Here is a 132,986-nt window from a genome sequence, read left to right on the forward strand (position 1 = left end):
GGGATGGCGAGAATTACTCTGCAGCCAGAGACGCAGCTCCCCGTGCTGGCGTCTTGCTGTGCTGTCCTCACCGACACATCGCAGAGATCGACTACAGGAGAAAGCCATCTCGCTACAACTAATCTCTAAATTTAAATCAATACAAGTAATAGCAATTTTTCCTGGTTTGGTTGGGAACACATTTGACTAACCCATAATAAGCTACTTTATATGGAAATCAGCGTCCACGCAGTCCTCGCTCCAGCTGAACTGTATTGGTTTATGGATTCGCATTAAGTTCTGCAGTGATACAACTTTCTTCTGCAGCAAAGCCCTTGGAGAGTCATCAGCCTCCTATGGCATCAAGGCGTGGAAATATAAAGTGAAGGTTTAGGACATTTCAGCTGTATCAAAGTTATGAATTCTGCCTGAATTAATGAAGCTGTTGTATTCTTTAATGCCTCTCCGTATAAAGACTCAGAGGTTTGTCTCAAAATTTATGTTGCCTGCTTCAGGCCTGAGCTTAAAGAGTCGTGAGAGGAGCAACCCAGTGTCATTTATTGTAATAATCTGCTGGAAGGAGGCGAGGATGCTGACCCGGACGAAAGGCAGAGGAAATCTGGTCTCTGCAAGGGACTGACAGCAGTGGAAAACCCCCAGCAGAAAGGAGTAACAGCAAATGTGTATTTAGGTGCTGCGAAGAGGGGACATATCTGGCGATGGGAGGAGTGGTACAAACACGTTGCAGGCAGGAATCATAAAGCGACCTGTGACCAGGGAGCCCAGAAGGCATACGATAAAATTAAAGCAGAAGACAAATGATGGTGTGGGTTCTGAAGGGCTTGGAATTGCCTGGAGATATTTAATACGCCACTTAAATCTGTGTGTACGCTCAGCCTGTGGGTGAGTAAATGCCTTGTGATCCTTTTAGCCGGTCCTCCGAGAGCCCTGTGCATAGCGCGCTGGTTCAGGCATTATTCCTCAAGGGTTAAACTATAAACTGAAGTACCCTCAAGTGCGGAGCTCAAGTGAGGATGGTTTTGAGTATCCAGCAGTCTTACAGAAGCTGGAATGCAGAGTCTCATTCCTGAGCTGTAATGCCAGAGCCCGTGCACACAAACTGTGGTTGGTGTCTGCGGAGACCTGTTCACAGCAGCTCCTTGGTTTTATGCAGGTCGTAAGCCCTCTGGTATTGATTGGAGGGGTTTTGAGGGTACTCACCTGCATAAAAGGAAAAGTTGGTCTTTAAATACTAAATAAAAAAGCCACTTAGAGTGTCACCACTGCAAGGATTTTCCACTTGCTGGGAGCAGCGTCTCGGTGCTCATGGACTGTAGAGATGCTCGAGGAATGAACCGTGATGTGATGTGCAGTTCTTGTGTTTCTTCCTGTGCGTGAGCATACACAAATAAAATACTGTCCCCAGTTCAGAGCTTCTAAATTCTACCAAAATCCCTTTGCCTGGTGTTTCGCACTGGCCAAGCATTGCTGGTAATAGGCACAGGGACCAGAGCAGATACGAGAAGTAACCATGTGAAGCCAGGAGGAGAACGTCCCAAGAGCAGATGCCTCCTTTGGCCATTTCCAACCGATGAACTTTGTATAAGACTTAGCAACTGTCAGCAGGGAGCGGGTGCAACGCATGCCTCCTCGCACGCTGCTTGTGAGCTCTGCGAGAGCTGATCAGGAGATGTCCCCGCGTGAGCTGAAGTCCTATCAGTGAGTTCATCAGGCAGCGCAGGCATCTCGAGTGGGAGATCTTCCTGGGATGCAGGCGCCGGGACGCTGACCTCTCCGCGTCCATCAGGAGCCAGGGCCATCCCACAGCCTCAGAGCTTGCCCTGTCTAACACAAACTCCTTACACAAAGAAGGCAGGTGACCGCGGCTCCATGATTTGCCCGCAGTTTTGTGACTAACTTCTTGCCTCGCATGATGAAGGACAAGCTGCCGCCTTCTTCTCCCTGGGGATTAGTCCCAGACGGGGCTTTTTGTGAGTATTATGAAGATACTTTATCAGCAGCGTTGGGTCTGCCATGAAACAGCGAGATGACCTCAAGTAAAACTGTGGATGGGAGACAAAGACAGCTCTTCCATCCAGCTCTGCCTGCATCTCCTACATGAATTAAACACCAAGTCAACCTTTTCTTCCTTGTGCAGGGGCCAGGGAAGCAAAGCACAGCTGTGATGGTGCTTTATGTCAGGCCCGTCACACATCAATAAAATACCGATACAGAGGTATCTCTAAAAGCTGGCTTTCAGGTTATATTCAGTGAAAGGATAGTTTTCCTTTATCCCCCGGGGTTTACAGTGGGGATTTACGCACCTAGGCTGGAGAATGGCTGGTTGTGTGGCCCTGTTCACCAATGTATCCATGCACATTGACCATTTTTCTTTATTTTCGGCCGCCCTGTGGGTTTTTTTGTCTTCGGTCTGGTGACTCTGTCCTGTAAAGGAAGTATATTTAGAGAGGTACCTATATTGTTACAGTCTTTTCATCATGTTTACTTTCCCTTGTACAGAATATTTAACTGCTACTGCTGGAATTATTCTACAGTTGCTGTTCCTTACTAATTATTAAACATCCAATACAAATAAAGTACTTTCTTCTTTGCAACCCTGGGGATAAATTTTAGAGTATTAGATTTATTTTATTTTTTCAAAACCAGCGTAAAGCTAAACTTTCTGTGTTGCCTTTGGGTTTTCATACTGCAGACTTGGCCAGTCAAGCATGCAAAAATCTGGTGAAATAAACCCCAGAGACCAGGTTTGAAATGTGCCTTTCACTGTCCAGAATTCTCTTCTGCTGAAAGTGGTTGCCCAAACTCAGCACACAAGGCTTAATAATAATTAATTACTCTAAGCCAGATAATGAAAAAAGTGGTATGGACAGACTCCATGTAAGCATACCATTTAAAAGCATTAAATTTATTTTCTTGTGGTGCAAACTGTCAGTAATCAAATTTCCATTACCCAGTGATGGGTGTGAACAGACAAGAAAAATACTGAGTCAACAGAATACCAATTAGAGATCTGCAAGTATCCTGCTTTAAATATGGCAAAGTAAGGAGATATTTTCCCAAGAGGCTGGACTTCTAATGAGTCAGCATGACTCTAAGTCCTTTACTCTTTTTTTTCCCTCTTGAGAAACACCTTCTTCTTCTGGGTGTGCCAGGGGATACGCCAAAGGAAAGGGATCTGTTCACAGCCTATAGCAAGTATTTGGCAGGGACAAAAATAGTGAAACCAACTTTTCTCAAGTGTCTTCTGAAAAGTGCTTTGCTTTGTAAATTCGTCTAGTCAATCTTGCTCTGGAATTGCTCTAGAAAACATGGAGATCCTTAAAAGTATGATGGGACTGTCTATCAGACGTGATTCTTCGTGCTGGATGTATGGCACGATACTGTTTCCTCTATTGCTTCTGGTTTGGAGACACTGCTGAGCTTTGGGTGGTTATCGGTGCCGGTTGATGGACGCTATGAGAGGCTATGGAGCCTTCAACATCCCTTGGGAAAACACGAGCAGCAGCAGCCGTCCTAGCTGCTGGCGAGGAGGCAGGTTCAGGATTGGTCCCGAAGACGAGGGAATCGGGAGGGAGGAGTACTTCTGACTTCCTTACAATCTTCATGCCTTTCACAACCGTGTAACTTTTCTGGGGTTTGCCTCGAAACTGTATGTCTTAGCTACATCACACGTGAGTTGTGAGGTTTAATTAATATTAATAAAGCCCATTATGTAAAATTAGCCATAGACAGAGATTCTTTAAAAGGTGAAATCATAATAGTCATGATCAGAGTGTCTGTGTTGCTTGGAAACTGAGAGCTGTCCTGGTCTGCTCCTCAATATTTGCCTTTCATTACAGTTATTTCCTCCTTACTTGTGGAAAAGGAGTTTTAAAAGAGAGAAATTAATCCATTGACAGTGATGACTACAAAGAAAAGTCCTTTTCTGAGCTTTGTTTTCTTGCAGTTGGGTCTGGGGTCTGGCAGGTGAAGGCCACGCGGAGATTCGTTAGCAGTGCTGGCCTGCAAGAGCCGGAAGCAACAGCCAGCAGCACAGGCGGGTGTAGAGCACGATGCTTGTTCGTTTGCTTGTTTGCTTTGGGAGTATCTTTCGGGACATCCTCGTTACTCATTTTTCCAGTCTGTCTTCAGAATTTTTGAGCCTGATTCCCAACCAGACGACATATCTACCAACCCATCCATTTCCCGGCATAGACTTTGGCCATTAATCTGCAAACACGTGCTTCAGCCATTTCAACAGCTGTAGGCATGCCACTAGCTTTTAGGTACAGTCTTCGAATAAAGCAACTACATACTCTTGAAAAACCCACAGCAAAAGTACACAAGCTTAAAAATAACCACACGAGTGGCGTATTCAGCTAATCAGGAGTTTGGATTGTCTCGGCATTTCTGCGCACAAATCAGTTGTATTTAGGAGACTAAAGTAGGTAGTCACCACTGGAGCCTGATTACATATTTTTAAAGTGCTGCCTGATTAGATTAAACTTGGTGCTGTTTATGGCTGATTTGGAGTAAATGGGAAAAATCAGAGATGGGATCCAGACATGTAAGCTGATCCAGATTTCAAGAATGAAAAATTCAGGACTCAAAACCAGGCCTAAATCCAAGTTTTATACTGACGCCCCTGTCTTCAGAGGCAACTGATTCAAAATCCTGCAAGGAAAGGCTCTGGGTTGTTCCCCTGTAGGAAACCTGTATTTGCTTAGAAATAACTGACTTAATTCTTAAGGACTCTTGAAGGCTTGCGTCCTCGGTACCGAGTTCACTTGGAACAAAGATGACGTGCTAAAACACTGAGTGGTTTAGTTACACGCAGAAGTATGCATCGGGAGATATTTCATCAGTTCCTATAGTTTGCAATCCAACATCGTTGCAGGTTAGCACATGTATTCTGTTTCAGGCTTTTGATTAATTACACAGTACCAAAACCATACATATTTATAGCTTGCAGAATTAGATAAATTCTCCAGATGTGGCTTCCTTTTAGTTAAGTTGAGATGAATGGAGATCAAAGCCTTTGATCTTTAGCCTGACTGAAACCTGCTGCTGACATAAGCCTCTAGAAAATGATGCAGCGAAGGGAACTGGCCGCTCTCAGCTTTGATACAGAAGTATCTCAAACAAAACTTATGGGAAGAAACTTTGTGGAGGCTGTATCTGTACACACCATTGAGTCTCTACTCGTGAAAGTAGAAGGCAGTTTTCAGTGAACCTTTTACTCTTAAACAACGTATTTAAATAGATTGATTTTATGTTCCAGCTCAGAAATGATTTAAGACTTTTCAGTGCACGCGTATCCTCTGCGATACACAGAACTGGCAGAAAATGTCATCATGAGCTAGTTTATAGCCTCAATTAAGGCTATTTCCATTGCTCCAGATGTGTAAAGCAGACTTATAGCTGAGTTTCTGGTATAGTGAAATCCCTGGTGCATCCTAGGATCAGCACTGCCAGCTCAATGATATCTTCTTCATGACCCTTGGAAAAAATGATGAATAGCCAGGGAGCTGCAAATTCAAACTGAATTCTGGCAATGTGAACACTTTATACAAATCTTAGCCAGTTAGGCAGATAGCACAGTCTGGAAACTCTTATCTTGTACCACAGGCTATTCTAGCAGCCACAGCTGCACAGCAATGCAAAGTGCTGCATGGCCACTTCTGCCTATCTCTGTAGCTTCGTAAGCCCCACAGCATGGCCATAAAACCACATGGCTGTTTGGTGATATTGCCAAAAGAGCTCTGACTCCCATGGCCAAGACTGTTTCATGAGCTGTTTTCTATAAATGAAGCTGATACAAAAAAAAAAAAACCCAAAACCAAAACCAAATAAACAACAACAACAAAAAATACCCCAAAAAACTTTAGATTCAGACTTGCCAACATCAGAAGAAAAAAAAAAATGAATCAAGGACACTACAGTATAGATGACCCACAGCAACATAGAGAAGGGCTGAAAAACTAGGGAGAAAAAGGTTATTAATAATGAAGTGAAGTAGCAAGGAGAATGGGCTGCTCACCCATCAAACACAGTAGACTCTGAGCCTGCTACAGAGTCAGGAAGATCAGATGGCCGATGCCTTTTGTCAGTGACAGAGGAATCATCCAGAGACCAAAGCGACGGTGCTGGGAGGTTGAGGCTGTTAAAGGATGCCACCAACTCTTCTAAGAGCCTCTCCCAAGACTTTTAGATCATTTTTGGATATGGAAGATGAGAAAAAGAATTAGAGGGGAGGCTCTTGGACATCTTATCCTTTCAGGAGCTGGAAATATGAAGGTGGAAGACAGCTTGGTGGCACTGCCAATGAGACAATAGCATTCATGGTCCTTGGAAAGGGAGATTGGCCTTCAAAATGCCTGATTTCAGTAAACTTAGAGAACTGACAGATTTTCATCAGAAAGAAAAGGCAGAGCAGAAATGCAAACTATCCCAGTGCAGAGAGAGTATAGGAAATGCAATTGATTTACTAAATCATAAATCCTTTATCGACAGCAGAGGAAAGAACTATAATTTGTAAGATTACTGAAGACGATCATAAAGGAATAGCTCAAATATATAAGGGAAGTCAAAATGGAAAAGGTAGAAAATCAAATGCAGCTAGCAAGAGACATCAGGGATAACAAGAAATAATTCTTAAGCCCATTAATAATGGGAGGAAGAGCAAATGAAAGATTTGTCCATTACTTTGTAGAGAGGAGAAGCTCCTGATCAATGAAAAGAAGAAGAATGAATGCCTTTTTTCACCAGTCTTCAAGAAAAAGTAAATGATGAATAAGTGTTTACCACACTTAATACTAACAAAAAAAAAAAAATTCAGCATAGATTAGGGGAAAACCAGGTTAAAGAATACTTAGATAAGTTAGAGGTTTTTAAATTGGCAGGGGCTGACTTAATCCTACAGTACTTGAAGAACCGGCTTTAGTAATCTCAGAACTATTAATGATATCTCTGAATTCATGGACGGGCTGGGGTGATACCAGTAGACTGATGTCCTGCTTATCTTTGAAAGGTGGGGGAGGTGAGAGGAAAAAGAGCAGGAGAATTGTACAACAGTCAGCTTACCCTCAAAACCCAGAAAAATGCTGGAGCAAATAACCACATACCTGAAAATAAGAAGAAGGTGAGCAACAGCCAATACAGATTTGTCAAGAACAAATCATGTCAAAGTACTCTAATTTCATTTTAAAGAGTAACAGGCCATGTGGATAGAAGAAAAACAGTAGATGTCAAATATATTGACTTCAGTAAGGCTTTTGACACTGATGAGATTTTGCTTTTTGTCCCTTGTAGCATTTCCCTTTCTTTCATAATTTCTTTTAAAAATAATCTAGAGGAAAATGAAAAATCTAACGTTAACCAGTTTAAAAGATCCTTTTAAGCTTAATGCTCCAATATCACGTATAAAACAGAGGATAAACATTAGAATTTGTGAAGGGTGCCAGGGCAAGCTTCTTCGTACCTCTCAAGAACTAATACGGGGGCTTACATCCCCTCTTAGGTGACGGGGACTTACCTCTCCTCTTAGGTGACGAGGTGTTTGTGTCTTTACCATCAGTGAATACGAGGAAAGGTGTGAGGAAGAAGATGTCTTCCCATTGCAGACTCACTAGGGAAGAACAATGTTAAGGTCTCATTTTTCCTGTCCAACTCAGCCTTGTAGAAATACTGACCCAAACACCTACAATCAGAGCACCCTCTCCAAAGGTTTCTGCTGCTCCTTGTCTTCGCGTCGGCCATCGGCAGCTGGTCAGTGCTGAGTCAGCACATTTCCCTGCCAGGACAGCCTTGCCCCGTAACCTCTTCCCTGCCTGGTCCTGCCACCTGAATGATAAGACCTTGTTGCAGGCAGATGCTCGTGCTCCCTCCTTTCCCCCAATGGACTCGCTGGGCTCAGTCCTGCAAGCGGGGTTGAATCAGACACTTTGCATTTAATAAAATTCCCTGGAGAGCACAGCACAACTGTTCCTGCGGAACAGAGGAGGCGACCTCCCTCAGTGATCACCACCTTCGTGTTTAACCATTCATCCGTCTGGGAGAAAGGAGTTAATGGAAAGAAATGAAGACATTGTGTTACATAGGTAATAATATTTCACCGTCGTATGGTAATTTTCATCCCAGTGTGGTCAGAAAGGACAGCATCACCAAGATGTCGTGCCTTCTGCTGCGGAGGGCGGCTGGTTTGGGATGTGCTACAAAGCAGGTGGAGAAATTCTTTGGTCGGAGGAAAGACATCCCAGGAGCCTTTCATTTTTAGGTGCTCTCAAAGAATTCCCAAGTGGAGGTCATCTCACCTAAGACGGCAGTGGTGATGGAGAGCCTGGTGTGGGCACATCCAGAGGAGAGTTCATTCCCCCTTAAGCTAGGCGTCTCCGATGGGTGGGCTGGGCTCTCTTCTTCTCCAGCGGCTGTTGGCCGACAAGCACCTGGACAAGTGAAGGTGAGGAAGATGAATCCCCTAAGTGAATATCTGGCAATTCAGTTTATCTCTACCGGTGAGACGATTGCTGAGGATTTAAGGTAGCTGGCTTGGCTGAAGATAAGGCGTATGTCAGAAGAGGCGGCTGGCCCAGTAATTCTTTCCTGGCTCAGCTTAGGTCAGGATGTTAAAAATGAGTTAATTTCTTTGCAATGGATAATGCATTCAAGTTAAACCCCTGCATATGGAGCCACATTCATATCTGCTCTCTGTAAGATGCTGCGAGCAATTATCCAAATTTTGGCAATTTGGGTGCTGAATTTTAAACGTAGTCAGTTTGTAATATATGGCACTTTTTTTAAAAGGGTCAGGTTTATTTGTCTCAGTTATGAAACATTATTCTGTTACCAAAATAACGTAGACTATAGGATGATCTATTACCAAAGTATGCCATTAACTATACTTGCACCTTGTACTTCTTCAAATATTTACAGTACAGCCTTTCTTATGTCTAATTTCTCTGTTGAATGTCCTGGAGTGGTAGTTTCAGTGTGACACAGGATTGAGACATTCACTGTAACTCAGTGAAGCTGGCAGAGCTGATGGGGCTTAACGGGCAGATCTCCACTGTGCTCATTGGAAAGGCAGCGAAAAGAATTAACGCAGAATGCAAAATGCAGCAGAAGACTGCAACTTAGAGATCATTGCCTCTGTTGCTCCTTAAGCAGCCAAAAGTGTGATATTTTGAACAAAATATATTATGTATTTGGGTATGATGTAAGTGCAGTTGTACTTAAGAGAACAAAGATGTTGGACTGTTGAATTAAGTCCCCTTACACGTCCCAGCAAACTGTGAAAAGTCTCCCTCCTGCTTCATTACCTATGCACATCAGCAGCGTTGTAACACTCATCACGGACGTTTCTTTCCTCAACAGCAAACTTTTGGTCATGCTTAATTACAGCAATCACTTTTTATTCTGCTTTGTGATGATTTGATATCATAAAATTTCTCTAGAGTTAGTAGAGAGGTCAAAATATTAACATTATTTTACAGTGCAGAAAGATTCTTTGCCTTTATTCTAGATAGAATGAAAGCTGCAAAATTCCATCTCCCTCTGCCTCTTTGAGACGTTTCTTGGTAGTTTTATTCTGCTGGTGCATCAACGTTTGGTTTGCGATAAGCAACTTCCCCTCTTCAAACCTTCCTTCTTTCCCTCAAGTTATGTTACCACTCCATTGAATGCTGCCACCTTAGGTAAGGGTACACAGCCATCTTTTTTTTGTTGTTTTTTCTGTTTTTTTGAAAGTCTGCAGTTCTCGACTGCTCTATTACGGATGCAGACCACTGGAAACATGGAATGGAAAATGGGTGGGACTGTGGAGAATGAACAATCATCTTGTTTCTGAAATAGGCTTGGTGCAGTAGTGTGGGGGAAGCAAGGATGGGCACAGTAGAAAAAATCAGAGGTACGCAGGGAGATAAATGACCAATACACAGCTTACAAGTCAAAATATGTCCCTCCGGAGTTGTGCAGAGTGACTAACGGGCACTTGTACCAGATATAATGTGTGGTCTGAGACCTCTAACCTGCCTGGGCTGCTCAGCTGACCGAAAGCCAAGAGCAAGATCAGTTTGTTGTCTTCTGTAGAGTTCAGGTATTACCCTCAGCCAGCAACATGCCTCTCAGTGGGGCAAATTTTGCCCTTCAGCCCTTATGTGATGTCCATGAAGCTGCTGTCATGCCAGACCCAGCAACACGTAATCACCTTTTGCAGTTTTATCTCCCCATATATTCTTACGCCATCACCCTCCGTCTCACTCCACCTGTATATCTTCAGACCTCCTGGCCTGCAGCTCTGGAGCACAGAGCTGTATCATCATTAGCTTTATCTGTAATGAAAAAAGTTTACAGTCTCAAAAAGCCCCAAACCCATATGGTTCAACATCTGATTTGTTTCAAGTCACTTAAGTCACAAGTTGAAAAACCCTCCCTTTCACATATGCTTAGGAGTTGGGGTGTGGATTTCTCCAGAAAAAGAGTCTTCCGTCTGCCTTTGAAGGAAGCGGCTTTGCCTTTGATGTAGCCGTAAGCGAGGAGGTGGCCTCATCTCACTATATGTTTTCTTCACAGATACCTTAACTGTTGGGCACTATTTACAGTTCATAGAGAAAACTAGACGCAGAGTCTTACAATACACTGCTTATCCTGACCAGGCTGGATTTAGTATAATTTGAAGCATGGTATAGATACATGTATAGGTATAGGTACTGTCATATATACTTTACTGTTAAGGAAAGTGAGTCTTTTCACTGTCATAGGCTCCAGAGTCATGAGGGCACTAACAGGCTCTGATGGCCCTGAGCAGCCTCAGCTGGGGACTCACCCACACCGTCTGCCCAGGAGCACTTTTAAGCTCAGCCTGGGCCCCTCAGTCCCTCCCTGAGCTGTCAGAGAGGTGATGGTCTCCAGCTCAGCCCCAGTCATGCCTCTGCTGGCCATGGACCCCCTCAGTCCCACTTGGGTCCGTGGACTTTCTGCCTTGGTGACAGCCCTGATGCTGTGCGGGACCTGCCTGAGAATTGCTGGATGGTGTCTGACCTGGGTTCCCCTTGGATCTCACTTTGACCTGTGGGCTGGCTCTGTGGCTTGTCTTCAGACCTGCCTCATCACCATGAACTTGCCTGATGATGTGGGCTCTTGGCTGAACCTGGCTGTGATCTGTGGGTCTGCTCTGCTCACCGTGCTCAGGTACCGAAGGCTTTGCTGGGTGTGTTACCAGGCTGGGCTCCTGCCTCCCTGTCCCTGTGAAGCCTTTTAAACCTTAAATCCATTTGTTTTAAATTAAGTTGGGTAAGATGACTCATGGCAGCGATTGAAGAATTCAGTAAAATGGGACTCTTCCCCAGGACTATGGGACTTGTGCTGGGGAGATGGCGTTGTCCAGGGCTGCCTTCTAGCTGTTAAATGAAATATCTATACTTGGGGGGTAGATAGATTAGGTTTACTAATGTGGGGTTACACAGTGTGGCGGGTGCCATGTGGCTTTTTTTGGGCGTGGGAGGGCAATGGGGCATTCAAAGTGGGATGTGGGGTGTTCAGATGAGCCTGCAGACTCCAGCTGACATAGGGCCACCACGTGGCCCTGGAGCTCTGTACTCTTGAAGCATTATGAATTCCCTAAAAAATAAAGGGATTATAATCATAGGTGATATGAATGGTTAAAAACATAGGCACTGTATGTCCAGGTTATCAATGTGGAAGATACTGCCTGACCCACTGGCACCCAAACCAAGACTGAAACCCAGGGATGCTGGTACTACTAGGCAGTGAGCGGAGTTAGTAATGTCTGTGAAGCAGTCTTTTAATGGCTGATATTGTCTTAAAGAAGGCTATATTATATGGTTTTATTCTGGTATGTAATGGAACGGATGAATCTAAATAAGAGAGGGTTTATCCCAAATTGAAATTTGAATCTAAATTTCAACAGCCGCTGCCATCCGCTGCTTGCTTTTATATTTTCAACCATTTCTGCTTTGCTCCCTTCACAAGTAGCGGAGCTCACCGCGAGCTCCCACAGACCTGTACCGTTGTCTCGTGGTTAGACAGCTGTGCATGGCTCCCCATCTTCCTGCATTGGGTACAAATCCAGTGTTTTGTCTGGCGTTAATCACTAGCTAACACTGGCACTGAGCTTTGTCTGTCAGAGGGGAAAAAAACAAAACCTCTTTTCTGGTTATTAAATTGTCTATCTGAAGTTGAAGAGTGTGTTGCAGCTGAAATGCTGATAAAAGCACTAAATGTGGAGCTGCTAATACAAAGCTATAGCAGCAATTTAGCTTGCTATCATGCAGTAAATAAGACTTACCTGCTATTCTTTGATCAACCTTTTTTCTGTTATGAACTGCATGTGTTGACAAATTATGTCACCAAAAAGAAATTCAAGTCTTTGATGAAATAAGAGGAAACATGCATGTGCTGGAAGTTTAAAAATGCACGTAAATAGACTGCTGTCGGATTTTGCATAGCTGGAGCCTCACTCAAGGTGCATGAGAAAGGGCTGGGCTGGAGAGGGGGCAGTTTGGGGCTGCTGTCCTGCTGCTGGCCAGGAGCAGCTGGGGTGGCCTCAAAGCCACCCCAAGCCCCGTGCAGGCTTTGAGAAGTTTTAACCAGAACACCGGAGCTGTAGCCAGATGTGGCTGATTCTGCTTTGGGTTTGTAACAATAAGCTGGCAGTTCCTGTAAACGGGTGGAAACGCATGTTTCTTTAGAGGAAAGGCACCTCGAAGCGAGCGGCACTGTGCAGTACCATGTTGTGATAAGCGACTGGTTAAGGGTGAGGTTTGGATCCATGGCTTTAAGATGAGAACTGGGTGAAACTTTATTATTAGAATGCTAACAGTGGTGCTTGAAGGGTCCAGTGGAGCTTAGACATGAGTCTTGGTCAAATTCCAGGTTTCTGAACCGTTTCCCAGAATGTTAGACAACCCAAAGCAATAGGTTTCCACATCTGCTTCTTGAAAAACATGACAGCAGCGCTAAGCGAAATGAGATACCACAAACAAGGGTGAAGTGTAAAGTTGGAAAGCGCAAATTTGGACCTGAACTTCCCTGTAGTCTGGAGGCTTTTAAATCCAAACTCTTCATTTGCTCCATTGCAGAGTGTGAGGCTGTCCCTTGCATCCTCCCTGCTCTCAATTCTTCCCAAGTGCAGGATGGAGTAAAGCTGGGACTCTTACTGAGGTCACTTTTTAGTTCTGATGTAACTAAATATCTCTGCAGTCAAGGTCTCCAAAAGCTGGTTCTTTCCTAACTATAGGCATGCAATTGAAATAATTGGCTTTTGTCACGTATATAAGGTCTCACTGTACCACGCTGTGGTCCAGCTGGCTCCCTTACCCTGTCTCCAGCAGTGGCCAGCTCCAGGTCTTGCAGAAGAGGATGCAAGAGATGCAGTGGCAGGCATGTGCATAAAAGTCTGTTCCCCTTGATTTCCTCCTGCCCCAAGATGTTATTCTAATACTTAGGGGCTGGCTTAAATCTTGATCTTTGCTTAGGCTGTGGCTCTGGATGTACTTACCCATGTAGGACTCAGGTCTCTCCTTGACTGTTGCTGATTTATGAGCATTCACGACATCTAGCAAATCTAACAGCACATTTCATCAGTTTTGAGTTTGCCACTTCACCTTAATGAACACGAATTGACCATTAATTAATCAATGTTACAGTTAAATTATCTTTTATATAGTAACATATCCAAATTAATAAGAATTGAGCCCAGAGGAATGACACAGAAATCTTTAACCTATCTTTCTAGTGGCTCCAGCACACAACGCCTCTGAAAAATGCAGCATAGGTGTGACAACAAGACCAAAGTTACTGTGCACAAGATGGGTCTGTACTGCCTAAATGTCCCTTCTCCTGTTGTCATGATCTGGGACAAACACAGGCAGAAAAGGGCAGAGTATGTTCCCAGAAAGGCGGAGGACACGGCCAAATAAGAGACTTGGAGTATGTGCCAGAGTGGATATTGTGGCTCCAAGTAAAATGCCAAGTGTAAAATATTACAGGTGGGGAACCTGAGTGTGTCACTCGATTGGAGAGGCTGAGGCACTTATAAAAATCCTATTAGGATGTCTTCGATGTCTAACTTCTAAAAAAACTTTCTAAATAGTTAATATAATTTTTTTTAGTAAGTACAAACTATATAGTCAACACTAGTATTTATTTCTCTTGCCTGTAAATAAATGAAATACAGAAGACCAATCAAATAATTTTAAAATTTAACTGAATAAGGGGGACACTCAAAGTTAAATGCCCCATTTTGTAACATGTAAGAACATGGTCACAACAAACCTGTGAGCCTCACTTACAGAGGCTATTGCTGGAGCATGTAGCTTATTCAGATTCTAACGCATTACAGACCAGAAATTCTCCTGGTCATGTATATGTGAATATATTACTGAGGATAATAATTAAATTCATCATGTTTTCACTGGAGGCTGAATGTTGACAATTCTAATTTAGAGGTTCGCCTGGTTTTTAGGTGTTATGGTATGTGCTGCTTTCATTTTTTGAGGCACTTGACTTTCACCAGTCTACAGCAGCTCTGCCCAGTGGTCCGAGTTCTCATTCCCTTCTACTGAACATTTCCCACGTGAATGGGAGCTGGGCAGCGGCTCCGCCAGGACAGTGCTTCAAATTGACCTTGTCCAGCTCATTTTAACCACGGCCGCTCTATTTGAGTATACTCCTTTCTCCAGCCCCCCTGACTGGCACATGCAGAAGCCCACGCTGGGCGGTTGGGCAGACTCTGCAATTAACGGGTACAGACTTACGATTCATCTTAATCTCTCTCACACATATGGCTCAATAAATACATTTGATCGCAGCTTTGATAAAGCTGCTACAGCTCCAGAGGGCTCATGAAATCAGTGTGTTCGGTCAATTTTTAACCTGCAGAAGCACCCAGCGAAAGGCGTAGATCCATTTGTTGCGAAAACAGCTGAATCGGAGAAATGAAACATCTCACCAGGAACAAATACTGTTTGACAAGGTCGGGGGGTAGCAAAGTACTTTTCATGGTATTTTCCTGCCTGAGGCACCTCCCTTTTGCTGCCAACATAATATACGGGACAGATGATGGTAATAGCACTGAGACAGGATTATTGACAGCTTTCCCTACTTCTTTATTCCTTGCCTCTCATCACAGCTACCAGCACAGCATGGGGAAAAAAAACATACTACATGAAGTTTCTTCGCTGTCTTTTTGCTAAATTAACCTACACAGGGATGGTGATTGCCCTGGAGGAGAAAGGGGATTAGCCCTTCAGAATCCTTTTGATCCTCAGATCTACAGGAGTCTTGAGACTCCTCCAGAGAAATTTTTCACTTGTTAAGCAGAGAGGTGTCCATGGGCTCCTTCCAAAGGTCTGGGAAGAGTAACTAAAGGAAAGCAAACCTACTGCAGCCCCTTAGGGGAAATACTGGGGGTTCCCGAGGCTGAAGACCACTCCTTCAGGAGTGGAGGAACAACCAGGTGGAGCTCTGCTGCTGTCTGAGTCTGCTTTTTCCTGCTTTGCTGGCTTAGGGCTGTGCTGCAGAGACTTGCCAGCTGCAGCTGCCCACAGACACAGACTCTTTAACTTAAAGGGAGGTTCATGATTCCAGACAAGCTTTGCTGCACCACCCGTGCAGGGGCAGGTCTTTCTCCTCCCCTCTCCTGAAGATTCATGCATTTGTTTTGTCTACATCTGCATCTGCTGGATCTTGCAGGAGAGTCTCTGTAAGTCCAAGGCACAGGAGGTCACAGCTATGCAGGAGTTGAGCACCTTTTTGCTGTAGAGAAAGGGCTAGAACTGCCGTGGGAAGCCTGGGACAGATTTCTTCAAAAGCCTTTTTGTACCATTTGGGTGATGTGAAGGGGACTTGACGTAGCTTGACTTCAGGAGAAAGCCAAGAGACAAAGCCAAGAGTGGTAAAATGGTCTGTGGTCTCTCCAAACCTGGCCTAATTTGAACTTGAAAGGGAGCTCAAAAGTCCTGCTGCTGACTTTTGAAACTATAACCTTCTCCCTGTGAAAGTTAAGTTCAACCAGTCACCAGCTTGAAGGCTCTTAGATCCCCATCTCTGTAAAGAATAAATACTGCCTTCCCACCGTATCAACATGCCCCAGTCTGCAGGGAAACATCAGCAGCTGTGGACAAAGGTCTGGGAGGATTTTTTCAGCTTCCTGTAGTTATCTCAAGCCTTCATCTCTAAAACGCAAAGGCTTTTATAGACTCTGTATTCTATTAGCGTAACACCGAATGCCCTTGTTCTTCAGGTATTTATAGCAATTTCTGCAGCTCCCATAATAACTCTTAGTGGCTCAGCACCTCGCAACATGATGTCTTGTTATCCCCATTTCACAGATGTGGAAATAGGGCACACAGAAATTAAGTGATTTCTGCAGGATTTCCTATAACCCACTGCAATGCCTTGACTGTAACACCACCTTCATATAAGCTTATAGCTCAGGTAGTGTGTTGTGGACTTCTGCTATTCTCTTTCCTTCAGACTTTATATTAAGAGACATAAATACTGATTCAAGAATAGTGCCCTGATTTTCAGCAGTTCTAAGGCTCCTCAGATGTCTCTAGACTCAATGCAGACATCCAGGACCTCTGAAAATTAGGCTGGGTTTGAGGTGCTTAAATAATGGTGGTGCACTTCCTGGCAGAGCAGGGGATTAACAGGAGGTGGAGGGCTTGATTAATCTTACAGCTACACTTGGTCTCAATCAGCAGCTGAGCTGCAGAAGAGCCAGGTTCCTGTGAACCCAGGGCAGAAGTGGGGTGCAGGGCTTCCCGGGGAGCTGCGTGGGCACACGTGGGATTGTGCGATGCAGCGGCGAGGCTCTTCCCACTGCCCTGACGAGGCTGCAGGATCGCCCAGCTACTGAACACCGTGCTCTCCTTCTGTGCCTTGGCTTCCCCATCCACAAATCATGTGTGGTAACAGTTAACCACCACCCCAAAGTGGCATAAAGCGGGATTATTTTCCAGTACAATTATTTCTTGCACCCTGGACTCGATGTGCACCTGAACGTTACCGTGCTGTTGCAATGCTGATTCAAACCTGAGTTATGCAAAACCTGAGGCTGTGTGATGAAAATGGTTCCTTCTGGGTGCAAATGGTCCCACGCTCCGCAGAGCTCAGTAGTATCATCAGAATCATGAAGCTGTATTTTCAGACTTAACCCTTTTTATCCTGGCTTGCTATTAGGGTGGTCTTGCTCTAAGGTATGATCCTCTTGCTGACCTCCCCAGTAACACCAGTTCAAGTTTCAGGCCTTTGACTACGTGACAGGAGTGTGATGTGTTATTTGCTGTAGAGGCTGGACTATTTGTATGCTTGATCAGCATGGTGGTGTTTTGCAAGGTAATATGGTGGTAACGTGTTACGCTGTGATGTGTGGATTAAGTTCTTCATTATTATTCCCTAATGGCGGCGTAGCTTTGGGATGCATGGTGTATGCAAGCAGTAAAGGATGACAGTTGGGCAAAGGACTGGTGCTGACGTGGGAATCCATCCCTAGGCTGTCAAAGCTGATGGATACACTGCTGCTGTGGGATGCTTTTATGCATTTGGAGATATTGCGCTTTGCTTCTGCACGGCAGGTCAGCGCAAAGCTTGGGCATTGCCGAAGCACCTGCTTTTTTGTGCCATCAGGAACAACTTCATTTGGCTAATGTGAACAGCTGAAACGTGTCCTGTGTCAGGCTGAGCTGGATCAGTGGTGTGTTTGGTGCTGGTCCCCACCCTCCCTGACAAACACCCAGAGCTGATGCTTCAGCTTTGTTGAAGGAGAGCTTGCCTTGTCCTGAACCATGCTGCACTTGAGATTGGGTTGGAAACTCTGGGAAAATGGCTTCTCACGATAAAACTAAAGCAATGGCAATATGGAGGTGGCATTTCGTAAGGTCTTCATTAATCTTGCTCTGGGAATGTCTGTTACTTCCAGCCATGGTGTCTGGTGCTGCTCGGTACTGAACATACACGTAACAAACTGCTCCTGCCCCAAAAGAGCCGGCAGTGCAAAGCCGTGCCTGCTTGGGAGACATTTGCTTCAGCATATGTACATCAAAGGTCTGCAAAGGCTTCGGTGGCAATGTGTTACCCAGATGTAATCTTGGAAAATTGGTAGGTACAAACACAGGACGTTTTAAGAAGGATTACATTTAGTGCAGTACAATAGTCCTTTATAGCCAGGGCCTTAATGTGCTGCAGTTCACGATGGTAATTAGTTGGATTAAGTTGTACCAATATAAACAAAGTAATAACGAGACAGTTACAGCAAATGGCATAAGCAGGGCTCATCCTGTGCCAGCTGTAGAGGCACTGTCAGGCATTTTGGATGCGTTGTGCAAAAACCTTGGATGTTTATGGTCCTGGGGAGGATGTCAGCACCCTTACGCTGCCCCATGAACACCCAGCTGCTGTGGTGGCCTCAGCTGAATGCTGCTAAATGGGGTGGGATGGGGAGCTGCTGTGGCACTGCTGCAGGCAAACTGGTACCAAAGCCTAAATAGGTGATGGCAAGTACTTTTAACATGTGAGAGACGAAGGGCTCGGAGGAAAAGGTGAAGCAGCAAGGCTAGGAGTAGAAAATAAGATCAGATTACAGCTTTGGTGTGTTTTAATTGCATTGTTTAATTCCAGTTTCCAATGCTCTGAGACTAGACATCAAATAGAGTGCTAAAATTATTCGAAACCAAGCTACAAGTCTCAACATCAGAATGCCTATTACACTTATCTGTGACCTTCTTAACATTAAAACCACTGTATTATTATTATTTTACATCTTCAGATTATTATTAGGCTTCTGAACTCTGCTGCAGCTTGATTTATAGAAACTGCTTAGTCACTGGCAGTAGTGCTGTGCTGGGAGGGAAAGATGCTCGCTGGTGTTTCAGCAGAGGCTCCTGCCAAGAAGCAGCCGCTGCCCTTGACAGATCATTGAAAGCTGGTGCACGTTTCCCTCTCATGTCTAACTTCTGGAACTGTTGCAACCAAACCAACCTCCTTCCCCATGAAAAGCTGGGGTGACAAAATGCAAGGCTCAGTTAATGCCTCCACTCCAATCAGTCGGGGCAGATTTATCGTGCTTTGCATGAGAAAAGCAATCTTCTGGTTTGCCATGTGCTTTGCCGGGAGCACTGCCCTAGATTTTGGGGAGGTTGTGCTCCTGTGAAGTTGGGATTCAGGCTTCAGAAGAAGCAGTCTGAAGGGACAGAAGTAGTCAGTGGTGTGGGAAGGAGCTGCTGTGCAGCCAGGTCAGGGTGGGAGGCAGGTGGGGCTTGGCATGATCCGGGCACTGAAGAGCACTCTCAAAATTAAATACAGGGGGAGAGTGTCTGCTGTTTAATCACATTAATAATCATGATGGTTTCTGTGACCCCACTCATAGGAGCAAATGCTCTGAGCAGAAGTTGCAGGACAGGCCCTTACAAGAAGGGTATTTTTTCCTGGGTTGTACATGCACCAGGGCATAGTAAATGCTAATAATTTACAACTGTCTGACCAAAACCAATTACAAGCCTGTTTCTTTTGGTTATTTGCTGAGTAATGACTATGCTAAGCTCTTTATAAAGCGTATACAAAATCACAAACCTCAGCCCTGTGCCACGTATGCCCTGAATGGGTAGGGAGTGATGCCTTGTCCACCACCTCTTTGCTCGAACTGCGTTATTCCCAGGGCTGCTGCTGTGGGGCTTGTGCTCCAGGCAGCCCTGCAGGTCTGTGGAGTTGCAATCCAGAGCTCGTCGAAGTCTGCAACAGAAAAAGCTTTAAAAAAAAAAAAAGGTATTGAACACTTCCATCCCCATTTCTTCTGTGGAGAGGTTTAAAAATCGGCTAATGAAGTGTGCCTGTTTGCAACATGCTGGTATCCTGGAGATTTAAGTGGGATAGTTCAAAGAACACACATTGGTTAAGTAGCTTAGTCTTTAATTTTAGTCACACTGGAGTAAGCCATTGTCAGATATTTTCAGGGAGCTAACAAGAGAAAAACAATGGCTCTATTTGGCAGAGTCCAGTGGATGAAAAGTATCAAAGGTATAAAGTCCGAAACTGCTGAAAATAGTTGAAAATAACGGATTAGTTCTTCTCTCCTGACTCAATGCCTTTATTCTTTTTGACATTATTTTTTTATTGCCTTTACTCCTATAATGTGTCATGGTGACTCAGTGTGAAAGGTCTATAATAATGTTTCATTGCTGTGAAGTCACCAGATAACCCTATTCATCCTCTGGTCTAACACGGTTACAAATGTTTAGAATATAGCCAGAAATGGGCTGGCATCGATAGAATAGGGTAAAATAAGAGATGGAAAGAGCATTAAAAAGCAGGTACTGAGGAATCGTACATGCAGAACACAATGTTTTATACGTCTATTGGAAATCAGAAATGGCATGTGATAATTTGGTGATGTACAGAGCTATTTCATGGGATAGCTGGTGCCGCAGCAGCACACTTCTACCCTTCTCCTGTTCAAATAATTGCACTTGCTCACAGATACAATGCTTGACTCGATACTTTCAGGAACTTTGCAACTTGCTTAGCCTCAGATCATATCTGACACTTCTGGGTCTTTAAAATAGCAAGGCTCAGTCCCTGTGGTCCTGTAAAAGTGCAGGGCTGTGAGCATGCTGTGGTAGCAGATCTGAGCTGGGATGAGGCTCTGGAGATGGGACGTGCTGCCTGGTTCAGCTTGGGTTTTGGTGTTAGATCGGGTTGGAGGAGTGAGGTGCCACCTCCCTTAAAGCCTCTCTGCCCTCTTTTGGGTTTGCCAGCTCGTTCAGATGCCTGGGTGCTGCCCTCCAGAGCAAAGAGCCTCTTCCCAGAGACTTGACTTGGTTTCCTCTCTCAGCAGGGACATCTGAGGACCATATTCTAAGTAGAGACATTAAGGCTTGGCCTAATAATAAACCTATTGACTTAGGGCAGTTGGGGGCATAAATTCAATAAATCTGCGGTTTACTGAGCATAGTGGTGGCCACGTCCCTTTAGCTAAAAGATCTCTTCTGAAGCAACCAGGGCCCTAAATGCAGCAAAACGGAGAACGTATAAAAAAAGTGCTGGCTTGACAGTACCGCACAGTCCCGTCCCAGTCTGTATCCAGTTCTCAACTATTCTCTGCCTTCAGTCCAATAGTAAAGTCATATTTATTTACTTGGCTCTGCTGTGTTAATGAAAAAGCCACTTAACAAAACAAATAGAAGGAAGGACATTTGCAACCAATTATGGTATTGCTGATCAGTCAAATTGCGCTGGAAATTACATGTTGAAGTTCAGCCCAGGCAGCTGATCAATTACCTGGTAGCTTGGCACCGGTGCGCGCTATCAACTTAATAAATCAATGTAATTTCAGTCGCTATGCCAGAATATATATGTGTATTCAATATGACATCAATATTATATAATGATGGTTAAAACTAATTGGCCAAACGCGGCGCGCTCTTATCTGCTGTGCAACCCCACTGGAGCCCGACGGCGCTCCGGCAGGCAGGGTGGAATTTGGCTAGCTATTCTTTAAATATACCCCTGGGCATCATTTTAAATCATGTTTTTAAAGTCTTTCTTTTTTGCAACCACAAGGGAAGTTAGCACTCCAGCATATAATTCAGGGCTGACCAAATTGCCAGCTAGCTATCTGCTTCCAGGGGAAGACTTGCTGTGTGCTCCGGCTCCTGGAGAGGGGTGTAGAAAATAGACGCTTGCTCTTCGGTGGCAGATGCACATCTTGGCTGGTTTATGCGCAGCTTCCTCTGCTTAATTAGCTCTGACATTTTAGCTATCATAGTATGGGTTTGGTTTAGAAGCGAAGGCTGAAAGCGCTGGTTTTTTGCTGAAAACAAAGTTTGCTTTAAGTACAGGGAAACCGGGACACTTCTACCTGTCTGAAAGCTTTGCGATGGGCTGGAGCACAGAAATGCAGGAGCTTCTGGAAGTGCTGGTGGTCACTTCTCCCGCACACGATATCACCAGTTTCAGTGCTCTGTGCTCTTATTTCACTCATGTCCAGTTAGGCTGATCTCCCTTCGCCCTCCCGCTCTGCGCCAGTGACAATTGCGGTTCACCGGTGGTTCCCAGCTCTGCCGTAGCTCTCCTCCAGGGAACGCGCTGTTATCGGTACGTGTTTATATCTTGGGAGCATGCACGGGGAATTGAGCCATGGTTGTGCTAGGTGCTTTGCAAAAGCAGGGGAAAAAAAAAGGCAATCCCTGCCCTGAGGGTCTCATGTTCTGCAGGCACTAATAACCATGGGGATACAGCATGCAAAAATATACATAAGGCAAGGATCCTTCTTTGGCAGCGTAATTTGGTTTGGCTAATGCTTAGCTGAGAGCAGAGGTAGGGAGCGAGGAAAGAAAATCTTAGTTCATCAGTTGCCCAGCCATAGCCAAGGTTGTGTTTGGTAGGGTTTTTTGGCAGAAGTGAGTTGTAAGGATAGTTTTGAAGGAGGAGAAAGGAGTGGCTGTCCAGATTTTATCGGGAAGGTTTTCCCAGGCTTAAAAGAAAGCTGGGGAGAAAGCGAGTCTGCGCTGAGGGAAGAAGCTGACAGATGGATTATGGAGGCTGGCGGGGCAAAGGTTATGGGCTGGCCGTATGGTAGGTAGGTTATTGGTTCAGCGAGGTAAGAGGAGATGTGGAAAGGTAATAGGAATAAAGAGGAGAAGGCAAGAAGCTTGTAAATTATGTAAAGGAAGGACCAGTATGATTGTGGAAGGAATTGATGTGGTCTTGAGGGCAGGTGCTAAAACTGAAGATTGCAATAACTGATGTAAGAGAGGCGGGAGGCTTGGAGGACTTTTTTTTTAAGAAAAAGGTTTTAGAGATGTTAAAGAGCAAGCTCGAGACATGATTCCAAAGAAATCCAGTCTGTGCACGTGGTGGATGAGACTGTGGGCCGAAGTGAGTGGGAGGATAGGCTATCACCTGGGTGAGAAGGAAAGGGGGAGAAGAGGGAGGATGGCAGCAGACCTCCCACCCCTGGCTTACCGGGAGGGCTGGAAAGCAGAGATCTGAGCTCTTCTGTAGAGCTGTTGCAGTCTTTTTGAGTTATTTGAGTATTTTTCCAGTTTATTCTTTGATTAATGGATCTTTATTTTTAGATCATTGCTGATACTGGTAACTTACCCAGCGTCACAAAATGTAGGTGACTGTGGGTGGTATCCTGGCTCTTCAGTCAGTCTGATTCTTCATCATCCGACACCAGCTTCACACAAACAAGGTTTCTTTTGCTATTTCCAGAAGTTGACAGCAGAAAAATACTCTGAGAAAATTTTGTCTTGTGGTGGTTTATCCTTTCTAACTCTGGCCATCACTCAAATAAAGAAAAATGGCAGTGGTCTGTGGAAAAAAGAAAAATAATTAAAAAAATAGATGCTTGCTTATATTTTTCCAAACCACCAGACCAGTTTACTCATTCTTGAGAAAAGATGCAATCAAGTAATGCTTCCCTTAACGTCAGAATGCAGAATAATGCTTAGATAAGTCTTTCCAAGAAGACACTTTATATTTGTCCTGTCAAATGCAGAAGATAATCAGCTATTTCTTTCTCCTACCCCAAATATTTACATCTAGAAATGTGAAGAAGTAGATTGTTTTCCTTCCTTAATTTGCTTGGTTGGAAAAAATTCTTTTTATATTGATTTTTTTGTTTTGTTCATGTTGGACTATAAAAACAGGATGTAGAACAGTTGGATATGGGTGGGGGATTTATATCGGTTAGACTTGGAGAGCATCATACCCCAGCATGGTATGATGGAAAGAAGGTGTGAAATCTTGGGTCCAGAGACATCAGTAGCAATACTTGCTTTAGTTTTCATTTCCTTTATTAGATAGGAATAATAGAATAATTCGTACTCTTTCAAGAGCAAACACTGATTTCTCCAAAATAAGTGGCTTCTTTGTGATCCTTTTCAAATTGGAAGCCATCTTACTCTATTTTAGTTCTCAGCCACACCGGCAACAATTGCATTTCTATCTGGAGAAACCTCCATCACAACTTTGGCTCTGAGTTTGCCTGGGTTTCCATGAGGAGTTCCCGAACTGTGGACGGGGTGGGCTAGCAAGGAGCGGTGCTGCTAGTGTCACTCTGGGGAGGATCTCCAGGAGGTGACATTCCGGATCGCGTCTGGGCTCGCATGGCCCAGCTGGTGCCTGCTGGGGAGGGAGCGGATCTGTGTGCTCCAGATGTCTCCTCCTGACAGCTCTCTCCAAGGCAGCTGTGCAGCCAGGAGCTCTCCCAAGGCTTTGCAGAAGTCTGTTCCGTACACCTATGTGCTGTGACAGCCGTTATTTCCACTCAACAGATGGCTGGAGGGGGAGTGATGATGATGAAGGTGAAGTGATGCAGCCTCAGACTCTGGTACCCACCAGCTCCCCCTGCTATAATGTGTCAAGTCAATCCGCAGATCTGCAGGAAGACTGCCTGCTGAGAAATACGGCCCCAGACGAGCCCTGTGGCTGGGCTTTACTTTGGACTGAGACGACGCACAAGGATGGGCATCTCCAGCAGCCCTCGATTCACACACTCCTCACCCTGCTCTTCCAGTGATGGTAGCGCATTTGCATGAGAAGCCGCTGGGTGAGTAATACCTGCCTCTGCAGACATCAAATGCTGCAAGTATTTTGTAGTAAACCTGTTGCTGCTCTGGGCAGGGAGGATGCACTTTACTCTGAAAGCAAAGGATGAAAGCCTTTGTGGCAACGGTTGTGCTTTGAAAGCAACTGAGCCCAATCATCTGCGCAAGCAACTGTTTTATTATCAGAATAACTGATCTCCCAAAGCACTTAACGCCACTGCCTGCACGAAACGGAGCCAGCGCACGCTGCAGCCTTGAAGCCTTTTGCTTGTGCTGCTGAGTATCTGAATCCTGCTCCAGCAATATATTGCTGTTAATTGCAATAAAATAGTGGATTTAAGGGATTCACCTGCTTAGGTTGCTTGTTGAAGTGGGCTCAGGTTGGTATGCAGTGAAAATAACCACCATTAGATGGCTAGCCTCTATCTACGTGACCTGAAATGGCTGTATTTGCCCAATTCCTAAGCTACAGATGTGCAGTGACACAGATCCGTGGTTGTCATCAGAGCTGAGCCTAAGAATAAACTAGATTTGCACCTGGAATATCTGTTTGTAGGTAAGATCACTGCTTCAGAACCAGGCGGTGGATACAGCGGATGGACAGACTGTGACCCTGGGTGCTGGGTTATTCCTGGCTCTGGCCTTGGCCACTTACACCACCGGAGCAAAATTTTGTGTGCTTCTGTTTTCTTACATGGAGATAAGGATACTGGTCCCTGGATTAAAAGTGTTATTAAGGAGCCACGTTATGATTATAATTATTATTTTACAGGCTGAGCAGTGTGCAGAAGCTGGCAGTGCTGCTGCTGAGCTCCCTCAAGGAGTGTGTGCATTTGCAAAAGGGAAGAAGAAACCGTGCAGGAGGATTTGCTCATATATAAGCTGAGGAAACAGATTACCCATGAAACAGCCACCAGTTTTTATTTACTATGAAAATCTGAATCCTGCTCTCAATTTCCCATCAAGATAAAATGCAGGCATTTGGTTAAAATGGTAACTTAATGCTCCAGAGGTTTAATTACCACCACTCTATAATCAGAATCAACACAGAGTGCAGTCTGCAGCTCCCAACTTCAACAAGAAATGCAGCTCCCCACAAAGCAGTCAATAAAAGGAAGATATATGGCACGCGCTCAGATTTTGTGGTCCTTCCATGGCTGAACTTGCAAATCTGCTATTGCTAATAGTTTTCTTTCAAACCTCAGGTTCTCCCTTAGCTATTATCAAACTCCATAGCTCCTTATTACTCCATTTTAACTTTTTCTGTGTATAATATCTGTATACATATATGTGGTACTGAATTAAGGGAGTTCAGTGCTGGAAATTAAATTTCCAATTTTTTCCTGTATCAACAGAAAGCACTGGTCTGAACTAGTCTCAGTAGTGGCTTTTTTAGGGCCTTGGCTGGGAAAAGTGTGAAGAAGGCAGATACATTTTCTGGACTGTGGCTGATGTGATCCCTGGCATGGGCCTCTGCTCTGTGGGACGAATGATCGGTGCTCCTCTGTTGTGGCTCCTGGTGCTTTTCTTTAAAGGCTTCAGGACTTGCAGATCAGATGTAGGACCAGCCTGGGTCTTGCCTGGGACTGTTTTCCCTCTGCAAATTAAGATTTCTTTTCTCAGTGCATATTTCCAGTGCATTTTCTGAACGAGGTTGTCTGGCTGTGCCAACTGTTGTCGACACCTGTGAAAATTTGCACGTGCTCTGTATTTTACCCGTTACTTTGCAAGTTGGGTTTTTAGTGAGCGAAGCCTTTACCTGTATTGCAGCCATGCTCCTGCCTGGCACTAAGGCAGCTATATCCAAGCAAATCTGGCCAGCACAGGTAGTGCTAGCAATGCAGCTGCAGTCCTTTGCCTTCTGCTGGGGTCAAGCCCTGACTTTATATCACGGGATGCTCCCGAGCTGGAACTGTTTCTGCAGGAGCTGCAGCAGTAACCACAGAAGTTGCTCTCAAAAAAAAAAAAAACAAACCCCAACCAAAACCCAAACCAACCTCTGCTACAGTTTCTGCTCTCTCTAAGCAAGGGTTAATTTTTCTCATCATCACCAGTCCCTTATAAAAAGCAGCACATTTTGTATCCTGCCCCTACTGACTTGTGGAAATAAGAGATACCCTATTAACAATCCTTGTCCAAACAAAGCGTTGGCCTGGTTAGTGCCAGCGCTTTCCATCCAGCTCTAGTATTTGTTTTTCCATGCTCTTAATCTTATAAATTGAATCGAGCCTGATAAAAGTGACTTCCTGAATATTGCATAACAGTTTGTGTCTGTCAGGATGGAAGATAAACAAACCTGACCTTGAACTCTGAAAGTTTCCTCCCAGCAGGTAGGAGCTTCCAAAAGTCTGCGCTGATCTGGGAGATGCCGGCAGGGGCTCCTGGTCTCCTCGCTGCCCTGGGACAGCAGAGAGGCTTCCCTGGCAGCCACCCTCGTCCCCAAAAAAGCTTTGGATCCTCCTCTGGGGACCAGAGAATCCCCCGGAAAGAGCTGCAGCAGGAAGACAGCAGCATGTTCTTGCTCCAAAAAGGAGGCAGAGGAGAAATCCTGCCCATATCTGGCATAGTTTAGCCTCCAGGGATTAATTAAAGGCTTTTTCAGTTTTTCTTTCAAACCTCACGATGTTCATCTCTGCCTCACTGAATAGGGAAAAGGGAGAGGCATTTTCTCTGGTGAATCACCAGCCTGTTTCAATTTTCAGTTTTACATTGCAGTAATCTTTTTTTCCTGAGGGAATACCACAGGAAGGGCAAACTTTGGCTTCTCACCATTGGAGCATTACATCATTCATATGAGCTGGAAATCTGAGTGGCGGATGAAACAAATACTCCCTAAACTTGGCAATCCCCCCTTTCCTTGGTGCTTCTGTCCCCTCTCCCTCGCCCATGGGGGTGAGGCAGGTGAAGGTGTTGGCAGAGCCAGCGTGGGACGGGGGACCAGGGGACCGGGAGCCTGTGAGTGGTGATGCTACAGGAGCAGGAGGGTGTCCTGCATCCTCTGAGCTGCTGGCAGTGCCGGGACTGGAGCCCTGGAGACTAACAGAGGAGCAAAATCCTTTCTTCCATGACGCAGGCTTATGGTGATGGATGCAACGGGGGGGAAGGAGCCACTCGACTCTCTGGGCTCTGTGCGATACACATGTGGGGTCTCTGGTTTTTGGGTTTCCCAGTGCCAGAAGAGCACATGTGGGGACTCTGGTTTTTGGGCAGCATCCTGAAGAAGGACCACGGCTCCTGGCTCATCCTGCCCCAAGCGTGTATGTGTGTGCTGCCCTGTCCCTCGGGCCCCACAGACCCTCCGGCTGTGCCCGGGCTGCAGCATTTGTTTTCTGACCCCATTACCTATTCCAGTTTGGATTTCAGCTGCTTAGACTTGATTATTTTAAACCCCCTCTATCTGATTATCAGCAGCCCAGCCAGGCCAGATAGGAAGCTTCCTGGGGGATCCCCAGCAGCATTGCCGAAGGATAATTTGCCTCTCATTTATGCTCCTGGAGGGGGTTGGTCAGCAGAGAGCGGGGCGAGTGTTATGGGGACAGTACAAGGCTGGGGGAAGGCAGCCCCCCCCTGCACCCCCTGTGCCGCAGCCTCACAAATCTGAGAAACTTTGCTGCGTGATCGATGACCTTGCTGCCGTGGGCATGCAGGGAGAAGCGTGCTGGCGGGCACCCACCACTCCCAGGAGGTATCGGTGATGGGCACCAGGGCACGTGCTAACCCCCATCGGCACGTGGAGGATGCTTCTGGAAGCAGAGCAGACCGTGGCTGCCGAGCAGCGCAGTGACATGCCGGCACGGCAGGGTGCAACAGATTGGTACCGAAGCCAGGCAGCCCTGTGCAACCTTCCCAGAGCTGCCTTGTTCTTGCTTTTTGGTTTTTCTGTTGTTACCCTAAAGCTGTCCTCTCCTCCTCCTCCCCCCAGCAGGATGAAGAATCCTCCAGCTGGCCTGGGAGGCTTATCAGCTCTGTCTGGCTGGGTGTTAACAGTCTATTTGCATAAGTACCTGTCCCTGTCATATGCCACTTGCCTTTGTGACTCACTGTATTTGTTTATTTTTCCTCCAAGCCAGGCTTGTGGTGTGCTGCTCCCCAAGGTATGCCAGGGCAGATGCCACCACCCCCGGCACCGTACGATGCCGTGCACACCCTCCCTGGCTCACCCGCTCCTTCTGCCCTGTGGGACCAGCTTGGAAATTAAATGTGTAACTCACTGGGTCCTGTTTTCTCCTGGCTGTCAAGATAAAATTAAACTGAACCCCCCCTTTCACACCTCGGCAGCTGTCCCAGTGTCGTGGCTGGGGAGAGCAAGGCTTCCGCTGGAACCGCAGTCCCCGCTCGTGTTGCAGCGAAGGGTGATGCATCTGGGTCGATGGCTGTGTGGTGGGTAATGTGCTGCCTCCTCTCCGCTGTTAGGTGGGAATGAGTTGAGATCCTTAAAGCCCTCTCTGAACTCAGGTCTCGGCTCCAAAGGCAGAGGCAGCGTAGCCTGCCAGACCGACTCTTCTGCATTTGCCGTGCTAAAGCAAGCATCGCTACAGCTCTGCTCCGAGTGTTGGTCATGACCATGGAGTCACCTCCTCAGGTAGGAGCTAAGCAGTCTTGTTTCTGCTCATTAGCTCCGAAAGGTTTTTCCATCCATAAGAAAGTCATTAATGTTAAACTTCCGCTGCCAGGTACGATTGATTTGAAGATTATAACCACTATAAAGGAGGTATGCGTTGCATATACAATGTGTTAAAGTCCTGGCATGCAGGAATTGTTGCTTCAGTGGTTGTCTGTCACCCATGGAGCTCACCAGAAAATGGCTTAGATGGATGTGGGGCTGCTCAGCAGCCTGGCAGTACTAGTTAAGAGTGGCCTGTTTTCAAGGGGCAAAGGCAAATTCAAATAAATAGTTGGTACATCCTCTGCAGAGGCTGTAATGCTATCCTAGGAGACGATGGATGTAATGATTTAACAAGTCTTCACCCTCTCTCATTGCTCTGATATTTTACAAATACGGTGCACAACCTCGAGGTCCTCTGGGCTTGCAGGAGGGCAATGCTCAATGTGGGATCCCCTCTGCAAGGAGCTACCAGTACCGAAGTATTTTCTTCTGAATGTGGCCCAGAAACCTGTCCTGCTGGTGTGCTATGCTTCCCTTCCATGGCCGATGAGCCAGTGAATCAGCTGTCTGTCTGTCCATTCATCCAGCCAGCCACTTCTTGTACCTCAAAGTTATTTTAGACATGTATTTCTGGCATTCATAGTATCATTCATCATATAAAGTGCTTTTGACAACATATCAGTTGAGCTGTGCCAGGCGTGCGTTGCTCCTCTGACCGGGAGAGGGGATGGAGGAAGTTGGGTGAGAAGAACGAGGGCTTTGGCTCAGCTCGGCACATCCAGTCTCAGTTTTGACTGTGTTGCCCGGGGTGTGATGTTATGGAGGAGACTGAAGCGTGCTCCGCAATGGAGAGAGATGAGCGAGCGTGGAAAGGCAGATAACCAGCAATTTGGTGTGAATATGATTGTTGAAGAAGATCAGTGGACTGGATTGTCCAAAGAAAAATGCAGTGGGTAGCAGAGGGAGGAAGAAGCAGACAATACACCACATGAGCCATCCAAGAAGTGGCTAAAAGAGGAGCAGAACCACAAAAGGATTAATTCATGAAGCCAGGAGAGGGCTGCAGGAATTTCCTTCCTTCCTTTAGAAGAACAGTGCCCAAGCTTTCAGCTAGGGCCGCTCTTGGAGGCATTTGAGGGTGGTGAACCCACTCTGGCTTCCACAGTTAACCAGGAAAGTGTCTGATTTGTGACCAAAATTCAAATGCCCTCACTTTCCCACCCCGGGATGGATGACTGCATGCCCATGGACTGTAGGGTGGCCATTCTGGCTTTACAGACACAACAAAATAAATGTTATGGCTGCAGCTTTCTTGAATTTACAGGCAGGCTTTGCTCCTATCTATATAGCCTAAAAATGATTTGAAAATTACAGATCCCATAAAACGTGGATTATCTGGCTATATCAAACCAACAATAACTGAAATGAATTTAGCAGGATTCGGTGCGGTGGGATTCCTCCCCTGCATGCCGCGCCGAGCGTCGCAAGTCCAGCAATCGCACTTCAGCGGCAACGGAGAGGCAGTGCACGTGGTGGGTCCCGGTCGTGTCCGTGTGGTGTTTTCCAGTCTTGGCAATGCCAGCAAAGGGACCCGTGGTGCAAAAAGCACTGGGATGGGACCCAGCTGCCTACATGGCAAGCAGCTTGCTCAGCAGAGCGCTCTGTCGATCTGCATGAATGGGAGCACGAGCCTCATTTTAGTCCTGTTCTAACAGGAGATGAAAAGACTAGATCGATGTCTTCAAATTTCAGAGGAGCAGAGGGTGGAGATCTTGGATCCAAAATCCTATTTACCGTCCTTCTCTCATAGCCCTTTGTACCTTATGCTAATAAATAGTGCTGCACGTGCACAGCTTGATCCAGATCCTGAAGAAATCGGTAGGAACCGCCCGGTGCTCCATGCTCTGAAAATCAGATCATGCATTTACATGACTAACCGTGGCTTTCAGGGCCAGCTTTCAGGCACCCTTTTCAAAAGCTGGGATTGTGGCATATTGTATCGGGTCGTGGCTATATTCAAACCTGATTAATTTTCTTGAAATAAATATCGTGTGAAGTTGTAAATCCCTAGAAATCCCTCACTTGCCATCTTTATCTCTTTTCCTCGAATGCATTAGCAGCTGATTTGTCCTTCTGGCTACTCTTAGGTCTTTCTGAACCGTCGCTGCCGGTCCCACGTGCCTCCCTCTCTCCTCGCTGCACCCGGGCTAAGTTTGCTGCTTGGGAATATTGCTCAGGCGACGGAGTGTCCGTGTCAGCTCCGCTATGGTTAAAACCAACCCCGTAAGCAAACCCTCATCATTTTATTTATGACTTTTGGATGAGATAATGGTTTTCCACTTTGAAAAGAAAGCTCTCTACTTCAACATTTATTTTCTATAAATGCCTTGGCATTTATATTGCAACAGGAGACTATTCAGTGACATTATCTGATAAATATCATGTTATACAGCTGCAATTTACAATGCATATATTTTTAACAGTGCTTCTAACCTAAATTAAATGCTTCTAAAATATGGTACTTACGGAAAACAAATGTCTGTTCTAGCAATTTAGTTTTTCAGGGTACACTATTTTTTTAAAATCAGATACCATCTTTATCCTGTCAGGCAGTAAATTATGCACTTGCACTTTCATAAACTCTCCCCTTGGGAACTTAGTCAATGAAATGGAAATGTCTTTTTCACACCCTCCAACTCCAGAGAAATACAGGGAAATAGCCAACTCGGTTATAAACTGAATGTCTAGAGGGAATCCATATAAAACATGGATTAATGCAGTCTTGATGCATGTATTGTTTAGCATATGTACCGTTCACTCAAATGGCGCATTGAATTGTGACTCGGATCTTTAATGTCTCTTTTTTTTTTTAATTTTCTTTTTTTTTTATTGGGAGAGTAATTGCATGTTCTGCGGTGGGATCTGCAGGTAGGAAGACACCCGCTAGCACCTGGCTGTTAACCTCCCTCCCAAGCCAGGGCAGCTGGAGGAGGAGGAAAGCTCTGCTGGCCTCCTCAGGGGAGTAAAACACAACTGCTTTTACACCTAGGCGGATCCTTCCTCGGGTTGCGGGGTGGGAATGGGCAGGACAAGGGCTTGCAATGGCATGTCCTGCCTTTGGGATAGCCCTTCACGAGGGAGAGAAGAGGTACTTAGGCAGTTGGACTAGATGATCCTTGTAGGTCCCTTCCAGCTGAACTATTCTAAATCTTCTAAATCTACGACTATTTTCATCGTCCGTCACCCAGAACTACAGGCTTTGCCCATAGCAGTCAAACATCTTCACGCTGAAACTCTGAGAGGTCTGAGGAGCCGTGTTATCCCATCACCGCATCGAACATGGAAAGTTTGAAAGGCCAACAAAAAGGGAGCAAAGGACTGAAAGTGGGGAAGTACGTTGCAGGGGAGTCTGCTGTGATGCCCAAGGATCCGGCCAAAGCATGAGGAGCTACAACAGGTCTGCTGTCGCAGGAGCAGCACTGTTCAGCTGACCACTGATGGTCCTTATTTCCCCAAATCTACCCCTGAGGGCCCTTTGAAAGCCCCAGTTCTTGCAGTCTGGGGACTGGATGAAACGTGTGCCGCATTAGGTGTGCTTTGTAATAGAAATGAACTTACAGAAAACAGAGAAACCATCACCAACAAAAAAAAAGGAATCTTGACATTTGGCAGAAAAAATTCAGTGCACAAAACCCACAAGAACGTGAGCATCTTTGCACAAAACCACTTCTGAATGCACTCCTTAAAGGTAATCCCTTCAGACAGAGAGAGGCTGCCATTTCTTTGAAAGATATTAAAGTAGCTATTGCTAGAACATAGAGAATTTTTGAGCTATCCATCAAGGGATGGACATTCGTAATGCTATATCTTTTTTGTTGCTGTTTACAGTTTATTTTGATACCAAATTTCTAGCTACTGAAGGTAATTGAGACTGCAAACAAAATCTCACTATCCGCTGATCTGCCAAATCAAATTTTCTTCTCCTGTAAGGATAGTATTTTTCCTTAGCTTCAGAGAGGAAAAGAATTATGCAGAATGAATGAGAAAGAAAAGGGATTAGTTTATATAATGACCATAGCAGCCATCTCTCCCCTGATCTTTCTGTAGTAGTTCATTCTTGAAGATGGGAGTGATTATTATTGTAATTTAGAACAGAGCTCATTCGTTTTCCTTCTACTGCATCTGCTTACTACTTTCCAAATTAACACATATTTTAATAAAAACTAAATATCCTGATTACAGTGGGGATATTGGACGACCCTATCGGGGATACGGATGCAGCAAGATTTTCATCATCTTTGTGTTCCCCTCCTGGAATGGCTGTGTACTGCTCTGGTCCTTGATAGAAATTAAAGTAGCCATGAGGGTATTTTGATGACTTTTGGCTACCAGAGGCCTCAGAAGAGGGTATCTAAGGCAGTAAATTAGCAGCCACGTGTCTCCTGCACTGTTTTCAAGTTGTGTGGTGCTCCTGAGCATCTCCAGGAGCTCTCCGTCATCCGAGCATCTCCCTGCCCTGGGGTGGTCCTCCAGCACCCAGATTCGGTCACAGCAGGAACAGGCTGAGCGAGCTGAGCTTTCCTCGTGGTTTCTCACTAGCTAACATGACTAAACAGATTGTTTCTAAGGGTCTTCGAAATGACATTGAATTTTCATTATATTTGGGGAACGCTCACATTCCCTTGGACCTGTTCTATCCGTGTATCTGCTGCTAACGTACTACAGTAATCAAATTTGATGCCAGCAAGGCCACCGGGTTTTCCTCTCCCTCGCCCGTGAGATCTGTCTGCACTGAGATTTTCACTGGTCTCAAGTCCTGCTGAGAAGTTTTATTAAACTGAAGTGTTGGGAGATGAACTATTTTGTATGCTTGTTCTCCTGAAGGTGTTTTAACAGTTTTGTAATCGTAGCTTTGTGGTGAGCCAAGTTACCCCTAAAATCAACGTATTCGCACCTAGTCATGCCAGCACCGTGCTCCCCAAGGCGTGGTAGCAGTAGTTCTGCGGCACTTTGGGGGACTCATGTTTAGGGATGGGATTTAACTCTGCAGAACGTGCACAAAGCCCGTAAAGATGCTGTCCTTCACTTAAAAACATCTGTTCATTCTACTTCTGTGCTCACCATCGAAAGGTTGCCTATATTTTTCTTTTAGGTATGCAAAAATAAGCACCGGTGAATGAAGATGAAAGGAAAATGTTGCTGGTTTCGTCCCTGGAGATCGTATTTCTTACTTGTTGCATAACTGCTTATTTTAGCATCAATCAGCCAAGCCTTTGTTGTGTAGACAATTCTGTCCTTTTAGAGGATTTGTGGAGTATTATTTCTTCCAAAATGCTTTTTTTTTTATTATTAGATTTATTTCTTCTCTTAGCAAACGCCAGCTGACAACACCCTGTCAGAGCTCTTTGTGTTACATAAATGTCATACTATGTAAACTGAGTATCATATATATCATGTACATGACCTTTCTGTAGAACCATCCATCAGGTGTTATCTCTGTGTATTTTATATGTGTTACATATATGCATTTGTATGCAAGTTTTGTATAAGTGTGCATATATGGTAGCCAAAAATCTGTTAAGCACGCGGTCGCTACTGCCCAGGAAAGTTCTCAAAATGCAGAAACGTCCGAATCCTTGTTGCCAGTGCAACTTAATCTACCTCCTTTTGTTGAAGCAGACCAAGATTTTAATTGCATGATCAGATACTATTTTTCTTCTGCGCCGCTATGGCATGCAGTGCATGAGATGGTCAGCGAGGGGCTCAGCAATGCTGGCTTGTTCCTATTGTTCAGCACATCATCCTAGGCCTTAGCTCAGCACATTATTCACATATCTGACCACTTTTGGATTTTGCAGCAATAGAAAATACAGCTCCAATATTCCTATGTGCAGTTTTCAAAGCAGAACAAGGTGCTTATCTTCTGGGCAGCAAAAATGCATTGAGGTTGCGCCTAGGGATGCTGCGGCCCTGCTGTGCGCAACCCATCTGCACCGAGGAACTGACGGGCGTACCTGGATTTTGACGTGCTGCGACCTCCTTTAGAGGTGTTGTCCAGAAATCCTGGAGAAATGGCCAGAAGGGTCGTAATGCTGTAGTGGTGTACAGGACCGGAGCAGGGACGTTGGCAGGTTCCTCTGAAGACGGAATTATTAATTTCCTCATGTTTTTTTCCTAGGGTACTTTCCACTACACTGCATCAGTGCTTCAGCACGTCATTAATCCTCCCCGAACACCTGTTATGAAGATGGGTCAGGGTGACACATGGATGGATTAAGGTCAGTTTTGACTAATTCAGGGTACTCCATCCGAGAAGCGTAATGTCTGCTTTTTCAGAGCATTTAACATGATACAGCACTTCATACATGCAAGCACAGCACCCGCTGCTTCCAGCTGTACTAAGATGGATGTCAGCAATTCAGGCTAAAGGTTTCAGGCTACGCACCCGCAATGTGGGCAATACAACCGTCAGCACCCAAAAGTTTGGTTTAATGACTTTGTTAGCGTTACAAAGCCTGTGGCAAGGGCAAGGAGAGAATCCTCTTCTTTGGGAGAGTTTTGTTCTGTCCTCACTGTCGGACTGTGTCCACGTCTTGCAGCCCTTGCTTTGTTCCGTGGGCAGTTTTTGGTTCTGCAGATAAGATGAGGATCCGGCCAAAATTTGTTTCCTTTTTGACTTAGGGAGCAGGTCCATGGCATGCAGGTGTCTCATGGAAAACAGATCGTGACAATGTAATTAAGAACTGCATTAGAATATGCGTGCACAAGAAAGTCTCCATAAATCGGTACAGAATGCCTCGCTTTGGACATTTCGGACGTTCTGACCAGGTAACAGAGTGACCTTCACAATATCCCTTAATGCAGCCTGCGCACCTACATGGGGTGGGATCCACAGGTGAAGTCCTGGCAGCGAATGCCGCTGGGTGCCGGAGCAGCGGGGCCAGCATCCGCCGAGGTACTTGGGGCTGGCAGGGACCGACAGAAAGGGGCCGTGCTCACGAGTCCCGCCGCTCTTGTACTACCAGGAACAGCTTTTTTAACTAGGGGCTGAAGTTTCTCATTCCCTGGGGGGCTGCTGAGCGGGCTCTGAGCACTGGGGAGCAGGTCCCCCAAGAGCAGCATCTTGAGGGACTTCAGCAGCCAGAATCAGGCATGTTTTTGCTGTGTGTTGTGAGCTGCTCTTCTTCAAAGCCCAATAACATGACTAATTTGGGGGGGTTTATCTAAAAGACCATAAAAGGCTGCCTCATGACAAATTTCAAGACCCTATTTCCAGAGTTACAGTCCTAAAAACAAAACAAAAAAACCTCAACAAGCCCAAGAACGACCAAAGCAACACTCCTCTCCTCCTCTGCTTTCATCCTTGGAAGAGCCAAAGGACTTGGAGCGTTCGGAAAACGTCCAGCACAGGCTGCCAAGGCAGAAAGTTGCAGCCTAATTCATTCAAGTTTGGCAAATTCTAAGGAGCCAGACCAGGGATGCGGAGTGGGGAGCATCTGACTGCCTGAGGTGCGGCGATTCTAGCTGGGGTCCCAATGGTGTTTAACAACCGGTAACGCATGGTTTTAGAGCTGACCAGCTTAACGAATTTAAGACACGATGGCAGATTGTGATTGAAAGACCGTCTTTAACCTGAATTTTAATCTTCGGCAGGAATGGTTTAAAACAGTGCAAGCCAACTTCTGCAATTTGTTTCACTGTAGGGCCTCCAAGAGTTTGGAAAGATGTACATTGCATAGACCGCTCCATCCAATTGTTATTATTTTAATTTAAGAAAGTGTTTTTATCTCGACAGCCGCGCTGTTGCTGTTTTTAATCCTGGGGAAACGGCTGGCAAGAGGCAGCCCTGAGCCACACGGAGCCCAAAGCATCCATTTGGGGAGCGCACGGTGGGCTCACCCCGGGGCGGGGTGGGCTCCTCTCCGCGGAAACTCTGCGAAGTTTGGGGGGGACCCCCCCGCCCCGGGGGCTTCGCTGCTGCAGCCGCACCTCCAGCCCAGCCGCTCCTCGCCCCTCCGCGGGCGCTGCGCGCCTCCGGAGCGGCCGCCTGTGCCGGCGCGGCCCGCGCAGCCCTGCCCGCGGAGCAGCGCGGAGGCACCGCGGCCCTCCCCGGCAATTCCCACGCCGGCGGCCCGCCCCGCGGCCGCGGAAGTTTGCTACGCGGGAGGGGTGGGGGGGAGGTGGGGGAGCGGCTCCGCACCGCGGCCCCCGCCCGCTCCGCGATGGGCAAGAACCGTCTTTTTGACGCAGGAGAAATGGCAAATTTTAAGTACGTCATTAATATGGCGCCAAAAGGTTTTTTTTTTTTTTTTAAGTATAAGCTTATTTTTTTTTTTTAAGGTTGCAGCAGCGGCCCCGTGTACGCCTGTGCACAGCGCGGAGAGGGGGCGCGGAGCCGGGGTGGGGGGGTGGGGGGGGCAGAGGAGGGAGGGAAAGAGTGTGAGTGTGTGAGTGTGAGTGCGTGTGCGTGTGCAGGGCCACGCAGCCGGCGGGACGCCTGCGGGGCGAGCGGGCTCCGGGCGTGCGGCGCTGGGGCTCCGGGCAGCGCCATGGGGCCCCGGCGGCCGGCGGGGGGGTGAGGAGCGGGGCGGGCGGGCGGCGGCGGCACGGCCCGGGATGGGACCCGCGCTGGCCGCACCTGGCCCTGCCGCTGCGCCTCGGGGAGGAAGAAGGCGCAGGAGGGAAAGAAATTGAAGATTTGGGGCGGCCGAGGAGGGGTGGGGGGGGTGGGGGTGTGTGTGTGTGTGTGTGTGTGTGTGGAAGCGCCGCCACCATTATCCGTCCCCGCTCCGAAAGTCGCTTCCCCGCCTCCCTGCCGGAGCCCGAGCGGCGGCGGGGCGGGCGGCGGGGCGAGGAGAGCCTGAGGAAGTGCGGGGTAAAAAAGAAAGAGAAACAGGCGGGCAGGGCTCGCCCGGCCGCCGCGGAGCGGCCATCTCGGCTGGGAGCGGGGCCGCATCCATGGAGTTACCGGGCGGCCGCTCCTGAGGAGGGCCCGGCCGGCGCGGCCCCGGCAATGACACCGGATTGAGCCGGCGAGGGGGCTCTCCCGGCCGGGGACTGCGGGAGCATCCCCCGCCCCCCGCCTCCTCCCCGCCCGTAACCCGAGAGACAGGCTCAACTCTTGGAGGACACTCTCCTGGCAAAGGTAAAGGCTCGGCGGGGCTGGCGTCGGGAATGGGCTTATTTTGCAGCGGATGGTTATTTTGCAGCTCCCCCTGCTTTGCTTGTATTTATTTATTTATTTTTTTTTCCTCCTAATTTATTTTTTTCGCCCTCCCCCCGGCTGCGAGGCGGGGGATGTGCAGCATTTCCAGGGGTGGATTGCGCATGTTGGTCACTCTTGTTTTAAAGTGTACGAGGGAGGCAGCGGGAATGTAAACAAGAACTTTTAAAGGCTGGGCTCGCCGCTTCGCCTTTTTATTTCCCAAATTAATGACTGCGGCAGAGGCTGCCCCGCGCCCTGCCCGCCTGGGGGAGGGGGCGCGCCCCGGGGCTCCTCGGGGCGATGCGCGGCACCGGGGGGCTCCGCGGGCTCCGCGGCCGCGCAGCGCTGCCCTGCCCTGCCGCGGGGCCGGCTTCGCGGCCGGGGAGCGGCGGGCCCGCGGGCGCGGAACGCTGCGCGGGGCCGGGATGGCGGTGCCCGGGGGCGTGGCGGCTGCCGGCTCCCGCCTGCCCTCCCTCGCTCCCTCCCTCCCCACCGCTCCCGGCCGCCGCGCCTCGGGGCTTTCCCCGCCGCCTTCCCCCGCCGCACCGCGCCGCTGGGTCTCCGGGCTGCCGGGCCCGGCAGGCGGCCGCCCCCCCCCTCCCTCCCCGCATCGCCCGGGCCCGAAAGCATCCCCGTGGCCCTGCCGGGGTCCCGCGGGCAGCCCCCCTCCCCCCTCCCCGGCCACCTGCCCCCTCCCCCGGGCTCCCTCATCTCTCGGGGGCGGGCAGCGGCCCCCGCACCGGCCCCGCGGCCGCTCCGGCCCCTTCCCCGCTGCCGAGCGGGGCAGCCGGTTCGCCGGTAGGAAGCGGGGCTGGGAGCGGCTCACCTGCCGCCCGGAGCCTGCCGCCCCCCGGCCGCTCCGCTCCTGGGGAAGGAGGGAGGCAGCGACCTGGAAGTTGGGAAGCGCTGCAAAGGCAGGGGGGGTGCCGAATGGTCAAGCTGGGGTGCAATTAGGGGAAAAAAAACCCAAAACAAAATGACATCTCTCCATACCTGTACATCCTGAGCGCTTTTTTGAGTGGGAAGGATGGCATTCACAGGGAAGATTCCCAGCTCCTTCGCTCAGCACCCACAGTGAAAATTGTTTACTTACGGGTTTGAGCCTAGACCCTCCTGCCGCTGGGACATTTCAAAGAGGGGATTTTGCTTGGGAAAAAAATCAGTGATCTCAGCCTTTCTCCCAGGGGTGAGGAGCCCGGCTCTTAGGAATGGTGTTTGACCTTTAAGCATTTATTGGCTACTGAGGTTAAAATAAGCTTGAGATAGAAGTAAAAATAGCTTGCGGAAAGGTTAAATCAAAGGTTAAATTTGTTTTTCCTAGGAAAATTGAAGCTGATGTCCAAAAATGAAGGCTTGGAGCAAAGGATGGGAGGGTACGCGTTAGGTCTGTAGGCAGGGAGATGCAATTCCTTTCAAGTATTGGTGGCTGCTGATACTGTTTGACACCAAGTTCTGAAAGTTGGTGGATAGGTGGTCCTCCAGCTAAGGTATTTTAACTAAGGTCTGGTCTTTGCCTTTCTCTGGGTAATTGGTACAAAGATTGGTGTGCCCAGAGCTCCTGTTGATTTTCCTCTGAGTTGCAGATGCTCACAGACCTGCAGGATGGGGCAGAAGAGCCGTGCCCTGTGTCCCTGCCCTGTGTCCCTGCCTGTCCCCTGCGTCCCTGCCTGCTCCCTCCTGCCCAAAGGCAGGGGTGGCCCCGAGTGCCCGCAGTCACCTTTCTGATCGCCTGTGCTCTGTCTGGGCTTGCTGAAGGAAAAATGGATAATTAGAGGGTTACAAGTCAGAAGAGGCACGCAAAGTTATAAATGTGAGCAGCAAAGAAAAAAAATCCCCTTCTAGATGTGGAAAAAGGCAAAGCACAGGAAGTAAACGAGGGCTTGTTTTGTTTTAAATTTAAATGAGATTAAATTTTGCCCCAGGGAACCAAGACGGCAAGCAGAGTTGCTGTGGAGGAGAGGAGGAATGGCTCTCTCTTCACCTGGGCAGTTGGGTTTCTGCTGGGGCTGGAGCTGGAGCTGGCAGCAGGCTGCGGAGGTGGCGGAGGGACAGGGGCCGGCTCCCGCTGCCCAGAAAATGAGTGTTCCTGGGTACCAGGGTCGTGGCTTTCTGGATTTCCACTTTGCAGGGTTGCCAGGGAGGTTAAGAAGAGAGCAGCGCGGCTTCCCCTGAGATGTAGGGGCTGTGCACCAAGATTTGCTGACGGTCTCTTGGCAGAGGCGACGCGCATCCTTCGGTAGAAAAGTTTGTTCTTCTGTTATTGTGAAATTGGGGCTGTGCCTGCGTCGGGGGATGCTGCTGCTCTCTCAGAGCCTCCTATAGCAGCGCTTGGCTCCAAAATTATTAATGAGCAAAGGCAATCCGAGCAGAACAACCCTCCTACGGTATAAAAGCCGGGACCTTCCAGCCCTCCACCCTTCTTCTTACACTTTCTAACAACCTGCTGGTATTCCTAGACAGAGCAAAAAAAAAAAAAATAGTTAACGCAGAGGGGAAGCGTTGCTGAGCTGCCCCTCGACTCCGTGTCACCTGCCGGGGCACGGGCGATGGGGACCGGGGCTCTGGGGCCGGGGGCCGTGGAGCGGGGCCGGGCTGGCCGGAGCGGTGTGCATGCCGCTGGGGGCACTATGTTCTGTTTGTGTTCCTATTTCTGGGCTGGAAGAACAAACAGGGAAGTGGTTTTTTTCTGCAGTCTCATTGCAGCTCACAAACAGAGCAGAGAAATTCAGCCGGTGGTGCTCAACTGTCACAGCGGCAGAGGTGACGGTGCAGGGGGACCGAGCGCGGTGCATCCCAAACCTGCGGATGAGCGCTGGGAAGAGGTGATGACCCCATACTTTTTTTTTTTTTTTTTTTACTGCAACTTCTGCAGGTTTCTGTGCCTGTTCCCTGTGTGCACAGGCACGTATGAATTTCTCTAGTTTGCTCGCTCCAATCCAGAATGGTTCGTTCTTGCAAACAGCCCATGCGCATGGTGCTGTGATGGCACCAGGAGCTCCAGATCCCACGTGGACTTGATATTTCAGGGAGCTGGGGAATGTCAGCGGATTCCCCAGAGCACAAGGATCCTGGAGGGGTGCGCAGAGGGCGAGGAGGTGGTCGGAAGGAGTTGGTTGTTGCCTGAAAGGCTGGATGAGGCATTTTGGTTTGGTGTGCATGGGAGCATGCATGCAGGGAGGAGTGCCCGGGTGGGACAGGAGCTCAGGATCTGGGCACATGCATCTCCGGGTGTGCTGAAGAGTTCTCCCGGCTTACATGGGCTGGGCAAAATTGCATCTCCAAAACCTCTTCTTCAACCCTCCCTCCCCTGCTGCGAGGCAGGACCAGGCAGCCTGAGGCCATCATCTCAATTTTACCGCCAATCCTGTGGCTAATTTGTCCAAAGCCCTAGTGATTTACATTTGTTTAGGCTGATGGAGGGCCATCATCTTCCTTGGTTTAGCATTTATCTGCCTTTCTCAGCTTGAACAAAGGCAATGCTGAACATGTGTTAGTTTGCAAGCAATTCCTTAGTTTGCAAGCAATTCCGCTTTCGGGTTTCCAGGAATTAGCGCAGGGCTGTGCCTGTGGATTTGAGTTGCAGACACTTCAGGGGGATGTTCATTTGTTTATAAAAGAAACCCACATCTGTTTCTGTTTGAATTTTTTAAGCAAGCATACATAGAAACCTTTCTCTTGGTTTCTGGCTCTGTAAAAGCTAGATTTTGGGCCAAGTTTGACCTAACGGTGACCTTTTCAAAGTATTACAAATTTTTTTGGTATTTGTTTATGACTTTAATAATGATGCCATGCGGGGAATGGGTCAGTTAAAGGTGAAATTAGCTTCTAATGTAAACAAAGGATTACTTTTGGAGCAGAGACCGTATTTTGTGGAGACTTTAAATTGCTTAGTAGTACACCAACTGGATTGCTTCTGGGAGCTCGCTCCGTGTGAGGCTGTCGGGGCCGGAGCTCCGGCCCTGGGAGTGGGAGGGCTGTGGGCAATGGGTCCCCCCGCACTGGGTGCTGGAGGGGTGTCGGGAGCCGAGGGCTCACCCAGCCACCATCAGACTTTATAACCCTGTGCTCCGGGTGGGGAAATGGCCCAAATACCCTTCTTCTCCAGTAGGTCCCTCTGTTAAGTACCATGCGGTTTACTGCTGTTTGGCTGCTGAAGAAGATGAGTCCAGCATCTTCTTAACACTGCCTGGAAGTTCACCATTTTCTGAAAAGGTCTGGTTGAGCCCTGTGGTTTTGGCCCCAAATTTTCCTTCCTTCAGGCACCCAGTACCTCATGGGCCGTTGTGTGCCATCCTCTACCCGGGCAGTAGTTGCCTTTTGTTGCCTACCCAGTTGCAACAGAGATGTTTGTACTTTGCTCAAGCCTGAATTTCAATTGAAAGCAAATTGAAATGCAGTTTGGTTCTAGAGGATGCTGTCTCAGATCCTGCCAAACAGTGGCAAAATGAGATTTACTGAAGTAGAGCCACTATTTTACCTGCAATGTGAACCACTTCTGTATATGAATGTAAATTCATACTGTCTTACAGGGAGCGCATAGAAGTGTGTTGTGTAGGTAGGTGTAGGACAGGAGCGGGATGCAGGGACCACGTTCAATTACAGGGATGGTCAGTGCATCTTCTCACATATATATCGGAGCCAAAACCAGTCCCAGCATCCTGACACCTGTGCTGTGCATTAATCATATACCTTTTTCCCTCCCTTGGAAGGAGAGTGATGTCAGTGTCGCTGTCTTGCTGTAAAGGCAAAGATGGGAAACACTGGAAATCCCACTGCTATCAGTAGCATTCCTTTGCTTCAGCTCAGGTGTTTCTTTTCCCCATTGACTTTGGCTTATTTAATCTCTGTGACTAGGAGCTCCAGAATCAATAAAAGCATAGCTCCAGCTTTGCGCTCCAAAAACCTGTTTGCCACTTCAAACCAGTAGGAACCAGTTTAAAAGGTTCAGGTAGAATTTCCACTAAAAGTAAGTAAATTGGAGTTAGAGCTGTCTTCGATATCATTTTCCCCAAGCAAAATCTAATGGCTACTTGGAACAAGGCTGGTTTAATAACATCTGTTTCCCCTTGAATCACTGGGGGAAAGTATTGATATTGCCATATTCTCAGGGAACATTTTTAATCATGTTTTGACAGGGCAATGCCTCACCACAACACCAATAGTTAAAATGTTTATGATACTTTGTAGTATTATCCCATATAATGGTGTGATAAAACATAGCACATATATTGTAAAATACAAGCATTGCAAGGGGTTTATATGCTTATGTGGAAGTTTTCCTGTTGTTCAGGGGGAAATGGCATGCCTCTATAGCCTGCTATCCAGTCTGTGTGCTGCTAATACCTGCTGCGACCGAACCACACAAAACCAGCGTTTTATTATCATTCCCACTTGTCATTTGCGGAAGCAGCAGTGTGTATGCCATGTTAACAACCTTGGATTCGTACAAAATATCTCAGAAAGTACTAGGAAGAATTCCACGAGATTAACATTGTTTTCTGCGGGCGTATTTTAGCTCACAGCCTGTTGGATCTTTGTCTGGTCCATGGGTAGCACTTTCCATCCAGAGCTCCCCAAGCCCTATATTCATCAGCCACCAGCCACATTGGTAAACTGGGGTCTTCAAAAGTTTAAATCTCCTTTCCCTCTCCTTTCCCTCTCCTTTCCCTCTCCTTTCCCTCTCCTTTCCCTCTCCTTTCCCTCTCCTTTCCCTCTCTTCTTCCTCTCTTCTTCCTCTCTTCTTCCTCTCTTCTTCCTCTCTTCTTCCTCTCTTCTTCCTCTCTTCTTCCTCTCTTCTTCCTCTCTTCTTCCTCTCTTTTCCCTCTCTCTTTTAAGCACCTGGTGGTACAGCTACTTGACTTTCAGCTCCGAGAGCTCGGTTCCTGAGGGGCGAGTTCAGGAGAACCTGCTGATTTCAAGCGGTTCTGTGGCTTGTTCACAGTCACAATGCAAATCAGCAGCTGAGCTTGAACCAGGTCTCCTGGCCTCCTAATCAGTGCGGTGGTACCTGCTGCTGTGGTTTTGTCCCCACGAGGATGGAGAAGTCCCAGCAGCTGGGCAGAAGCCGCTTGCTCACCCCCCCGGGCCCTGCGGTGCTGGCGGTGCTGGCGGGGGGCTGCATGGCTGTGCCGGAGCGGGCAGAGCAGCTCTGGGTGATGGGAAGCGTGCTTCAGACTTGGCTAGCGTGTGCTGGCTGTGTGACAGATACACCAGAAGTCTTAAAAGAAGTAGGTACCGCCTGAGTGGGAAGATGAGTCAGAGGGTAAAACCCCGGTCTCATTGTACACAGGGGTCCTCTTCAGCTCCGTGATGCTCGGACTTCCCCCTGCAGACATACTGAGAGTGCACATAGTTTCCATTCTTCTATCTGTGCACTTCTCAGATTTGCAGCCCAGATGGGTAGTTCACGGCATGGCTTTTGTCCCCTCCAACAGCCCCACGGGCCGTGGTGGGGCATCCTCCCGTGGCGATGCTCTTGGTTGTGAGTCCTGCATAGGCAAATTGCCATGCAAAGCTGAGTGATCAAAGTGTACTCGCTGTATCTCCTAGGAGCAGGGAAAGCTGGTAGAGAGGCACTGGCACCCTTAAAGTTTAAAAAAACCACTGTGAGGATTGTTTTCTTCCTTTTTCAAGCTCCTGGGTAGTTGTCTGTGGTGGGACAGTACTGGTAGGTGCTGGCTGGTGCTGGGATAACTGGTGTGCAGATATTCAGAGATAACAGTGATTTGGTGCTGAGATGAGTTTCCTGGGCATTAAGTGTAATGTTCGATTTCTTTTGTTACAGATGGAAGAAAAACGACGCAAGTACTCGATCAGCAGTGATAACTCAGACACCACTGACAGTAAGACCTTTAATTCAAGGCTTTGAACGAGATAACTAAGCGATTCACCTCCAGCAGGGAAAACGCTTGAATAATTACTTTGCAAAGAGCGGAGGAAACTACATTTGCTGGGAAGCCTCTGCACAATGAATTGTGCGCTGGGCTGGGTTTGTCAGAAATGCAGCAACAAGCTGATAGCAATTTAAACACCCCGGCTGTGGCTCCTCCTAACTGATGAGAGTGTCTCCCTCGTGTGAGGAGTCTGGGTGAGGGAGAGCTGCTGATTGCAAATCTGCTAACGAAGCAAACACCCTTGGTAGACGAGTTGTCCTTTCCTGTGAGCTGCAGCCTGGGACCAGTTAGCTCTTGACTGAGTTGTACTGGGGGAAAGGGAAGTTTTTACTGGAGTCAGGGTAAAACCGGAGCCGCCTTGTTCCCTTCTTGCGAGCCGAAGAGCGATGTGGGAAAAGGGATAAGGCTCGAGCCAGCAAAGCTTGCAAGCCCACGCTTGCTTTTCAACATCTACCTCGCTTCATCCTCATTCAGGAGAGCACAGAAGCATGTGCTCAACAATAAACATGTGCAAGTGTGCTGAATTTTGGCTATAAATAGAGTGCTTTCCTCTCCCACTTATTCCAGGGTTTCACCCACTGCAGACATACCGCAGTGCCTTAGTGTTCAGTACCCTCGAGGCACTAGGCTAATCCCTTGTCTGGGCTCCGGAGTTTCCTACTAGTTGCTCTTGGTTTCTTACAAATGTCACAGTAATTTCATCTGGGCCGTGCTGGGAATTTGCTCTCCACACTTTACAGGATCTGGCTGCTGGATATCCGAGAACGAAAGGGACTTCGCTAAAGACACTAAACTTCTGGGCCTTTTCCTAACAGGATGATGGGGAGATTACAGGGGGTTATGGAAAGGCAGATCTTGCTGGGTTTGGCTGCTGTTCCCACAGCTTTAGCCAAAAAAATTGTCAGCGTGACCGGAGTTTGCACCGCTACAGCCAACGGGAACCTGCTGTTTGGCTGCCGGAGGGGCCCCCCGTCCTGCTGGGGCACTGGGGGGGTCTGGGGGCTGAGCCGTGCCTACGGAAAGTGTTTCAGGCTCTGTCAACACCGCTCGCTTCTCGTAGAATAAAACATCTCTATCTCAGAAAGGGGTTTATTTTGGAAGCCGTGCTCCAAACTTCCCATCTCCTAATCCTCAGATGCTCAAAGGCTTACCAAGCCGAGCCGTGCTAGCTGGCTTTGGGGGTAAGGCATCTTTAATCACGGTATTAAACAACATGGCCTTATCTCTATTGGGCTTGGATATTTATGCTGCAGGTGATATCTAAGCTGTTGACAAATGCTCTCCTGCGGGATAATTGTAAACAAAGTGATGACCTTCTTTTTTATGCCTCCGCCAGGAAGGCATGGTAGTGGCGTGTTACCTAAGTCTGCATAGTTGTAGCACCACATTGTAGCTTGAGAAGAGGGGGCAAGGTGGAAATCAGGGACTCGATCTCTCAGTATAAAGTGTGGATCTGCTGCTGCAATGCTTTGAGCAGCTCGCCGAGTAAAGCGGCGTTTCCCAGCGGCTGCAGCAAAGGGACTGCTACTGTGGGCTTTGCCTATGCAGTCCTGTTACATCCTGAAATGATTAAAAAAATGTGTTTATATGGAGCCCACTTTAATGACATCTAGCCTGATACTGCCGTCAGAAAAACAGCTGTCCTTTGGGAGCGACTGATGCCATCAGATCTGGTCTTCATTTTATGAAGTACAAGAAAGTGGGTTTATCAAGTAAAGAGTGCAAGGTGAACTAGTGCCTCTTCCCCTGCGAGCAAAAATAGGCATGTGAGATTTATCTGGGCTCATGAGGGACTCAATTGCCTGAGCTGGCGGAGGCTGGGACATTTCCCACTGCGGTGGTACCGCACCCGGGACAGCCCTGGTCCCTCGTGCCAGCTCAGCTCCTGGCCAGAGCCCCTCCTGAAGTCCTTGCATGCATGGCTCCATCGTGTTTGGCAGTGGCTTATGTGCACGCTGTTGTTTCCTCCTGTTCAGCCATCCAAGGATAAAATCAGTGTTAAATAGGCCTATCAATAGTTAATTCGTTGCACCCCCACAAAAACATTTTTATATAGTGGAATCTGGGGGGGTCCTGCTATACAGAAGACCCAAGTGTCATCATAAAACAATTCCAATAATTAGTTTATTATTTATTATTACCAAATACATGCAGCTTTTTTTTTTTAAGTGATAGTAACACATATGGGTTGGAAATAAAGATTAATAACATGATGGTCCCAGTGCATTTCAGGCTTTAGCTGCCCTTGCTTTGTGGAGGTGGTAGCGGTGGTGATGATACTGCTTCAGTCAGGATGATGAGAGTCCATTCATAATACTCCCAGAGTAAAGTAATCCCAAATCCCAAAGCAAATACTCTCTTACTACCGAAAAGCATAAAGTGCATTCGCTCGGTGTGTTCTGTTACGTGGTTCCCGCTAGATGCAGAGTGGATTGCTGAACTGCACGCAGGCGTGGAAGTTATTAGTCCTGGCAATGGCAGAGGAGTTCTACCCAATTTGGTCGATATTTTTGACCATGGAGTCTGAAGTCCTCAAGCAGTTCCGATGCTTGTCTTTAAGCATCCTTGTTAGGAAATTTTTAGCATTACCTTCTCAATTCCTGATTCCAGTAGATTCCTGATTTCAGGAATGAGCCTTGGCTCATTCCCTTTTAGAAGCCATTCTTGCTCATGACTTTGGGTTTCTCACTTCTGATGTCTGCATTTGAAAACAGTGTTTTTAAAAATTTCGGAGGCCTCTGTTTCATCATCTATAGCACCAGGAAAGTGATGTTCATCTATTCGGGTGAAGTACACTGGGATGTGCACAAAAATAATGCCATCTCAAGGTCTTATCACCTCTTAGTGTTGACCCAAAGTGTTGGTTGAGGCTGTAGTAGCAGCAGTGGGGCTGGTGACAAAGATATGGAAAAAACTTTGTCTCTTTTCTGGATAACCTGTCTCTGTTGCCTCATTGCAGGTCACACCACGTCCGCCTCCAGATGCTCCAAAATTCCGAATACCAAATCCACCTGGTCACGGCAGAAGGAGAAGAAGCCCTCTGAGGTAGGTGGGCTTTTAGACTTTTGCCAAAGGAGAGTTTTCCCCTAAAGCTGTGCTTGCCCAGGTGTGGTGGCAACTGGGGTGCCTGTGGCTGGCTGTGGGCGGTGGGTGCCAGGACAGGGCATCCTCCAAGAAGCCAGAGCCCACGCTGCAGAGCCGTGGCTCCCACCAGCCATGCCAGCCTCAGCTTCGTGCTCAGCTCTGCTGGGAGGGAGCAGGCAGAGGTACCTGGAGGGCATCTCTGATGAAGGGTGGGGGGGTCCTTGTGCCCACTCCATTGGGGGGTCCTTGTGCCCACTCCATCCTTGTTGATGCAAGTGGAGGGAGGTTGAGTTTGGTGGGATTGGGAGGTCCTACAGTATCGGGGCGGCTACATGCTGAGGTTCCCCGGTCTGGGGGCCCGCCTGGATGCCCTTTCATTAGCGGCACAGATCATAGCACTAATGCCAGGGGAGGGTGGCTCGGTGGCGTGGAGGCTCCTCCCCGTGAATAAGTGGGAGGTACAGAGAGCCGTGAAATGAGAGACGGCACAGCTGAGTTGGAGATTATGTTGTGTTGGTTTCCTCCTGTCACGGGGCTCAAGGGCATTAAGCCGAGGCCGTTGGTGTTTGACCTTGCTGCAGGGTTTGCCTCGCTCCTAGCTGGTACGGGCAGAGCTGCCCACCCCGGAGGGCATTGCCCAGGTTGCTCCTGCCAGCTCTGCGGTGCGGGGTCTGGGACTGGGTCGGGAGGAGCTGTGTTTCCCAAGGATCGTGCTGGAAGGGACGATGCTGTGCCCTGTTTTCCCTCGCGTGCCTCGGATACGTTTCCACTAGACATGGAAACTATACTAGGCATGAGCTGCTGTTGTAGCAACTGCAGTGTTTAGCGGTGGTCATCTTCGGTTCACGAGCAGTGTGAGCAAAGCCAGAGGGACGTTGTTCTCACATTCCCTCCTCTGGACCAGGGTCAAACAGAGCTAAATTTAGAAGCAGGTGAAGCTGGCGTGGCTAATGCTTGCTCACGGGCTGTGAACTCCTTCCCAAGCCCCCACGTTACGCCTCTCCTGAGGCTGTGGCCCAGTAAGCACAAACCTAACGTCCTCTCTTTGCGTCAAGCTGAGTAGAGATTTTGAGGTTTTCCTGTGGTCGCTGCCCGAATTACAGCTGCACTTAGTTCTTATCACTCTGACAGATTGACATTGATATATCTAACGTGTTGGCAGTGGACACAGGCTTAAAAAGTCCGAGTTGTTTGTGCCTTGGGTAAAGAGAGGGGCTGAAAAGCTGTTATTACCAGCTAAGGTGATTGGAAACACTCGAGAGCAAAGAACCAGGGGTGCAGATGTCACTGGCTGCTGACAAGGCTGTTGGAAAGTTGCTCATTAGGGCTGGTAATGTAATTTCTTTATTATAGATGTGTCCCTTGAAATGGGTGGGTGAATGTGTTCTGTGAGCTGAATCCCCCATTGAAAAAGTGAAGCGTTTAGGGCATCTCCTTTTCCTGGGGTGTTGTTAACCCCCCCACCCCCCACCCCCCCGAAATAACTGCCCATCCCTGTGCTCGATGTGTCTGTAAAGGCATCAGATGAGCTGTGTAGGTGCCTTCGGGGTCCCGCGGAGATGCCTGGCGTTAGATCTGGTTCGATCGCGAGGGTGCGACTCAGGTGGGACCGACAGTGCCGCACGTGCCACCCTGCTGCTGCCCAGTAGAATCCTCCCCCAAAAGAGCCTGCGTCGGGAGATCTCTTTCCACATCCCTGGTACAGACACGCTTTTGTCTTTAATATGAATTAGCTTTATCAGCCAGCTGGGAGTTTACCTGGCTGCTAATGAAGTTACTAGATAGAAGTCCAAGACTCCAAGTGAAAATGCTTCTGCACGTCATGAAGGATGGTGAGACCCAGATCTAAGTTTTGCTGCTCTACAACAGCTGGAGTGAAAACTAGATCTTAGTCCAGAGCACCCGGGGAGACGTCAGATGTGGGGCCTGCGGAGGCGAGGCTCATCCCTCTGCTTCATGCTCCGTTACGCCAAGAGGACGGTTCTCAGTGAAATGTAGCTCTGGAACAAATAAAGTGGAGCAAAAGCTTAACAGTGCCCAGCTTAGCAACGGTTGGGACAGAAAGTGAACCCTGGTGGCATATCTGAACTGAAACTCCAGGAGGATATGGGGAAGCGATGTGTAATTACTCAAGTTGGAGTTTGGCCAGGGTGCTCAAGCTGACAAACCATCTTTTACAAAAGCGTGGTGGGAACCCGAGCAGATGGGAGCGGTCGAGATCTCAGCTTTACTCCCCTTACCCTGCATCTCCCCCGTGGCCGCTGGCATCCGGGGCTGCTTGAATTCAGCTCCAGGTGAAACCCAGGGGTCAGGAGAGTGGGGACTGTCCTGGGGTTGGACATAGGATTGCCCTGCCCAGCAGGTCCCAGACCTGTAGCAGTGCATGGTAATGTTTTGGAGGTGCTGGTTTATAGCAGTGCTGGTTTATAGATTTCCTCTACGACACCATCTGCCAAACTTTTCCACAAGTGACCCATCTTCCTCTCTTACTGTGAGCACCCGTGAACCCGTCTGGTCCATGTGTGGGATCCACTGCCCGTCATCGGTGAAACACTGCAGTGTTTGGCACGTCCCGGGGCGTTTCTCGCAGGAGCCCTGCAGGGTTTCAGGCACAGACTGGGATGGTCATCGTGTCCTGCTGGAACAAGTACCGAGAAGTGTAAAACATAAACCACACCACTGTTAAACTACTTCACATGAAACAGTGAAGTACTTTTCTCTTTGCTGTCCCATTGAGGATGGAAACCACAGGAGGGTAACAGGGAGAGCCTGATGAATGTATTATCAGATATTAAACCCGCCCGGGCAGTCTGCCCCAGACATTTTGGGGCTGGACAAGCCTTTTCAAACAGTAACTCAAACTCCAGGTTTACACGTGGCTTGTAGGTTTATCAAGAGCTGAGCTGCTGTCCCGGTGCCAAGGGTCCGGGCACGTCCCGAGGGATGGCGATGCTGGAGGATGGGCTGGGGGAGCGGGGGGGTTTGTGTGCGTGGGGAACCGCCGAGCTCTCCTGCCCCTCTCAAAGTCGTGTCCCTGTTTCTCTGCGAGCTGCTGCCTGCATTCCCCCTGCCAACCCGAGCAGGAGATAAAAAAATCAAAAGCATTAGAGTTACATAGTTATTAGCCAGGTCAGGGGGTGATGTTTATTATGAAAGACTCTGTGAGAAGGGATTAACTATACACATTAAAAACCACCCGATACAAGGCATCTGGAAAAACAAGCTTCTTAACATGGAAAAGTACTGACCTGTTTGTAAACATCCGTGAAGGGGGCCGCTGCCAGGGAGGGTGATTATATTTATCTGTGCCTGTCACGGGGCTCTGCCCGGGCTCTTTCGTGATGTATCCCAGGCACCAGGCCTCCGTCTCGGCTGCCTCCCTTGTAGAGGTGACAGTCCTCCTGCCCTGCCCCACGCCTGGGCAGCAGAGATGGCGGGGCAGAGCCCTGGTGCGATGCCGACGGTGCCCCGGGCGTGGGCATGGCTCTCCTGCCCTGCCTTTGCCTGTGGGCAGAGGGTGGATGTGGGCAGCTGCCAGCAGCTTCTTGCATCTGCAGTGATAGCAGTCTACCAATCTGGTCATTTTAATTAGTCTCATTAGAGCTCGTTTGTCTCTGAACCTGGCCTCAAACGGAGTGTGGTGGCCGGTACCCATCCCTGGGCACCGCCGGCCGAGGAGCCCTGCGAGGAGATGCTGGTTGTGCTCCCTGCCCCAGGAGCTGGAGCAGAGGGGATGCTCGCTCAGGTCCTCCCTGTCTTGGATGCCGAATCTGCAGCGGGGAATAAGATGTGCCTGAAGTATGGATTTCTGCTTCTTTTACTGGCGCATTAAGTGCAATCCTGCCCCCGGCTATAGGGCTGCTGGGGATACGAGCGCAAGCCTCGGTGGTTAGACTGCAGTCATCAAGCCCTCTCTCCTGTTTCTGACAGGGAACAGTTGTCAGTGTCTGAGGAGAGAATAGAAGAACAAGGCAAGTGTGTAATGATAGTCGCTGGTTCTATCTGCCAGCTCCCAGCCATCAGCGGCCTGGGGACTCCCTCGGATGCGCCTCTGAGTCACTGCCTTAGCCGGCGTGTTAGTCATTAGCTCCTGGACTATTTGGGATCCAAAACACTACCCTGCAATGAGTTGCACTGCTAGAATAATATCGTGGGGGGAAAAAAAACCCCTGCTTTTTTGTGCAAACCACCTGCCTGACACCCCTCCAGCCATCCCTTTTTTAAGCTGAAGAGCCCTGCGCAGTCTCGGCTCTCCTCTGCGGGTGCTGCTCATCTCACCGGACATCCTCATCGCCCTTCTCCTTTGGTCCGGACCTTCTGGAGGCGAGGGGACCGCAGCTGCAGGCAGGGTTCAAGATGAAGGGGAAACCACAAATGTATACAATTTACGTTATTTTCTGTTTGCCTTGTTTAGATATTACTTCCGTGTTTTGAAAGATGTCTTTTTATATCTCTTTACAAGGATTTAACCCTTATAACAAACATCCTCATTGCTTTCCTTCTAAAAAGTAATTCTTAGTGCATTAGATCTTGGTTGTTTCCGTGCCATAGGTATATAATGGCCCAGCGCAATGTGAATTTAGTCTCTGGGCTCTCTATACTTGAAGAAGGGCTTTTACGAGTATGGCCAAGCAAGACTGGACATGCTTTTACTGGGCTGGATGAGGAGAAAATCCCTCTCTGTTGAAAGGTTTGACTGCAGTGGCTTTGTCACTTTTCCCGAGCTGGCTTGGGGATAACAGATTAATACCATTGTCTTCTGAATGCTGAGAAGGGCCAGACAAAAATGCTTCTTGTTCCTATTTTAAATTCTGTTGTTCATTGAATCTTTAACATTCAGCGTTTCGAGAGGAAACAAGACTAGATGAAGAGATAGCAGGCTGGCCTCCAAATGAACATGAGAGTATGTTTTTCCCCACAGGTGGATAATATTGCTGCTTACAAACATACACCGGGCATTGCCGCGTTTCGGAGCCTTGCTACCGAATATCGCCGCTCGTCTCGTTGTGGAAAGGGCTGGAAAAATGTGATATAACAGCAGGGCAATAGGGCTGGGGGGTGGGAGTGGAGCAGGACTGGGCAGGCAAGGGCTGCACCCGCGGAGGTGCCGGCTCAAGCTGATACGAAGACAGTTTGTACAACCAAAAACTATTCCCAGGACTCCCATTGTTCCCGTTGTTTTCTCTTTCTCTAAAAATCCTTGTGACTCATGAGCTACAACAAACAATTTTATGCTTGAGAGGGTGAAGGGCTAATAGTGCTGGCTGGAAATGAGGAGGGAGCCCTGCACATGAGGCAGCCGGAGACTCCCTTGGTCCCAGCGTGGATGGAGAAAGGGGGTTATGGCCAGGGGATGTACATGGGACACGGTGCCAGGCCAGCAGTTAGGGAGGAAAAAAAGAGTGTTGAACCAAAACCTAAGGAAAACCTGTTATCTCAGCGTCAAAAAGCACGCCCACGTCCCTTGTGCGGTGACTGCTTGTCCTTCAAAGCGATGCTGGGAGTGCCACGCTGCCTGCGCTCGCTACGGAGAGGTCGTCCGTGCGAGATCCCGCATTGCTGCGGTGGATGTGAGGACGTTGGGGGAGGATTGCAGATTTCTTGGGTTATAGGAGGGAGTAGATTCAAATGTAAGACTTCGGATGCAGGCTGTGGTCAGTCCCTTCCCACCTCCCCTGTCCACCCTCTCCCTCGTGAGCACGTTGCGCTTTCCAGCATGCACTTGATGTTGAATGATGGGCTTCATTTCTCTGAGATTTCGTACCAGTGCTTTGCAGTGTGGAGTGCTTTGGAAAGGGTTTGGTTTTTTTTTTTGCTAAAACTTTTCAGGCATACAGATGTTTTTGCATATGAACAAAATTGCATCCCGTCCCGGGACTGGGAGCAGGGATGGAGCTTGTCCCTCTGCCCCAAGAGCAAGGTCTAAAAGCCCCAAGGTCATCTGGGTGCAGATGCAGGGGAAAACGTGTAACACAATTCCTGCTGGCTCAGAAAGCCTCGTGCGCGGCAACCCGGCCTGCTGGAGCCCATCTGTGTGTGGCTGAGCCGCCTGGTCCCTTCGGAGCCACTTTTCACCCGGGCTGGTTTGCAGCAGGCGCCTGGAGCCGGCGGCCCCGGCTGCGTACCCGTGTCGGGTGATGCTGAGGCCGTGCCGCCTTGCTGGGTGCGATCATCCACGCTGGATCCTGCACGGCAGTTCCTGGGCTGGCTGCTGTTTTAAAAGCTAATTAAAACCAGCGCTAGACGAGTGTTTCTTTTTGTTTCGATTTAAAGCCCAAAACAGATACAGCTTTTTGGCTCTTGCCCAGGAGCTAGTTTCATACGAGCGGAAAGTCATTACCGCGGGATCTGAATTCGGTGTTTTCAGGTCGGTATTTGGGGCTAAGGGGATAATTGGCAGGCTCAGACCTATGGTGCAGTCACTTGAAAAGCTGAGTCCTTGACAGAGCACGTAAAGTGGGAGCTGAATGGCGGTGAGATTGCCGGGCCACTTTATTAGAGGTGTTTGTGAGTGAGTCAAAGAACCTGGAAATCGATACAAGGATTGCACAGAAAGGTGGTGGAGAGGCTCGGAGAGGGGCTGCTCGGCCACGGAGGAGGAGGAGGAATGCTGCTGCAAAGTGATGCAGCCTGGGAGTCCTTCGCTAAGGGTTCCGATGCATCGCGGCGTGCCCGTCCCAGCGAGGCACCACGTGCCACGTCATCTCCTCCCAGGGCTACGTGTTTCTCTCTGAGGTTGTCCAAGCATTGGACAAGTTGATGCTAGTCCGTGCAAGAGCTCCCGGAGATGCCCACAGCCGTCTCAGGGGCACGGGGAACCGCTGCGTGGCTGCGTCTGGTGGGTGAAGCAGCAGATCCTCTGCGAGGTGGAACGGCCAATGCACGAAGCGTGTGTGGCTGAAGGAGGAGCTGAATCCAACCCCTGCCTCGCAGGTCTGCCATAACCACAGGAGCATCCTTCCTGCGCCAGGCTGGAGCGGGGTGAAGCATTAGGATGTGAAAATCAGAAGATGTATTATATTTAATTAGCTTGGGGGGGATTTTTTTTTTTTTTTTTTGAGAGAAAATTGATACAGCTTTTGCTTCACAACAGTAAACTGCAGAAATAGCAAAAAATATTAATGTATCGTTGGGGAATGCGATGGCTTTGGTGTCCCAGTGACTTTTCACATTCCTGGACCACCAGGACCGGCTGTCCTGGGGAGGCAGTCAGTCCAACACCGCAAACTGGTGGGCTGAAAGGATGGGGAAATAGTAGAGACCGGTAATAACAAGCTTGCTTGACCGGTGAGATGTGAGTGCCAAGGGTCACTTAAAGGTTTGCGGACCTTGGAAATGGAGCCGACCCAGAGCGGTCGGATCTGCAGGACCAGGCTGTGGCTGGCAGTGGTGGTGCTGGGGCAGGAGGGGTGAGCTTGAGTCTGTGACTACCCAGTAGTTCTTCGGTCCAGGGAGCAATAATTGCCTAGAAGTTGCTTCCTACGCAAAAAGATCTGGATGGGACCGTGTGTGTGATCAGACAGCTTCTCCACACGGCTGGTGGGACAGCTGGAGCAGCAGGACCTCTGTGGTGGTGGCCCGAGCTGCTGGGGAGAGGTCAGTGTCCTCCTTGGGCTGCTCTGGTAGAGCCTGGTCCGTGACGTGAGGTCGGTGTGATCACACTGGGAATTAACCTGCCACCTCGGGTATGAGCGACGTGGATGTGAGCAGGGAAGCCGAGATGTGAGGCCGATGGGCTGCTTTGGGAATGGCAGTGGCAGAGGAGGGGAGGGAAGCTGCTGCATGGACTGCTGCTTTCATACAGTCCTTGATGGTTTGCTCCTCCTGCCTCGTTGGGTACACTGGTGCCGAGGAGCGGGATCTTCAGGAGTGTTTTTATCAACTCTTACTCTCTTTATCCATCACCATAATATCCACAGACACCTGCATTTTGTGTGCTATAACCCGTTGCTCTGTGGGCAGTGTGGGAAGGCGGTGGCGGGTGCAGTGGGACCCGTGGTGGGGTGCAGGCATGGTCCTGCCATGGGTGCCAGGGCTGGCAAGGGGGAGCGAGAGGTGCAGCCCCTGGCAGGAGCTGCCAGATTTGCCTCCCTGCTGCAGCTCCCGGGCGAACGCTGGACACCTCCTTTAGTTTTTCCTTTTCCTCGCCGTGCCGTGCTGTGAAACGCTCCTTGTTGCTCACCCATGCGGCTGTGGGATCAGCAGGGACCGAGAGGGAGGTTTTCTCCGTGCGCCTTTCTCCTGCCTGGGCTCTGAGGCTGCACGAGCACGCCGACCCCGACTCCTGTTCCCTCTCGCTTGGAAGTAGAAAGGCAAAAATGTCTTGGGATTTTGCAATTTCATGTTCTTTTTCCCCGCCTTTAAAGCTGACACGTGGGCGAGGCTGGCCCCTGGGCATCGGTGCGATGCATCTCCGAGCATCGCTGAAACCTGCCTGAGGTTCCCGAGCAAGCAGAGGTAATAAAGCGCACGTCTTGGTTTGGCCTTCCCCATCACTGGCAGATCAATAGGCAATAAACTGGATCCTGCTGCCGAGCTGGAAGGGGAGGACGGAGCCTGGCCAGGGCTGTGGCGGTGGCGGGGGGAGCAGGGAGCGGGGCAGCCTGGCCGCAGAGACAATTTGTCAGCTCCTGCGGACAGGGAGAAACAGTAAACACTCCTATTGAGGGAAAATTGCATGTTTTCTGGTACCCAACTCTCTCTTCGCGACCAGGTCCTTGGTTCATCAGTGCCCAATTTATCCTTTATTTGGTTTTCATAAATAATTCAGAGGAGTTTGAGTAGAATAATTGAGTCTTTTCCCAACCCTAATCCCAGACAATTCAAAACAAAAAGACATTTAGATTACAATTTGAGCGTATTAGCTGTTGGGAGATTTCCAGACAACTGATCTGCTTTCCTTTACAATTTCTGTGCCGTTCTATCATTTCTAAAGTGTTCTGCTTTGATAGTTAATAATTTGAGCATTTCCAGTTCTTCATGAAAAGACAGAGGCATCGCTGTGATAAAGTGCAGGCGGGCGTGCTGTCGTTGGATGGGTGAGCTTATCTGTTTTCCAAGAAGGACTAAATAAATGAAGTAGTGAGATTGCAAATCCAGCCTGCGATGTGCCTTATCATCTTCAGGGAAATAGATACAATCGTGCTTATTTGGCTTAAAATTAAAACTAAGCTGCTACGCCGATGTGAGCTGAAAAGCCAGAAGGGATGAATTTGGGGAAGACTTAACGCAGGAAAACACGAGCCGGGGATCCGCACCATGCAGAGGGGAGACATTATACCCAGGGCTGATCCCGTTGCTGTGTTTTCCAATGCGGAGGCTGCGGGGTACACGCCGGGGTTTGCCGGAAGGTTTTGCATCTGCTGAGGGTGTTGCGAAGCATTGGTGAGGCTGGTCCTGCTGGTTCAGAGCAGCGGTGAGCAGCGTGGGGTGGGATGCTGCCGGGGTGCCGAAGCCACGGCCCCAGCAAACAGCTGAGAGCGCTAACAAAATTTTCTAAGTAACAGCTATAAGTAAAGCGAAATGTGTTTAGTTTCTGACACGAGGATTGGATGGAGCTGTTTTATTTCCTGCCCGTGGACAGCAGCACTCGGAGGGGGGGACCAGGGCTCCCCAGCCATGCTGCCGGGTCCTCCCCGGGTTGGCTGCACGACGTGGGGCATGTCGGTGCAGGCTCCTCCGCCTCCCTCTTCATCAGCAGGAGGAAGGTGATGGGCCAGGCGTTGACATACATCTGCCATGGCCACCCACCCCGGTGTTACCTCGAAGCCACGGGGCCCATCGCCTTTAAGGCTGTCGCCTGGCGCTGCCTTTGCAAAAGAAAGTGGGGATCCTTGTTTTGGGGTAAGGCTCTGGAAAGGGCACTTCTGCGATGGGTGCCAGTGCCCCGGGGAGGGGGGAGACCTCTCAGGGGAGGTTAACAACATGGCTGGACTTTTCTGGGGGCCGCTTGCCCTGGAAAGAGCAGTCCCACGTCCCCCATCGCTGCTCCTGCGCTGGCTGCCGCGTTGCGTGCCCTGCAGCGGGAGCACGAGCGTGCCTGCTGCCCTGTGCTGCCTGCGGGGCCCTGCCTGCGCTGCCAGCACCGTGCTGGGCAGCTTCACGGAGGAACTCTGTATATTTGCCTGCCATGAATGGGTGATGCCATGCTCCTGCACCCCGTGGCGTTGCAGGGGGTTTTCTCAGGAGGCAACTGAGTTGGCGGCGAGGGAGGTGGAGGGCACTTACGTGTCAGCAGGGTCCGGTCCGGGGAGTTTTGAAAACCCACTGAGTGCCCAGCACCTTTGGAAACCATTCCTACCTGGCTTTGCTCATGAATCCCGAGAGTGAGGCTCTCCAAAATAGTGCTCTCTATAACAGCTTTGCGAACGGAGCGGCATAGATGCGCTGCGATGCTCCTGCCCTGGTGCTGGTGGCCGGAGCAGGGAGGTGGCACCGGCCCCCCATGCTGCCCTCGGCCACGCGTGGTCCAGGCGGGGGGAGCATCTTGTCCACCAAAGCAGAGCGGTCCGAGGCGGGGAGGCTCGCTCGGGTTTGCGTTGTCCTCGTCGGAGATTGGCACCGAAACTGGGTAACGGAGATGCCGTTTGCCCGAGTTGTGACCCCGGCAATGCCGGGGTGTCAAGAACAGGGCGTATTTGTACACTGTGTTTTAGAAAACAAGCTACAGCAGGGTTACTCTGCTTGTTTTGATACACAGACACACAGCACTGGAAGGCCGATGACATCTCACATATCCCTTCTCTTGTTTAATTAACATCTATCTTAATTTTTTTTTTTTTTACATTTCTCACACTGGCAGCGTATTAAAAGGTTACTGTGGCATCTGTAACCATGTATTTGTGGCACATAGAGACTTAAAGGAACCTGATCTTTCTCAAACTGAGCCTAATTCTGACTGTAATATGTAGGCTGTTAATTATGTTTATTGAAGGATGCGCTGAGACTGTGTCTGGCCAACTCAAATCAGGTTTATATAGACGTAGTCAAAAATGTCTCCAAGCAGATGCATCAGGAGGAAGGTACCAGTAAAATTCAAAGAGGTCCCAACATAGAAAAGGTTGTTTATGTATTGTATTTAACTCTAATTGGGTTAGCAGCTGAGACTCTGAGGATTAAACAAACTGACCTAAATACTGGTCTCAGTGGTCTAAGTTAACGTCTAGGTTCCTGCATCTCAGCTGATTTGGTTTCCCCAATATTCTCCAAAGCGTATTATCTTTGTGTCGAAAGCATGAAACCATATTGTATCATTTATTGTGGTTCTGACAAAGCGATGCTCATTTGGAGAATAGACTCTGCAAACAGATTAAACAGCATCTGAAGAAAACACCTGATCTGTCCCGGCCCCGCAGAAGGGAACGCAGAAGTATCAGGGATGGAGTGGCTGGAGCGAGATGGTGTCCAGGCATGATTGCTGGCACCATCGGTTATTATCTCAGCTAATAGCAGATGGTAGAGAGGAGAAAGCATCCATTTTCATTTACAATTTATTTTTATGCTGCAAGAGGCAGGATTGCTGGAGTCATTGCTGTCAGGCAACCCTCTGGAAGGAAAACCTTATTTACTGTGAGGGATTTTTTTGGAATGAGTTTTTCATTGTATATTGGGGGAAGGTGCTGCAGGGCCAGAAGTGAGACGGAGAACGAGCCCGTTTACTGCCCGAGGGGCTGGAGGATTTTCATAGAGGAGGGGTCCAGTGTGGATCTTACAGGAGGTTTATTGGGTCAGGAAAAATCTCCATGTGTTTGGCTGTGCATGTGTAAGCAGGCACCCAGATCACCTTTTAGTCGGGCGTTTTCCAGCTCTAGCGTAACCCAGCCTGGCTTTATTTTGCCTTCTGCTCCTCGGTGGGCAATCACCACTGGAGCAGTCGAGCCCCGACGGGATACCTTCTGCTTTTGGCTGTCCCCGCTCGGGGCAGTGAGGTGACACAACGGGGACATGAATGTTTGGGGTGATGAGGTGGCTCTGTGTTTCCCGCAGCTTTATTCATGCCAGGAACAAAGAAAGCATCATTTCCCCCAGCAGGTCTGAACGTGGAGAAGCCCAGTTGCTGTACATCCCTTCGTGTACGGAGTAGATATTTGTGTGGCTATGTTAAAACATTGATCCCCTAAGGGAAAGCAGCCTGTCATTTCTTTGGTTTAATATTAATTTTTGGTCCGTGTCTTGGCCGAGGTCGCACCCTGCGGCCGGTTTGCACGTCTGCCTGGGCTAGGGGACCTGGGAGGGGTTGCAGCTGCGGGGGCTCGGGCTCTCGGTGCTGCCTGGCCAAGCATGGGCAGCCCCTGCCTGCGTGCCTTGGTCTCCCCGAGCCCTGCCCAAACCTCACCCCAGAGGTGACATGAAGTGACACCCCGAAGCTGTGCTGCTGGGGACGCAGGCACCCACCACGCTGTCCCCTGGGGACCGTTTCCCAGGGCACCCTCCCCAGGCACGCGTGCACCCAGCCTCTGCCAGACCCCTTCACCCTGCCTGTTGGATGTTTTTTTTTTCCCAATGCAGGTTTTCCGTACGGATCTGATAACGGCCATGAAGATCCCCGACTCCTTCCAGCTGAGCCCTGACGAGTACTACGTCCTGGCCGATCCCTGGAGACAGGAGTGGGAGAAGGGCGTCCAGGTGCCGGCGAGCGCCGAGGCCATCCCCGAGCCCGTGGTCAGGTAAGCGAGCGGGGTCCCTTCCTCCGGGTCCCCTCCACGGGGTCCCCTCTGGCTTAGTGGGGTGCACACCATCTCGGAGAGCACGTAAAGGGGATGCACTGGCACTTCCCGCTGTACCCTGCCGTGGGCAGCTTTCTGAAAGTCCCTCTCGTATGTGCCTGGCTTTTCTCAGGCGGCAGCGAGGAGCCGTGCCAGGCAGGCCAGCTCCTCTTGGTTGGGGAATTTTAAAAAGACCTGATAAAATCAAAGGGAGGATAAAAAAAATACCAACAGAAAACCACTCAGAACATCAGCCTCTGCCTGGCTGGTTGGTGCGTCTCCATCTAGAAACACGTGTCTGTACTGCTGGTATTTCACAGCAGGGGTGCAGGAGTTGGCCCTTAAATTAAAAACTTCCCTCTTTACCATGTAAGCTGTTTGCGTGTATTGGAAACGTGACGGGCATGCCGAGATTCGGGGCTTGGGAAGAGAAGCCCAGCAAATAGACAAGCATCTCCCGGACCTTGTAGAGATGACGTCTATCGGCCTAGATCGGTGTCTCATTAGCTATTTTAAAATAGGGAACTGAGTTTTAAAATAGACACTTAAACAGCTGCTCGGGCAGAAAAGAAACGTGGGGGAGCTGCTACCCGTTCGCTGTGTGCGGGGGATTATCCCAGGGCGAGGGCTGAGGCTGCGGGGGAAAGGCTGGTGCTGCCGGTGGGGGGATCCGGGCAGGTCAGGAAGGGACCCCAAAACTTGCAGGGTCGCACCCGAAAACTCACAGGGTCGGACCCCAAAACTCGCAGGCTTTGCAGGAGCTTTGCAGCTCTCGTGCCGGTCGCTTCGTGGCGTGCGACCCTGGGCGCGCATCCCGTGAAAGCGCTCGTGGAAGCGTCGTGCCGGCGCGATGCTGGGGCCGCGCGTGGGAGCGGGGCGGCTGCGGGAGGATGCGTTTTGCCGAGGGATTTGGGCAGGGTGCGAAGCCCAGTGGAGGCTCCGCTCGTCCCACAGCAACAGCAGCTGCCGCTGCAGCTGCCGACCTCGCTTCTGAAGTAAACTTTTGTGTACGCTCCCCCTCCTCCCCCGGGGAAAACAGAGAAAGAAATGAAACTTTAATGAGTCTGAACACATCAAAAGGGAAGTTGTAAAGGGGGCTGTTGAGTTGATTTAATCCTTGGGAAAAAAAAAAAAAAGAGAGGGAAAAAAAAAAACAACTATGTGTGGAATATCTTTTTTTAGTTGTCTTTGATAGCTAACCGCAGTCTGGACTCGCAAGCGCTCTGCTCCCCAGCTGAGGGCTTGTGCCGGTGCTATTTCCAGACGAAAAGTGATAGCTCGGCGCTGCCTGGGCTGGCGGTGCCCGTGTAAAGCCAGCCTGAACAGCGGGCTGCCGGGCTGCCCGTGGGCGCTGCTTCCCGGCGTTCCATCGGGTGGAGTTTTGCATCCCAGATCTTGGAGCCGGGGTCTGCCGGGGCGCGGGGCAGGCTGCAGATGTGCCCCTCTGCTTTTCCCTAAACCCTTGGTTTTGGGGGTCCCCGGGGCAGCTCTGATGGTGCCGCCTGTTCCCACGCAGGGATGCTCCTAAAGCAATGCCTAGGGCAGGTTGTCCCCCCCCAGATCCCCATCCCACCCTGTCCCGCTCCGACATCAGCCCTTTCCCAATAGCTTTCACATTTTTTTGGACTGCTATCATGTCTCCTCAGTCCTCTCTCCTCTAGACTGAACAGATCCCTTCATTTTAAGCTTCCATCAAAGGCTGTGTTTTCTGGAGTTGTGAATGTTTTTGTCACCGTCTTCCAGGCTTCCCGTGGTTTTGCCCATGTTGCCACAGGGACATGCCCACGGGCTTCGGAGGGAACATCAGACAACTCACCGCAGCCTGGCACTGCCCACTCACCTTGAGCTTGGGTTTCACTTCCACCATCAGATCCTCCTCTGAATTTCCTAATTCTTGGGGTTATTTTGCTCATTTGATTATTCTCAACCTCGGCGCTATTCCATAATCTTTGAGGAATTACCTCTTGCAATAGTTCCAGCTCTTTCTTCAATTCCTCAACACCATTTTGAGTTCAAGCCTTGTTCTCCAAAGAGTTTGTCACTTCCCCTCCATCGGGGTTAAACTCAGCAGACTGAGCTGAGTGCCCCGTGTCTGTGCGAGGAAGCCTGGCCCTGCAGAGGTCTCGCATCGGGGAGCATCTCCTGATAGGTAGCGTTGGAGCCTTGCTAAGTCAAGATGAATCCCATCTGCTCCTCTCCTACCCACCCACCGCAGAGGTCCCAACCCATGTCGGATGGTTCTTATCCCATGTTATTTTCTGCGTGCGTTCATACAGATTGCTTATTTATGTGTTTCAGTGGTTTTTCCCAAGGTTTATTTTTAAAGGCAGACAATGTGTGTTGTCTTCTGGTCTTTGGAAATCTGACCCGTTCTCTGTGACCTCTCAAAGATACTCGTTAGTGGCCCCATCACTCTCAGCTAATCCCAGGTGGGTTTCCGCAGCCCCTCGGGGTTGCGACGTGCCCCGCTCATCCCAGGCTGCTCGTCCCGGGCTGCTGCAGGATCGTGCTGCTTGCCCACAGCCTTAGCTTCCTCGGAGGTCTTTCCTCTCTTGTTGGTCCATCTATCTGTCCTGCACTGCGTCTCATCTGCCTGAACCATCTCTCTTTGCTGGCAAGACAGCAAGCATGGCCCGAAGGGCTTTGTCCTCAGACTGAAGCCTGTTCAGGATATTTTGCCTTCGCTAGTGTGATGTGAGTGGAATGAAGAGCTCATTTTACAGCAGCGTTAATGGTTGCACCTGGTTTGTGGCCATGATGCACATCCCAGGGGGACAAGCGGTGACACTGCCAGATTTTTTTTAATCAGGACAGCATCTCTCCACATGCACACCAGAAGGCACAGCAGACACGGGCGTGCTCCTCCCGAGCAGTTCTCCCTCCGATAGCATCCTCAATGTTTTCCCACCTGGGTCACCGACGTGAGAGCCGGAGATGGAGAGGTCAGCGTTCGGACTGCCAAGGACAGATGAAGACTGCAGTCCCTTTTGTATCTCCAGTGCTAGACAACTCCCTCTTGCAGCTTGCCCTCCTTTGGAGAAATGTCAAGTATTTTTTCACAAGAGATGACTATATTTCATCTGCCTAAAGAGAGCAGCCTTAAAAGGCCTTGCAACTCCATTTACCTCCGTAGTTTAATTGCTTTCATTTGCCCCTGTCTCCATTCCGGCAGCAGTGAGCGGGCACCTCGCTGGTCCCACCTGAGCCGCTGCCTTCGCTACCACCCTGCGGCTGCTGCCCCATGGGCTCTGCACCAGTTTTCCCCCTTTGCTTCCAAACTTCCCTTTTTCCCCTACTCAAAAAATTTCACATAAAAACCTAACGGATCCTCCCTGTGTTGGATGTGGGCAATCCAAATTCCTTTCTCTGCTGAAAAAAAATCCCAGCGCTGATTTTTTCCTTTCCTGGGAAATTTGGAGCCCAGCGGCGGCCGCTCTTCCTCACTGTCAAGGCAGCGTTTTGCTTTCCCCCCATCTCAAAGGTGTAACACAGGGGTGTGACGGAGTATCCTGCCCTTAGGTTTGCGGCTGCAGGGGATGGATGCCCATGGTAATCCAGCCCTAATGTCACTCCTGACAGCCATTTCCATGTGAAATTCCTAGAGGGAGGCAGGGGGAGAGAAGCCACTAGAGCCCCGGGAGCTGGAAAGCAGGCAAGCACTGCCTGCAAAATAATACTCAGCCCATCATCCTGCGACCCCAGGGGTCTGGTTCCTGGGCTGAGCGATCGGCAGCGAGCAGATTTTGCCACGGAGGGTGCGAGAGTCGCTTCCCACTCCGGAGATGGATCTCGCCCTCCGAAAGATGCCTTGTACGCAGCCACTGCTGCTCTTTTCGTCTCCCGCCTGGGCGCTTGGAAACCAGCTCTTCCTACCCGCACCCTGCCTCTAGGTTTTGTGCCTCCAAAGCTGAAAATTAGATCTTTGAAACATTTTATTTTTCTGGAGCTCTGAAATGTCAAAAGCTGGGGGTGAAGCAGAAGGAAAGAGCTGTATTTTAAGGAATGCTTTCCCCAGAAAGCCGCCATCTCAAAATGCCTCCACTAAGAGCCACCTTAAACTCAAGGGTCCTTTCTAGGTTAGTGCAAATCACAGTGCAGTTGCGAGGAAAGCAGTGGGGGAAGAGGTGCAGCATCTCTTGGCTCGGTGTCCCTGGAGGCGCAGATGCTGCCGATGGCCACCCGCACACCAGGGTTATCAGGCAGCGCAGGAGATCAGCCGTTTCCTCTCCGCAATCATTTCTGGCTCATCGCTGCTGAAAAGGGTTTTATTTTGTACAGTAATAGGCCTGAGAATTGCCCAAAGCTTGAAGGGCTCCAGCGTGGCGAGAAAAGCTGCTTGCAGTCAAATGAGAGAAAGAGAATGAGGAGTCGAGGCGAGTTTCCCCTCCGACAGGCAGGGAGCGGCTGGCTGGCATCCGCTGCCTGCGTGTCCTCAGGTCACCTGCCCTGGGATGCGGGTGACGATGACACTACATCCCAGTGATGACACTACATCCCACCTCTGCTAGAGCCCATAGCCAAAGGATCTCCACAGGCTTTCCAGAACCAGAGATGAGCCTTACAGCTGCCATCTGACCTCTGCAGTTATTTTACAAATGGGTAAACTGAGGCACGAAGATTTGTACGTGAGTCAGAGGTAGAGCCAGGTACGAGGTCCCAGTCTGGTGTGGGGGCACAGGTGGGTGCTGGGTAGAGCATCTCAGCACAGCTTGAGTTTAAGGATTACGCAAGGTAAAGTAGCAGGAAGAGTTATTGCAACGGTCTCGGAGCATCGGGGCTGCGGGTACCACTCCTGTTGTAAATGGGAAAGAGAAGCTTTAGATGAGCTTTGTCTTCCCCGAGTCACACCGTGATACACCCAAGAGGAAAGGGGGCCTTGCTGGTTTGCCATGGATGCTCGTAGGAGGCTGTGAAGCCCTTTTTGCAGAGCGGGTGTGCAGGGACCCAACCCGGGCTTGTCCCTACCCACTGATGGCGATGCCGGTGCCGTGCAGAGCGGCACATTGAGCTCGCTCAGCAGAGAGCATCACTCCATAAAACAGTGGCACCTACGTGTCATTTTATGCACCTGTACGGGCTTTAATTCCTCCTTTATTTAACAATTTAACATTTTTGGCACGTGGCTGCTTCCCCAGGCTGACAGGGATGCAGGCAGGATCTAGAGGTGGCTCTTGGATCTCGCATTAAGCCACATTAGTATGTGCTGTAGATTCTGTTTCCTGTGAATTTGCACACAGCGGGAGGACGAGCAGTAAGGCTGCTTCTTGCTGGCAGGCTTCCCAGGTATTCTTGGCGTTGCAGATCTATACTTGCATCGTTGCTGTGGCCCTGTTTTAACAGAAAACAGAAAGTGCTGTGGCAACAGGAAGGCACAACCTCTGCGAGTACCGACTCGGTGACGGCGGTGGCACCGGTGCAAACGCCGTCTGCCACGTCGGCACGGTGTTTGTGTCACTGTCCTGTCCTCCTCCCTCAGGTCTCCTCTGGCCGCTCTCCTCCAACAGCCACACGTGCAGGTAAAACAGCTCCTTGCTGTGCTGCTGGGTGTGCATCGAGCTGGTGCGGGGCTGGCTGTGCCCGGATCGCGATGTGGAGCTGCCCGGTGTTCATCTCCTTCGAGCTGTGTTGCTCTTTAGTGGACTCCAGTCCCATAAGGAGTTGCCCCAACATCTCCAGGAGGTCCAGCAGTTCTTTGAGAGGGTGCAGAGCTGTTGGCAGGGATGTTCATGTTGTGGTTTTGCGATACCAGCATCATTGCAAAAGGGAGCAAGAGGAGGCACACAGAGCGGGTCTGCTCACGGGGAGCAGCGTTGGAGATGAGCGTACTGGGGCAGGGAGAAGAATTAACTGGTGCACCAGTAATGGGTGTAGGACTGGGGCACATCCCTGCCCTTCTTCCCTTCTGCTCCCGGTGAGTGGACACCTTGGCTCATCCCGGCGGGGCTGGATGCCGCATCCAGAGCACCCAGCGCAGGGAGGGAGCGGTTCCAGCAAAGGGAGGGAATAACCCCGGGAGCAATCTCGGCTGCGGTATGGAGCGTGCTAGCACTGACGAGCTGCGGCCAGGCTGGCCCAGCAGCGGGGCGGCACGATGCAAACGTCCCAGCGATGCCTGGACTTCACCTCTCCCTCTTCCTCCGCATGCAGCGGGAGCCCTGGCTGGCGGCCAGGCTGTATCCTTGCGGCAGCACGGCTCCCAGCCCGGGGAGGGCTTTCTGAGGCTTCGTTCTCAGCATGTACTGTATGAACCAGCACACTTTGTTCTCGAGTGTTGAGATTGGACTTCCTTTCCTCGGTCGGCAACGCAGGCTGGCTGTTGACTCATCAGCAGCTTCCCCTGGGCTTTGCTGCAGAAGGGGCAGGCAGGATTCTGCAGCAGTTTGTGTATCTTTTGGAGCAGAGCTTTTTCTTTTTTAACATGATCCTCCTTTTTTTTTTTTTTTCCCTTTCCTTTTTTTTTTTTCCTTCCCTCCAGCTCATCATGAAAAACATGTGAGTTTTGGGGCTTGCAAATGGCACGCTGGCGATTTTACAAAGGGCTATTTCTTGGGTCAGTTATCCCCATTCTGTGGCTGCCTGCCCTTAAATATGCCTGGATTCTGGTATGCTTCAGAAATACATGTACGCTTCCCTTTCAAGATCTGAGACTCTGCTCTGATCAAAAGAAATAAAAATCCCAACCGCCCTAGGCCTAAACGTTTAGATCCCAAGCCCTGGGACATGGGAGCGCGGGGAGAGGAAAGCTTGGTGACATGGTGACGCCTGGCCACGGCGAGGGTGGCTGGGCTGAGCTGCGGGTCCCCGGCAGCACTTGTGCTCCGGGCTGGCCAGTGGCACTGATGAAGGACAGCAAAAAAACCCCAGTGATGTAACGTCAGCGAGTTCCCTCTGCAACCCTGCCGCTGGGAAAGGGAGGTTTCCGATCAGATCTGCTCAGGCAGCCCTTGTCCCTGCGAGCAGCGGGGAGGGACGGGTTGTTTGCAGGGTGGTCTGTCCTGCTGGTCTTTCAGATACCTGATTTAGGATGGGGTGAATCGCCTCTACGGCAGCAGCGGTTCAGAAGTTCCGAGGGTCTGGGCAGTGCAAAAGGTGGTATCAACGCTGTAGAGGGTTGTTAGTTCGTGCCCTGTGCCTGTGAGTGCTTTGCAAAGGAGTAAGCCTGATTTACTCTGTCTGTTACTTGTAATCATTTCTGTTTTACAGTCTGCTTGACAAGTTCTTATGTGGGCTTTCAGCAAGTCCTCACCTTTATTAGTTTGCTATGGGAAACATGTTAATCCAGGCTGTTCTTACCTAGTACCGAGCCACTTGGACTTTTACTTTAAATGTTTGCTAATCCTCCCAGTGGATACCTGTGGTTTATACTGGATCAAGCACACAGAAAGTCAAGTGTATTTCAGCAGTAAATGTATAGAATGAGCGGTCTCGATTCCCACTGCTCCGTAACGAGGTTTACGGCTCTCAGGGTGGACTCTGGTTTGGTACAGCCGCGGGAGCCTCCGCGTCTTCCTCCGTCACCTCCGCTCTCCATCCAGAACCATGAATTTAGTGTATAGCCGGGCAAACCGTAGCAGATCTGATCGCTGCTGCTTACAAGCGCAGCAGTAATTAAATCACCTCTTAGTGATTTAGTGCACCTTGTGTCCCCATTGAGCAATACAAGAAACTATTCCTCTTAAGTGCTCTTCAGAGTGATGGGAGGACCCGGACAGCCCGGCAGTGGGAAGAGCTGCTCGGTTCTTGGTGCTGCTGTGGATAATCCTGTTGAATTTAGGTGAAGCCTGCATTGCTGGAAAGTGAGCTTTACCATGTTCCCAGGACCTTGGTGAGGTGGAGAAGAGCTGGTAGGTGGTTTTTTTCAGTGCACTTGAAGAAGATCTGGAAGATGCACCAAAGCAAGCGTAGCTGCATAGCAGTACGTGGATGGTGCGGGAGGCAGACGGATCCCTCCTGGTTTTGTGGGATGGGCTGTGCGCTGCTTCAAGTGACTCAGCGTCAAAACTGTTCTCATGTGTTTCAGGGTTCAGCGTTAGTGCAGTGATTCAAAACACATTAAAAAAAGCTGGATGCTGCCTTTTCAAATTCCTCAAAGCTTTGCTTTCATTGGGTCGGTTTTCTGTAAGGAGACCCGTGCGATGGCACCGTGCTGATCACAGGAATAGTCGTCTTTGTGCCCTCGTCTGTATTTTGAGCTTTCCAATGCTCAGCTCCGTTAGCAGCAGGGTTGGGGGGATTTGGCCAGTTCCTGATCTGCTGTGGCTTGTGCCCGCAGCCCCCGCTTGGGCCACGGCAGGTGCAGAGCTGCTGCTGTCGCTCGCAGCCTCTGTCTCTGCTCCCCGTTAGTAGGTGGATACAAATATGAGTGGAGCTGTTTGTGTTACTGAAATAATTGTGGAAACATTATCTGGCTGAGATAATTAATTCCAGATGCTTTAATGTTAGTAGCTTGGCTTAAGTTACATAAAGAAGCAACATTTTTCGTCTTTTTATATCCAGAAAACATATGCTCAAGTGTCCCTGGCTTCCCTAGTAGCAATTCCAAGATATATATTGCTTAAATGGAAATGAGCAGAATGCTAGCGACCTGCTGGCTGGGTTTGGAGAAGGTTGGCATGCAACACGAGTCCCTGAAGGGCCACCAGGTAGGTCAGCGGTGCTCTGGGAGAAGGAGAGCAGCACCCATGGGTGCTGGCACTGGTGCTGCCTCTGCCCTGGTCGCCCCACGGGGAGCAGATGCTTCCTGAGCATCCTCTGCAGCTGCCTCAGGGTCGGGGCCGCCGTGTTTTGCTGGGTTTCGGAGCCAGAAGGGTCAGAGCCCCCTCCTGCTGCTTTTGATGCCACTCTTAAGGCTGAATGGCACAGAGAGGAAAGGGAGAAAGGAATACGAAGAAGATCCTTGCACAGCATCAAAAATGATGTGTGTATTTTGCTCTCAGCCCAGACGCTGCTTTTGTCTAGTCAACCAGAAAAACATCTGCGTTCTGTTGTTCCAACCAGCCCACCAGCAAACCGCTGCCTGGTCATCGCCGTTTGTCCGCGCAGCCGTGGTTTTCTTCTGCACAGAAGTTGTGCAGATGAACCCTGCTTTGAAACGGTGCCCGTCCTCTCCTCCGCCTTGGGAAGGTGGATGCCGCTCTGCAACTTCCCAACGCTGCACCTGAGCGCTTGTTTACCCAGTCCCTTCTCTGGTCTACATCGAAATAATTTTCTGGGCACTGAATCAAAGTTGAGACTTAAATAATTCATTTGTTGAGCTAAATCTCGGTGAGATTTAGGCTGGAATATAAACGTGAGAAAGGCAGGGACATCAACACTCTAGTCTTTATCTAGTCTGCTGAGTATCAGGCTTTTTATATGGTGATAAACAGCTCAGAAACGAAATTGGAAAAGCTGTCTGGGTTTAACAAGATGGCTGTTTAGTGCCTCCTGTTCACTTGTTTTCCTCTTTTTATCACATCAAAGAAGAGTGAATCACTTTCTCCTTAGAGGATTACATTATTCCAGAGGCCTGGAAGGACCCACTCTGGTTACAGGCTGTTACTGGAGGAGATACTACATGGAGAGGGGAAAATGGAGCATTTTTCTTATTGCACTTGTTAATTGCAATCTGGAGCTTCAGCTGCATTTCTGTAGAACTTCCAGAACCTGCCTGTAGAAATCCTCAACCGCCAGCAGCATGTGAGGGGCCACCCTACCCTGTCCTTGACATTTTGCACAGAAATGGGATTTCCAAACCCAGACTGTGAGACCGTGGACAGTCCCGGAGCCAAAAGGAGTTTCCCAGCAGAGACACATGCACGGTGCCAGCAACTGCGGGCGGTGAGGCTGTGCCGGGGCTGTGCCCTGCGGAGCCACACGGCACCGGTCACTGTGCCCTCCCGATCGCTGAGGATGTTTTAAAAGCTGATAATGATCATTTGTAATATTCACTGCTTGGAAAGTGCCGAACGTCTGGGGTTCAGCTGGGAAAAACAACGGCTAAAGGGGTGGTGGGCGTAGCTGAGCTGCGCTGTCCTGGGCTGGTCCCTGCCTGGCAGAGGACGCCAGGGTCCCCGACACATCCCGGGGTCCTTGGCGCATGCTGGGGTCCCTGACACATCTCCAGCGCAGGAGGGATGGGGTGTGCAGCCTGCGCAGCCACCCGGGCATTACGTCACCCAGAGCCACACTCACTGGCTGCTGGTACCCGGAGGGCAGGACACTGCTGCAAGCAGCGTTAACCCCTTCCTGAGCATCCCGAGTGCCACTTGAGTAACACAAAGGGACCTTCGCGGGGCTGAGCATTGGCCCCCGGTGTTTGGGCAGTCGGGGGGTGCCTTCTGGGCACGGGTGCTCCTGTTAGAGGAGCTTGGTGGATCCTCCCAGGGCCAAATCCAGCTGCTTTGTTCTCCCAAAACAGCAGCTAGAAGCTGAACGAGAGCTTCAGAGCTGAACAGTGTATTTACCTGTGTAGGTTTTTGGGACAAGCAGTTTACTGAAGGCTTAGGTTATACCAGGGGATAGTGCCAGCCCAGCCATCCATCGCACCCATTAGCAGCAGTGGTGATGAACCCTGCCCTTACACCGGGCTGCTTGCTCGAGCACGGTTGTCCAAGGGAAGGGTTGATGTTATGTTATCTCCATCAACTATTTTTGCTAGAAATGTGCTTGTTACAGCCCCTGACATGAGGATAACCTACGAATGGCATGAAGGGGGGTGGTAGACCGGGCCACCAGACCGGGCAGCCACTGCAGGTTCCCCTTCCCGGACCCACCTTTGACGCCCCGGCTGAGCCCTGTGCCTGCAGCCACTCTGTTATGTACATATGGATTTTTGTGGATTTGCAAAGGCTCTTGCCAAATCTCGAGAGGTTTTGACTCCAACAGCCAATAAGGAAATACTGCACATTCTTACTTTTCTGCACAAAGCGGTCCCAGCAGCGCCCACTAAAAACGGGGCTTTAATTCTATTGAGGTTCTTGTTTGTTTTCAAATAAAAGGGTTTGGTGCCAGTGATCTGCCCAGATGCACTGTGTCACCGCTGTCCTCCCCTGGACCAGCCGCCTCCAGCCCTTTCTCTGCTCCATCATGCAGGAGAATGCGTTGGCAGACGCCGGGTCCCCGTGGTCCCAGGTCTCTGGTTTCAGGTCTTCTGCTAGTGGCTTGTGCAGGGCCATGAGCTCTTGAGCACCCTGTGCTGGTGACCGGGGTGCTCCCAATGTTACCTGGGGCATCTTCGGTCGAGGAGGAGAGTGGTGAAGTCCACAGGCACCTGTTAGCACCGAGACCTGGATCCTAACGATGCTTTTAGGCTCATCCAGCTGGTCCAGCCAGCCTACATGCCAGTCTAAACATCAGGCCAGTTAATTTAAAACCTAACCCATTAAATAACTTCTTGGCGTTCCCTTTCTTCTTTGAACCCAGCTTTGGGAGTATAGGTTTTGGCTCATGGTTTTACAGACTTTACTAGAAGCCATAAAAGTGGAATAAGTAGGTGTAACATGGTCGGTAAATGTGAGCTTGGGTACGCTGAGGGTCACAAAATCTTGTTTGTGGGTTGCAGCTCGTTACTGTGACCGTCCACCACCACCTGCAACCCCGTCCTTCGCCCTTATGCCACCAGACTCTTTTTCTAACATCTTAAATTCCGCTCTGCTATCGAGGAGCAATAGCGCCTATAAAATCTATTAGCTTAAATTCATAAGAAGATTGGGCATCTGGTCCAAATGGCCTGCTAGATACTATTTTAATAAATAGAAAATGAAAATCATCCCTTTAAATTGCCTTTTTAAAGTCATGGTGTGCCGCAGGAGAATTCCCCCACGAGTGGAGCTGGTGGTAAGAACAGTATCAGCATCTGCTGAAGGTTGCTGGCAGAGTTATCTTTCCACTGGCTTTCCTAAGCTGATTTATTTATGGCCACTGGACAAGACTAATTTAGACTGGAACGTAGGTAAAGAAAAGACTGACTGACTAAAGCCTTCCTTGTAATAAAATTAAGTCTTTTCAGAAGAGAAACACTACACAGGATTAATTATTTCTATCTAGTATATTAAAAGCGAGCATATAGAAAAAAATGCCTTCTCCCTTCAGCCAAGTGAAGCATTCAGTTTACAGAGATGAGATTAACCATGGGAATTTGCTGAGTATATTTTATTACCGTATAATCTTCTCCAGGGATAGATGTGATCCTCAAGAGTGTTGGGGTCCGCTTACTCCTTTTCTTCAAGTGCCCTTGAGACCCACTTTCAGACTAATGGCCTCAGGTTTGTTGTGCTTTTCAGGCTGATCCCAATTTTCAGCCCTTCGTTTAAATAAGCCCTTGATTGGTACAGATATATTTTTTTTTAAACGCCATGTCTCTGTCTGGCTGGATAAATAAAGGAGTAAATGCTCTTCCAGAGTAATCGAGCTTCCGCAAATGGTTCAGCACTTGGCGGAGGCTTTGCCTCCGTGATGCTTTGCCGTGGTGGTGCAGGGAGAGCCGCAGCGTCTCAGTGGTGGCATGTCACCAGCAAACACCAGTACCGGCAGCGGCGATGGGAAGGCGTTTGGTCCCACCATCAGAGCCCTGCTTGGAAAACTAGTCATCTCGCTAGTGTGTTGCGCAGTGAGGCCACACGTTGCCCTCATCTCGGGTCCTTGGGGCGGCAGCGAGGTGCTATGGGAAGCCACCTTGCTGGAGTGCTCTGGCTTAAGGAGGGCAACCAAACTCACCGGCCGCTCACTCTAGATCAGCGAGAAGTGACTTATCTCATGGTTGCGGGTCTGCTGTGTTTGGGTGCTCCGGGATGGTGCTCGGATGCAGGTAGAGCCATTGTGCCACCGCGGAGCCGGGCAGGTCTGTCCTTCCCAGCACCGCATCCTCCGCTGCAGGGGCTGGAGGGATGAGCAGGGCTTTGGGGGTCACTTCGGGGGGTGGCGGGGATGGCGTTGAAGAGCACTCGCAGGGCAGAGGGCCAGGGCACCTCGCAGCATTCTGGGCTGTTTGCTGGTACCCCCAAGAAGCTGTTGCCCAGGACCGCATCTTTTCCCCAAAACCAGCATCATTTGGGGAGTGTGGTGCTCGCTCTGCTCTTCAGCAGCACGGTGTTTCTTTTTTACTTTTAGTAAAAGCAGGCTTTCTACCTGAGGAGAACTTCAGGGTCCAGCCAATAGGTTTCTGCTTGAATTTTTTTAATGGTATTTCTGAGATGAGGAAAATCTTTGCATTGCTGTAATAGGATACTGATTCTCTGTAATGCACCTGTGTTGTACTAATGAACTTTCAGGCTATGCCGTTTGTTTCTGTAGCATTTTCATTTCCCGCTTTGGCATTATTTATCCTCTGCCACCTGCCCATTCTGGTGCATTTGAGACATTCCCCGTCGGGGTATGGGTCACCCCGGCCTCGTGACGCTTTCCGTCCCCAACCCAGGGTCACGCACAATACTGTCTCTTCTCTCAACACCCCCTGCACATCAAAGAGCCTCAGAAGCTCAGGATCTTGCCTCGTCCACATGCTTCATAACACATTTTTTGCTACCCAAGACTCTTTTGCTCTAGTTTAGGTTGAGAGAGGTCGTTTGGGGCTTTTTGGAGCATGTTCTTGCTTTTCGTGCAGACCCAGTCCGGGTGGATTGGTTGGCCATGCCCTGCACAGGGTCCCTGGCTGCAGGGATGCTCGTGTGTCACCGTCACCATTTATTTGGAATGTGCCAGGGCTGATACAGCCTGGGGCTGAGTGTGTCTCACTTGCTTTGAACCGAGTCTAGGGATGAATAACTAAAGCATCAAAACTCTGGGGGAACGGGAAAAGCCCTCGAAGACACATGAAATTCCTCTTGTGCCGTGGAGATCTGCTTGTGCAGGAGCTGGCCCAGAAGAGATGGCAGGGCAGCACAAATGAGCCGGGCTGAGGAGTTCTCGGCTTCACAAATGCCCCGGCAATGAGTTTCCTAGCACTGCTTTTGCTGTTTACCTGACTGCTTCTGCTTTTTTAAAAAGGAGAAAATTTTCTACACAAGCCAACTGAAGCCCTTCGATACAGATAAAGGGAAACGGGAAAACTGGTAATTGAGGTAATTAAGAGCTTGACTCTTGCTTTCTCTCCGAGAAAGGAAAAATCAATGGAGCTCCTGGGCGGCCGCGTTGGTGCCATCAGCAGGAGGGGGTGCGGGCGCGCTCCCAAGCCGAGCCAGATGCCAAGGCACAGCACGGCCGCGCCGCTGGCTCTCACCGAGGGTGAGGAACAGGGTATTTTCACCAATCTTTAGAAAACCGTCTCCTTGAGCATGTACCTGTGTATTGCCAGGCTCCTCTGGGCACCTATTGCCCGCCACAGCCCCGGCAGCGACGGTGGGCATCCCTTGTCTCCCACGTCCCGTGCCACGGGCAGTGTCGTGACATCTTGAAGCACCTGAAGCAGGTAGGAAGTCCTGCATCTTCCCCACCATGCCTGAGGCTGGAATAGGAGAGGAAAACTAGAAAACAAGACTAGAAATAAGAAGGAAGGGTTGATTCCTATGGGATCACCGATGCCTGAACCTGGGATGTGAAGAATATTAATACATAATGCAAAATTCACCGCAGATTGTGTGAGTTGGTGGCACGTGTGCAGACATCCTCATCGCCCAGCCTGGCTTTTTCTTTTTCCACTGAGCAGCTATTTGGAAATGGGGATGTCTCCAAAGGGATTAAGCCCTGTCCCTGCGCGAAAGCGAAGCCCTGATGACGTCCCTGCCAGCCCCCGCTCTCGGAGCCCGGCGGGAGATGGGCAGGAGATGCTGGCGAGGGCGGCCTTGGTGGTTTCTTCCCTTTTTCTAGCTGTGTCCCCACTGCAGTGTGTCTGGGCAGCACAAAGCTTACAGCTTTCCAGGCTCCAGTTTTCTTGATGTTATTGTAGGTGAGGAGGGGTGCACAACACGGTCTGTTTTCTGTATTGCTGTAGATCGGGCCATGGGTTTTTCCAAAGGTTTGCTCTCTTGTATTAAATTGTAGGATCTCTTCCTTCCACCATTTCTCCTAGCCCAAGGCAACTGTCACTGCAGTCATTGATCTTTATATCTGACCACCGAGAAGCTCTTTGCAGGTGTGTTAGCATGTGTCAGGGAGGAACGGGTTGCTTTTTAGGAACATGATTTTACCCACTAAAGCAAATCCAGGAATCAACGGGAGGCCGCACACCTCCGGGCATCGTGTCCTGCTTGGTCTTCCCAGAGGCTTGGGGTGTCCCGTGCGAGCCCCCGGCCCCGGGCAGCCTCCTGCACCCCTCGGGGCAGGAGGGACACTCGTAGGAGCAGGCGTAGCCTCTCGTACGGTTTGCTGAATTGTTAGCGAGCCATAAAAACCTCGTGTTTAACCAAGTGCTGCAGATGCATCAGGGGTTTGATCTGGACCAGGCTTCCAGCAGGTCGTTGTAGGGTTATACAAGCCGCTCGCTGTATAAAAAAATAATTTTGCAGTTATTTCTGAGGCGCTGTTGGGGAGCAGGTATCGGCACCACTCGAGTCACAGCTCAGAGCCACCCGACAGGGCCAAGTGTCCTGACGAAAGGCACTGTCCCTGACGAAAGGCACTGTCCCTGTGGAGGTGCAGACCTGGCCCTGGAGTCTCATCTCCCACTGGTGCAAATCAGGCGTAGCTACGCTAAAGTCACAAAATTCATGTCGGTAGAAAAGGAGTGTGAGAGGAGCCAGCTCCTGAACCTGCAGTTTTTGCTTTCCAATTAGATACCCTGCATCTGGTTTCAGCCTCACTGGGTCTGGCCATCACTGGCTGTGTGTAATCTACGGGTAAGGTCTTGGTGGCAGCGTTTGGCTTCCTGGGACTGAGGGGCACGGTGTCCCCCGGCGTGGGCATTGCCTGGGGAGCCTCCAGCTGATGCACTTTCCTCCCCCGTGGCTGCGTTGGCCTCAGAGGCTGGTTAGCAGCAGGTTTCATGCCAAGGGGCTCAGTGGGCTGCAGACCCTTTGGGATATCTTCCCTTTTTCATCTTTTCCCTTGGTTACGCACAACAGGCTTGGGGTTAGAAGTTCTCCTCCAGGTGCCTTCTTTGTACAGTTTCTTCATTTCTGACCTCCTCCATTTGCTGGTATATGAAATGGTGAGAGCATGGCACGAACGTGTCCCAGCATCCCCAAGTCTGAATTAACTCCGGGGAATGGCAGCCCATGCTGCCGGATGGGCACGGGGTCCTGCCCGTGAAGAGAAAACTCCAAAAGTAAAGTTTAGTGTGGTTCTCTTTAGAAGATACATTCCATATTAATATTTATTCCTTATGGGACTAATAATTAGTAACGGTAGCAAACTGCAGCGAGAGAGGAGCTGTGCAGGCAGCGCGGAGCTGTCGTAGCCGAGTGCCGCAGCACTTGGTCAACCCTCCCCAACCCGTGTGTTTCCAGACGGGGGAGGCACCTGCCATCGCTGCGTTGGCACGTTTCAAACCTCTTAACTGAGCGCCAGCGAGCCTGCGGAGCACGCCGTTGGATCTCTGTATTTTAATTAACTTGATCTTCATCATCAGTGACGTAGTGAGCAGCAAAGAGTCGCTCTGTAAATTCCAGTTCCTGTTAAACCGGCGCCAGCTCGGTTTAACGGCGCAGTGTTAGGAAGGGCTGAGCATTGAGCTTTCGTGCCAGCGGTGCTGGTACCATCAGTGACCCCGTGAAGCTCCCTGTGATCTCTGCATCACCGGGTCTGCGCAAAGCCGGGACCTGGGAGAGTCTAAGCATGCATCCAGGTTTCCGGAGCTTCGGTCGCGTTTGGCAGGCGGCTGCGTGACCGGGCAGAGTCACTCGTCTCCCATCTCTGAGCATCAGGTTCAGCAAAAATCCTTTTCCATGAGGTGATAGCTGCAATAAGAAGGCAGAGCCTGCACACGCACATCGGGGCTGACTTGCCTGGGTTTGGGTGGGCATTGTGTCCTTCATGCCGGCAGCACCGGCAATGCGGCAGCTCGGCTCTCGGCGGGAAGTATCGTATGTATCCCATTATAGATAACCCAAAGAGATTTCTCCAGTCCCCGTCAGCATCCTTATCGAACTAAGTGCATTTCAGTGGCTGTCAATACAGTAAATGCCCTGTTCAGGCTGCCCATTTGATACGTACACAGAGCATTAAATCTTTGTACTTTTATGCCAGGCTAAAAATAGCGGCTCCTTTCTCCCGCCGTCCCGAGCATCCCCGGCTGGCCCTGTGTCAGACTATCCCCTGCTGCAGCCGCCTGTTCGGCGAGCGGCTTGTGGAACTCGGCTTAATGAAGGCTTACGCGCCGTCCCCGAGCCTGCTCGGACAGCTCTTTCCAACAGGAATATTCCTTGCCGTTGGAGGATTTTTTTTTTTTTCTCAACAGCTTTGAGCTTTCTCCGGTACGACCGCTGTGCCCAGCCTGCCTGCGGGTCCAGCAAGGGCCCGGCGCTTTGCAAAGCTGAGCTGGACCTGGGCTCATGGGAAGGAGAGGCTCGGTCCTCCTTGGACCAACGCACGTTGCCCCAGTGACTGCTGTATGTTTTAGGGAGCTCCTTAGGTGACAGTCCTGAAGCCTGACCGGAGCAGGCATAGTTGCAGTATTATTACTGCTGTCTGCGTTAAATACAGATGTTACTGAATCCCCAAGCCCTGTCCTAGATTACACTGAGCTAATTTTAAAATCCGGGGACTGAGAGCTGTCTTTTCATGGGGTTATTTTCAGATCCTGAACTGAAATTTGGAGATGTCCTCAGGGCATTGGGGCACATTCTTTATTTTCAGTGTACTGGTGGGGAAAGTAAGGCAAAAGAGGCAAAAAGAACCCCTTTCTTGATGTTTCCCTCTCCGAGCAGTCAAATTATTGCTTCTCTCACTGGTGGCTCTGGAAGTGCCTCCAATGGTCGTGACTGCAGAGGACAGCAATTAAACTGCATGTCTGGGTCCGGAGAAACTCCAGGTTCATTTTCCTGCCCTGCCACGGATTTCCTTCGCCACCTTGGGCAAGGCAGGTAGGGTCCCGTTCCCGAGGGCAGCTGTGCATGAATTTCTTCCCTTGGTGCTTACAGACCTTGGAGCATGTGGCATGTGGTTCAGCTGGTTACGTGACGGACACGATGGCTTTGCCCCAGCCACACCACAGAGCACGAGGCACTTGATGCTCTGACGTTAACTTACATATCAGGACAGAAGGCAGATAAAAGTCTTGCAGGGCCCACTGGGCTTCCCAGCTGGTGCTGGTGCAAGAGCAGGGTTGGATCCTCAGGCTTTGCACGGCAGAGAAGCCGCTTGGAAGGGACTGACGTGCTGCAGCGGGTTGCTGTTTGCTTGTTTGTTTCTTTGCATTGTCTTTCTGTATTGACATTTGCGCCGGGAGGTGGTATTTCGGGGAGGAAACGTGAGCTGTGCAAATACTGCAGCGAGCTCCAGCTCCCAACTTTGCAGAGATCTGGCAGCTGGCACCACAGGCTGCTTTTCATTTCCAGCTCGTCCTCTGCTTGCATGTCATTACGCATGACACTGTTGACGCGTGCATGGCAAGTGTCATGCATATTGCCGCAGAGTTGCCAAGAAAAGACAGAAGAGCTGACAGCCAGCGCCTGTTCGCGTTCTGTGCAGGGAGTTTGCAGCAGATGAGGCAGCTCCTCTCCCTGTCCCTGTGGTTGTGATTAGAGAGCGCTCAGAACAAATCTCGCAGACCACCGTGGGACATTCTCCACTGCCGAGCCTGCCAAAGTGCTGCCCGGCACAGTGTGAATGTGGCACTAAAGTCTATGGCATGCTGAAGGCGTCCGGCGGCGGCGGGCAGCAGGCAGCCTGCCTGCAACGTGGGGCTCGGTCGCAGGGGCTTGGCTGGAGGATGTTTTAAATCAGGGATTGCTCTGCCTGCAAATGATGCCCTGGGGAGTGGATACCGGCACAGAGTGGGTCGGGCATCTCATCTGAGCAGCCCAGGACCAGGATCTGATCTCTGTTGTGCCCCAGTAAAGCAGCAGTAATTGCTTCTGGGGAGTTAATGGCTGGAGGAGTCACTGTTGCTATCAGTATTTGGACCATCGTATCCATCGGACCTCATTTTTCTCATGTAAAAGGTTAATTTCTGTAGATGAATGGGAAAACTATTGCTGTAGGTAAAGGAAAGTTGCCACGGACCCATGCTGGGACCAGCTCTCAGCACAAGCCCATCAGTCAACTGGTGCAATGGGGCTGGAAGTGGAGAGCCCAGCCAAGACTGCCTGCATTGTCGGGGAGAGGGCAGCAAGCAAAGCTGGGCGACTTCTGATCGCCAAACTAGAACTCATCTTTCCCGCAGTCAGGTCCCAGGCCGGGCGAGAGGGGAAGCACTGGCAGAGCTGGGGCTTCCTCCAGTCCTCGGAGACCTCTGGAGAGACTTGATAGATGCCTCTGCTCCCACTGAGCACTTCGGGCAGGGCACAGCGGGGAGAAGGCGCTGGCTGAGCTCATGTTTCCGAATGTAACTAGGACAGAGCATTGAGCTTAAATTTATCCAGTGGGCAAAGAGTCTCATATTCACAGGGCGCAGAGCGCGTGGCGGTGCCAAACCCAGGGCTGCGTGCCGTCCTCCTGCCCGCAGGGAGGAAGGAGCTGGGTCGGCAGCATGGCTGAGACGGCAGCGTGGTGAGCAGAAGCCCTTGCCGTAGCCTTGTCCCCATGTTTATCCCGTGTCTCTGGTGCATTCTGCCTTTTGGGGGGTATGGGGTGCCCCTTTGCGGCCATGGAGCAGGGATGGCTTGGTGCCACGGTCCCCCCTCACTGGCAGAACCAGTGGCTCTGGGCAAGAGCATCGCTATTCCTTACAGCCCCGGTCCTGTGATTGCATGTGCTTTCCACATCAGATTTCCCGGTTTCACAGGCAGGACAATGAATTTCTCCCCAACAGACTATTTCTACCCTGATGTGGTATTCCTGTGTGAGCCTCTCCATCAGCCCCCATGGGGAGAAACAACCCTCTAACGTCAGGGGGGGCAACATGAGGTTGATGCTGGCGGCTGTAGCCGTAGGTCGAGTTATTTGACTCAGGAATCCAAACGCATAGGAGGTTGCTGCCACCAGGCTGGTAGTAATACAAGGCGGGGAAGGAAGAAAGGAGCCACACAAAGTGGAAAAATGGCTTAATTTCTCATGGTGCGAGGGGGAACTGCAGAGCTCTTGAAAAGCAGGCGTGTTCCCGTGGAGAGCCCGGCACAGAGCCGCCCACCCGGTGCTTCCCTGGGGCTGCTCTGCAGCGTGGAGCCGTGCGGGGCGCAGGCTGGTTTGTACCGAAAAGCATCAGTGGGTGTTTAGGAAAGAATGAGATGCGGTGGCAAAGCCCGCATGCGGCACTGATACCGTTTCTTTTTTTCTGAAGGGATTGGTGTTATGCCACCAATCTGCAGGGAAGAATAGCGGCAGATGGAGACACAGGCCAAAACCCAAATTCCTGATTCCCAGACCGCTCCTTCCCCTCCTGATCGCAGTCTGAGGCGGGTGGGCATGGTGCCGCGTAGGAAGCCAGCCCAGCAGGAGCCGGAGCCACGCCGCCGCGCTCCCATCTCCCCACAACACTTTTCTCTGGGACACTGGGAAAAGCGCAAACTCCCGGCCTGTGAGCACCAGGCATCTGTCACAAAGGTGGATATTTCTCTGGTTTTAATGATTTTTATCTCTGAAGACCTCAAAAGCTTTTTACTGTTTTGTTGGAGAAAAAGATTAATGACGTTTTCATAAGTTGGTTGTGATATTGAGGATGTCCAGCCTTTTGCAGCTGGTTTGAGGTCCCGGGAAGGGGAGCTGGCAGCCGGGGTGTGCTCAGCATTTTCTGAAAATCAGCTGGTTTTCATGCATCCCAACTCAAACCATCACATAAAGTGCTCAGACCAGCAGTCTCTGGGAAAGTGCTTGTGTCCAAGTTGTGGTCCTCAGAGCATCCGAGGCACAGGAGACGACACCGAGCTCACAAAACCCCTTTGATTTTGCTGGGCTTGCTTTCCTTCTTTGAGTCAGGTTTGTACACGCTATGGTCGCACCCTCCATGGCAAGACACGGGATACTTTTGCGAGTTGTAGCTCTCAACCTCTCCCCCTTTTCTTCCAGGATCATACCCCAGCTGGAGAACTCGCCTTCACAGGTTTCACCAAGTAGCCTGCCTGGCTCTGAGATTTCGGAAGCTACGAGGACTTACTTGCAAGGAGTGAGCCGCTATGACCTGGACGAGCTCGATGCTTGCTGGTTGGAACTTGTTAATATGGAGCTGAAGGAGATGGGTGAGTATTGCTGTTGTTTTTCTCCTTGCCTGGGCATCCCAGAGTGGGCATTCAGTCTTTTTAAGTAATCACGTGGAACAAAAGGCCTTGAAGAAGAAATTTTTGTTCAGGCTCTCCAAAAGAGATCACACGGATTGCTGCAGTGCAGGATCTTGAGTGCGTTTCAGTGAGCATCACTCACGTAGGGGTTTTGGGACGTGGCCCAAGACAAACGGGGCAAACCAGATGATGGTAGGAGCAGTGCAGCATGCCCCGTGCAGCAGGGCTCTGGTTTGCAGAAGAACCGATAGATCCAGATCACTCATGACCCTGCTCTGATTTCATGACCATCGTCATCTCCTGCACTCATCCCTGCGGCACGTGTACTGCAGGAGGAGGTGTTGGTCAGGATGGGGGTGTTGACCCTGACTCCCCTTCCTTTGGCCACATCTGAAAGCATTTCTCCAACGTTTCTCCAGCTGTAGCCAACTGGGCAGATGGAGTCAGAGGAAAGAGGATTTCCTAGTCAAAATGTGTAATTCTCAGAAATGCTGGTCCTGGGTTGTCTCTCCTTTCCCTGGTGTCTCTAAATACCCCAGCATAACGTTTCCTGCATCACTGCTGTTATATCACTGCACATTCTTAAAATCCATTAGTGCATTCCAGTTGAGTGCAAGTACCTGGACTTGGAATTTGACCATTGGCACTAGTGCTTATCATGGTCTGCTGGGCAGATTTGTTGGCACAGACGCGTGGGTGTGTAGTCCTGCCAGACCGTGGAGGGATTTTCCAGTCCTTGTTAGGTAAGGGTTGCTGTGGTGTGGCTGCTGCTACGCAGGTAAGAATAACAACGCAATAAAACATTCACCTCGTGAGGTCAGTGAAAGCTGAAACATGCCTGCATGAAGCATTACTCCCCGTTGCAAAGGTCTTTCAAGGGTAGGACAAGGTATGTTCTTCTGATGTGCTCATGATTTACAACCAAATTTTGTTACCGTGATCTCCGGGACCTTGAGAGTTGTAGAGGCTGCTTTTAGGGTTTGGCTAATTATCTATTACACGTATCCTGTATATTGGATTTCCCATAATCTCGGTGTTGTAGAGCCTGTAGTATCACTAGCAAATCGCAGTCAACTTTGCCCTCATTAACTGGTCCTGTATTAGCAGCCTCAGCTCTGTCATTAGCACACCCAGGTTTTGAGATACTGGCAGCCAAGGTCAAGTCCACGGGCAGAGCAGACGGGGCTCCTGGGCAAAGCCGAGTGCTCGGTCCCGCTCGGGTGCCTTGCAGAGGATCCACCCTTCCCAACGCTGGACAGCTGCTGTTACTGCAGCAAGAAAGCAGCTTGTACCGCACCGGGCATCCTTTTGACTCCACCGTGCTTTCACTGTATCTCCTGCTGCATTTCCCTCGCCGTCTTCACAGCTGGGTGGCCATCAGAGGTGTCTCTGGGCTCCAGAGAAGGGTTGTCTCTATTTCCACTTCCCCCTTGTACCTATTTCGTAAGTCTCTAGAAAGGCAGCGGGCAGAGATTTGGCTTCTCCAGCTCAGTTGGGTTAAATTTGGCTCGCTTTATTATTTCTTCGAAGTATCAGGTTACAAATGCAATGTCTTAAATGGCTTTCAGATGTGGAGCTCCCGTGCTGATGGATAACTGGAAGGTTGAGATGAGAGGGGTGCCGTCGGGGCAGGGATGCCCCTGCCCCCAGGCCAGAGGGGAGCTGGCTGTCCCCTGCGGCTGCAAGCGGCTTGTCACCTTGGGGCTGGCACGTGCCAAACCCGCGTGTGTTGGGGGAGAGAGGTGGCTTCGGCAGCAGCGCTGCCTTGGGAGCCAGTTGGATTTAGGAGGGGAGCTCGAGCATCATCACAGCCATATACCCCTGGTAGCCCTGCTCCTTGCAGGCGCGTTGGGTGGGCTGGCATCGCAGCATCCCGGCGAGCCCGCCCTGAACCCAATGTTGGGACACAGCCGGTGCTTTGCCACTCACCCTCTGTGCAGTTTTGAGCAAGCTGCATTTTTCTTCCTCCAGCTCCTTGTCATTCATCACGGTTTTCAAGGATAGTCTTTAGGAAGTATTTGTACAGCACTGAGCTTGATGGGACCACAGTCCCTGTGGAAGCCCCTGAGCCCTCCTGCCATAACCAACTATAGATGGTAATAACGAGCCCAGGGGATTTCAGCAGTGGTAATGCAAAGAGCCTCACTGTCCGTCAGCTGATTCTCCAGCCCATTTCTGTTGCTGTTGCTGTGCTGTAATTACTGGCTGAGCCTTAAATATGCTGGGGAGAGAGTAGCTTTGAAAACCAGCGTTTGGTGTGTGAAATCCACTGCGGATACGGCTTCAGCCTGAAGGATTCTGGTATCTTGCCCCATCCCCCAGCCCTCCCCACTTCTCGATCAGTGCGAGGGGTAGTGCATTTTTTCCAGTGACTTGAAAGGGAAAACATGTGGCATGGATTAATAACCCTTCCCCGGCACGGCGGGGAGCCGGGGGTCTGGCAGGTAGGGAGCGGGACGGGTGCTGGCTGCAGGACCACGGTCGCATCCCCCCACGCCGGCCGTGCCTGGTGCTGCCCGGGGGGCTGGACCGCGGAGGCTGTGGGGCATCAGGGCTGCGCAGGCAACGGGCTTCTCTGGGGGATGCGTTTTCCTGCCCGTGGAAGTGACGGGCTTTGGGTGGTCGTAGAGGAAAGCTGTTGCAGCAAATCCATCGCTGCTCACCTCCTGGGCTGTGCCGGAGCGGAGGCTCCGCTCCCTCTGCTTCCCATATGGGAGAAGCCACGCAGCCGGGCGCAGCGGGGATGGGCCGTGGAGCTTGTGCCCTTCGCCACCCAACGCAGAAGATTGCCACCTGCCTAGGTTGGTCTGAAGGCAGGCCATAAATAGCGCTTTCTCCCGGAAGCCCTCGACATTAATGACATACTGAGATTTCCAAACCAGCTTTGCTAATCTCTGAGATCATTAACGTGACTTAACTGGAGAATTGCAGCCTCTCCTCCTATTCAGAGAAGTCGGGAGTTATCTCCCAGCGTCAAGAGATATGCAGAAGTTTAAATTCCTCCTGGGTGTTTGGCTGAGCTGTTGTCACTGGGCAGTCCAGGGGCACAATGTGTCATTCCCAAAATATTTAATGACAAAGAAGGAGCCTGATCTCTGACTGGCTCTTGAGGAGCCGCGGGGAGGAGAGCTGGAAAACACCTATGAGATCATCCATCTCGCTTTGCCGTTAGCGCAGCGTTGATCCACGTAGCACATAGCACATGCCTTTTCCAGTCCTTTTTAGGTCACCCCAGGGATGGAATTTTATCACCGAGATCAGATAAACCTCCAGATACCTCCAGCTCTCTGCTCTCTGCCGGCTCCTCTCCCAGTTAGGTGGAATTGCTCCGAAAAGCAAAAGTTTTTCACGTAGAACAGCTTTAAATAGTTTTAAACCCACCAGTAAGATGCCTCAGTGGCTGTTACTGTACTCAGTAGAAATGTACTGTTTAAAGAACTTCTGTGCGCGAGAGATTAAATCAATATTTAAGCATGCTTAAATGTTTTATTTGTTGCTGCTGCAATATGAGATAGTAAAAAAAGTGGGTCTGAAGGAGTCTGAATGAAACCCTGAACCAAATTTATGTGTACGCCACTCCAGGCAGCACAGGCCTTTCCTTTTAGAGGAAAATCTTCATTTTTATATTAACATTTTATGCTGTATTTTGTGATCTCCACTAAATCCAAGGCTATTGTAAGAGCAGGGCTAGAGAGACTTCAAAGACCAATGCTGAAAGATTCCTTTGCGGTGATCGGCACTTCATAAACACACAGACAATCCTCAAGAAATTGCTAAAAACGTCGCCGGAATCAATTTTGCTGAAGGCAGAGTCGAAGTTTCTAAGTATTCCCTTGACTTAATCCATATGGTGTATGCTGCTCACATATGCCCACCACAGCTTCTATCTTGGGAGCTGGAGATGTTCCTGGTATTTTATGGCAGGAACATGCAAAGGTCACATTTATTGCTTTTGAAGCTCCAGGGGGAATTCATCACTGCATACTTGAGATATGTCTGTGTACTAATGAGATGATACCTCCCTTGGCGGAGGTGAGATTGGTCAAGTAGACGTGGAATAAACCGAAGTCGGTGGAGTAACCCCGGGGAAGATGTGCTCAATGGAGCAGAGGCTGCCATTAAATGTACGCTATGGAGAGCGGCTGCTTGCCTCTCGGGCAGCGCTGGGAGTCCTTGTCCAAGGCTTACCCCCACGTCCCACCACGTCCTTTTGGGATTTGGGGAGCCCCCTTTCCCCCCCGAGGCAGCACATTGGCACTCCCCGGGCAGATTTTGTCCCCACGCGGCTGCCACCCACCCATGGGTGCCCATCACCATCACCAGGCTCCATCCGCTGTGCAGGGCCACCCCAAAATCTGTCGTTTGAAGCTCTTCCATTATTTTAACGACTTTGGGCGCGATTCCCTGCCGTGCTGTGGTGGCAGAGGCACAGCCCCATTCCCCGCCGGTGCAGCCGGCCAGGGACCGCTGCACCCCGATGCAGGGGAGCCAGGGGCTGCCGTCCCCCCGCAGGGATGCTCCCCAGCCCCGGCTGGTGGGAGGATGTGCAGAGGTCTGTCCTCTTTGTAGTGGCATCTGTTTCTTTTAACCACCAGCCCGGCTTCCCCCTTTTAAGTGTCTTCCCCCCAGCCCACAGCAACGGCCCTTCCACCACCTTCCCCCCCATGCCCCCGCGTCCAGGCTCACCCTGCTTGCCGCTCATCGCTTGAGAAAGCTTAGCCCATTAATAATTCAGGGTCTGTTTGTTTGGATTTTTTTTTTCTTCTTGTTTTGAAGAAATCCTGCCAGTTTGGAGCTGTTTTATAACATGTCTGTGCTGCAGCCCACAACAAACATCCGCGCGTAGCCTGAAATCTTTGTTCTCCGCCGAGATCATAAGCTCGTTGCACAAGTAATCATTTCAGCAGCGGACCCGTTTGGTGCCTGGATAGATGAACCAGCAAATCCTGGTATAATACAAGCAAGAGATGTATTTAATAGAGGTACCGATGTACAGTGTAGAAGTATCTTGGGAACAGATTTAGGGCTGGAAGCTGTTCTCAATTACATCGGCGTTGATCTGGATTAACACCGTTGGTATCAATGGGAGGAGGATTCGCCTGAGCTGCCCGTAGGCCTGCCCGCATTGCACGGGGTGGCTGAAGGGAACGGGAGGAGGAAGAGGAATAATAGTTCGAGCTCAAATAATAATCCAGGCTAATTTTGTGTGAAAACAGCCTTGGCCTTTAAGCTTATCTTTAAGCAAGGAAATCCAGAAATATTTTCAGGTGGCAGTTCCTGAAGTTGTGGGCAGAGGTGCCAACACCGTGAGCCTCTGGAAGGGAAAGCTGAGCTTATTTAGCTCCTTATAGAAACAGATACTGCAGGAAAGATGTGTTAATGTATAGGTTAGCAGGGCTGGAAATCAGCGGGAGAAGCTTTAGACATTTTGCCTCCACGCTTTTCGGCACAATCATTTCTATGTCAAGCCGTTGTTTTGCTATTTCCATAAATTCCTTGCGGTAATTGCAGTAGTTTCCAGCGATATTCAAGAGTTTTGCTGCTGGATGGAGCGAGGAGGCTTTCATCAGAAGTGCTCCAGGACAGCTCTGTCAGTGCCAAGCATTGCTGGAGAGAGACAGCAGCTTATAAAGTGGCTTCTAAAACATTTTGTCATCATCTTAAATTTGAGCAATAATTGATGTTGGTGGGTGGCAGAAAGGGTGATAATTGGTTCCTGTAAATCTTTTAAGTGCATTAGCAGGCTGGGTTTGTAACAAAATATCTAGAAGTTTCACTGCGGATGCTCAGCTCGCGCAGGTTGCGTGCTGCTGTTTGTTTTGTTGGTCGCACTTTACATTAAGGTTCTGTTTATAAATAACATTGATAAAAGATTAACGTACAATGGCCACATCTCCCAGGCCATGTGTGCCTGCTGGTGCTGGGTTAGAGTGGCTGGGGGAGTCCCCGATAGTCTGGTGTGGCGGGTGGGTGGTTGTCCGTCATCCCCTGAGCTTTGCAAAGGATGCTTGGGACAGGACCCGGGATGCCCAGGGGAGCACCCAGCCCGGGGCAGGGGTGCCTGGTGTCCCCGTGGGTGCCTCGAGTGCGTGGGTGCTCAGCTCCCAGCTTTATTCAGAGGCAAATCGTGCTTCTCCCAAAGCGTCCTTCTGCGCAGCGGTGCCTAAACTCAGTTACAGCACCTAGCCAGTGCTTTTTATCTTCGGATCGCTTTCATTCTCCCAGCCTCCCAGGGGGGAAGGATCCTTTGCACGGCTTGGCAGAGGCAGAGGCCCAAGCAGGCGGGTTTGAAGGGACTCGCCCAGGGCGAGCTGGAGAGATGGTCTTTGAGCTGGAAGGAGATCTCAGGAGCCCGTGGTCCCCGTGCCGTGCGCCAGCACCCCGTCCCGTCAGGGAGCTGGCACCCTCTCACTCTCAGTTGTTCAAAGATATTAAGAGATAAGCCTACATCATCTCACAAGTGCTTTTCTTTTTTTTTTATGAAAAAAACCCCAGTAATTTTGCTTGTTTATATATATTTTAACTGAAAAGTAGACTTCAAGGTTTATAGCTTGTGAATCAGCTAATGGCACAGCCTGCACCCCTGATGACTGCTTGTTCATGAGCTGTTGCGTCTCCAGGTGTCTTCCACAGGGTAAAAGAATTTATTGTTTCAGTAAATTGATTTTAGTGGAGTGCAGTTTAGTCAGAAATAGGGCTCCGTTTTGTGAAAGGTGGCTCTCCAGCTATTTTTTTCTCCCTGCGCAGTGAGTCGGCTCACACCACGATAAGGAGTAGCTGAGAATTCATTTAGCAGAAGAATATTGCTCCTTCATGCCACATAAATTACGATATTACAGAAATAATTATAACGGAGAGCGGCGTTGTGTAAAGGAATGTGCTTGGTGGTTCTCCCAGACCCGGCTGCTGTGGCTTCGTTGCCAGCCCAGCGATGCCAGCTCTTTTGGGATAAAATATTTAAATTCTGTGTTTCTGCTGCGGTATGGGCAGTTGCTCTGAAGTTTGGGGGAGCTGAGGGGCGTGGGGTCAGGCCGGGCACCTCGGGAGCCCCCCGGGGATAACAGGGATGCTGGGTGGCTGCGGAGCTGCCGGCATCGTGGCAGACCCTGACGGCAGAGATACAGGGAAGGGTTTTCTGCTGGGAGCAAAGTTCAAACGAAAGGCTGGGTTCCTACACGTTTTCCCTTCCTGAATCAGATCTGGAGACCTCCTGCAGTGCATCATCGTCTGGCACCTCTTCTCCTCCTCCATTTCCGAAGCGAAGTCCCCCTTCTCCTCCGGGGAGTGCCTCCTTTGGCTGGGTACGTGCTGCCCGCCAGCATCCTGCTCTGGGCCGAGAGGATAAATAGCTTTTCTCCATCTGGGATGCAGTGGGAGGCAGCAGTCCCTGGGTGACAGTCCTTCCCACCCAGGGGTGATGTCGGGGGTGTCCGGGGGGCTGGGTGGCCACATCAAAACCCATCATCATTAACACGGTCAGTGTTAATGGGGAGAGGCTACGGGTGGCCTCCTGGAAGGGGTGATGGGACATGGAGCCTTTTACTCCCGTGTCAGTGTTTTGAACCAAATCACCGGTGATTATATTGGTGTGAAATTGAATTCTCACTTCTGCCTGTGTCCCTCCGGACAGAAACTATGGAGAAGTTTGCAGCTACGCTGCCCTTCTCTGTGGAGGCTCCGAAAAGCTTCCTTTTCTCCCCCACCTTTCATACAAGACCTTGGCAAACCTTAACCAGGTAAAAATACCTTTCTCTTGGTCAGCAGGTAGAGTCCACGCTCCTGGTGATGGTCTCAAACATGACTTACCCCCTGGATGTCGCTGGATTTATTCATTGCAGCCAAGATCAGTATCTGGGTCTTTGCTTTTCCTTCCCTGGGGACAATAACAGTGTCACTTGTGCGTGTACACAGGGAGCGTTTTGGTGGAGTATTTTTTTGTTTTTGCTATTTAGCTGGCCACGATCAATACAGATAGTGTTTTCGCAGCCAAAAAGATGACAATTTTATGAATGGAGTTTAATAGCACAAACTTTATATGATGCAGAAGGAGATAAATGGAGCACAAATGGAAAAAGCACTTCACCCCCAGGCCCCATTGTTTAGTGTTTCATAAGCGATTAATCGCTTCATCCCCATCAAGTGCAATTGTCAATTCAATAAGCTCCGAGGTATTCTGAATGGCGCTTGGCAAACGAATTCCTAATGTAATTACATCTAAATGGAGTGTGAGAGCGTGCGCGTGTGCGTGCAGGAGGGAGGGAGAGATCTATATTTTTCAGTGTAACGGTATAACAACTACATTGCATGTAGGCTGATAAGGAAACCCCGCTGGGGTGATGGTCTTGCTCCGGCGCAAGAGTTTTGGGATCGGCGGGGACTTTCTCCCCAGGGTTAAGCTGGTGACACCGGGGCATCGCTGTAGATGGAAAATGCAGGAGGTGGGACGGGAGCCGGTTCTTTCCACTCAAAACGGGAATGGTGGCGATGCCAGCGCGGTTCCGGCGATGCCAGCGCGGTCCTGACCCTGCGGGCAGGTCAGGGTGATGATTCCTTTGGAAACCCCCCTCCCTTTCCTTCCTCGCGCTGCCTGCAGCTGCCGGCTCTCTGCCTGGCCTCTCCCCTGAGCACAGGGCGGCTCTAGAAAGTGCGTGGGGAAAAGCACCGGGAACGCTTCAATGATAATTTTCCATTCCAGAAGAGAAGAGAGAGAGCAGAACCTGAAATGCTGGGAGAAAGGGAGTAACTCCGGGCTGATGCCTGCGCCCGGGATCATAGTCACAGACGTGGACTTGAAACGCTGACCCAGAGCTTATTTAATGCCTGCATGGAGTCATGGCTTGCAGCTCTCCATCAAGCAAGTGCAACACAGGTGGTGTGTTTATAAAGGGACACCATGAAGGCAAAAATAATGCTCTGGCTCTGTCTGTCACCCGCTCCCTGCCCTGTTGCATCCGACCGGCACGATGCCAAGAGCAAGCCGGCGGCTCCGTCCTGGCTCCGGTGCGTGGGGCTGGCTGTGCCGTCGTGCCAGCGCGGGATGCTTCACATCGCTGAGCCCCAGCGGCCCCCGGGCAGCCTGTGCCAGCCTGGGGCTCCGCAGAGATCCCGCGCTCGTTGCCGGGGCTGCTCGGTAATAAAACAGGTATTGTCAGGTTCCTCGGCGTGTTGCGGCACAGCAGCCCCAGCGCTTGAAAGGGCTGTGATAGGGAACAGTGTTGTCTGTCTGAGATGGTATCTCAGAATCGACACAGACATGTAAAATGCCAGGCTAGATGTTTGCAGAGACTTGTCAAGCCAAGGGAAACCGTGCCAATGCGAAACATTGGGGAAGAGCTTAAAAAGGCAGACAATGGTGTGTTTGCTTGCCGAGCTCGCCTACGGGTTGCTTTCCCCCTTGACAGAGTTTTTTCAGCCGGTCCGTGGCTGTCAGGGGAAGGTGCAGCCTCTGCCAGCATCGTCCAGCCGGAGGGGCTGGGACCGCTGCCCGGGACCCCCGTGCCCCATCCCTCCCCAGCCCCGGGGTCTCTCGGGGCCCCCGAGCTCATCCGGGACAGGGATGTCACACTGTGGCTCAACAGATGCCCAGGATGGCAAATTTCTCACTGAACATTTAATTAATAGCTGCTTCATACGAGTACTTCCTCAAGCCTTTTTATCCCCTTCTCTGCTTGTAAATGAGGTATTTTCTCCTGTTGCCTTGCCACAAGAAAGGTGGATGGCAGCGCGGGTCAGGCTTCTCCGCTGTCTGGTGCATTCTAGAGCATCCTGGCCGATATCACGGATAATATATTTAAATGAAATGCAAAGATTAAGTGCTTTTTATTGCACCTTGCTGGTATCTCCGTCCCCATCTCTGTGCCTTCTCCAGTGGTGAAATAGTGCTCACGGGGAGACGGGGGCTTAACCCTGCCTCTTACCCCTCGTAGAGAACCTCGTTCCTGCTGCTGACAGATTTTTTTCCTTCTTTTTTCCCTTACCTGGAGCGACCTCACGTTGCGTTTGTGGCACCGGCATCTTTGTGTGCGGGTGAGAGGCAGCACCTTTGGGAGCAGCGCTCAGCGTGGCACCGTCTCGGTGCTGCCGAGCTCCTGGCAGCAGCATCCCCCCCGTAACGGGGGTCCGGTATCCCGCTGCTGGAGGTTGCTGCTCTGAAAAAGCCTCTCCTGGTTGTTGGCCTCATATTGCTGGGTGTCACTCTGGAGAAACCTCTGGTAAAGCACCTCTTGTCACTTCTTTCCACTACAGATCCTGGTACGGGGGGAATAAAACACAACACAGCAGATCAGAGCCCACCCCGGCTCTGACCTTCTAAACCCAACCAGGAGAAAAACCCCCCTCATTTGTCCTCAATTTCAGCGTTTGGCTTCAGTTTTACAGTTCCATTTAATTGGCCTTAAAAGGGTCAATTTTCAGTCTTGACAATTAAAGCATTGACTTTGTATTGCCAAAGCTTGTCTGAGCCCTCGCTGCAGAAAGCATCTTTGCAAAACTTGTCTCCTTGAACATTTAAACTGTCAGACCTAATTATCCGCATTGCTTCAGCTGAATGGGTTTCTTCCCTCTCAGCCAGCAGCAATATTTTGTTACTGTCTATGAAACATAAACTGCATCCTGAGTTAGAAGCAGCCGTTTTCTGAATCGCCGCTCTTACCATCGCCACGGATTTGCCTCTTGAGTTGCAGTTTAAAATGCTCAGCCCTTTGCAAAACGCTCCCTGAAGGCGGGTGGGCTCCTGTGCCGGAGCTGCATCAGTGTCCTCCTCTGCCTTCTGCCTTGCAGAAAAGCCCGAGCTGGACGAGATCACCCTGGAGCGAGTGCTGGAGGAGCTGGAGACCATGTGCTACGAGAACATGAACATCGCCATCGAAACGGAGGAGGGCTTGGGCATCGAGTACGACGAGGACGTGGTGTGCGACGTCTGCCGCTCGCCGGAGGGAGAGGACGGCAACGAGATGGTGTTCTGCGACAAGTGCAACGTCTGCGTGCACCAGGTGAGACCTCGCCGTGGGGGGAGAGCGGCCGTTTTGGCCATCTGCACGTCACACCCCTATACACTCCTCTGGGTTCCTCCCGTCCCCACCATCCCCCTTTCCCTGAGCTGCTGTAGACCCCTGCTAAGCTTTTCTGATGGATTCCCAGCTCCTCTCCAGCGGAGCGAGGATAGCAGCAAGTGGAGCCTTGGACAGCGGGCAGACAGCAAACTTGCTTTTCTTACTTTCTTAGCCCCAACCCTTCACAAGTGCCCACAGAAATACACAACCAGAGGTTGAAAACTGCTTCCTGCAAGCTTGCTTTGCCCCCTCCTCCTTATTCTCTGGTCTCTGTGATACTTTATTTTATGCCTCCTCTTCCATTATTCTTCTTTCTTTACCCCAGCTTTCTTTAGTAAACTGCAGCTGTGGGACCTTTAGCACCCAGGGGTGACCAGCAGCGTGCGCAGGACCGGCTGGTGGGCTGGGAGGGATGTGGGTCTGCAGCCCCGCGCTCGCCCTGCACTCGCCGGAGGGGGTGGGCTTGCCCGGACCTCCAGCCTCCTCCTCCTCCTCCTCCGCATTATACTGGGTTAGTAGGACCTTCCAGCTCCGCTAGCGCTGTCTCTCATCGCAGGGTTTCTGTCCGAGCTTCCCTGCTGTACAAGCGTAGGATTTCACTTTATTTTGCTGCCTGGAGGAAAATAATTTTATTTTTAGAATTGAATGCAAATGCTTCCAGCTCTTGCTGGGGGGCGGTCTGTGGGCTCCTGCGCTTGGTGCTCAAGGCAGGGAGACCTTGACAAGGAGAAGGCAGCCTTGTGAGGGTCTCCTGGGTCCCACACGGGTCTGGGGAGGTTTTGCTGGTTGTGCTTTGAGGGGAAGCATTGTGCGGAGCTGGGACGGCAGCGGCAGCTCCTGGGCTTCACCCTCTGTGAGAAGGGTTTGGTTTTTTTTTTCCTCTGAAGAGAGCCATTTGCTCATCTTTTGGGCAGCTTTTCCATCAGCGCTTCCTGGAGGTGGGAGAGCATTGGAGATATCTATAGTTGCGGGAGGTGGGTGTTTTGAATGGTTTCCATCAGTGAATCAGATTCCACAAAATACCAGGACGATTCAGGGTTGGGGTTGGGGTTTTTTTTTCGTGTTGGCGTTTTTTTTAACAAGCCCAAGTGGCAATGTCAGGCTGTGAGCTGACACGTGCCGGCGGGCAGGGGCTTGGGGCGGGGGGCAGGTCAGTGTGTGCAGGGCTGCCGTGGGGATGTATGGACCCCAGCTGTGCCCACCACGGGCCGTGGCACCCCGTGGGCTCCACTTTCGACAGCAGCCCCAGTGCTGGGAGCAGAGCGGTGCTGCAGCAGGGGAGGCGGCAGGCTGGATTTCAAGGCTGTTGAAAGACAAGGGAGGTTTTCCGTTGTTTGCAGGGAGCAGAGTCCGGCCCTAAGCCCGATGCCAGCCTGCAAGCTGCCTGTGATTTAATCTCTGCCCTGATTTGCGCCCTAAGCCACGAAGTCCAAAGCCAGGGTGCAGGGTGTTACATGGCATCATGTTTTTAATCTAACCTGCCCAGTGCCTTTACCAGCCCCACGTCCGAAAGCTGCTGGGGACGATGCTTTCCTGTGGGGAACCGGGTACCGCTGCCGCCTGCTCCGGTGGGCAGTGGCGGAGGGGAGCTGGGGTCCGAGGGACACGGCCGGAGCGATGCCTCATCCTCCTGCATCCCAGCGGGAAGGGGCAGAGGAAGGGTTGTGCTCAGACACGTGTTGCTGGGTTATGGTGCCGGAAGGGATCGTTGTAATCATCTCATCTGCATAACACAAGCCACGAGGCTTGCTATTAATTAATTCCTATGAAGCGTAGCTTTCAGAAAACACATGCAATCTTCATTTTAAAATTTTCAGCGAGGAGGAATCTCCCCCCCCCCCGCTGCTAAATCGTTGTGGTTCATCGCTCTCACGGTGGCAACGTTGCACTTCTCTTTAACACGGGAATGATCCATCTCCAGCTTCCAGCCACTGCGCCGTGGTCCTGTCATTACCAAATTCCCATTCCCTGGTGTGGGGCCACGGCCGAGCCCTCTCTCTGTTGCATGGACCACGCCAAGCTTTTCTGTGGCTCAGCATCCTCCCGGTGTTTCGGTGTCCCCTTCTCAGTGACGTTGAGCCTGTGACAGGCGCAGCAATAAAAATAGCTGCTCTGCTCTTACTCGGCATTGCTCTGGCTCCGTGTTCCTGGAGCACCTTCTGGCTGGTGCTGGACTGGGAGAGTGTGTTTAGCTGATAACCCACCTCGTTTCCAGAGCTGCTCCTTGTCCGGGACAGAGGCCCTGTAGTATTTGCTCCTAGGAGCAGAAATGCACCTTCAGCTGCTCCAAAACCTCTAGGAATAAATAACTGAGAGCCAAGACTCTGCTAGAGATGGACACCTGGTCATAATTCCTGTTTTCCCCTGGGTTTTGAGATCAGTCTGCCAGTTTATTCTCCTGGTAGTATGTACCAGGCTGATTTTTCTCTGGTACTAAATCAGATGTTTTATAAAACACTGTTACAGAAATGATTTATCTGTCAGATCTGGAAGCGCTGTGAAACACACAGTTAAGTCTCTGTGAACCGTGTAGACTCGCAGCAATAATATTACCTCCCTTAATTCCTTATTATCCCAATAATCTGTTCACGAAGTGGCTTTTTCCCCTTGGAAATCGCTGTCAGAGTCGATTTGTGCTTTGGGGCAAGCTAAAGTCATGTTATAAAGTCAGTTCTTGGCCAGTAAAGACTGAGGATACACTTTTCCCATGCTCACGCATCTCCCCATGCCCCCTCTGCCCCTGTCCCCACCTGCAGCACTGTCACTCGTGACGGTGGCCTGCAGCACCAGGATGAAAACCTGTTCTTTTTTGGGGTAAACTTCAAAAAGTGGAGTTGACAAATGCCTGGGCTCAATTTATAGCCAACAGCACCAGGGGTCCTTATCAGCTTGCCCGCTTGCCTTCTGGAGGGACGTCAGAGCAGCCACATCTAGAATTAATTACATCGCCTCGCTTAAAATAGTGACACAGCCCCACGTTGGAGCCCGAGGCAGTTGTCTGCCACTCTCTGAAAACCCTTTAAGTGCGAGTTATCGGGACCTGCCGGTTAAAAACTGCCTAGTTTTAGCAGTAGCTGTTTAATACAGTCATAAGTTATGGCCGACGTGGAAAGTATTTTATCATCATCATTATGTGATACAGCTTATCATTTGGCTCTTCCCCAAGTACAGAGGAGAAATATTTATGAAGCGCTTTGGCTTTGCTGCATCCTGTGCTATCGCAGCAGGTTGGGGAGCTCCTTGGGTGACCCGAGCCCTTTAGTTCTCACTCTCTTGGCCGTAGACTTGTCCTTGCCTCCTTTAGATTTATCATCCTTTAGATTTACAGTCCTTTATGGTTCCTCCCTTCTCATTTATATTCATGACTATCGGTTTCCCCTTTTTACCTTTCCGTAGTTATTTTCACTTCCCCTTCAGGCTGTGTTGGGTGTGTAACCAGTGTGGCCATCTTTCTCAATCATGGGGTTGTGGCTTTTCAGCCCTCAGCTACCTCAGAGGTTTTCTCCGCACTGCATTTCTTACTTCTCCGAGTCATCGTGGGTCTGATAGCTGTTCAGAAACAGGCAGGAGGTGAGCGGGCAGATGTCCACACCGCAGAGCTGCCGGTGCTGGGGGCTCTGATGGAGCAGCCTGGTTGCTTTTCCCCCCCCGACCCAGAGCCGGGCAGATGCTTGGCATGATACACAGCATGTTTTGTATACTTAGCTTTTAATTAAAACCCGGGACATATTGATCTGGCATGAGTATCCACGTGAAAATAGGGAAGGTAGCAAGGAATGAAGAACTTAACCTCGCTGTCTGTGATTGCGGAGCTCCTTCACATCTGCTGTTTATTATTGCGAGGTGTAGATGCGGTGGCGATAAGCCAGCGGTAGCGAAGAAGGTAGGAGTGAAGGAGGAGGCCCTGGATCCTTCCCGGGATGCTGGGACTAACCCACCTCCCTCGTGTCTGCGCAGGCGTGCTACGGCATCCTGAAGGTCCCCATCGGGAGCTGGCTGTGCCGGACCTGCGCCCTCGGCGTTCAGCCAAAGTGTCTGCTGTGCCCGAAGAGAGGGGGAGCGCTGAAGCCCACCCGGAGCGGGACGAAATGGGTCCACGTTAGCTGTGCCTTATGGATACCTGAAGTAAGATGTTTTTCTAACCTCCTCTTGACACGCGGGTGGGTGCAGACCTGGTTTCCAGATCTAAGCCCAGGATGTTTATTAATGGTCTAGGTAGCAAGTCCAGTTTGGGTCATCAAGCCATGCCGAGGTCGGAGCCGCGATGCCGGTCAGTCATCGGGCTGTGTGTTTAATTAGCAGCCACGCGGCACCCCGTTAAGGGAGGACAGAGGTGGGGTGCAAGGGCGCAGAGGTGGGGGGCATTCACGGGACCTGCCTGGGCAGGGTAAAGCTAAGTTCATGTGCCCATTTGAGATACACAGCAACATCCAGATGAGAATTAGTTCAGAGGAAACACCAACATAAATTTTTCCTTCCATTTCGTCCAGATTTGTTTCTGGTTTTTGGAGATTGTTTCTTTTTTTTTTCCAAATTACAAGTGACCCTGAAAAATAACATAAGAAATCCATCCATCATTCAGACTGCCACAGACATCCCCCTGTAGGAGATTTGGGATGGTAACGAGTATTTACAACTTGTCTTCTATTTCGTGACCAGGTTAGCATTGGATGTCCTGAAAAAATGGAACCCATTACAAAGATCTCACATATCCCAGCAAGCAGGTGGGCTTTGTCCTGCAGCCTCTGCAAGGAGTGCACTGGGACGTGTATTCAGGTACGTAACTAGGCACTGAAAAAACTCAGCCCTCCGGGGTTGTGCCTGTAATAGCCACCGGAGATTCTCGAGCTGTTGGTGGACGCGATCTGGCCAAGTCTTATTCCTGCTCTGAGTAAGCCTAACAACAGGGAGCACAAGTGCCCATCAGACATCATCAGATCTTTGCAATCATTTAATGTCTTGAGTGCTAGGAATCTAGATTAACTTTCTTTGCAGAACACAGTGATGTTGCTGTCGTGACACTAATTACTGGGATTGCAAATGACCTTGGTTTGAAATCAGGAACCTCCAGCAGAAAGGCTTGGCGTAGCTGCCAGAAAAGTGAGAGACACATGAGATACATAGCCCAAGTATTTCACAAACCAGCGAGGGTTGGCTGGGAAGCCTTTCTGTTAGGGGGATATCGGGAAACCCCAGGATTAGGTAGGTCTCACTAGCGTGCTGGCTTGGAAAATAGAGTATTTACTGCATATTACATTCCCACATATTCTCCACACCTAAGCAAACCGCTCCAGACATCTGATTGCCTGCTCTCCCCGCAGCAGCAGCGTACTAAAGAGGGGGCTTCAGACCGAAAGCAGGATGCTCTGGGCTTTCCTATTACAAAAGTGGGACAGAGCTTCCCGGGCCATGATCTCTCTTCTTGGGGAGCAAAGAGCAGAAGCTCCCATCCAAAATGCAGCACATTTGGTGTGAGAGCGTTTGGGGAGCCTTGCTGCACCAAATGGTTCCCCCTGCTTACCCCTGCTCTGCCAGTGTAATGTCCCGGTGGTCCCTGGGGACGGGCTGGGGATCTGCCGCTCTACGGTGCGGGTGCCTGTTGCTTTCCTTGGCAGACCAGGTATGGAAGCAGTCTTGGTGTGCAAGGGGGATATAGAATAGCTGTTAAGCTTTGAAAAATTGGGAGAAAGTTTGGGATGTGTACCAATCCTGACTGATCAGCTCCTGCACAGCAGCGGGAGCTGCACCTCGGAGGCAGCAGTGACTGTTGGGGACCACAAGTAGCTGGCTGGTTGCAGAAGGGCGATAGGAATTGGAGATCTACAGGCTCCGCTGCATTTGTGCCACTGCCTTGGGTTTAATACTTTAAAGGGAGCTATTTAAAAGCAATCCCCTTAGCTTAAAATGAAATCTCACACTACTTCTTTAAATCTCTAGCGTTGACTCACTTCTTTTTTGATGGCTCTGGGTGGATCTGCTTATTCACCCTGCCAGATGGAGATACTCTGTCATAACGGCAACTGCTTTCAAAGAACGGAAGGGCAGGGAAGGAGGCAAACAGGCTTGGCAGCATCAAAAAGAATTCAGCTTCTCTGAGGCTTCATCCTCTTAGTGCCGGCATGGCACGGGAGCTGTGAGATCCCTGGGACTGAATGGATTTGCATTAAAGGTCACCTGAGATGGAACAGGAGCTTTATTGTTTCCTGTGCTGGCAGCTCACGGTTTATAAGTCTTCACGAGATTGTCACCGGAGCATTTGCCAAGGCCACCCTAGCATGCTCAGGATGGTTTTGCTTCAAGGAAAAGGGGGAGAAGGGAAAAAAAAAAAAGCAGGCCTTTATTTAAGGATTTATGGGGTAAATCAGCAAGTTCACCCATGGATAAATAAACACGCTCCATACTCATCAGCAGTACAGAGCTCTGTTTTGAAAGCTTATGTTTATGGAGCATATTTTTGATTAGTGCCTGTTTATACAGGTGTAGTCTAACTACCTTTGTCAGCGTTTTGGGTTTATGACCCAGCTCTAAAAGGAGAAGGTTGTTTTCTGTTAAAGCACTGAGCTTTTCTTCTTGGCAGCGGGAATCAGGTGCTCCAGGTGGGGCAGGTCTGGGGAAGGAAGGGCATTGCTTCCAGGAGGGGGTTTTCCAAGTGGCAGGTTGGAACCGGGCTTTGCCGAAAAGGGACGCAAAATCCGTGCGGCAAGCTGGAGGAGTGGAAGACTGTCATCCCGGAGGGGCACGGAGATGCTCGGAGGCAGCACCGCAGCTTAAGGAAACACCCACCTTGTCCAGATCTATGGAGACCAACGTGAGATATTTTTGCATAGGCACCTCTGTGCGTCGGGGTATTTTTCCCCATCCAAATTGGACCGTCAAAAGGGAAGGGAACCCGGGGAAGCCTGAGGAAGGGCTCCCCACTGGTCTCCATGCCTCTGGCCTTGCTGCTTGCATGTAATTACTTGCTTTTCTGGTGCAGAGCTGTGAACCCAGTGTAACTCGGTGTGGCCGTAGTCGAGTCAGCGCTCCCGGACGCTGGGCAGGGATGCAGCCCTGGAGGCACGCTTCCCCCATCTCCTGTTAAGGGGAAATCATGACTTCATGGTGGTTCTTGTGGTCAGACATCAGGAGATGCCAAAGAGAGCTCAGTATCCAGCAGGAATTTTCTCGTTTGCATTGGTGAGACGGAAAACGGAGTGCTAGGAGCCGGGCTCTGGCACAGCCCGAGTCCCAGCCACGCTTGCTTGGGACCCAGCTCCCTCCTCAGCAGCTCCCTCCTCACTTCTCAGAGCAACTGGAAAAGCTCACCAAGGCCTTTCAACGCAGTGCAGAATGCCAGGTCTCTGTTTGTTGCTGGCAGGCTTCTCCAAAGGGCACGATCTTTTGCTGTCATCATCTTCCAGCTTTCTTTTTGTTGTTTTTTGGAGAAAAAGCCCTGGGAAGTGTCCTCCACCACTCGTTCATTATTGCTCCTCTGCCTGCCCACTCCCCTTGAGCTGCTTGTGCCGCTGGTCCCCATCCACTGGGATAACCGGTGTGGTGGTTCCCGGAGCTGTCGTCCGATTGTGCCTGTAGCCCTGAAATCGTACAGCTTGACATCAGGGGAAGGGCAGCGTGCACGCACCGTGCAGCCCCCGCGCCATCCTCTGCCTCAGCGCCGCATCCTCCGAGCATGTCCGCGATGCTGAAATTGCCTGTTTCGGCTGAGAAGCGCTACCGGGATCCAGACCATCTGTGGTCACTAAAAATCACATGGTAGTTTTTGTAAGGATGCAGAAGTGTCGTGGCTGATGGCTTGGCCGGAGCTCAGCACCGGTAATTAATTTTTCCTTCCTGAGTTGCCCTCGCAGTGCTGTCGGAGGAGCCGCTTCCTTCCCCTCTGGCCCCAACCTGCAGCAGAGCACCTCTGTAAGCTGGCAAACTTCTGCTTGAATTTCCTTGGCAAATCAACTCATTCCTCTATTTCTTCCCAGTAAGAGCAGTTTGAGGACTAATTAACAGCCCACGTTAATCTCTGGTGCAGTTTTCACCCTCTCTCTCGGAATTCTGTTTGGGGATGGATTTGCCTGGGTAAGCAAAGTACGCTGAAATCCTTGAATGAAAGGTGCTGTAAGATAATGAAGCACGATGAATAACGAAGCAGACTTGGGGACTGCACCGGTCTTTTGAGCCCGGTTTATTCTGCGTGGCAGATCCCTCCTTCCTGCCAAGAGCAGCTTCGTCCAGTGCCGTTCCGGGATGGATCAATATGTTTTTATTGTCAGTTTATGCAAGGTCCTTGGGTAACCGCGGCCGACCAGGTACCTTTCTTTGTTGCCCTGTCAGCCGAACTGCCTAATTATTTTGTATTTGCATTTTGGGCACGGTTTCTGACAAGTGCTGCTTGCCATCTGTCAGAGGAGAGATCCGGGACGGGTGTCATTCAATTTGCTTTATTCCTAAGGTGGAGCGATGGTCGTTCCTGTTAGCGGGTGCGCCCCGCACCCTTGTCCTGGCAGAAGCCACGACCGTAGTACTGATGCCAATAATTCCTGCCGGTGACAGAAACAGGAGGGGGGGACCTAGCTGCCTGGCTTTCCTTAGCTCAGATAGTTCGCCGACGGCGGCGAGTTCTCCGTGTCCACTTTCTCTACCGTAGCTGTTTATGTGCGTGACGGCACAAAAGGATGCTGTCGTTTGAAGCACGCCCAGCTGTTATGCCAGAACAGCTGGGATGGAGTATATCAGGAGTACGTCAGGAGTACGTCAGGAGTATGTCAGGAGTACATCAGGAGTATGTCAGGAGTACGTCAGGAGTATATCAGGAGTACGTCAGGAGTATGTGAGGAGTACGCCAGGAGTATATCAGGAGTACGTGAGGAGTACATCAGGAGTACGTCAGGAGTACGCCAGGAGTATGCCAGGAGTATATCAGGAGTACGTGAGGAGTACATCAGGAGTATGTCAGGAGTCCGTCAGGAGTATGTGAGGAGTACATCAGGAGTACGTCAGGCGTATGTCAGGAGTATGCCAGTATATCAGGAGTACGTGAGGAGTACATCAGGAGTACGTCAGGAGTACATCAGGAGCTCCGTGGCTCCATGCAGTACCATTAGCATCTTGGCTACCAGAGAAGAAAGCTCAATCACGGGTACTTCCAGCTGGCAAAGGCCTCCAACCTGAAAGTGCATCGCGTCTCCTTCTTGGATGAATGCTTGCCCCATGGCTGCAGGAGCAAGCGCCTGCACTTTACAAGCCAGTGCATGATAGACTGACTGCACCGAATAAATCTGGACGCTGCGAGTCAGGCTGGGCTCCCTCTGTCCCTCCTTCGTTACCAAAAATAAATACTCGAGAACAGAGCTGGTGCTTCAGCTGCGTGGGAGGCTGCGACGGGGCTTGTCCCATGGGATGGGCAGGGCAGGCGCCCGCTGCCCACCACGGTGGTGGGTGCACCGGGCTGGTGCGGGGAGCACCGACAGGTCCCACATGATGCCGGGCTCTATGCAAGCACCCGCAGCATAGCAGAGGGAGCTGATTTTTGCAAGCTATCAGCTATTTTCACAAGCAATTTCAGGCTGAAATTAGGAACAAATGGGCATCTTTAAACAGGTTGAGCGGGGGGTAGGAGTTAATAATCTGCTTGCGTTTGGTGCCTGCAGGAGTTAGTGCCCAGCATCGCTGCCCGGAGCTGTGCTGGTACAGCTCGGGGCTTGGCCACGGCGGGGCTGCATCCAGCTCTTCCCGCTGGTTTTGGAGGCTTTGGAGCGGGGCCTGGAGAGCCCTGGAAGTGGAGGACTTGGACACCGCTTGCCTACGCTTTTCTTGGCCCTGGCAGCCACACAAGTCTCTCACTTCCATAAGCACCAGCAGATTCATAAACAAAGTCAAGGGAAAATCTCTAAAAGCAGCAATGTCAAAAGTTCACACGCTGGGTGACTGAGCAGGAATTCAGGGCTGATGGGGTGAAGATAAAAAGCCATAAAACTTCTGTTCCTCAACTACTACCAGAATTATTGATTGGGGTTTTTTTTGAGAATTAAAGTGCAGCAGAATCCCAGTAAAACTCCACAGCATCCCGAATGGTTTGTCATCAACGTCCAGGAAATTCCACGTGCCTCCGCCTGGTCCTTCAGGCCACGACTGCATCTTCATCACCCGCAAGAACAATTCTTCCATAAATGCTGAAATATGGTGCCTACAGTAATAGCCCACTTAAAATGTCTCATTATTGCACTTTAACTGGTCATTAGCAGCTGGAATAGACTGATTTCTTATGGGTTATGGTTGTAATAATTACCTGACACTCTGAGCCATTAAAAACCAGCTAATGAGTAGAGGGGGAGAAGGTGCTGACATGGACACGGGCAGTGTGCTGGCTGGGGGGTTCCTCTGTAGGAAACCAGGCTGAGGTTTGTTGCCTGTGGGATCCAAAGTAATTTAAGTCTGAGGTAAGTTAGGGAAATCATTAAAAAATTAATCTGATATAAGTTTGACAACAGTCTAGCCGCTGTACCGGTTCTAAAAAGTCCATTTCATGATGTTTTGCTCTGTATATGCCGCGTTGCCTTTTTTTTTTCTTTTTTAATGGAGCTAAGTAGAGACTGTGTAATTTCCAGGGGAGAAAGGCAACATGCTCCGGGAGCGTTGGCTGCTTCTGAGATACCACGTTCACTCATAAACCTTGACATGGTCTGTATGCTTTCAATAAAAATAGCATATTAGCTTTAGATGTGGTAAAAGAGTGGAGTAGTTTAAGGGTGAAATACAGATGAAAATTTCTCCATCAGGAGAAATCCATTGACAGTCTTTGAGCATCCCGGTGGCCCGTGCTGTTGTCTTTGGCTGTTGACATGTCTCGTTGGAAGAACCATTGGAAGCTCCTGTTTATGGTAGGTGAAGGATGAGCAGGGCCCGTCACAGGGAAGGATTAAAGCAGGTAAGGTGGGAAGGTGCCTGCTGATATCTAGTGAACCCTGGGTTTCTTCTGCTTGGTGTCTAGCTCATGGGTGTGTAAGACTTGGGCAATACAGGTGTTCCTCCATAAGGAGTACCTGTAGTGGAGCATCCATCACTTCATGGTAGGTGGTGTCACTCAGATGGCTGTCACAGTTTTTGTAGTAAGCCAGGCTCGAGCCCTGTGGTCGCATTGTGTTGGTAGCGTCCTCCCCCACCGATGGTGCTTTGTCCTGGCCGTAAGCCCTGTCCTTCTCTCCGCAGTGCTCCATGCCCGCCTGTGTCACCGCGTTCCACGTCACCTGCGCCTTCGACCACAACCTCGACATGCGGACTATTCTAGCAGACAACGACGAAGTGAAGTTCAAGTCCTTCTGCCTTGAGCACAGCACCGGTGCCACCAAGTTGCCCGAGGAGGCACGGACAGAGCCTGACCAAGCCCAGCTGGACTTGGAGAAGGTCACGCTGCGGAAGCAGAAGCTCCAGCAGCTGGAGGAGGACTTCTATGAACTCGTGAAGCCTTCGGAGGTGGCGGAGAACCTTGACTTAAGCGAATCGCTGGTGGATTTTGTCTACCAGTACTGGAAGCTGAAGAGGAAAGCAAATTCCAACAAACCGCTGCTGACACCAAAAACAGATGAAGTGGACAACTTGGCCCAGCAGGAACAGGACGTTCTCTACCGACGCTTAAAGCTCTTCATGCACCTCAGGCAAGACCTGGAGAGGGTGAGTACAGCTGTTCCTTGAAGGGTGTACCCATATGCTCCATCAGGGCTGCTTTAATGTGTGCTGGTGCCTATAGACAGAACGAGCCCAGTTCCCTGGTGACTCAGTTCGACTCCCCTAACAGTTGCGTCCCTTCATGTAGAGCGTTATTCAGAAGAATAACAGTGCTCGGCGTGCGTGGATCATCACTGCCAAAACACTGACACTGATGAAATAACTCAGTGGCGGTTTCAGCTGGGGGTTCAAAAGAGCAAATGTCTGTAGGGAGAGGGGCATCGGTGGGGCTGGGTGGCTGGGAGGCAGATGATGCTGCTCCACCGAGCTCTTCATAGTCTCAAACCACAGAATTATCCTGTGCTGCCCCTCAGATGCTTTCCAGCAGCAAGGCACAGGAACACTTCATTATTTACTTACATTAAACATCAAAGACGGGTGAATGGCAGGAGTGAGCTGCAGGGCCAGTGGGACTGGGCATTCCCTGCCCTGCCGCAGCCAAAAGTGGGTCAGCTCCTGGGGGAGCTGCCAGCGGAGGCAGAGCCGTTCCGGAGGATACAGACGGAGGACGCGGGCGCCCACAGCTCCCCGCAGCACCGGGCATCCTTGCACAAGGGAGGTTGCAGCTGCCTCCACGGCAGCTTTTTTGGGGAGATCAAAGGTCGGTGGAGCAGCAGCAGCACCAAAGCGGGGGCTCCAGCCCCCCGGGCTGAGCTCGCTGCCGCACCACGCTGCCTGCCTGCGGATTTGGCTGTCATGGCTGCAGGGAGGGAAGGAGCAGGCAGGAGCAGGGATGGGGCAGAGGCAGGCTGGAGAGGAGGAGGGGCGGCGAGGGTGAGGAGCAGCGAGGGGAGGAAGCACAGGGGAAGAAGCACAGCACCCAGAGTGAGATGGCAGAGAGCGGCCGGGGAGGGGACGGGTGCGGTAGCGCTGCTGCTGGAGGGGGGACATGGGCACAGCACAGGGCAGCAGTGGGACGGGGACAGGCAGGGCAGGGCTGCCAAGGCCGGCATGCAGAGCCAAGCCCCCGTTCCTCCCGTGCTTAAAACCCGAGTCCTGCCTGGTCCCCCCTCTCCTGCTCCTGCCAGAGGGGTGAATCCGTGGCCCCTGCTTGGGTCCCCTCCTGACAGCCCGCCTGGAGTGCAGAAGCCGTGGACGGGCTCAGGGGATCGCTGGGAGCAGGCAAGGAAGGAGGAAAGCAGGAAAACGGCATTGCTTTGCCCCGGCGGAGGTGGTGCCCTGAGCAGGGGGTAGAGGGTGCTGCAGGGGACTTGCTGCTCCCTGGGAGGCGAAGGTGGTGGAGATGCTGCCCTTGCTTATCCTTGAACCCGGTCTCCAAGCTGCTGTGGGTCTGCGGCATAATTTAACCCATGGGGAGAAAGGCGGTGCGGGTGAGCAGGGTGTTCACATCCAGGCAGGGTTTCAGCTCTGGACCAGCCTGTCCTGGTCCCTCACTGCAGTTCCCTGTGTGGGTCTCAGAGCCTCAAACCCTTCTCCTGTGTAAAAGCAATTGGATTTCAAGCTATTGGTCTCTTTTCTGTGGCCGTATTGGCCTTCATCCCTGTGTGCATCATTGCCATCGCTTTGCCAGTCTGTCCCTCCTTTGCTCCTGCCTTTACTGCATCATGTTTCCATCTCTGTGTTGGGCTGGGCTGGTGCCACCGTTAATGTGTCTCCAGCACCAAGCTGTAGGCAACAGGCTGCAGCTGCCGGATCCGAGGGCGACAAGTTCAACTCACTTTTTTCCCCTCATCTGCTTCTCTATATTGTAAATCTAAACCAGGCTGCTCCACCTCCCTCTGCTTCCACTTGCTCCCTGCTTGACTTTCCCGGCTGCACTGAACCACTGTGCATCTCTGGGTACAGCACTTTGCTCCAGGAGCTGCCTAATTCGAAGATGTGGCACGGCAGCTTCTCTTTGATTTCTTTGTGTCAAAACTATGGGTTTTACCAGATTTCTTACTTTCCAGCGTTGCCTCAGGCTTCCTGGGGTCATTCCGCATCGGCCTTCAGCCTCTGCTTAGCAACTCCCCGCCAGGTTTCACTGCCTGGCTCTGGAAGAGCTGTTTGTTTGCTTTTCTTCCAAGATGGGGAACAGTAAACACTGGCCGGATCAAAGTCCAGTGCTCAGATGGGTGATACAGGTTTAAATCCCATTGCTGCCGCTGCATGCCAGGTATCTGATCCTGTCTGTCAGCACCGCTCACAGCCGCCCCATTTCACTCACAAATAGTGAGACATCACGCCAAACGGGGGTCGGAGAAGAGCAGCCTGGAGGGGTAGCTTTCAGAGGATGTCCACGGGGCATCACGTTGCTATTTTTGTGTTTTCAGCAATTAATCTGGCAGGAATGGTTGTGATTTGGGGGCTGATAATGGTATGTGGATCCAAGAGTTGGGGAGGCGGAAGCAGCGAGGCAGATGACGTGGGGGCAGCCAGGACGACGGCGGTTCCCTCTGCCATCTCTTAACCGCTGTCGTTTCTGCCTTTCACGGTGTCAGCAAATTAAAGCTATTGCCTGGGAATCCTTATACAGTCCCCCATTTTCTTTCTGGCCTTTTTAACCCTCTTTTACCTTCTTTTTGTTTTTAGAAGCTTTTCCCAAGGACTGGTTGTTTCAGTTAACTTTAACAAAAAACTATAGTTTCCAGGCTTTCGTACCAGCGTCTAAGCTGGGGTTGGGGAAGCAGCGCTGGGTGGTGTTTATCTGTGTAAGTGTGTGTAAATACCAGCAGTCTGTAAGCAGAGCACAAGTAATGTTTTCTTCCAGGAATATCAAATCCTAGAGAAGAGATACCACCAAACACTTTGAGATGCAGGTTGCCAGAGGGTTTTCCTCATAAAGAAATTTTAGTTTGATGTTTTCTCCAATCCAGAACAAAAAAAGAAAACGTAGGGAAATACACAGCATTTAGCTCTCTGCTTTATATTTACAGCTAGGGGATTTAAAAAAAAAAAAAAAGAGCAGCTTTTTTTCCTGTATTCCTAAGAATATTTTTCCTCAATATTCCTAACACTTAGGAATATTGTCCTTAGGTAAGACCGATGCTATTTGGGGATGGTGACGGTCGTCCTGCTGCCTTCACAGCCATTGTGGCAGACATTGGGTGAGCATGGAACAAGGTCCTGGCTTGCTGTTGTCACTGTGAGAGGCGCAAAGGCTCCTGACCATGTAGGAACAGTCCCCTGGGCCTGGAAATACCCCAGCCTTCCTCCGCAGAGGGGTTTGAGGATGAGGAAGGGGAGGAATCAGAGACATCAGGGTCGTGCGTGAGCGTGGACATACCCACGCACTTTACTGCCTGTGCATCCATTCAGGCCACCCCCTCCTTACCTTATTACAGGCAGTTTTGCTCTTTCAGAGCATCGGGAAGCTGAGTAAACGCTGTCAGATCCTGTTAGCTGCCATTAGCATTTTCTGTTTCGCAGCTGAAACCCTCCGTTTCCTCCTAAAGCCACGATGCCCACCGCAGCCATGGTGACAGAGCTCGGCTCTCCAGCCACCCTTACGCAGGGCTGGCAAAAAACACGGCACTGAAATTCATCACAAGAGAGGTGCCAGGGGGTATCACATAGTGGCCGTGTCGTCTGGGGGTGTTCATCAGCAACCCTGTGTGACCAGCAGGGTTTAACCGCTGCTGCGCGAGCTCACGCGAGCATTTACGTCTTGTGCTTTGCTGTTTGCATTTAGTGCTTCCCACTTGGTTAAGAAAATTTCTCAAACTGGGACAAAATGCATCAGCAATTTGCAGGTAGCTGTGGACCAAGTGTGAGTAACCGTGCGGAGGGGAGGATGCTGGCCAGATTTGGGGCAGGGGAGCCGCACCGGGACATGGCTGATGACCTGGGCCAGCATCACCTGGATATTTTGCTGTCTTTTCTATGCTCTGTCCTGGCATTTGCTTTAGGGCAACAGGCAGTTTTGTAAGGCACTGACGTTCAGCAGCTCGGTAGCCTCGTACCTGCAGCTCCGTCCCAGCTGCACCCCTTCCCTGCCCTGTCTGCGGGAAGAGAGTCTCTCCCTCCCTGCAAAAGGAGCAATTTGTGGATGAGAACTGGCCTCTTGACCCAGGGGACCAAAGTACCTCTGAGCATTTGGCATTTTTTTGTGCAGGTTTCTATGTCAAGCGTGGACGAGGCACATGCATGATGCGGCTGCGGGGCTGAGGGCTCAGCACGATGCTTGGATGCTCGGGGCTCTGTCCGGCTGCTGGGCCGTTGCATAACTGTATTATAATGCTCCTTCTACAGCATCTTCCCTTCCGAGACTTTCCAAATCCTTTAGAGCCATTAACTTCTTCATTAGGTCCGTGAACATTTAACAGGAGAATAGAACAGCTTGTGTGTCCCCACCATTGCCGTACCTGGGTAAGGTCACAAAATAATGTACTTGTCTCTCCTGGCTCAGTTCCCATTTTGTGGGTCTTGGTCACTTTGTGCGCTGAGGTGCATCAACAGCAGAATTAAAGGATGTGCTGCAACAAGTTACTGAAAGTTAATCCTGACTAATCGGAGCGGATGAGCAGCGCGCTCGGCCCCGTTTGACTCCCTGCGTGCTGTGTTATTCGGGCGGAATTTGTGCCCTCAGAAGCACTAACGCCAAAGTGCAAACCCTGCCGGTGAATTCAGGCCTTCGATGGGAGAAGTTAAAGATTAATTTGCTTATTGTTTATGCTCAGAAGAAGACAGGGGGGAGAGAGAGAGGGACAGACTCCTCTATGTGTGGCATCCTACGTGGCCCCCCGTGTGGGGACGGCTTCGGACCCGGGGCTGCCCCAGCCCCCCGGGCAGGGTGGTCCCGGCTCGCTGCTGCCCGAAGCGCTGGGAGCGGTGGTGGCCGAGCTGTCCCTGGCGCCGGGGCAGAGGCTGGTGGAGCCGTGTTTGGGGTTCCCAAGGTGGCTGCTCTGCTTTGGGGTGGTTGCCCCAGGCACGTTGGCAGGTATCTGCAGGGCTTGGCAAGGAGACTTGGTGCTACAAGAGAGACGCACCATTGGGGTAAGCAAAGCCCTATCTCTGGAGATACCGTGCTTCTTTATGGCTTTTGTATGCCCAGTGCACATGCTGGAGAAGCCGGCCAGCCCTCCTTGACCCCCATGGGGGGCGTCAAGGACCCCCATGGGGTCCTGGCTGTTGGAGCCAGAACAGAGACATTTAGGCTTTGAATCATTCACTGCATGTTTTTTCCCATATATATTACGCAGTTTGGATCAAGAGCCCTCACCTCTAGTCCTGGCGCGTCCAAAGAGCCCTGGTAGGAGTTTTGGTGCAGTGCGGATGATGGTGGGGTGAAGAGGACCGAATCCCGGGGAGCGGGGACTTCCCTGGGCGGCAGAAGCAGCGACACAGCTTGACAGGACCCGCTTCGACCCTGCCTAAAACGGACACTGTTTCTTGTGTTTCTGTAGGTTAGAAATCTCTGTTACATGGTGACGAGACGGGAGAAAATGAAACACACCATTTGTAAACTCCAGGAGCAGATCTTCCATCTCCAGATGAAGCTTATTGAGAAAGATCTTTACCCAGGTCAGTACCGCTTACCAGAGCTTGTTCTCGCAGACACTGTCCCTACCATCCTCTGAAGCCAAAGACTCGTGCCCAGACCTCAGACCCCCACCCTAAGGAAGCCAGAGCTGCCCCCTCCCCGGCAGTGTTATTTAAGCACAGTTCATATGTTGACTCTTTGCACATCTCCAGTTTTGTTTAGAAACACACAATAAAGCCATACCCTGGGTGACCGGAGTGTCAGAGCTCCTTGTTTTCACAGATCCCTCTCGATCCTCCTCTCCCCGGGAACCGGTCAGAAAGACCAAGCATTGCGTTAGGTGGTGATGCTAAGGCAGCGTTTTGGCGACTTTCATGGAGATGGAGCTGTTTGGGAGGAGATGGCAAATCCTGGGCACGGGGCTGCTGATGTTGGGGCTGATCCACGGCAGCTGGCTCCCTGGCATGGGTCAGCAGCCCTCGCTTTGGACTCTTTGCAGATGCCTCTGGCTCTGTCAAGAACCGAAGGTTAAGCTGCTGGTTGGATGTCTGTTAACTGCTGGAGACCAGCTCCTTTAGCTCTGGTTGGCTGCAGTTCTCTGCTCCACACACCTTTTAGTGGGGAACATCTCACCTGCTGCATGCAAAGCCTCTGGCACCTTTTATTAAGGAACTGAAATAAAGTTGGTTTCCTTCTGTCCTATTTCTTTTTCCTTTTGCACAAGCGGTGCCGGAGCCCACAGCTCCTGATCCCTCCTCCTTTCTCTTCGGTGGCAGCACAGACCAAACCCCATGGCTGCAGAACAGTTTTTCCAGCAGCAGCATCTGGCGCTTTGGCAGGCTCTTCTGACGGTTGTTGTGTTTGTGGCTTTGGAGTTGCGTTTGAAGCCATCACATAGTTGGGGTTTCTTCAGGAACCGTCTGGGCTGCGCTTTCCTTGACAAAAGTTTCCTTTGACTGAAGTTTTGGAGGCTGAGAAACATGTACGTTGAGATGTTTGTGACTCGGAGCCTGTGCAAATTCCTTTCGATGGCCAGAACCAGGCGACAGTGCGAGGCAAGGGTGGCGGGGACCCCAGGGCATGCTCCGGGGAGATGTGGGTCCTGTAAATCTTGGTCCCCATGACACAGATCAGTGACACTGTGTGTTGCTCCGTACATCCTCGCTGAACCAGCGATACGGGTCACCAGTCTGGGCACACACAAAATGGTGTTCCCGGCTGTTCCCACCAGCCAGAGACCCCAAGAGCCATATTCCCTCGCACCCGGGAAATCTGTGCTGGGTGGTGCTCCCAGCAGTGATGCTGCTGGCTGGGGCGGCGAGGCGGGAGGTCCAGCTCGGGAATAACAAGTGGATAAAAAACAAGAGCGACAAACTCAGATCCTGAAGGCAGATGCCGTGCGCTGTTGCTGCCGGGCTCTGCGGGTTTCGGGGGGATCCCAGGGGACCTTGTGATGCTCTTCAGTTCAGCTGCGTGAACCCGGTTTAGCATTTGCCGCTCTCAGAAGGAGACAGGCGCAGGGTAGTTTGCCAGGAAGGCTTTTTGAGCTCACCTCCCTCGCAAATGGGGCGTTAGATGGCTGGATATGCCCTTGGGGACCTGTGTTCCCCAAAATGCCTTGGGGAGTCTGACCTCCGGTGCATGCCCGACCCTCTCTGTAATGCAGCGATGGGGTGGGAGTTGGCAGCTCCTCCCGGGGAGGGCTGCGGCGGGTGAGCCGGGACCCTCCCCAGCGGGGTGCGGATGCTGACCGGCGTGGGGGAGCTGTGTCGGGGCTCTGCTGCTTGTGTTTTGGGGCTGTCTGCACCACCGAGTGCTGGCGCTGTGCAGTTGCCCTTCCTGAAAATGGTACGCGTGTACTCGGGGAAAAGCACGACTGCCATTACCGTGATGTTTGTTCTGCCTAAAGGTGAGTGAACAGAGACAAACCCACGGTGAGAGCATGACTCAGGTGGCAATTGGTGTGCGGGCTGTGGGATTGCTTCATACGGTTTGATGCAAATGTTCTCTCCTGCCCCAGTTCGTTTTCCGCTCTGAACCGACCGAGCTGAGCTGCTCGTCTCTCCCGGGATGGGCTTTTTGGTTGAGCCTGAGCAGGGACTGCTGCCTCTGGGACCCAGCTCCTGCGAGTCGCTGCTGCCAGGGAGAGGGCCCGGCTGTGGGAATTTGGTCCTGGGATCTCCAGGTGGTTTGGGCATCTAGGTCCTTCCCATGCCAGGGGGACATTAGGGACCCGAGTGCCTTTTGGCATCGGTGCATAGGGTCTCCCAAGCTCGGGAGGAGTTCCCTTGCCGAAATGTAGCATCAGGCTCTAAGTTGTGATCCCAAATGTGGGAAGAGAGGGTGGCCGGGTTAGCTGTGACAGTCACAGTGCAGGCAGGAGCACAGCGTTGGTACGTACCTCCTCCCCAACGCAGCACATGCTCCTCACGCTGATCTCCAGCAGGAGCAAGCGCTGGGGCCGGCAGCAGCACGGCACAGAGGGGCGGTCGGTGTAAAGGAGATCGGAGAAGGGCTCAGCCTCCCACGGTAGCTACGCAGCCGTGCCCGTGCGTGGCAGCGCATAGCAGAGCCATGGAAAGCAGTGTTGCATTTATTTTCTGCTTCAGCTCCTAGCTCTCTCATCCTGGTCCCGTCCTGAGCGCACACCAATACAGACCCCGATGCTACCAAGTGCTCCCAACACCCACCCTAGGAGGTTTGCTAAGCCTCCTCCATGCCAGTTGACGATACTTAGAGCTAAAGATACTCGGCACCCGGCGGGACCAAAGCTGTGGGTGACTCCCTGCTGCATTTTCCATCATTACGGAGTGCTGACTGGTTTGAAAGCGGGGGACGGTTCCTGTAGCATCCCCTCCGCACAGCTCCCGACCGGGCTGCTCTGCGTACTTGGGGTTTCTTGGAGAAAGGAAGAAGTCTCCATTACTTTGCCTGGATGAGGCCAGTTTTTAACTGCTGTGACAGTTTTTGACTAGTTTTTAACTGCTAGTTAAACTAAAACCTAAAAACTAGTTTTTAACTGCTAGCTTTTTTTCAGTAGTCATCGACCAAAATCTGTTAGGGTTATTCCAAAGATGGTTTTGGCACAAAGTTTTTTTTTTGAATGGCTCCCACATAAAACTCCAAACTGGAGGGGTTTCTTTTTCCCGCTGACACATGATCATTTAAGCGGAGATTTTTTAATAAAATTAGTGAGAACTGCCTGTGTAAAATGAACCCACCTCTCTCCCCTGTATTTTTCTTGCATGGAGTGGAAAGTAAACACTGTCTGGCTTTGAAACACGGCTACTATTTTGACAGGTTCCTCTTCAAAAAGTACTGCTCGGGTTTCTCTTTAGCCCCGTTGTGCTGTCTAAACAAAGTTAGATTTTTATTTTGTAAGCGAAGTGAAAAATCTGTCTGCGTTTCTCCGGTTATTTGGCAGGAACGTAGCAAACGCCAATTTTGCTTTTGCTTTTCTTTCTTTCCGTGCGTCCTTTGGTCAGGAGGGGTTCCTGGCTTGGCAACCCCAGGACTGTAAATCCTCTGTTAATCCAGACTCGGGCAGGTGCAGTGCGAATTCCCTCCCCTGCTCGCCCAGTACATTTCCATCGCCGCACCAAGGGGAAAGCTGAGGTTATTCCCTCTGACCCATCCGGTTCGCAGCCTCTCTGCTGAGGCTGTTTGCAGGTCTGCTGCTGGCCGACATAACAAACTGATTAGTTTCTTAAAATCATTGCTCCGATAGCTGCACAGCTTGTGCAGGTTCAACCTATGGGCCAGACTCTGAAAAGCTGCATGTCTCGCCTCCGCTTCCGTCAGCCACCCGCATTTTTGGTTTAAGGACAATATCCTTCCCCCTCTGAAAAATAATAGAAGTTTTAGCATGGACTTCTGTGGGAGAATGACCTAACGGAGTAAGTAAAAACTGTTGAATTATTTTGCTTGGCAATACAAGTTGTACTTTTACAGGGTATTTGTCCTGTTTACCCAAGAGGAATAAATCCAGTAGCAGTTCAAAGCCATTTAGGAAATACTGATTTTTAGCTGAATGTCTACATAACTAAGAGTTATATCCCTGGCTTTCCGTAGGCAAGGCTGGTCATCTTTCCTACTCCATTTACTTATGCTCAATGCACTGCTTAAGTTTTATAGCTTTGGGTTTTTTTCCACCCCCACACAGTATGAGTGCGAGCAGTTACTATCGCTGAAAGGTCAAATCAAATCAAGATCTGCTGGTACCATTGCTGTCAAACTCACTTGGCAGCTGAATCCCTCCAGGAGATGCTCTTGTCGGTGAGGGGGGACACACCGCCGGGTTCGGAGGTCCCCACGTCTCCGGGAAGGTGTCTGAGCAGGGTTTGGGGTTTCTCCCTTCTGCTGCTCCCGCAGGTCCCCACCCCAAAGCCCTGGTCCAGGAGGGCACGTCGGTGGCTGCAGAGTCTCCAGCGAGTCTCCTGCCTTCAGTGGGAGTGCTCCTGCAGCCATGCTAAGTTCATGTCCAAGGCCCAAACCTCTTTTTTATATAACCTATGGGATTCAGATTTTCTTAACCTATAGAGACCTTAGCCTACAGTTGGCCAAAAAGTGGCTGCTGTTCTCCCTTTAGCTTGGAGTTGTTTGCAGGTCTGGTCCAGGTCTCCACCGCAGGGGTGTGCCCCAGGGGAACTTGCTCACCGCAGCATCCCTGATGCCTCATCTCACACGGAGTTTTCCTTTTTTTCTAAAAAATGCCAGAACAAACTGGGAAGAAGACAAAGGGTAAGAAAAGTGACCCGAGAAGGAAAGGAAGAGATGGTAGAAAAAATAGTCCCGAGAAGAAAGAGAAAAGGAAATCAGTCAACGAAACTGTGTTGGGACAACTGGGTAAGTCTGATTTTATGGGCACAGAGTTGACCCGTGCCGCTGGAGGCTCCCTGTTTCAGGTAGCAGGGTTAAGATTCCCAGCCCCTGATCCCTCCTGCACGTACACGGTGGAGTTGCACCTGAGGCCATGGGAGCCTCTTCCATCTCTCCCTTGTGGGCATCAGCCTGAATTACCGAGGTCCTACGGGAGAGACCACGTCGGAGACATGGTCCCCAGTGGGGCAGGGGGTGTAAAATCCTCCCCCCACAGCCCCAGGGCTTGCACCCGGACTGGGAGAATGTGGTACAAAACCCGTGATGCGCTGCTGAAGAGTGATTTCGCTTTCTGGTGATAAAATCAGACTTACCCACCCCGCAGCAGGGCTGATCCCCCGTATCTTCTGTGCTGTGTACCGATGGTGAATACAGCACATGGGCTGTGCATTTTCATGGAATATACTGTCCGGGACCGTGCGGTCACGCTGGTTGTGCCGGCGGTCCGGGAGCATCCAAGAGGCAGGCAGAAAGCACGGCTTGTCTCTTGAATTTGCTCGGGGGGCAAGGAGATGCAGGCTGGCTCCGCAGATGCTTCACCCACCTCCAGCTCTTCCCCGTCAGCTACGACCTGGTGCCGCTCGGCAGCAGGCAGTGCTGGGGGGGGGGGAGTAAAAACACAGAACAAAAAGGTATTTTTTGACAAGCCTTGATGACTGCATATGGTTTTTGCAGGGAATTGGATTTTTGTTTGACTTTCTCCGGCGCCGTCACCTCCGCCAGCATGCAGGGCAGGAGGTGATGAGTTTGTGCGTGCTCAGCTGCCCCGCGGGTGCACAGTCTGGGGGTCTGGGCCACCCTGCCTTGCTCTGCTTTGCCCATTCCTACCCCGACTCAGCTGCTTTCTGTTCATCTCCAAGCTGTTGGTTTTTAGGCAGGAGCCCCTTTGGAAATGGGGCTTTTGTGCTCATCCTGTCTCTGCGCTGTTCTCTGCTAAAGAAGCTTTGGATTTTCTGGGGCAAATGATGGAGGGCTGGGGCGTCTCTGAGAAAAGCTGCACTGCTGCGACCCAGAGCTTCACCGGGGTCTCGTAACCTCCTGCATTTTGTTAAGGGCTTGAAGCATCACTTGGGGCTGCACTCATCAGAGAAGGGCCGGGGGAAGGCGAGCTTGGCAGGGCCCTTGCCAGCAAGACCTTGGGCTGCTCGGCACCCGGGTACCGCGCGATGCCCTGAGCTCATCCCTGCTCATCCCACCTCCAGTACCGAGGTGCGGTACTGCCACCTCGACAGTGTCACCTCCGAGGGGGCATCCCACCTGACCGACCTCCACAGTGCTGCTTTTGAGCAGCCCCGGCGGTGCGCAGGGTGTTCGTCTGTGTCCCCCCCGTGGTGGTCGCTCGTCCACGCAGCGTGGAGGTGCGGGGTCGCAGCCCGTTATCGCTGCTCACGGGGCAGGGTGATGCAAAGCTGCCATCGAGACCGGCAGACGTTGCGGATGTGAGTCACCCTGCCCGTGCCACTGCTCTTTCCCTCTTCTGTTGCTAGACTCACTGTTTTAAAAGGAAAGCTCTCACCTGAAATAAAAAAATCAAACCTAATTTTTCCTTCATCCATAAAACCAGCTCTGATGTTGAACCCATGGCTTTCTGTTACAGGGATTAAAACTGCGTGTGCTTGTGCAGGTATGCGCCTTTCCAGTTGCTAATTAGACCCAGCCCAGCCCACAATGCTCGTTCTTGCGCTCAGAGATAATTATTAGGAAGTTTTTCAGCTTTTTCCATTCCAGCCTGTCATCTCTGCTCCTCTTATTCAGTTCTCACACCTCTCGAGTATCTGGTGAGGTTCTCAGACCTGCCTCCCTCCCTGCCTTTGCACTGGTCCCATCACCCCACTGACCGCCCGGGCTCGGGTGATGCCCGGGGTTTTGGCAGCACGTGGTGGCACGGTGGCAGCTGCTCCCTGGGGAACCTGTCACCCCGTGCCTGGGCACAAGTCCCGCTCTGGTCGCAGTCACTGAATTTTTAGCCTCACGCCTGAGCTGGTGGTCCTGCTGCCTTTGCACGGGAATGCATTCTCCACCCGCGCTGGGGTGGGTTGGGGCATCTTCGCTGCAGAAAGATGCTCCGTTTAGATTTGGGGAGGATCACGGAGTGTTGGATGTGGGTGAGCACTCGGGTTGTTGTACTGTGACCTCAGTGAACCCCAAATTCAACATTAGTGCTGGAGTAAACCCTCTTCTGTGCCCTGATGTGGTACGTGATGGTTGACCTTTTGCGTGCTGGGGGGTTTCGGTGAAGTCGGTGGTGTTGTCCAAGGGCAGCGTGGCTGTTCCTGGCTCCTGAGGCAATCTTCCCCTTTTCTTTTTTTCCAGGCTTGTCAACCTCCTTCCCCATCGACGGGACCTTCTTCAACAGCTGGTTGGCGCAGTCGGTCCAGATCACCACCGAGAACATGGCCATGAGCGAGTGGTCCCTCAACAACGCCCACCACGAGGACAGCACCCCCGGCCTCTCTGAGGAGCTCCTCCAGGACGAGGAGACCTTGCTGAGCTTCATGATGGACCATTCCCTCAGGTCCCCCTTCAAGCAGAGCGAGGCCACAAAGAAAGTGAAAAGCAAAACGAGAACGAACACTAAGAAAAAGCTGCCCAGGAGCAGCCCCCCCGCCGTGGGTGGGAGCCACCCGGAGAGCTCGGAGCCCTGGACTAAGAACGCCAGCGACTTGTCGGATGACGCCGCCAAACCCTTCGCTCCCGATTCCAGACCGAGCAAGTCGGAGAAAGGGGCGGCGAAGGTTCCCACCGACCGCAAAGGGACGGGCGAGGCGAAAAAGGCGGCCAAGAAGGGCTCTCTCCCAAAAGCTGGCGAGCCTCACCCCCCGGCCGGGGCGAGGGGCTGTGTCAGCAAGGAGGAGGAGGAGGAGGAGGAGGAGACGCCGCGCTGCGCTCAGCCGGAGCCCAGCCCCGCGGCCAAAGTGCCTGACTCCGTAGGTAGCCCCAAAACCGTCGTGCGGTTCAAATTACCAAAGGAGAGCCGAGGGACTCGGAGGTCGCAGCCCCCCAAGCCCGACGGCACCGGCGGAGCTCCCTTGCGTCGTTTCGACGCCGACACGGACGGCTACTTCTCCGATGCAGAGATGAGCGACTCGGACGGGGAGTCCCGCGGCGGCAGGGCGCAGCGGGGCCAGCTGGATGCGGCCGGCGAGGACATCGTCAGGATGAGCATCCTGGCATCCTAACTCCTCCCGACCGCGCCGGCTCGACAAGGCCTCAACCCAGTTACAACTGCCATGTCCAATTTCTGCCTGGTATCATAGCAAGGGGGATTTTTAATATGTGTATATAGTTGGAAATTCGGCACTGTTGTCTTTCTCTTCTCTATACGCCTGAGATACAGCTTCAGCTTCACTGACATCGATGACCGTGACAGTAGTGGTCCCTCCCCGGATCCCCGCTGGACCCCACTTCCCAGGAATGCGAGCCGGCGCCCGGCAGGACCGATGCCGAGGGTGCCAAGAGGGCAGAGGGTGCCGGTACCCGTGCTTTCTGCAGGGATGACAGTTTAATTAATGGGCATTATTTAACGAGGGGCAGATTTCTGCCCAGGACGGTTGCCCCCGGAGCAGGGAGCGAGCGGAGGGTACGGTAGCGGCCAGCTGCGGGAGGGGAAATACCCCCTGTGTGCGCGTATACGAGGAAGCAAAATAAGCGATACTAAAATAAATAATGACTAAAGCACAAAAAGCTTGTTGGAGGAAAGCGCTTGGGGTGGAAGAGAGCAATGTTACGTTTCTATTTTTAGAAAAAAAAAAACAAACCTCGGTCATTATTTTTCCCCTCACCTTTCCATCTGGTCGGGATCCGTCCAGGGGCCAGGATGCAAAACTTCTCCCCGTCCCTGCCCCGAGGGTCGACCCCGTTGAGGTCGTTAGAAAAACCGAAGTGATTTACTCAGGTGAATTGATCAGCTGTTAGCAAGCTGGAAAATGGAAATGTGGGGCAAGATGGAGGAGAAAAGCATCCTTTAAAAACACCGTGGGGAGTCAGAGTTGGTTTAACCCGGGAGGTTGAGCGAAGTTTTTCTGCCCGTGCTTCTCTCCGATGGCTGCCGTGGTCCCACCGTGCCGGGGCGGCACGTTTGAAGTCCCCTTTGCACAATGAAATGCTTGGCCCCGAGGCCAAACGTACCGTCACCGAGGGGAAATGGAAATGCTTGCCTTCACCATTTTGTTTTCCTCCTAAACGCTACAATGGAAATGGTGAATTTATTCTTCCCCATCCTTTTTTTTTAATTATTCCTTAAATCCTGGTTACAAGCTGTTGACTCGTTGTGGGAGGGTGATTCACAGAAGCTGACATTATAAATATTACAATAATTTAATGCATAAAATGTCCCCAATAAGCCTTAAATGTTGTTGAAAAGCCCATGTTACCTACAAGTCAGGCGAATTTCCATGTTTGCACTTAATTGCACCATTACTTCGGTTTTGGCTTCAAAGGTCACAGTTAAGTCGTGCTACGTGTTTTATTGGAGTGACCCCAGTGTGAGCTCAGGGAACAAAAAAAAAAGGAATTCACTGAAACTTTTGTTGTTGTTGTTTTTTAAAAATAAAAAATGTTTAAAAAAAAACCTAAAAAAAAAAAAAAAACACAAAAACAAACCAAACCTGGGACACTTCTGCAACCGGTTAAACCCATCACTAAACAAAAAAACCTTGCAATTGTCAAACCAATCAGTCAAATAATTTTGTGGATGCCAAAGAATATTTTGACAGTCAAGCAGCACAGCCAGAAACCGGAAACTTGTCATTACGAAAAAATTGGAAGTTATTTAGCAACACAGGACTAAAGACACACTCATAACACACTGCTGCGGCGTTAGGTTCCAAGCTTGCTCCGAGGGATGCTGCTGCTCCGAGACCGCATCCTGCCATTTTGATTTCCGATGCTTTTTGCTCATTTCACTGTGAGCTTTCTTTTGGAACTCTGAGACTCCTTCAATTGATGTTTTAGAGTAGATCATCTTTATCAGCCTTCCAAAGTCCTTATTATTGATGAAATTGCAGCAAAGATAAGCAATGACAGCCTAGCTCATCCCAGGCATGGCGAGCGGCGGGGGCTTCGGGTCGGATGCCGAGTGCCTGCGTCCAGCCCCGGCTAAGCCCAACACTAACCCAGCTGAGACTGACCATGCCTGGGGAGGAATCTTCCTCAGATGGGAAAAATGTTACACAAGTTATTAGCAGGAAAAAAAAAAAAATCAACAGAAAAATCAGCAAAACGGGAACCACCTTTGTTACAAATTAGCATAATCCACTGAGGTTGGAAATGAAAATCTGCTCATTAATTAAGGCTCAGTATGTTCAGATAATGTTAAATACAGTAAATAGGACTTAGTTTATCTTATCAGGCTTGCTAGCTTTAGCTACAGTATCCTAGTATAAGAGTCATAACAATAATCAATATGCTGCCTTTTAATGAATCTTGCTTCCGTGTGCTTCACTCAATTATGGTTAAAAAAAAAAAGCAATCCACAAATTTCACTGTACACAGCTCCATTCATCAGCTTCTGCACTACTTGTCTTCTCAGTACAGGAAAGCAAAAAGGGGGAGACTTTAAAGAACAACCAACTCGGCACCACCAGCACCAGGCAATAAAAGAGTTTGAAATGCTCCCAAAACACCAGGCATCGTATTTTGCCATCGGGAGACGGTGTTTAGGTGGGGAAAGCTAAATGGGGTTGTGGGGCACGTCAAGCCCGGGGAGAAGAACGGGGTGGGGGAAATAGAGAGGAGAAAAGGGGCTCTCGTGAGCCGCGGGGCTGAGCGAGGGCTGGCGGGGCTGGACCGCAGCAGGACGGCTGCGGCCACCCCGGTGCATCCCCTGCCCGGTGCATCCTCGCCGCTGCCGGGGAGCAGGGGAGCCTGGCGTTCAGGAGAGAAAACGCACAAGGAAAATATTTTTGATGTTACTGTAAATGTATTTTGAAATGAATAGAAAGAAAAAAAAAATAAAAGGGTTTATTTTAGTAGAGAAATGTTGTCTTTTAAGATGTATAAACTGCAGGAATCGACATTTGCACTGTAAGAGCACCCGTTTCCTTGGAGAAGCAGCGGCCGTTGTAGTTGAGATGAGGATGCAAATAGCATCATGCCCTGATCACGGAGCACAGCCCCAACACCCACCCCAGCCCCGATGGCTGCGGGAGTTTCCCGAGGACAGCTCCCATTCCCCACACCCATTTTTTATTTATTTTTTTAAATTTTGTTTTGTTTTTTGCTGGCACCTATTTTATGGGGGTTGGATGCCTGCTGTCCCACGGAGCTCGCCCCAAGGCGGGGCGCAGAACAGAGCCGGGAGGCGAGAGCGGGATGCGGGAGCAGCCGCCAGCGGGACGATGCTGCGGCAGGGCCTGAGGTTTGGTTGTTCTTTAAGGAAATCCCCCCGCAGTTTGCGCCATTCCACATACAAAACAGACCCACTTCACATCAGTTACAGGAAACGATATGAATGTCGCAGGAGGAGAAACCCTTCTGTTTTCTTTGTTTCAAAGAACGTGATGTGCCATTTGTTAATATAAAAGAGAAATATTGAAAATATATTGAAAAGAGCAATTTTAAATTATTTTTGGCTTATGTTGCAATATTTATTTTCTTGTATTAGAAATTCCTTTGTAGAGAAAAAATGTATTTTTCATTAATGCAAAAACCTATTTCTCCTTTTTGTACATTTTCCATGTTAGTTAATCCTTAAAGCAATATAATGTTATCAGACTCGTTCTGTGTGAGACTGTATTATGCATGCTATTTGTGTTGCCTTGGAATAGCTCTGTCTGCCATTATTTTCATCCTGTTTAGATACAGTGTATGCTTTAATACACATTGGGACCATGGCCCATTGCTTATGAAAAAAACCCTTGCATTCCTCAATGTGTTGGCAAATGCAGTCAATAAAGCAGTGTTTTCTGTGTACCTCCGTGTTGGTGTCGTGAGCAAGGGCACGCAGAGCAGCTTTACCCGGGGACCAGAGGGCCCATTGGAGCATCCCAGGGATGCAGAGCTGGTCCGTCCCTGCTGCTGCAGGCACCGGCTGCCCGTGAACAGCCAATTTCCATTGCGTTTCCATTGCCAGACCTCAGCGAGCCCTTGGGGAGCGCGGCTGGAGACGGTTGTCAGTGCTGGAGGGGAGAACCCAAGCAAGAGGGTGCTCGCAAAGTCCCCCGTGCCTGAAAGTTTCTGTAATTCAAGGTAATGACCTTTCTCTTGGAGATTTAAATCTGGTTTTGCAGGCTTGGAGCAAAACACACGGGGGGGGCCCCGTTGGGAGACAGGAGGTTCGGAGGAGCAGCCCCTTGCACCGGCAACCGGCGTAACACACGGGGAAGCATGCTGTTAAATTTGCTATTCACGGGAGTGAAAGCAAGCTGTGAAATCCAAAATACCGCAGCAATGTCTTGCTGTTTGTAACACGCTGCTTGTTTTCCTGCTGGTGTGGGTTGCGGGCAGGTGGGTGCCGGGGCTGACCCTCCATCGCACCTCCCCGTGCCGAGCGTGGTGGGAGAGGCAGGGCTCATCCAGACAGCTTTAAAAACTGTCGCTCGAGTGGGCCCCACGTCTCCCTGCACGTGCACAGGCAGCTTGGAGGCCACGGGCAAGGGTGTCACCATTTCAACAAAGAACTCGACCTGGTGGGGCTTGGTGCCAGGACCCCCCCCACAAGGTGTGGGACCCATTAGCACATGGCCGCTTCATTGGGGCGGGCAGTTAGTCGTCAAGGAATCGTTGGCCATCGGCTTTTTTGTCTTACCTTTTTGGCATTTCCTGCCACTTTTTTTTTTTTCCTGTAAAATTGACCAAGTGCCCAAGCTGCAGAAGGAAAATGAGATATTTAATAGACATACTTTGTTCAGTTTATTACCAAAGCAATTAATCAGGGAAATCAGTGCACAGAGAAGATGATGGTAAAACCATCAATCTGAGATGGGTCTTCTGGGGGGTGGGGGAAGGGGAGAAGGAAATCCACCTTTAAACTACCACGGCCTTATATTTTGCTCTTAAATGAAAAAGCAAAGGATCAGTTTATTGCAAACTAAGGATTTTATTACTGGGCTGTGTTATTGCTCGCAGTGCCCGAGGCACCCCAGTGATGAACTCCAACTCCTGGCCAGTCCATGGAGCCTCACGGCGCAGATGCGATGCCTGCAGCGTCATGCATGAACCCGTCTGTCCAGAGCCAGTTCAAGAGCCATCTTCTGTAATAAGTTTTTCACCTGTTCTAGGCAGGGAGATATTAAAGAGTTCGATTTCATAAAGCAGGGAGGGAGGCCAGCCCGCCGTGCTTCTGGTTGGAGAAAACCCCTTTGGTTTGACTCTCCTGATTTACCCTCAAGCCCTGGGATACTCCCAAAATGTCCGAGGGGGGATGACACACAGCACGGCCAGGCCTGGGAGGTCTGATGCTGGACAAGACGGAGCAACGTCCTTACAAACCAGCAAGAATTTTGGCTCCAAAATATCTGAGCCTCATGGAAGAGAGAGCTAGCCAAATTCCTGGGAAGATGCATCCCAGCCTCTGGCACCTGTATTAGACCAGAGACGGCTGGGATGGTCTGGCTAGATGTATCGTGGGAATGGGCATGGGAAATGGAACCCAAATGCCTGGAAGTAAAGGAAGAGAGAAGAAAATTTGGGGCATCTAAAAGGACTACATTGCCTCGTTACATCCCTCCTTTCCCAGAGAGCCCATACTAGAGACAAGAACCGCGACGACAATGAAACCAACCCACCACCAACAGCTCGGCTCCGTATTTCTGGCACCCTTCTTTCTAGGAAAGCACCTTCTAACCCAACCAGCCGGCTCTCGCAGGAGCGAGCTGCAGTGAGGAGCTCTGCGAGGACAGGACCCAAACCCTGGGTACCCAGACCCCTGCCCATCACCATCCCCAGGCGAGAGCCACCAGCATGGGTCCCCGAGCCACCAGCCACGAGGGTCGCTGCTGTTTTTCCAGGCACCCAACAGAGCAGGGACAGCCAGCCCTGGGGCACCGGGCCTCCAACAGCAGCACCGCATCCTTCTCCTACAGCCCAGCCGGAGAAATACTTCCCCAATAAAGTTACAAAAAGCCGTTCTTATTAAAATATATATATATTCATAGGCACTTATAGCACGTAGGGTTTCCCCCTGTTGCCTGCTTGGGGTTTGCCTATAGTACCCTTGTCACAGACGGTGCTGAATGCCTCGATTGGGAGCGAGCAGGCAGAATCATTTCAGTTTAATTGCAAAATAAATGTTAGGCTACCCCCTATATGTTTTGCATAAGGATCGCAAGTGCCACCATATATCCTAATGGGGCAAATCTGCCCCAGTGTCAGTAAATCATCAGCGACGGATGTGAAAATGAATTAATTTCCCTTCAACTTATACTCAAAGAATTGCAGTAAGATCTCGTTTTATTGTGTTTGATTAAGTGCTACTAGTATAACATAATTTCCCCTAACCATTAAAAACGCTGGTGCTGTACTTCTGCATAAACGCCTCTAATGCGATGAGAGTGTATTTAATATTTACTCTTCCAAGGTTAATACATTTAGGGGAGACATTTTGTGTGCTAAAAATAGTTCCTTGGTCTTGGATTTCCATGTAGGGTTGTGAAATGATGTGTCTGCTGTGATTGCAACAGAGGAATAATTAAAAAAAAAAAAAAACTCTCAAAAAAATAAACAAACCTATGACTAATCCATAAAACAAGGGAAAAATCCCACTCCAGCCAACGCCGACCCTGGCTGAACCAGCTGGGTTTCACAAGCACTGCCTCTGCCTTGACGTCTTGCCCGTCCCAAACTCCACTTGACAAACTCATTCCCCGTTCCTTTAACGCACAAGTTAAAAATAGACCCGTGCGTGCGTCGTGCAGGGCTTAACCAGGCACCTTTTTTTCGTGGAGGATTAACACGGGGAAGTAGCAGCGATGAGATGGGGCTGGTTTTGCTCGCGGGCAGCTCTTTCTGCTCCTGTGATGGCCCCATACGCTGGAGATCATCCACGAGTGGTGGTGGGGAGGTGCTCGGCCCCCAGCCACGCAGTTTTGGGGGAACGGGGTGAGCCCACGGCTTTGCCCGTATCCGTCCCTCACCCACGAGAGGGTGCTGCGGGCGCTGATCCTGGACCTGGTCTGCACAGGGGTGTAAAATCATGCAAATGGCAACCAATTTATAGGGGAACTGGAAGGATGTAGAAGGAATAGATCCCCTCCCAAGTCAGGAGTCGGATGCTGGGGGGGTTGTTGTGCTGTGGCTGCCCTCAGAAATGAGCCCTGGGGTGTCCATGAGCTCTGCTGATGTGTGCAGTGGTGGGATGGAGTTTCCCAAAGCGGTGGGATGGAGTTTCCCAGCCAAATCCGCTCTGCTGAGTATCAGGCACAGTGTTTTTGCTCAGGAGTAGCAGCTGTATGTTCAGATGTAATAAAGATTAAAATAATTGACTGCTTGTGCTTATATTTTAAGTGGTACTTTATAATGCTGACACTGAACACTAGGAGAAAACGCAGAGGTTAAAATATTGCTGTTACAGCTTGGTCATTAGCAGCCCTGCAATGAGCTTGAAATGGTCTGATCAATGAAATGGAGTTTTTCCTGGGAGGCAGGCAGGTCCAAAAGCAAAGCAACACATCTGCAGCCGTAACACCCAGGAAAATGATTCTGAGGTGGGAGATGCTGTGTTCGTTTAGGACATTGCTGCCATGGGAGCGGGACACCGGCCATCCACGCGGGTCTGGACCTGCCACGTGCTCTGCCTCCGTCCAAGCATCCCCCTGTGCAGGCTGGAGTGCTACGAGCAGCTCCAGGCACCCTGCAAGCGAGAGAATTCCCTGCGGAAAAGAAGGTACTGAAACCACTTCCAAGAACGCTCGGCTAAAAATAGGTGTTTGTTGTATGGGATACCACAAATAACACTCAAGCTGTGCAGAGGGACCGGCAGGCGGGGGATAAATTCCTGCCCTTAATAAGCAAGCAGGATCAATAAAGCATTTCTAAAAGAGGGAAAGCAGCAATTTTTACAGCTCCAGCTTTAAAATGACTAAGTTTGGGGGATAAAGCATAGCAGCAAGGATGCCAGGCCTTGTGCCGCACATTCCCAAAGACAGCTTGAGCCAGGTGCCATCCTGGGGGACAGCCAGAGAAGCCAGCACACAGCCCGGGGCTGGGCCAGTCCCCCTGAAGGGCTGCTTCTGGAGACCCGTGGGGAATGAGCCGGTTCCAATCAGCTTTTCAAATCCACCATACAGCGAGCACCCTCCGGAGCAGCGCAGAGCCAAGCAGCATCACTGCGGGGCCGGAGGCAGGACGGGGACACGCATCCCCTGTGCCCCGAGCATCGCCTCCTCGGCACCAGCTCTCCTCTAGCAGCAAAAGGCACCCATGGCTGATTTTTTTAGGCTTTCTGAGGCTCGAGGATGCCGAAGCACAGTCAGCCGAGGGCAGCAGTGCCGCCATTTATCGTCACGGCAAGAGCCAGATGTGTGCCGAGCCGTGAGGACTTCGGTCACTCCTCTGATCTGAAGCCTACAAGTATCTCCCCAGTCCTCTGCATGTGCCAGACAACAGCTATAAAACTGGCTCCTATAAATACACCAGGAGGAAGAAGCACCATAAATAGCTGAGCTCCCCAAGCGCAGGCTGGGACCGGCGTGGCCATGGCACGGCACTGGCACAACCGGAGCCGAGAGTGTGCTGAGAGCGGCCGTGCCTCCCCTGTGCCAACGGCAACCGCAGCCGCCTCAACACCCACCAGCCCACCTGCCAGCCGTGTGCAGTATCCTCCATCCCAAGCGTTAGAAAATAGTCGGTGAGGATGAAGTAACTGCCCCACCTGACACCAAGGGAGATGTCTCGGCCACCTCCGGCTCACAGCTCTCTATTACGGTTGGAAAACATGACCTGAGCTTTGAAACTCAGCAAACCTGGTCTTCCCAGCCCTACCAGGAGGAGCAGCTCTGCTGGGAAATACTCTGCAAAGGTCTTTCCATCCAGCTCCCTTCCATCCAGCAAAGGCAAAGCTGGATGGAAGGGAGTGGGGATGCAGCTGGTTTGGGAGCAACCAGCCACCAGCACATGTTACAGTGGTAACTAAATATAATTATAAATTGAAGACACCCTCAAGCTGGAAAAAGACTTAAGTGCAGCACTGATACAGATAATTCTCAGCATCAGTGAGTGGTTGCAGGTAAACCAAAAATCTCTTTGGAGCATTAAGTGTCCCCACAGTGCCTAGCAAGAGCCGAGTGGGAGGTGGCTGCTCAGGCTGTCACCTTCTCCGAGGAAGAGGAAGGAGATGCTGCAGGAGGGTCTTGTGGAAAAGCCTCTGGGCAGCAGCAACCGGGCTGGATCAGGAGCAGCAGAGCTGCCCGGGTGCTCGGCACGGCACCGACAGCCCGCCGCAGCGTCCGGCATCCCCTGGAAACCCCAGCTATGGTGCAAACCTGACCCACCGCATGGTCCGTCAGCGGGGATTGCAAATGTCTGACGAGTGACTTTCTGATAAAGTAATTTGTTCAGCCTGTCCCTTACAAACCTCTGCTGAACGGCTCGCTGAACACTGCTGGGAGCAAAGCAAGGAGCGGAGATCAGCTTTAAACCTCAGAGGGATGATCTCCTCTCTGAGCCTGGTCGAGCTCTACATACTTTCCAGCACTTTAAAAGACAGTTAAATTAGCTTATCTATCTCCGGCCATTCAAAGTTTCCCAGGTTGAGCAGGGATGCGAATCCCGCAGGTACTGTACACTATCTTGTTCTTGTTCTTGCAGATTTTGTTGTCTTTTACCTAATATTTAGATATTGAGTGATTCCTTATTTAATCACACCATCTTATCTGTGTGACACAAATCTGCAGCTGTGACATTTCAGGGTTATTGCCTTTGCAGCATCTGTAATAACAGAAGGATGAAAAAAGTCAACATGCATATGGGACAAGGCAAATATGCACTGAGTATTCAGGCTTGTTCTACACAGAGAGAAAAGGTAACGGATTGTTTCCCATGTGATGAGTATAGCAGTTGCAAGGGGAAAAAAAAGGTTGGCTCTGGGTGGTTTTATTGCTCTAGCCCTCCCTGCCCACCTCCCCTCTGGGTCTCGGCACTGTTTCAGCAGGAAAGCTGGAAAAGAGCCCGTTGAATGCAGGGCACAATATGCCAAACCACCAGGAAACCAAGTCTGTGTCGAAATGGCCCTTTTGCAGCTCTGCTTGCAAGGCTGCATTTGGGTTTGGTGGTAAGTGACAGGAGAGAAATGGTGAACGCTCAGCTTTTGTGGTGGTTTTCTCTGAGCTTCTTGAAAGAGAAGGCCAATTTTGACTAAGGTGCCTCAGGAGCAAAATTAAATGTACTTTTGAAGGCTGTAAACTTCACCAAGAGGATTGTTTTGGACTGGAACAGGGTGTGCAGCGGCCGGGAAGCTCAGCAGCAGGAGGGGTGCATTTGCAGCGATAGTCAGCAAAACTCAGAGTCTGGACAAGATGCTGAAAAATGCTTGTTCCTTCATTTCGGGGGAAATGGCCTGGATAAATCCATAGATTATTTTTTTTCCCCTTTCTTTCCTCTCTGGTTTTTTGTTCAGCACCAATGATGCCAGTTTCTGCCAGCAGCTCTGCTTTCCCTTCCGGGTACAGAAGGAAGAGGCCAACACATCCCACGAGAGAACGTCACCTTCAGGATAGTTCATCACCAACGAATAACCCATCCGCACCGTAAGCCAAGCCCGACTCCTCCGGGACCGTGCACAAGCGAAGATGGAGGGGCACAGCACTGGTACCTCTTGTATTAATTAATTGCAGTGGGGACTCTGTTTTTTTCCAGACTCCTGGCACCTGGGGACTGCTCATCTGCGGGGAGTACCTTGGGCCTGGCTGCTTTTACGGACTGCATAGAGTAAGAGCAGATTTATTTCCTGAATGAAATATTAACCTCTGTGTAACTCTCTGCTTTCTAATGGGGGGGACGTAGGATGCCATTTACCAGCTTATAGAGTGCTCGCTGGCTTTTTTTTATATGTTCATAAAATCTTTGGCATAGCTAAGGATTCCCATCTCCTTACAATTAAGTGGACAACACCGCCTGCTTGAGCAAACAGAATTACCTTACACTGCCAAACGCGGGGCTGAGCGAGGCCAAGGGCAGCACTGCCTGCTAGCCAGAAGGAAACGCGCTTGGACCCCCACAAAAATCACTTTTCCGCTGATTTCCCAGTCTGAAGGTATTGTTTGCTGGCTGCTGAAGAAGAGATGGGATGCCAGGGGCTGGCAGCAGTGAACTCATCATGCATTTACAAACTTATTTTGCATTTTTTGTTTCTGTATGTATCAATGAAAGGGATTTGTTGGAAATGAAGGTAAAGGATGGGAAAGGTTTGCTGACTGGGGCTTGCGTGGATCTGAAGGGCTGAACCGCTGGGGTAAATAAGCAAGGAATTAGCTCATTACTGAATGGCAGGAAAGAACCAGGAGTCAGTTCCCAGCAGCGACTAAAACATCTCCCAGACTCAGCTGTCAACTAAACCCAGCTTGAATGAGCTTTCGCAGCTCTCTGAAGGTAAGCGGCAGGAGCGGAGGTCTCGCTGGCAAAACACCTCCATCCCCTTCAGTTCGCTTTGTGCCTCTTTGCCTTTCCCGGGAAGGTGCGTGGGGCTGGGGCTGTGTCCCCTCCCTGGGACCTGGCGCTCGGTGCAGGGCTGTCCCCCCCGAGGATGCTCCCTCGAGCTGGTACAAGCGGAAGCCCTGCCGCAGACAGCAGTTTCGTCTACATTTTGCTCTGAGATTTTTGACTCATCCCGACCTGAAAGTCAGAACGAAACTCACAGCGGCGGATGAACCTGAAACACCGAAACCCGGGGGAGGCTTGCACCCGCAGCCAGGAGCAGAAGGCAGCGGGGAGGCTGCAGAGGGCTGACACCGGCTCGCTGCCGGGACCTCCGACAGTCAGTCCCCTCTGCGCCCCAGCCCAGCCGCCTGTGGGTGCTGCAGCCCCTTTTAGGATGTTCTCGGACCCGATCCGAGCAAGAGGACTGACAGGCTCAGCTCCTCCATGGAGGAATTTGTTTTTCATCCTGTGACACCATCAAATGTCAACCTAAAGGAAAAGCCGGGACTGAAACAGTGCTGTGGCCAGCCCAACCCCAGCTCTGCTCCTCTAATGACTGGCCCAAATTCCCCAGCCTGCACGCTGGCTTTGCCCCACACAGCTGAGCCCTGCTGCAGCTCGGTGCAGCTCAGCAGCACGGGGGGATGCCCAGCTCCTGCTCCGGCGTGTGCGATTATGACCCCAAATTATCAAGGCAGGGAACATAACATCTCCTTCCTAACCGAGACGAGGAGCCCGCGGTGCTGCCTGTCCCAGTCAGGGTCAGCCTCTGCCTTTCCATTCCCATCGTCTCCCCTCGGCGCAGTTTTGGCACCTTCACCCGGGGAAGGGGAGGGAGGGGAAGGGATCGCTCGGCGACACCGAGAGCATCATCTTCCTCGCGAAGCACATGAGTCATCTCCGCAACGCGCAGCCGGTGTCAGCCCGAGACACAGGATCCCAGCACTCTGCCCACACGCTGCTGAAGAGAGCCAGCCAAAATGAGCGTGTTTGGCTTCCCGGCAGCACCCGGCCCCCTCCTTTCTTCCTCCCCCTGCCGCCACTTTCAACAGCCACCAGCTCTGCTCGAAAGGATGCTGCTTTTCAGAAGGCTTTTATTTTTTTTTTTTCCCCCGTCAATCTGGGCCAGCTGGCTTCAGAAAGAAAAAACGGGGCTTATCTTCCCCCCTCCCCGAGTTACACACAGCTCTCCAAGCAGTTTGTGTTGGGTCTGATGCGGTGGAGAGGGGCTTTGCTCCAAGAGAGGCCTTCCCATGTCCTGCAGCGGGGATGGGGACGGGGACAGGGACGGGGACAGGGACAGGGACGGGGACAGGGACCCCCGAGGCACACCAGGATGCTCAGCATCGCCGCAGCCCGAGGACTGTCAGCTTCCCCGTGCTCTGTGCGTGCAGTGCTCTTGGCTTACTGATGAAAACAGTGTGAAGATGTTACTGCAATTATTTTACGACTTTTCAAGTCTAATTTGCTGGCAAAGTGGCACTCCAGCCCCGCAGGCAGGAGATTGCGCTGCGGAGCATGCCGGAGCCATCGCTGCTCCTCCAAATGACCCTGGTTGTCCCTGTGTGTCCATGCCGGGTGCTCACCACCCGGGAAGCCGGCGGGCGGGAGCTAGGCTGGAGCTGGCAAAAGAAAGCCATAAATAAATAAAACCCTCAGAAAAAGCAACACTCAGCTTGCTGCAGGTAGCGTTTGCCCCAGCCCACTGCAGCTCACCCAGCCCAGCCGTCCCCGGGATGGACGGGAGCAGGAGCGACCCAGAGGGATGCGGGGCTGTGCACGGAGGAGCGCACGGAGGAGCGGCTTTTGCGGTAGCAGCACATGGGAATTGCTCTTTTCTGCAGGAGTACGAGGCCCCAGCAAGGTCATGGGCAAAGCTCCCTTGGCTGCAGCGGGGCTGGTGCTGATGTGCATCAGCGACACCGTACCTGTTTAACTGCCTGTTAAACCGTCAGCCGCGCTCCCTCTCCAGCACCTCGGCTGTGCCCCGCGAGAGGCGGCGTGCGACATCCACGCTTTATTTGCTGCCACCTTGAAGACTGGTGGCACGACCCTCGGTCACTGTCACCTCTCCTGCCTTTAGCTGGGAAGACTGAACTACACGGTCAGGCCCAAAGTCCAGACGGCTCCTTGGTCGGTGCCTTTGAGCGACATTAAAATGGGCTCAGGGTCTGTTGTGATGAACACCACGCCGGTGCATGCTCCAGCCTGGGCACTGCCGCCTCCGGGCAGACATCCCAGCGCCGGGGAAAGCATTTTTCCGAAGTGCAGTGCCACTGGGCTGCTTTGAAGCTGCCATGGGGATCACACCGAGCGCCTGCGGAGCGGCTTCATTCCCCTGGGATAACCTAGGAGCAGCTGAAGAAACCATCCTACCGCCCGCCGTGGTGCCTGTTGGAGGGGCAGCTCCGCCGCAGCTCCCAGCTTCGGCACTTTTATTGAGCACCACGTTAACCGTTATTTCAGCAAATGCTGCAGCAAGCTGCAGGGGAAGGGTGGGGAGACACTGACATTTGCAGGCTCTTGTTAGGTGCAAAGGCTGCGCAGCTGCATGGCAGTTACTTACCCGTGTGGTTTACGCAGAGAAATCGTGCAAATAAATATAAAGCAGCACTTGCTGTAGAGGCTGAGCATAACCTGCCTGATGGGAGAAAGAGCATCCCGTTTCAGCAGGCTGGGCCCCCCCGGGAGCTGCCGCATCCCCCGGCTCAGAAGCAGGCAGCTCGAAAAGCACTTTGAGATCTTTTTTTTTTGGATGAAAGCTGTGGACAGCTCGAGCCAGAGGGAAATGGGTGCTTTCAAAAAGAGGCTGAACTTCTTCTGGAAGTAATTGCAGGCACTCAGCACGTTGGAGCAGCAGGCACAGATGGAGGCTGGGAATAATGCAGTAACAGCCCAAGCCTGAGCAGAAGGGGTTTCTATTAAGTGCGATGCTTAAACTGTAAATTTCCCACAATAACCTGCAATACCTCTCTTCGGCTTTCCTAACGCAGATGTGAACCGCAATGTGAAATGCCTTTAAAACACAAACATGGCCTAACACCTGCTCTAACGTTTCCTACGCCACTCTTGCTGAGAGAAAAAC

The 132,986-nt window shown here is 50.8% G+C and overlaps 1 protein-coding gene across 5 annotated transcripts; it reads left to right on the forward strand.

The window, feature by feature from the left end:
- Positions 1 to 37,753: 37,753 nt before the first annotated feature.
- Positions 37,754 to 119,927, forward strand: JADE2 (jade family PHD finger 2). 5 transcript variants are annotated; one of them, XM_072872064.1, is made up of 14 exons: positions 37,758 to 38,299; positions 40,488 to 40,595; positions 41,052 to 41,181; positions 45,144 to 45,201; positions 48,212 to 48,297; positions 60,844 to 61,001; positions 82,059 to 82,228; positions 93,047 to 93,258; positions 97,276 to 97,443; positions 97,978 to 98,094; positions 104,515 to 104,976; positions 110,376 to 110,493; positions 115,169 to 115,297; positions 117,644 to 119,927. In XM_072872064.1, the coding sequence occupies exons 4-14, from the start codon at positions 45,144 to 45,146 to the stop codon at positions 118,507 to 118,509; spliced, it is 2,544 nt and encodes an 847-aa protein (XP_072728165.1). In that variant the 5' UTR covers positions 37,758 to 38,299; positions 40,488 to 40,595; positions 41,052 to 41,181; the 3' UTR covers positions 118,510 to 119,927. The 5 variants fall into 5 exon arrangements, with proteins under 5 accessions (XP_072728167.1, XP_072728168.1, XP_072728165.1 ...); XM_072872066.1 differs by lacking the exon at positions 60,844 to 61,001 and having other exon boundaries at positions 37,754 to 38,299; XM_072872067.1 differs by lacking the exons at positions 40,488 to 40,595; positions 60,844 to 61,001 and having other exon boundaries at positions 37,754 to 38,299.
- Positions 119,928 to 132,986: the final 13,059 nt, after the last annotated feature.

The sequence above is a fragment of the Ciconia boyciana genome, chromosome 9, assembly GCF_034638445.1.
Source record: "Ciconia boyciana chromosome 9, ASM3463844v1, whole genome shotgun sequence".
In the NCBI taxonomy this organism is placed as follows: Eukaryota; Metazoa; Chordata; class Aves; order Ciconiiformes; family Ciconiidae; genus Ciconia; species Ciconia boyciana.

Coding starts and splice junctions, on each gene's coding strand:
- JADE2 (XM_072872064.1), top strand. CDS start 45,144: ATGGAAGAAAAACGACGCAAGTACTCGATCAGCAGTGATAACTCAGAC. Junction 45,202..48,211: donor TAACTCAGACACCACTGACA/GTAAGACCTTTA, acceptor GCCTCATTGCAG/GTCACACCACGTCCGCCTCC. Junction 93,259..97,275: donor GCAACGTCTGCGTGCACCAG/GTGAGACCTCGC, acceptor GTGTCTGCGCAG/GCGTGCTACGGCATCCTGAA.